We start from the raw sequence: 144,179 nt of genomic DNA on the forward strand, positions 1-144,179 counted from the left end.
GCCAGAATCAGGGTAACCCAAGAAGAGTGCCAGTTGAGCCTATAGCCTCCATGCAAAGCAATCTCCGAACTCCCTCCCGGAATTGGAATAACCAAAGAGAGAGTTCCACCTCTCAGATTGCAGGAGCCAGAGCAGTCACCATAGCTAATGAGGAAGTGGAGGAAGAGAAAGGACGGATCTATGCAGAAATTGAGCATTAGGGGAATAACCATCAATTCTCAGTCCTCTAGACTCCAACAGAGTACCAGGGTAAGAAATTCAAGCTTTTGATTGATTCAGGCAGTACTCATTCTTTTATTTCCTCAAGATGTCTGCGTAAATTAGTCCTAAATCAAAAATCAAGGAAACCTATGCAAGTGGAATTAGCCAGTGGGAAGATTCTTTTCACTCACCTTGAGAGACTGACCTTATCCAGTTTAGCCTAGATGGGAACGTAACAGAGTGCCAGTTCAGTGTCCTACCCTTGGGAATATATGATGGAATCCTTGGAATGGATTGGCTCCAAAAGAATCAGGCTGACATTCATGGTCACAAAGGAACCATCTCTTTCCTTGACCTTCTCGGGAATAAAGTTCAAGGAATTGGAATTTCCAGATCCCCAGTGCTGCAATTAGTCAAGGCTTCCAAATTATTAAAAGGGCTCAAAAAGAGGCAAGCTGTGTATGTCGTTAAAATAAATCCGGTAGACATAAAATGCAAGGCTAAAGAACCAGAGTGGTTAAGTGAGTATGCAGATGTATTTCCTGAAGAGCTGACTGAGATGCCTCCGTCTCATGAAGTAGATCATGAGATCGAATTAACCACCAGAGCTCAGCCAGTAGCCCCCAGAGCTCAGTTAGTAGCCCAGCGTACATACAAAATGCCACTCCCTGAAGCCATAGAACTTTAGGAACAGTTAAGACAATTGTTAGAACAGGGATTCGTCAGACCCAGTGTCTCACCTTGGGGTGCACCCGTTCTCTTTCAAAAGAAGAAAGATGGAACGTTAAGACTCTGTATTGACTACAGAGGATTGAATCAATTAACAATTAAGAATAAGTATTCTATTCCTAGGATTGATGAACTTCTGGATCGGTTAAGTGGGACCCAAATGTTCACAAAGATAGATCTCAAATCCGATACTACCAGATCAGAATCAAGGACATCCCAAAGACAGCATTCAATACTCGCTATGGGCATTATGAGTTCACATCATGCTGTTTGGATTGACTAATGCCCCGGCGACGTTCAATCGTCTTATGCAAGATATTCTCACAGAATACTTGGATGATTTTGTTCTTGTCTTCTTTAATGATATCTTGGTATACTCAAAGAATACTGCAGACCATGAAGATCATATGTGCAAGGTCTTGGAAATCCTAAGGAAACACAGTGTAGAACCTGCCCCAACAAGCAGAAGTACAAAATGTTCCCGAACCATGGTCGGAGCCACAAACAACGCAAAACCCGATCGAGGTGGTCAATTTAAAGAGAACAGTGAGCCAAACCTCCAAAATGGGATGGCGGTATCATAGTTCAACCACAAGCCACAAGCTGGTGCTGGCCTCACAAGTGTCCTAAGAAAAGAAGCAATGAGTACTGGTGGAGTTTCCAACCACACAAAGCCAACTGACCGACCTCCCAACCCACAGGCCCAAGTGCCCCTGCACAGTTGGTGGTAGTCTCCAGCTAAGCGGGTCCCTCCGCCTAATGCCCACCCATCAACATCCCCATGGCCAGAGAGTATGCCAAGTACTTGGCCCAATGCTTTGAAGGGGAGGATCCATTCGGCACACGCCAACCAGACACTCTGCCTCCTCCAAGAAAACATCAATCGACTCTAGTAGGAGAATGATAACCTTAGAGACTAGGTGGCGGGGATGCGCAGAGGAGGTGACCGTTGCCAAGGAAGTAGAAAGCCAAGCTACTGCCCACTTCATTGGCTTTTTGGACTTGATCAAAGACCAAGTCCTCAAAGAAAAAATACAAATTAGCTTTCTGGAAGCCCAATTGAAAGCGCACACCGGCCCCTCCTTTAGTTCCATCCAAATCGACACGGAAGTTCTGGCCAAGCTCTCTGATACCCTCTAGGACGACTTGAGTCGTCTGTGGGATAACCTCAAGGATGAACTCCGATGCAAGTAGCTTATCATCCAAGGGAGGACGCCAACTTAGATGGTGACGAGGATGCTCAATCTGGAGCACCGAGCCGACCAACATCAATTGGTAGTGCTGCAAGCCTCGGCAGCTCCAACCCAGTCCCTGCCTTCACCGAAGGGATTGGCTCCGTCCGTGTCCCATGACGACCTCCTGCTGAAGATGGAGCAACTGGAGCAAGAGCTCACTCGAGAAAAAGAGCAAAATGCCAAACTGACCATCCTAGGCAAGAGGCGTCTCCAAGAACCGGGGGAGCCGATTGATATGCAGAACCTACAACTAGCGATGGTGCTAGTCTCCAAGGCAACCACATCAAGGGAAGACTCAACCATGGCCCTATTGAAAGATCATGCGCTGGCCCTCCAGAAAAACTATAACAAGCTACAAGACAAGATGGCGTACAAGGACCAACACAAACAGGCCACGAAGGACAAGGGAAAAATGCAAGTTCACATAGATGACCTGAAATCCAAAGTAGTAGGAAAGAGGCCCATGGCTTGGTGGAAGAAGCCCCAAGAAACAAATGAGGATATCCAATTGGCCATCGCCAGCATCGAATATGCTAAGAATGTGACCCAATGGAGCTCACTGACACACAACAAAGTAGCAATCCGGCAACAAGGCAACCTCATGCAAGCAATCTGCCAAGATTGTTACTACATGCAGATCCTAGCCAAAACATCTGAGTCATGGCCCAATCTGGCACATTTAACACTGTAGTTGTGGTCCAGTCAGGTAGCAATAAAACGGACCAGCCGGTTAATAGGCCATTATGGATGTAACTCAGTCGTGCTCAGAGCACGATGCAATCTCTTGTACTTCATAACTGCGCATTAAGCAATATAAAGATGTAATGAAAATCTATATATGGGCTACTGTTTAGCCAGTTGTGTTAATCAAATTCTACCATTCTATATATCCTTCTCAGATTGCATCGTGCTTAGAGCACGATGCAATCTCTTGTACTTCATAACTGCGCATTAAGCAGTAAGTTGAGAGAAGAGAATTTAAATAAAAAATATAATACATAACTATAAAGATATATTAATATATAATATATATTAATATATTATAATATAATGTTATGTTTATATAATACATAACTTTAAATAAGAAAATTAAAGACATATATACATATTAAATATATAATAATAATGATATATAAATCATTATACATATAGGAAATATATAATAATATTATATTAATACTATTATTTAAACACATTCACACACACAGATGTACGCGTACACACATCCACACACACAGATGTACACATACACACATCCACACACATACGTGTGGAGGGTGTGTGTGTGTGTGTGTGTGTGTAAGAGAGAGAGAGAGAGAGGGATACATACTTGTATTTGTATGAGAGAAGGTTGTGTCTATGTACATGACAGAGACATAAAGAGAATATATGTGAGAGAGAGACACATAGATCTATGTCTATATGAGAGAGTCGCACATAGACACATGCACACACGTACACATATACACACATGTATACACATGTGCACACATGCATATACAAACACACATCGCACTTAAGAAGAGTTTTTGTCCGCAAAAACAAACTTTGGAAAGTTCTTAGTTAGCGTACTCAAGCGTTCCCCCCACGAGGAAGCCTGATCCTCACAATCTTTCCACTTAGCAAGTGCCTCTTGGTACACAGTGTGCCTCATGTTCCGATCTCTAAATCCGAGAATCCTCTCAGGTTTATGTGGGATAGATGGTGGTACTCCACCAAAACGTTTGGAGAAACCATGTTCTCCTTATGGTCAACGGTTTTTCGCAGTCTATTGACATGAAAAACAAGATGAAGTCAAGAGCTCTCTAGCAACTCGCTAATCCACCAACCTTCTTAAGGATTTTATAGGGACAGCAATATCTAGGTAAAAAAATTTCACGCTTTCCTGTCTTTAAAGGCTTTAACTTCACAGGGTCTTTAAAGGCTTTAACTTCACAGGGTCTTTCAAATATACAAAATCACTTTCTTCAAAGGCTACTTCTATGCGATCTTTGTTTGCATACATCTTTGCATGATCTTGTGTACTACGTATGCTATCTTTTGCTTCCTATAGCATATCTTGCATGTCTTTAAGGAACTCCTTGACTGACTGCAACTTCTCCTTCTCTAGCCCTACGGCGATAGGAGATCTCGCATTAAAATCCATACATCAACATGAATGGACTAAATCCAGCTGCGAAATGTTTCAAACTATTATAAGCAAACTCCAAATGCGGCAGGTACCCCTCCCAATCGGATTGCTTTTTATTGACATATGCAAGAAGCATGTCTTCTAACACTTGGTTGACTCTTTGTGTCTGACCACATCAAACAGCAGATGATCAACCATACTCATACTTGGACTACTATCCAACTTTTTGACATATGCAGGAAGCATGTCTTCTAACACTTGGTTGACTCTTTGTGTCTAACCACATCAAACAGCAGATGATCAACCATACTCATACTTGGACTACTATCCAACTTTTTGAAGACTTCCCTCCAGAGTGACTATTGAACTTCCTATCTCTATTAGAGACTATATCTGTGGGGCAGGCCATATAACCTAGCTAACTCAAGTGTTTTCACCCACTTTTTAGTAGGTATAAACTTGACCATCTTGGTAAATCAGTCAACCACTACCCAAACTGAATCATTCCCTCAATTCATTCTAGGTAAACCACTGATGAAATCCATGGAAATACTTTCCCATTTCCCTTTGGGGATATCCAATGGATGCAGCAAACCTCCAACCTTGAGACGCTCATGTTTATTGACCTGACACTTCTTGCATTTTAACTCGACTAGTCTTTTCAAACTAGTACGCCTTTTTGACGAGGGAGGTCGCTTGCTATATATAAGTGCAGCCATGTACATCGCACACCCCATATTGATTAACACATTCCTATGACAACTATGTTTGCACACTAATGTAATGGGCACCCGTGCTATATTGTATATCCCGTCATTTGATGAGGGAAACGTCCCAAAGACACTCCCAAGTAAAAGTCAATTTCTCTTGTTTGTAAAGGATTCTCCCATTTGTGCAATAGAAGTGGAGTGTTCTCTCTCTCCCTCTCTCTTGCAAGCCTAATCTAGCATGTGTGGTGTGCTTAGGGTTAGGGTCTGGGAGTGATTATTAGTGCTAATCACTTGTTTCCTCTTGCTTCCTCTCCCTCTCTCTCTCCCTCTCTCCCTCTCTCTCTCTCTCTCTCTCTCTCTCTCATGATTAGGTTAACCTACTAAAGTTAGAGGGTTTTTTGGTGCAAATCAAATTTGGTTTTTTGGGAACATTATAACCAATGTGATCTTCTTCCGTGGAGATCCCACACGATCTTCACAAGAGAGCCTACATCACCCGTTGGATTAGAGCAACCACCTCGATGTGACAACGAGTGCAGGATGATGAAAGTGATGACAGTGGAGCTCTTAAGCAAATAGGCAACTTCCCATGACACGGTACCACGAGCGGCTACGTTGGAGCTCTTGAGCCACGCTCGAGCTTCGCGGATAGGCAACTTCCCACAACACGGTACCAACCATGTCGTGGAAAGTTGCCTATCCGTCAAGATCGCTCAAGAGCTCCACCGTAGCTGCTCGTCACCGTCGTCCTCCCGCACTCGTTGTCGCACTACGGCGGTTGCTCTAATCCAACGAGTGATACGACATGGTACCAACTGTGTCGTGGAAAGTTGCCTATCCGTCGAGCTCGAGCGTGGCTCAAAAGCTCCACCGTAGTTGCTCATCATCGTTGTCCTCCCACACTCGTTGTTGTCACACTGAGGCGGTTGCTCTAATCCAACCGGTGATGCAAGCTCTCTTGTGAAGATTGTGTGGGAGTGAGAAGTTGCCTATCTACCAGCTCAAGAGCTCCACCGTAGCCACTCGTCTCACCGCCGTCCTCCTGCACTCGTTGTCACACTGAGGCGGTTACTCTAATCCAACGAGTGACGCAAGCTCTCTCGCAAAGATTGTGTGGAATAATCACGAGAGAGAGAGAGAGAGAGAGAGAGAGAGAGAGAGAGAGAGAGAGAGAGAGAGAGAGAGAGAGAGAAGAATGAATGAAAGATATATTAAGCGTCTACTAAAGACCTAATGGGCCTATGAGACCAAAGTGATACAATAATGTCCATGGCATATCTCATCATGGAATGGAAAATAAAACAAAAAGAAAACATAAACATAGCTATCTCACTAGGGTGATACAAAACTGTCCATGGAATACTAAAAGAAAGAGAGAGAGAGAGAGAGAGAGAGAGAGAGAGAGAGAGGAAGCAAGAGGGAACAAGTGATGTCCATGGAATACTAAAAGAAAGAGAGAGAGAGAGAGAGAGAGAGAGAGAGAGAGAGGAAGCAAGAGGGTTTGGGGAAGTGATTAGCACTAATCACTCCCCAAACCCTAACTCTAAGCACACCACACATGCTATATTAGAGTTGCAAGAGAGAGGGAGAGAGAGAACACTCCACTTCTATTGCACAAATGGGAGAATCCGTTACAAACAAGAGAAATTGGCTTTTATAATTCCAAGCCTTTTCCCACTAGGCTGTTTAGGAGTAAGTGACCAGGGGTGCCCAAAACATAGTTACAAGGATTTTCTCTATGGTTTGGCCAACTGACCAAGATCCTCTTGTTTGTCCTTTGAAGCTCAATACCTGGGAGCATCTTTAGGGCGTTTCCCTCATTAAATGACGGGATTTACAATATAGCATGGGCGCCCATTATATAAGTATGCGGATATAGTTGTCATAGGAATGTGTCCAATATGTGGCTAATATACTTCCCTTCCTGAAGTCAATCACGTCTTCGTGAGAGGTTAGTGAGGCACGCAGGGAAGGTTGCACTTTTTGGTTCTCCTGTCTCCTTAGAAATGAGAGGGAGTGGGAGATCAGTATGATGGAAAGAAGTTAGTGGAGTACTAGTGATTAAGTATCCAGCTAGTCATACTAGTGATTAAGTATCCAGCTAGTCATACGGGCTCTTAGAGTTTTCTTTTTTGTATGTGCCTAGTAGTACTCTTTATCTTTTTGTTTTTTATTTTTTTTATTTTTATCGCTTTTGCAGGCGGGACATCCTCATTAGAGGAGTCAGAGTACTTGAATGAGTATACTTGCATGGAATACTTAATGACCAGTATCCCAATGGTAGGTGGTATGATCAAAGAGGAGTTAGTAAAATAATGGGGTTAGTAAGCAAATGGAAAGGGGGCAATTCCGAAGGGATAAGGAGGCAACACGCATGGAGACTGCTTATACTCCAAGATGTTGTAGGTCAATTTGCGATGTTCATGAAGCTCTAGCAAATGTGTCAAGACACCGTAATGGGTATCTTGGCTCCTGTGGATGTTACCATCAGCAGGTTGTGGTATTCTCTCTTTTTCTTTTTATGCTTTGTCTTCTTCTGTCATGGTAGCTTATGGACCTGGGATCTTGTTTTGATAAGAGTGGTAGTTGATGTGGCGAGGATACATAGGTGTTGAGCCGAAGAAGAATTTTTGGGTAGGATTGATTGACATGAAGCACAGTTATTCAGGTGCAATAGGGGTGATTAAGAAGATCTAGGAAATGGGTCGTACCATGGACCAGGTTTGCACCCACCATGTTCCCCCCATCCTCCAGAGATATACAAGGATGGCTGTCAATGATGAAGCTTTATATGGTGTGTGCGCATAGGACAAAGCCCAGTGAGATTTGCAGGTGTTGTGCATGGCCGAGGGCAAAAGGTGTGCCCGTGGTCCTAATCACCTAGATCCTAATCAATGAGAGACTTTTTTTTTAATGTGTTTATTGGTTAGCACCCCTAAAGAGGGTTTTGTACTGAGTGACCCATGTGGCTAGAGTTGTGAGGTTACTTTTGAGTTTATCTTTGAGTGGTTGGATAAGCTCAGCCATGTGTAGCACTGCCCCTCGGTGTGGTGATGAAGTCAAGGGGCGCAGTGGAGCTTCGTGGAGGAGGCTCCGTGGGTTAAAAGGGTTGGGCGAATTGAGCTTTGGAGTGCCCATGGGCTGGGTGTGGGCAAGTCCATAGGAATTTGTGGAGGACATCTGAGGGGCAAACCGTGGGAGCCAAATGATGGAGTTGCCATAATGGAAGCCTTGGGCTTCTAAAAGAGACATTTAGGCACCCAATGTTGCCGAGTGATGAAGCCTTGGTTGTCGAGGCTTCCGGTTGTTTGGTCAACGAGGCTTTGAGCTATGATGTGGTGGGTCGACGCAGAGGAGACGCTTTTGATTGTGGCTTTGGGAGCCATAGCTGTGTGTTACCTTCATGGAAGCCTTAAGCTTTGAGTATGGTGGTAGGCACCCAGCGTTGTTGGCTTCGTTGTGCTTGGGGTTGTCGAATAGGCAGCCATGGGACCTTTTGTCACGGCTTCCTGGGGGGGGAATTGTTGTGGTGGATGATCACATGTGGCGTTCTTGGGTAGCCAAATGTGAGTGTTACCTTCATAGTAGCCTTGTGCTCGTGCAGGCAGTTAGGGACTAGCCAATGTTGAAGCTTGGGCTAAGGGTTGGTTTTTGTTGGCTTTTTGCACTTGGGTTTTAGAGCTGGCCGACTGGGGATCCAAAATTATGTGTAGCCATCGTAGAATCCTTGAGCAACAAGAAGATTCTTTGGCACCCACCATTGATTGTCGTTGATAAAGATACGAGGTCGGGGTGCTTGCAATGTGGGTGGTCGAGGATGTAGAGTTGAGGGGAAATGTCGACGACGAGGCTTGTTTGTTATTGGTGGGTGGTGTCGACAATGGTCGATCAATCGGCTTAGGTGAGGCATGGGGTGGGGGAATAGGGGAGACTGCCAGTGATGAGGAGGAGATGTGGGGTGGAAGGGTAGTCGAGGGTGAGGGTGTGTGGATGATTTACTCTTGGGGACACAAGAGGACACTGGCCTTTTTGCCGTTGATTTCCATGGTGGCTGTTTGTTCACACCAATTAATTTGGCAATGAGTGGCATCAATCCACTCTTTTCGAATGATAATCCAGCCTTAGAGTGCACCTACATCTATGACGTGAAATTTGCACTCCAATTGGTTATTTCCAATAGAAATTTTAGGAGTGAAATACCCAACACTCATTAAACGCATTTTATGTGAAATTTGAATGTAAGTGTTTTTGTTTGTTAGTGTGGGTTTTCCGGGAGTTTTCCATGCCTCCAAGAATATGAGATTGGTGTGGACCATAGGATATATGTGGGCTTGCCACCATTGTAGACCATTCTCGGTTGAGAGTCCAATCCATATTCTTGGTGGGGATAGAGGATCGGATTCGATGCACTCTCCGTCCCACAAGATCATTGTTACCTTACCCTGTGGAAGCTTGAGAGTAGCTATGTTGTCGTAGAGTTGATTGTACTTGTAGTGTTCTGGACCCAGCTTCCTCCGAGGATGATTGCTTCTTTTGTCTCATCTGTGGGAACCACATAGAACTTACAAGCCAACAGGTTAGATACAATATGTACAGTTTGTGTAAAAGACCCAAAGCTTTGTATGTGTTGTCCACTAGGTAATTGAACTTTGGCATGGGCAGTTTTAAGAGAGGCTTTGTCCAGAGAGACCCATGTTTCCCATGGCAAAAGATTATGGCTAGCTGTGGAATACAGCAAGGCATGTTTTCTTTGCATGTTTCTACCAAAGGGGAAATCTATCCAGACCCGAAGAGTGGTTGTTTCAGGTTGTGGAGCTATGCTTACACTAAGGGTGTTAAGCGAGGCAATGGCTTTGTAGGGTTCATGAAGGGTCTGGCTATTTGGGAGCACAAATTGTGTGCCGAGTTTGCAACTTGGGAGGGTGTCAAGTGTAGCAAGGATTTAAAGCCAATCGTGGTCGACTTTGTCATTATGGACAGAAGCGGTCGGGGATGGCACTCGCACGTCCACTCGCACAACATCAAAGGCATAGTGACAAGCATTACAAACAAAGAGATCGTCACTCCATTCGGTGGTCACAAAATCTTCAGCAAGGGGAGATTTGGCCATGGGATGTGAGTGCCATGTATATAAGTTGACGTTAAGTGTTTGAGATGCTTTGCGGAGGTAGACATTATGTAAGTCTCAGTCATGGAGTAGTCAAGTTTTTCTCATGAAGGGTCGACCCAAGATGGCATCACAGGAGGTGTTACGAAAGTTCATGACCACAAATGTGTAATGTCTTGCCCATGGACTTTTACCTTGAGGTCATGCACTAGGCCTAAGGGTTTTGCAGAGTTTCCATGCGCAAGCTTGATCACCAATGTGGCAAGATCGTGGTTGGCCCTAGGTTTCTCAGCATGTTTGTGTGAGGTCGCTTACTCCAGCACCTCCATCTAAGATGCCTTTGACCACATGTCCGTTATAGGAAATGGGCAATGCTGCATTTGTGTCATCACCTTCAAAGTATTATCCCGGCGCATTGACTCGAATTGTTCCATCCAATCCCGAAGGTCATTCCATAAATTTCGACTACCTTTTAACAAGGTCCCAATGGGCACTTGGATTTGGGAGGAAAGGAAGGCAGAGAGGCCGGCCAGGTCACGTTGATGAGTAGAGGATTCTTGAGGGGCGGAGCCTTAATCATAGGGTGGACCAGCAATAGTATATGGAAGTTCAATTTTGTCCTTATTTGACAGGTGTGGAGGCTGAGAGGTAGTTGCAGTAGGAGGATAAAATTCCTCAGCAAATTTGGTGTGTGGACCTCGTGAGTCTCTGTCAGACTTTGTATCAATGTTCGCATCGAGTTGTTTGATGTGAACGTGGGATTTTGGCTTGGCCGTTTATGGAATAGGGATAGGAGGATAAGGAGGCGCAAGAGGGGCAAAATCGTCATTTGTCAACGTCATGTTGGCAACGGATCTTCCTCAACCTAGAGAGGTTGCAAGGGCTCCTGCCTGATCCAGTGTGGAAGTTTAGGTTCAATGGGGGACGGCACACACTCCAGTACGGGGTCAAAGGTTACGAAAATGGGTGGCGGTTCAAGTTGAGACTGGTATTGCTCAACTAGGGCTTGGGTCTCCTGAAGACGTTGCTTCTCAAGGATGGCATTGGGATATGTGGCCAATTGTTTTTCCCATTTGGTGAGTTTTTGCTGGGCTGCAAGGGGGAGGGACAGATTGGCACGATCATCGCTCTCGCAGAGGGGGATGATGTGGTCTTTGTTGAGCCCGTGCGGATGCTAACCCAATCGTCACCATGGCCAACATACTTAGAGCATTGTTTCTTTTGGGATGTGGCCTTCTTTAGCTTGGCCTGCAACCGTGTGATGACATTCAATGGGACAGTGGACATCTTCCCATGTTAAATACTCAACACGTTGAAGGACGGTATGCCTTCAACTGTGGAATGAGAAGCTAATTACAAAGGACAATCCTTATAGTAATGGTCAATTCCATAGCCATGACATTGTGATTGCATTGGCAGATGTTTCTTTTGAGGGAAATCCACCACTCTATGGCGTTCATGGTAGAGGAAACACAGAAGAGGTGGTTTCCATGCAGGTGCACATATAGTGTGCACAAATGGTTTAGGGTCCATGTGAGGCACCGACAAAGGGACGTGAGGTGTTAGGGGTGCCTCAAGGATGGTGGAGCGCATAGGCTCCACAGGTTTAGCAATGGACCTGGTTAGGATCTTTCCATTAGCAATGAGATTTACGCAGAGAGGCGACGGTTGGGATGGAAGGATTGGTATTGGAGAGGGGCGTGGTGGCGTGCTATGTGAGTAGTTAGTTTGGGGCGGTGCCACCAATAAGGTTTGGGGCCCGGGAGGAAAGAAAGGTAATGTTACAAATGAGCTTTCGGTTGTGATTAGCGCAGTGGCCAATTGCATGGAATAGCTTTCTCGCATGTTGTCATTAAGAAAGATCACCCATTTGCAAGCCTAATCAAAGGTGGAGGGGTCCTTGACCAACATGTGGTCATGAAGCCTTGGATTGTGCAAGCCCAAGAGGAAACGGTCCATTAATTGCTTATCACTCAAGTTTTTCCTCTCTTTGCAATGCGAATCGGTACTTGATGTGTGCGATGTAGTCGTGTAATGTTTCCTCTGGTTTTTGTTCCAATTAGAACAGCTGGATGACGGGGATCCATTTGGCCCGTAGGGTGCAAATCTGAGAATGAAGGCCTCCCTCACTGTGTTGAAAGTGCTTTTGTGCCGAGGGTCCAAGGATTGGAACCATTGCATGACCTTGCCTTCAAGGTTGAGTCGAAGTAGATGGACTTTGGTTGTATTGTCAAAATTTTTAAATGCCTGATAAATTTGGTTAAAGACCTCAATGTGGAATACGGGGTCTCCAACTCCGTGGAATTTTGGCAAAAGTTTGAAAACTCACCCACATAGATTTTGTATGTAATGTTTGTAGGTGCAAGTGTTGTGACAATCCCAGTCCTAGAGCTTGTGCTAAGCTTGGAATGTCAAGTTGTGGCGTAAGGGGAGGTGTTGCAAGGGTGGGAAGTGGAAATAGATTTGTGGTGGATAGAGAAGAGGGTATATGAATGTACTCAGGGCATCTATCCACGCTAGGGTGCATGTATGGAGGGGCCCCACTAGACAAGGGTTCTTCAAAGATCGTTTCACCCTCTTGGTCAAGCGTGTGTGGCATGGCGACCACATGTGAATGGAACAATTAAGGCCAGGGTGCCACCGAATGGACTGGAGGCATTGGGGGCATGCAACCGTGACCGAAAGGTGTCCATGGTGTGTGGGAAAGCTTAAAGAAGCTTTAATAGTGTGCGTGCAGGGCCGAAATAGGAATTTTAGCTCACTTTTACCTTGTGCGTAAATATACCCTTAAGATAAAAAATGGTCTTTTGAGGTGTTTTATGCATGTAAAAATGACCCTAGTGAGTTAGGGAGGTAGACCAAAAGCACCTTTAAAGATTTGGAAATCTTTATTTTTTTATTTTTTATTTTTTATTTTTTTTGAAAGGAACGTCCACGGCACTTGGGGAAGGAACGACAGGGAAGGAACGGCCACGGCACATGGAAAGGAACGGCTAGGAAGGAACATCCACGGCACTTTTGAAAATTGAATTTGAGATTTGAATTTCAAAGTGGAGAGAAGTGAGTGGGAGACAACTAAGACACCCTCTTTAATGCTAGGTAGGTGGGATAGGGCTAAAGCTAGAGGCTATCTCTAAATTAGTAGATTTTGACTAATTTAGAGGTCCTCTAGCTTAACTAAAGATTAATTCTCTTAATCCCAATATTGATCACTCCTTAACCCTCTTCTTTGCCCTCAAATTACTCCTAATCGGTGAGGAGTTTAAGCATGGGGATTTGATAGGTGGATTAGCAATGTTATGCTAATCCAAAGATGTGATTACCCCAAAATAATTTCACTAATTAGGTCACTAATTAATCCACTCAAAAGAAGGAAAATTATACCAAAAAACTAAATTAGTGCTAATTCTTGCTAATTAGGAGCTAATTAGAGTGAACTAAGCATAGATTTAAGTCAAGACAAGTGTTTAGAATACTAATGCCACTCCAATTAGTCTAATTACAAGCAATTAGGCTCAATTTTTTAGTTTTCTTCTCTTTAAGTTTACTAATCACACTAACCAATAGGTTTATGATAATTAGTAAAAATTAAGAGAGTCTATGGTTTTTTTCTATCTAGTAATTCTAACCTATCTATGTAAAGCAATTAAGCAAAAAAAATAGAATTAAGCTAAAAATTAACAAAAAGAGTCTAGGTTTAAGCAAAAACCATCTTGATTAGGCTCTTTAATCACCCAAATCACAAGTTATTTTCTCAAACAAGTGATAATCCTACTCTAAATACAAAGCTATACATGAATCTTAACAAAAACATTAAAACAACCAAATGAAATATTAAAATACAATAAAAAATAAAAAAAACCACATGCCAAAGAGCCTACCTGGCACCGTGCTTGGGGGCTCCGTTGGATTCGAATCAAAGATGGCGTAGACAAGTAGCGGATGGCGCTCCCCGATAGTGGCGTAAAAAATGTTAAGGAAACCCTACCCTAATCGTGTCATGGGAAGTTGCCTATCCACCGAGCTCGAGCGTGGCTCAAGAGCTCCACCGTAGCTACTCATCACCACTATCCTCCTGCACTCCTTGTCACACCGAGGCGGTTGCTATAATCCAATGGGTGATGCAAGCTCTCTCGCGAAGATCGTGTGAGATCTCCACGGAAGAGGATCGCATTGGTTAGCCTAATCACGAGAGAGAGAGAGAGAGAGAGAGAGAGAGAGAGAGAGAGAGAGAGAGAGAGGAAGCAAGAGGGAACAAGTGATTAGCACTAATCACTCCCTAACCCTAATCCTAAGTATACCACACATGCTAGATTAGAGTTGCAAGAGATTGGGAGAGAGAGAACACTCCACTTCTATTGCACAAATGGAAGAATCCGTTATAAACAAGAGAAATTGGCTTTTATACTTCCAAGCCTTTTCCCACTAGGCCGCCCGGCAGTAAAGGGACCCTTGGTGCCCAAAACATAGTTACAAGGCTTTTCTCTATGGTTTGGCCAACTGACCAAGATCCTCTTGTTTGTCCTTTGAAGCTCAATACTTGGGAGCATCTTTAGAGCATTTTCTTCATCAAATGACGGGATTTACAATATAGCACGGGCGTCTATTACATAAGTGTGCGAATATAGTTGTCATAGGAATGTGTGTTAACCAATATGTGGTTAACACCTTTAAAAAGATGAATCATGCTCACATAAACCATGTAGTGACTCCACACTCTTGAAGGTGGTGAAACTCAACTCGTTCACCATTAGCATCATGCAGCACAACGCATCCACTACTACGTTAAATTTACCTCTTCGATTAACGGAGTGCAAGGTCAAACTCCTATAGGATCTCCCCACCGAGCTTTTCTACCCTTTAACTCACTCTAACTTGAAAGCCATTTGAGATTTTCATGATCCATTTGGACCTCAAACGTAACGCCATACAAATAATGTCCCCACTTTTTTTAGATCATGAATAATAGCAAGTAACTGCCCATCATTAACTGAGTAGTTACATTGGGCACATCTAAGCTTCTTGCTTTCAAATGCAATAGGGAGTCCCCTTTGCAATAAAACCGCCCCAATGGCCTCCCCACTAGCATCTGTTTCCAAAATAAACGGCTCATTAGGGTCCACAATGCTCAATACTAGTGTCGTCTCGTGATGGCCACCTTGAGCTTCTCAAAACTTCTTCGTTAAGGATTCTCCCAATGAATAGTTTTATCCTTTGTCCTCAACTCATTGGTTAAGGAAATTGCAATCTTCGCGTAGTCCTTTACATATTATCAGTAGAACCTCGACATACTTAGAATAATTTACAGTTCCTCGAGATTTCTAGGTTTAGGCCATCTGACAATGGTATCCACCTTGCCAGAATACCATCCGACGGCGGAGACAATATGGCCTAAATAGTGAATCTACTTAGCACAAAAATCGCACTTGGATTCCTTCCCATATAACTTATTTTCTTAAGGGGTTTGAACATTTAGCGCAAATGTTGTAAGTGTTCTTAGTTCGACTTACTATATATAAGTATATTGTCAAGGAAAACTACTATGAATTTTTCTAAATATGGATGTAAAACCTTATCCATCTGCATCATAAATATCTCTAGAGTATTCGTCAAGCGGAGTAGCAAGACTAGGAACTCATAATGTCCAAAATGAGTCCTAAATGTGATCTTGGAAATATCATGTTCCCTTATCTTAACTTGGTGGTACCTTGATCTAAGATCAACCTTAGAAAAGTATTTCGCTCCATTAAGTTGGTCAAACAACTCGTCAATGCATGGCATTGGGTATTTATTCTTAATCGTAATTTGATTAAGAGCACAATAGTCTATGCAGATCCGCATAGACCCATCTTTATTTTTTACCAAAAGAATGGGTGATGCCCATGGTGAAGAACTCGTGTGTATAAACCCTTTCTTCATATACGCGGTGGCTAATAGCCGGTCCACTTCCTTTACCTCGGAGTGGCTTAACCTATAAGTAGATTTGCTTAAAAGTTTTGATCTTGGAAGCACATGAATACCATGGTCAAACTTCTTAGATGGTGGAACACCATCTAAGAGATCATCAGGAAACACACCCCTAGCTCTCGCAATGAATCACTCAAAGCAACTATGTACTTTTGTTTTATTGTCTCAGTTTTAGCCTTAGTATTTACGTTTTGTTCACAAGAAGACAAATAGGTTTTGGAAAACAGTGGTCTCAACCAAGGCCATTTAAGTTATCACTTAAATTAGTTTCAACTACGAAAACTTTATCAATCACATTTATTTCATCTACAAAAATAAATTGATGCAAGAGAGTACAAATATATATGTGTTGTATATCATTGGCACTTCACAAATATAGGGACGAAATCATGGGTGCACCTGGAACCTTTTGCTCACCTTGTAGCCTCACCACTATCCCCTAATGCACAAACTCTAGGCTATTGTCTTGGTAGCTAACGACTCAAGGTAGGGCCGAGGTTAGATAAATATCGGCTCTAGATACAACCACTCCCTGCCTAGATAAATTACCCCCAAGACCACTATGTGTGAGTGGCTCCATCATCAATCATGATGGTGAATCTACGGCCACCTAACCTACCATACAAGAGAACCAAATCATGTGGTCCCACTGATGGCTACCACATCACCTGGGTAACGTAGCAAGCATGGGTACTATTCATGTTTAGGGCTTCACCGAGATCTATTGGCTCCTAAAGCTCTACAAAAGCCTCGTAGTTGGATGTAAGCCTCTCATGAATCTGCGTAAAGTCTGGAACTCATCAATTCCCTTTAATTTCAACACAAACTCGTGATAGTTGGAGATGTACTATGAGGGGGAGATGCTCTGCATTGAGCATTTATCCTAATCACACTAGGACCTCTCCAACTCATTCACAGGCAAAAACTCTTTCCGAAACATTGTTTCAAACTCTACCCAGGTACTCAAAAGTCTGGTGCTCTCAGTCAAACTCATCCACCATTTGTACACTTTGACTGTCAATGATGCAGGCCTCTACGAGCCTCACATCCTCTGGTGCCTGCCTGAGGTTGTGGATATCCGACCATTTCTACAGAAAGATGTTTACCATGTCCTTGTTGCGTTCTTTCTCCTCTCCCCCTGGCTTGAGGTCCTTGAGGAGATTAGCGATCGCTATGGACTGCTTCATAGTAGGCACTCAGGCCCACGATCCTACTTGAGGCACTACACATTCTGGATAGGAGGAAAATGCACCCTCCTCTGTGCAGATCTCAGCACAAACAGCACTCCTTACAAGAGTACCAGGACTAGCATCCAAACGGGCATGAATACTCCTAAGCACGGACAAAATCACGGTATGATTTTTCTCCAATGCTCTGGTCATTGCAAATAGTTGGGCTATGGACCCCCTTGAGATATCTATCTCAGCCTCTAAATCCACATATGTGGGTCGAGTATCATCTCCATAGGCATCCTCATCATCAAGAAGATCATCCTTGGAGTAATTCTCGTTAGTGTTCTTAGTCTGCAAGGGTTGATCATCCACTAACTCCATGCTTTCCGTCAACCTATGGGGTCATCTAGGGACATGGGAACATTAGGAGCTATGTTAATGGGAACACCCTCAATCCCTTGCAAGCTCGAAGGAGATCGTGCCATCTCAGTGTGGCAAGCGATCACTGCCTAACAAATGTAGTCAAGCTCGGCTTGGGAACAGACTGGACATGAAGGACAACATATGAGAAAACCCCCCTAATCCACCTAACGGCGGGTGGCGAACTACCACCGTCGGCTATATTGGAATCGAATTTTTTAAGTCTTATTTTTTTAAAATTTTATTTTGTAGATAAATAAGAAAATGCGATAAATAAATAAATCACAGGGGAGAAATTGGAACTAGCTACCTGAGTCCTAGAGTGTGTTGCCGCTAGAGATGCGGTCTCATCGATGTTGATGTGTCAGCCAGTCTCGATGCTCTATGGAGTTGACAGAAATCTCTTGCGCACTCTCTCGTGGCTTTCTTTTCTTGCTTCTCTATAGGCCCCCACGATGGCTTCATTCTTGCGCTCAGTTTGGTACTTCGCTGCATCGCCATTCTTACATGGTTGCCATGCACGCTATGTGTGGTTGAACGAAACAATAACTTTGTTTGCACTGCTAGTTGAGGCAACCTCTCTTGAGGTATAAGTCAGAAGTGATGCTGTGCTGGCTGTTTTTCCTACATAGAAGGCATTGGGAGTGATGTACTTCTTATGCAACCGGGTGGCTACACCAACGAGACTTTGGCACGAGGCCCTGGCGTGGTGGTTTCTTGTGAGACCTTCTTGCCAATGTGGTGGAGCGGTAGACACGCTGCCACGGGAGAGAGAGGGGTACGGGGCCCCTCCCCCCTTGCTTGTTGCTTGTAAAAAGAGAGAGAGAGAGAGAGAGAGAGAGAGAGAGAGAGAGAGAGAGAGAGAGAGAGAGAGAGAGACGCCTTCTTCCCCTCTCCTTGTGCTACTGTCCCCCAACTATGGATATCGTTCTTTTGCTTCCTCTCCACCGCACACACATAGCTGCGATCTATTGTCCATAAAAATTGGATAAGATTTTTTTGAAAAATTTTAAATGGTTGAAAAACCTTTGAGTGGACCTAGCCCCCTATCGCACGCAAACCCCGGTGAACAGAATGCCTGCACTTATACCAATGTTACGCTCCTGTATGACAACGGAGGGAGGAGAGATCTAGGTCACCCACCTAGCCCTAGAGGGAATGAGGATAGGGATCCTCATCGTTGGACATATGTAGTGACTTGCCTGCCCACACATGTCTAGCCACCCGTAGGATTATGCCCGGGCGCCCTTTCCCGGCTCGCTCACCGCCCACTCTTCTTTGGACGGTCTCAGAGGCCAGTCAAGCTCCCCATAGCGGCTACAAGCTGCATAACACATACGCTTGCACACATAAACATATGCATAGATGCGTACACATATGTACAAGCAAAAACTTTATGCCGCAGCCACCTACTTGTATTATTCACATTTTGTTTCACTGCTCTATTATTCACATTTTGTTTCGGTCATCTTTTTTATTTCGCTACTCTTATCCACTTACATAATTTATTTCGCTGCTCTTATCCATTCAGACAATTCTTATGTTTGCTCACTAATTCAGATATTCAGCCGATTAAATGTAACTTAAAATAATACAAACTGAAATATTACCATTCATTGACCATATATAAAAAATTAGTAAGACAAACCACTACTAGAAACTGTATATTCCAGTCAGGAAAGCATACCATATATTATAAAACAACCACAATTTTTATGTTCCATTCACGAAAGCATACCATATATCACAAAAGATTTTGGTGGTCTGTACAAACACAGCCAAACTCATAGAAACATTTTGTAAAGCTTCCCCTTTACACCTATGGGAAAAACAGACATTCCACACTTCAATATTTCAAACTTAACAAAAGGTAATATCTTTGGAAACCACTCTACGTGGAGACAATGGCATATGATCATCAGTATTCAGTATTGCTTCTTTGTATTGTTCCATTTTATCGTGGATAGATTGACACTTGGCCACATACTCTTCACTTGGAGTCATACTTTCTTCAAACTCAAGGAATATAGGATTTGCCGAACAGTCAAGTCTTTCACGATTAGGAGCCACTTACTCTTCACTTGGAGTCATACTTTCTTCAAACTCAAGGAATATAGGATTTGCTGAACAATCAAGTCTTTCACGATTAGGAATACAAGCACGTTGGTATCGATGTTAGACAGCTCCTCCATCATGCTTCGGTATGTCTTTATCAAACTGAGGGTAGTACCTAAGCGCTAAAACATCAGAGAAGAAAATACCATCCAAGTCACAAGCCTCCGCCAAGTGTGGCATTTTCATAACTTTCCAAATCTCATTTGCACGCTTTTTGTCCATGCCTTGTCCCACTTTGGGAATGACCCAAGAACCTATTGGATAAAATTTTCTTATTTGTAACATCTTTAGTAGTAAAGTCGCGTCAAGATCCACACCCAACTTGTTGACAATGTAGTTGTCCATATAGACATAACATCTATAAAAAAGATTCAGCGCTTTTAAGCACACCTTTTTTTTTTAATATGCTTGTCCATACAAAGCATAAACTTGACGACCTTCAATGAGCTCCTCACCCGTAATATTATGAGCGAAGAACTTGGGCTTATACAAATCTTTCATGCAGTACTCTTACATTACTTGAAAAGTGTGCATATGAACTTGTTTCAAACTACGATGACAAATAACCAAACTACTTGGTGGTTTCTCCACAGGCCAACCCATATATCTCTTAATCATTTTACTGACCGATATAAGAGAGGGTGCCATAAGTGTTAGACATATATTGATTTAGTCCGAGGCACTTAGGCCTAGACCGGACATTACTAGTGTGTGCGCGAGCTACGGATCTTGTGTGCCTCGGACTAAATCAATATATGTCTAACAATAAGTCTCACCACCATTTGGAAATGCAAATGATTCAATGTCTTGCCTTTTTCACGAGAAAATAAACGTTTCATGCATTCAGCATGCACAAATTCTTTGAGTGGCTCCCAAAAAGATAGGTCTATATCGCCAAAAAGACAGGTCTATATTGCCACTACCAATTCTGACATCAGAGAAACTTCTAGCAACTTTGCTCTCTTCTCAGCACCCAATCTTGGACATGTTGGTGTCGAAATAGTATAATCTTGTACTGTTCATTGAGAAAATATGGCACCATTTCTTGACAACCCTGAAAAAACAAGAACACATGAGCCTTTATACAAGCGCATAGCCAAATGCATGAACTGAAAATGTCAAAATATAATACATACCCAATGACCGAGCTAATTTCTTCGTTTTATCCAGATTGTGCACTGTCGTAGATCCCTGAGGAGGTGTCGTAATACGAGGTGTTACATTTTGGCAAGCCACACCAACATCATCTCTTGAACACTTATCTTCAAGAGGGTAGTTGGAAATGTCAGCAAGGATATTTCTCCTACTGTGCAGGTTGATGGCGCTACGAGGCTCCTCTTTGGAGCCATCACAATTAAGACATAAGAAAATATCACAGAGAATGCAGCTTTGCACTGCTCAATTAAATAGATAGGAATACATGCCTGAATTCGTTGTCTCTGTAGGACAAATCGATAGATGACCAGAACCTTCCACTCCAGCAAACTCCAATGAAGCTAGACTGCACGTGCACTGCAAACCAAAACCATTTAGAGCTGGAAACGGAAAAGGAAACAAGATCTTCATCCGAACGCAGAACCTTCGAGTCCACCAAATTCTAATGGAGGGTGGACTCCATTCTCACTGCAAAAAGGAAAACCATGCAGAGTTGCAAGAGAAAAAAAGAAACAACGACTTGATTTGAAGGCACTGGGAATCCAACACACACTTGCTTACACCCACTCGAAATAGCCCATCCCTCCATGCGCTCTTTGCAAGACAACACACACAATGGAACACACTGGAAAGCGAGGCCATATCTGCTTACGATCTGTACATGACAAGACAAAAAAAAAAAGCAGCAGCAAAGCACATACAATTGACAACCAATGCATCCATCGTTGCACTCTTTGCACACCACCTCACAGGCTTCGACGACACACGTGTAGCCACCACCCAAAATAAAGAGAAAATGGAACATTGCATGGGGAGAGCTGCCGCGTGTTCCAAAAGCCAAAACTACCGTCCCCAAAACCTATGAAAACCTTGGAAAAAAAACGACTCTTTTGGACTCTTTTAATAAATGCAGCCCCAAACTTGTGATTAACCTTAGCATTTTCGACAATCTCCACCACAACCACCTTGCCGGCCACCTCCTTGGCGGCCCCTCCACCTTCTCGACAACCTCTGCCACCACCCCCTTGGGCTTTCCCTACGCCCTCTGAGAGTACTCTTCTTTGCGTTGCTGCTGGGATTCTCCTTCACTCCTTTGGCCATGTCCTCCGTCTTCACACGGAATTGTATGTGCAACACCCTCACTGGATTCACCTCAACATTATCGCCGTCTTCAATAACCTCTTCAGCACCATCTCCAGCACCCTCGACCAATTCTGTCATGATCTCAACCTTTCCAAAAGCCTTGATCCGACACAGGAGTTTCTACCCCCGTCTCGATCATCGCTGAGGCCATGGTGGCTGGCAAAGGTCGTGCGCTGGTCACCTTTCCCTTGGAAATTGAAAATGTCGTCTCGATCCTCGCTGAGGCCATGGCGGCTAGCAAAGGCCACACATCGACGGTCGCCTTTCCCTAGAAATTGAAAATATCTTCAATCGTTTAATTTGTAAGCATAGCGTGGTCGTTTGTAGGAGATCGCTCGAGGCCATCCTCTTCGCAGAAGCACATGGGACAAATTTGGCACCGAAATGATGGAGTCCATGCAATCCATGCACGTGCCAAATGGTGGTCAACCTGAAATTCACTAGAATCCCGCTAGATTTGTTTCTAAAAATAAAATAGGCCTTTGAACCTTTAATGCAAAACTAAAAACTTCTTTTCTAAGGTTATTACTAAGGTTATTCAAAACTTTCTTTCCTAAGGTTATTACTTATTTAATTAATGAAAGGAAAAAAAAGAAAAAAGAAAAAGGTTTTGGGTGCTTATTGTGATTAATTGTTGGACTCCGCATCAAGATTCAAACCGATTTGGTCGATGACGGCTGTATGTTCATGCAGGAAGATTTGCATTCTACGCTTAGCGTGATTGGGAGAAAGAAGGCACGTGCTTTGTTTGAGTGATTTCTCAACCCTAACCTTAACAAGGTAATCTCTTTGACAAAGATGATAGTAATGAGCTCTTGCTAAATGCAAAGGGTGAATTAAAGGTCTGAGGAATTGTTTGGGTTTTTGGCTTGTTTAGGGTTTCTTGTCAAGCAGAGTAATTTCTTCCTTTTTTATAAGGAAGATCAATTAGTATGCTAATGCGAAATTCCTGCGGATTTGAGGTTAAGCTTTGACAAATTGTTTAAACATTGGTGGATTAGGCACTAAACTTTGTCAAGGAATATTGCTTAATCATCATCTTTTGATGTAATTTGATGTTGAAGACCGATAAGCTGTGCCCGTCTTTCTTCACCCTTTTTGATTAAACCTATTTTTCCCCTTTTAATGCCATCTCCTCTCTTCTGTGTAGAAAGCCTGGATTATGTTTTGATTTCTCCACAAAAAGTTTCCATTGTCTTTTCCAAAGGGTATCAGGGTATTGAACTCGAGACCTTGCATTGGTATGATGTCGTAATGTGGTTATCCTCGGAAATGGTTTTTGCTAAATTTAAGACTTTGTCATCTATAGGCGATACTGGTTTTTGTAGAGAGTTACATCAATTTATATTTTTAAGCATCTCAGCATTATTATTTGAAGGCTGTGCAGGTGAGATGGGTGAGGTTGGAAGAGTCGCAGAAGGTGGGTATCCTGGCCCCTCTGTTATGGAAGTTGAAGTCAAGCCAACCAAATTTGCATTCAATGGTGAGTTTTTCAATGTGAATGTATTGTAATGCTATCGTACTTCTTATTTTCCATTCATTATGCAGCTTTGAAGCAAGGAAAAGGTCAACATGCCGAGATATTGATTGTGTCTTTGAGGCTTCGCATTGTACATAGTACATACAGTCCACTTGAACAATTTGCTATTGTTCCATTGGTCATGATCAACATGAAACCCATACTTGAAAGAGAAGTTACATACAAGTTTGTTGGATGCGATGCTTTGAGGACGCACAGATTCTCTGTTTTTTGCTCTGGTGTGCTCAGAAACAATCATGTCCAATTATAGGGAATTTGGCTCTTATTGGCGAGCATATCAGCCCCCCCATTCTTTCCAGTGAGCACATGATGTGTTCACGCAACCTCAAGTGTGATGGGATTGACCCTTAAGCACTCAATAATTAACTTGCAACATTCCAATTGTGGCCTCATGGTCTTTGCATCATGATTCTCTTCCTAGCGGCTCAATCTACCATAGTACTAAAGTCATTGTGTGTTCAATCAAGCAATGATCAAGATCTTAGGAAGGGAACCTTTTCCACTTGGAAGAATGGAAGCTTGGCTCTGACACCACTGTAACAAGCTTGGTGAGCATTTCGATTGTGGGCCTCATGGTTTCTGTAGCATGATTCTCTTCCCAATGGCTCTGGTTTTGAGAATCTATGATAATGCTAAATCCATCACATGTATTTTCAAGCAACTATCAAGACACGAGGAAGAGAATTGTTTTGCATTTGTGAGAATGGAATATTGCCTTTGATATGATTGCAATGGGCTTGGCCCTTAAAGTGGAGACCGACGAAGCTATGGGCTAGTGTTACAACCCCACGGATCTCCTAAACACAAAACACAAGTGATTAGTACAAACCTCCTAGGAGGGAGGCTAGCTTACCTCCCAACCATAGGTTTTATGCTTTGAACCACCCCCAAGCTAGGGGCTAAGGCTTGACTCCCACCAATCCATGCCCATCTGCACCTCAGAGTGTAATATGCGGAAGCTTCGGAGAAGGATCGGTACTTCAAAACTCAGAAATCAGCACTCTTTTCGCGACGGAATTAACGCACAAACTGAAAGACGATGTGCAGAAAATAGAGAGAGAAGGGGGAGATGGAGAGGACACAGTATTGGGTCCCAATTACCCTCTGTAGGGCCCCCACCACGGATGGTGTATTTGCTTTATTAGAATGATGTAAATCTGAAAACAAATACAAAGTACTTGACCTTTTCTTGGCTGGAAAACCTGCCCTTGACCTTCAGTCCTTCACCCCTTTGCTTTAGCAAGTTCTTGGCTGTCCTGGCCCTTGTTTGCTTGGAGCACTTGGTGAATTATGAGATGAGATCATTGAGTTCTTGGCTGGGCTTTTATACCCCCTTCAGCATCCAGTCGGCCTGTTTCATGAAGCCCCACGACTGGGTCTGATTTAATAAATGTTTTCACACTTAATAGATGCTGTCCAGCCTGCGCAGCCTTCTGGGGCAGCATCCTGGCTGCTGGGCATGCTGCGCAGAGGTGTGGGTTGCCCCTACACCTGGCCGACCTGCTGATTAGGGATTCTGACCCAGTCGGCTGCCTGTCCAGCAGCAGTACAGCTGGCCGACAGCCCCTTCCAGCCCATGCCATGGCTGGTGGGCACAGCCTGGGCCCTCCTGGCCCCTTGGGGGTGGTTCTACACCTCCCCCATGCCCACACTACAAGTCCAAGTGCAAAATCTTCTCACTGGGGTAGCCCTATGGGCTGGCCCCATCTCTACATGCAAATCTACATGCCTACAGAGGCCTGGCATCCAGTTGCAAACCAGATACACAGAACATCTGACATCATTCTAGAGGGAGACTCACAGCGCGGACTGGCACTGCTTCATGTGCAGGACAGTGCACACCTGACCTTGGACTCATGTGCAGGACAGTGCACACCTGACCTCGGACGACTGAGATGGATCCCTGGCTGACTCGTCCCGGACTGGGCTCACATGGGACCAGTTCACCATCCCAGGTCCTGCACCTTCTGTCAGAAATGTCTACGTGGCATCCAAGTGCGGGATGCACGTGACATCCCCTTCTGCTTAACTTGACGGAAGCTGCATAGCCTCCAAATAATCCGTCAATAATGCCGGATAGTCTTCGAAAAATTCTTTGTCGAGCCATACCGCTTCATGAGTTCCTCGGTCCTGAAACTTCGTGAGAAACTGTCGTAGTCTTTGGCCTGAGCCATGCTTGAAACGGTGCAGAAGGATCTGTTCTGGAACCATTACTTCTGCTTCAGCAATAATGTCTGGTTCCGCTTCGTCTTTGACCTCTGAAGGGGGTGGACCTGCATATGGCTTTAACCAACTGACATGAAATACATCGTGCATAGTCCAACTCGGAGGTAGCTTTAACTGCATAGACACCTCATTAATCTTTTTCCGGATGGGGAATGGTCCGAAGCTCCTGAAAGACAACTTTGGGCATCGCTTGCCCACCTGCTTTAATCTTTGCTTCATAATCCGAAGATACACCCAATCTCCTTCCGAAAACTTCATGTCCCTTCGGTCTTTATTGGCCTGTCGAGTGTAGGCCTCTTGCGCTTTAGCCAATCTGTCTTTAACGGACTCTAGGATCTCCTGGTAAGACTTCGTCACTCTGTTCGCCTCCGGTACTGAAGACGAAGTCCTGGTTAACAACGACTGGAAAGGCCTTCCAAACGCTGCCTCATATGGAGTCCTGCCAATAGCTGAAGAAAAAGAGTCATTCAAGACAACTTGAACTAAAGGCAAAAACGATTCCCACTTACCTTGCTGATCGTGGACGTAACACTTCAGCACATCAAAGGCCAACTGGTTGTATTTCTCTGTCTGGCCATCTGTCTGTGGGTGGAATGCACTGGAAAAATTCAACTTAGTACCAAAATTATCAAACAATGCCCTCCAATTCCGCCAATCGGGTACCAATGCCGAATGAATAGCTGGGCAACATCCTCGGCGGTCAGATTGGCCCTGCAAGGAATAAGCATAACAAATTTGCTGAACCTGTCAACAAGAGTTAAACACTGTGTATTACGCTTACTCGGACTGGGAGGCAGATTCGTGACAAAGTCCATCGAAATGTCCTGGAAAGGACCCTCAGGAATTGGCAAAGGCTGTAACAACCCTATCTTCTTTCCACGAGGAGCTTTCACCTTTTGACAAATGTCACAGTGTTGTACATATGTAAACACATCACGCCTCATCTTTGGCCAATAGTATTGCCGTTCTAATTTCTCCAGAGTCGAATTCATGCCCCTATGACCACCTGTAATGGCGTCATGGGCATCATGGGGAAGAGCTGCCCGGAATGATTTCATGACACATAATCGGCCTTTGTAGAAAAGCCAACCATCGCGTATCAGAAAATGGCATGGTCCTGTGGCATCCAATGCCTGTTCCCACTGTGTACCGAATTCCTCGGAATCCGCGTACGTGTGCTTCATGTCTTCTAGTCATGTACCAACAAGGTCAAGTCTAGTGGTCTGAATCGCAGATACTTGTCCCTTCCTACTCAAAGCATCGGCCACTGGATTGGCCTTTCCTGGAAGGTACTCAATCATGCCACCGAACTGCTGGAATATCTGACTCCAGCGGTGTTGTCGATCACTCCACTGTGCACTTGGCATCGTCTGAATACAGCGCAATGCCTGGTGGTCAGTGCGGACCTCGAAGTCACGGCCATACAGGAAATGTTTCCAATGTTTTAAGGCCTGTATGACTGCTAGGAGTTCACGATCATAGACTGAGTAGTTGTTTTCGGCGGGCAGTAACTTACGAGACATGTAAGCTACTGGATGACCATTCTGTTGCAATACACCTCCAATTGCGATGTTACTCGCATCGGTGATCACTTGAAATGGTTCGTCCCACGAGGCAAGGGCTAAACAAGGCGCTTCAAACAAAGCCACCTTGAGGTTCTGGAATGCCTCCAACGCTCGTGGAGTCATTCGAATCTTTTGCCTCCTTGTTTTCACTCCCTTTAGCAGATCGGTGAGGTCTACTGAGAGATCAGAAAACTTGTCAATGTGGGTGGAATATGCCTGGCATATACCCACAAATGATCTAATGTCATAAGCGGTCTGAGGTACTTCCCAGTTAACAATCTCGGCCACTTTAGCCGGATCAAGTCGAATGCCTTCAGCACTGATTATATATCCCAAGTAATGTACCTGGAACAGATAAAATTCTGACTTCTTTTCATTGACATAGAGCTCGTTGCTTTCCAGCAACCTAAGGACTTTCTCCACATCAATGTCATGCTGCTCAACTGTAGCTGAAAATATGAGTATGTCGTCCAGAAATATGAACACACACACTCCAATCAACTCCCGGAAAATACGCATCATCATGCGGTTAAATGTAGCTGGGGCGTTCGTCAATCCAAATGGCATAACCACAAATTCATAGTGGGTCCGTTCTGTACGGAAAGCTGTCTTGGGGATGTCCCCCTTAACAATCCGAACCTGGTGGTACCCACTCTTTAAATCCAATTTAGAGAACACCTTAGCTCCATTCAGCCTCTCGAGAATATAGTCAATTCGAGGCATCGGGAATCTGCTCTTGATAGTCAGCTTGTTGAGTGCACGATAATCGACACACAACCGAGAAGACCCATCTTTCTTCTTGACAAATAAGATCGGTGCTGCAAATGGCGACACGCTGGGGCGGATGAAGCCAGCTTGCAACAATTCTTGGAGTTGGCGGTCCAACTCCGATTCCACTGCCTTAGAAAGGTGATACGGAAACTTGCTCGGGGGTTCCGAGCCTGGGAGGAGGTCAATCTTGTGATCCTCCGGTCTGGACGGGGGAAGCTGGGGAGGGAGACTGTCCCGAAGAAAAATCTTCTGGAACTTTTCATGGAGAACCGAGTACTTCTCGAAAGCACTGACCACCGTCTGGGCTGTCTGGATGTAAATCATCGCACACTGTGCGCCTTTCCTGACTGCTCGCTTAGCCTGCAAGTGGCTTATGAGCGAAAAGTTTGGAATACCTGGCTCACACTTAATGGTCACCGGGGTGTTTGACACATTCCGATCAATCTGGAACGTGTGCTTGTCCCACTTGACATCAGGAAGAAAATTGTGAAACCACTGGATACCCAAAATTATGTCTGCTCCTACAAGAGGGGCAACCATAAAGTCACGCACAAACTCTATGCCCCGAATCACTAACTTAGCACCTAGAGCTTCATACTTGACGCTCGTTGTCATACCTGTGCTAAAACCCTCAACTTGTTTGTCCACCGGAGTTAGCTCGAAACGGGCACGCCTAGCGGCCTCTTCCGTGATCACATCCTCCGTACTGCCGCTGTCAAACAAGACAACGACTCCCTGGCCACCTATGTAGCCAAAGGACTTGAGCAATTCATTGCGCTCATACTCCTGGTCATGGGCGCCCTTCTGCTTATCTTCGAGCTCCCGGCTAATAATTGCTCCAACTGAAGCACCGGGGGTTGAACAACTAGGGGTAGCCGCTGGGGTCTGTGTGGGAGCTGTGCTCACCACGGAAGCTGTGGAGGGGCGGCGGCCTTTGGAGGCTTCTTCGGACAATCCCGAGAAGTATGTCCTTTTGTGTGACAAAAGTAACATCTACCCTCCTTCCTGTACTGAGAAAGCTCCTCAGCACTCAACTTGCCACCTGTCTTGCCTGCCTCCGCTTTTTGGTCTGGAGTAAGCTTAGACGCATTGTTCGAGTTCTTGGAGCCAGAGGCTCCCGGGCTCTGTCCTGGGGAAGACCCCGTCTGGTTCTGGCTTTTGCCCCCCGAGGCGTTAGCCTTGGGCGAAGCCGGCTGGGAAGTCTTGGGCTTGCCACCATTGTGTTTCATTTCTGCACAGCGAGAGTGCGTCCTCAAAGGTGGCTGGCCTAAACATACGCACCTCCCATTGGATTTGCGTGTCCAACCAATACAAAAACTGCCCTTTCTTGTCCGTATCAGATAAGCCTAATTGCAGACACAAGGTCGAAATTCTATTGGCAAACTGAAGGACTGGTTGCGCGTTCTGACGCGCTCCCCTGAACTCGTCTTCGAGGCGCTCAAGGTAGTGGGGCGGTAGAAACCGCTGCTTAAGGTCACGAACGAACTCGTCCCACACATAAACTGCCATACCTGCTCTGGTGTGGGCATAAGCCCACTGAGTCCACCAAGGAATGGCCTCACCTTCCAAATACCAACTAGCTAAGATCACTTTGTCAATATCTGATTTCCTAACTGCGGCAAAGTAAGCTTCAAATTGATGTAACCATGAATAAAGAGTAGTGGGATCGAGTTTACCATTATACTTACTGAAATTCATTTTCTCGGGAAAATGATTCGAGGGCGCCGCCGGTGTCAATCTGGCGTCCAAAGCTCTGAGGCAACGCTCGTGTTCCACTCGTCGCATGGCGTCGTCTTCTCGTTGTCGAATCTCCAATGCACGCATTTGCATCTCAAGCAAGGAGCTTGGTTGCGGCTGTGACCCTGCGAGAGGGTCCCTGTGAGACGAGGATCTGGTATCTGGGATACGGAAGGAGAGGGAGGAGGAGAGATTGCCTATGACCTGATCCCAAAAGGGGATTAGATTACACATACGAATGAGAGCTTGGCTATTTATAGGGAGAAGAGGAAAATTCGTAATTGCCTTTTCAGCCCACAAAACATCTTGCAAAAAGTCATTTTTTAATGACCAAATTGTGCCCAAAAGGTGTCCTGTATATGGATGTATGTCATGGGAAGTTTGGGAGCCTAATAGGCTGCAAAATCGGCTCTAAATCTGCCCATAAATCTCCTCTAAAATGTTGGGGACTTATGATGAGGTTATCCATGTCCACGGCTAAGCACGTGACATCCCCTCGTGCTAAACTCGATGACAGGTTGAATCTGTTATCCTTCCTCCTTGGACTACTGAGTTTGACTTTGACTTTGATTTACTTTGGACATTTATTGCATGAACACCTTGCCACTTCTCAGATTCCACTCCAAGTCTGGTTGAAGAACTATGCATCTGTTCCACTTTGTTCCCATGCTTGCAACCCCTTTTCCTCAACACAGCCACTCCTAGAGAATGCTTTTCTCTGGTTTTGCTTGCTTACCGTTGTTGTATCCTGCTATGGATTCTATGCACCCTCGTGGGACAGCTTAGAGGGCTGAGCCTTGATTGTAGACCTTCTATTGACTGCCTATGATCTGATCCCAAAGGGGGATTAGATGATACGTATGAATGAGAGCTTGTCTATTTATAGGGAGGAGAAAAATTCATAATCTAGTCGGTTTTGCCTTTTCAGCCCACAAAACTTTGTCCAAAAAGTCATTTTTTTGTGTCCAAATTGTGCTCACAAGGCATATATGGGCACTTTGGGAGCTTGATGAGCTACAAAATCAGCTCTAAATCCCCCCTAAATCTCTCCTGAAACGTTGCCAAATCCAAGACTATCGGATTAGGCCACTAATCTTGAGGATTAGCACTAGGAGCGTAACAAATCATAACCAGGCAAGCGATTGAGCTTTGAAGGTTGAGTCATCTGGCAAAAATCTAGAGGTTGTTTTCTCTTGTTCAAGCTAGAAAAAGCAGTGAGAATGAGGAGCCGTGATTTTTGGCTAGATTGCTTGCTTGTATACATTTTTGTAGCTTTTCAGTACCATCTTAAGGGCCAAGCTTGTTGTAGTGGTTTTAGAGTCGAGTTTCCATTCTCACGAGTCTCATCCAAATATCTTTCTAGTTGCTTGATTGACTACTTAATGGCTTTAGCACTATGACAATTTCTCTTCCAAATATCTTTCTAGTTGCTTGATTGACTACTTAATGGCTTTAGCACTATGACAATTTCTCCCCCCTTCCTTCCCTCCCTTTAATGTAGCCTCTTTCAAAGTGGCTAGCCAGAGAGGGAGGAGCCCATCCTTTTCTTAGTCCTTGATTTGCTGACCTCGCATGAGGGTTCTTCTTGTAGTTGCTCCTCTTTTGAGGGTCATAGTCTGCATTGAGCAGACTTTTGACTATTAGGATCTTTTCTTGAGGGGAGGGGGTGGGGAGATGGGGTAAGAGCCCACTTTCAAAAAGACATAGGTCTTCTTTTTCAACACCATACTTTCCTTGCCAAGATTCTTTTCTACATGTTAGTCCTTTGGATTAGACCGAAAAATGGTGATTTTGGTTGTACAGTTGGGCTATGCTTGGACTTACAAGTGCGCAATCCTGCTGTCCACATAGGTGTTTAGTTTGCTGTTTGCTAGCATGACCTTAGAGCCACACTAACATGCTCAAGAGCATCAAGAGTGGCCCGAGGGCCATTTTAACATGCACAATAGGTTTTATAGAAATCCTAGAGAAATGGCTATGAGAGAGACTCATATAATATTGAATTGCACCGTGTTGCCACATTTACTTCATTGGACGGCACTACATTGGAGACTACTTCTTCTTAGTCAATTATAGGATGGCACCGCACTGGAGATTGCTCATAGTTGGTCCATATTTGGTCTATTGGATTTGTGTTGAGGATTGTCCTAGGAGAAGCGTACTTCGGATGCTTTTCAATTGATGACAAGGGTTTAGAAGCTAGGAGATTTCAGGAGTTTTACAGAAATCTTAGAGAAATGGCTGTGAGAGATACTCATAGAATATTGAATTGCACTGTGTTGGAGATTATCTGCAGTTGGTCCACAATGCACATTTGCTCAATTGGACAGCACTACATTGGGGATTGCTTCTTCTTGTTCAATTGGACGGCACCATGCTTGAGATTGCTTGTAGTTGGTCCATATGTGGTCTATTGGATGGTGTTGCATTGGAGATTGTCCACAGTTGGTCTATTCGATGGTGCTATGCTAGAAGTTGAAAAGAGATTAGACGATAATTAAGACGTGATTAGTGAGTAATTAACTGATAGCTTAATGTAGACATGGATAATCAAAAACCAGCAAATTCTCATTAGGCCAATGCCTCAATTTATAGGGTTTACATCCAAGCATCTAATCCCATTGATTTCTCCTTGATTCACTCCACCTCTTTTGCTTGATTCTCTCCACCTCTTCCCAGAATATCTCCACACCTCCTAAATCTCCTCATGCTACCCTTTATTCTCTCCCAGTAGATACTTCTCACCTTTTCACAGCTTCTCTCACATTTACAGATTCTCTTTTACAGCCTCTTGCTAAGGGCTTGTTTCCGCACACCCTATTCACTTGTATATTTCAACTCCTCGCCTCAAGTAAATACTCTTAGCACACCTGGACCCTATACCAAGTTTCCCTCTTACTTGATAGTCCGCGACCAGTGCCTCAAGTCCCTAAACTCAGTCCTTAATACTCTCTCTCTCTATGTGTCCAAGGCTACTACAAGTGCCCGTGACCTTGACTAAAGTGCTCACACATACATCTACCACATGGCCTACATCATCGGTGGCTCAGAGGTGGTTTTACTCTGTTGGGACAGGTTACATTGGGTTGTGGGGTTTCTCTCTCTCTCTCTCTCTCTCAGAAAAGATGATCTGACTCCACTTCCTTAGGAGCCTCCATGAAGTTTGCCGATGTCATTCCTTCTCCACTAGGTTTGCTGTAGCAGTCTCTTGCCATGTGTCCTGGCTTTCCACAGTTGTGGCAAGTGAAGGTCCTTCCTCCTACTCTGCTTCTTCCTCGTCCTCGTCCTTGAGAGAATTCTCCTCGAGTGAAGAATGCTTTTTCTTTTCCAGTCGTTGAGTCCAGCCATTTCTTCTCTTTGACTCTGGTCTCTTGCTCTAGTAGAGCTCCTTCTATCTCGTGCAGCTTCAATTTAGGTACATTCTTTAATGTTGCTACAATGTTTTCATATTCACCTTTGTCCATACTCTTCAGAAGCACTGCTAGTGTCTCATCATCTTCTACCTTTTTGCCAATGGCTGACAGTTGTTGCTTAATGCTTTTATATTTGTTCAAGTGTGATTAAAGGTTCACTTTCCTTCACATCCATCGTTTGTCCATTGTATCCCGGTGATGTGATGAATGATTTCATCATTTAAACTGAGTGCGATAAGTCCTAATGCTTTCTCATTCCTGCTCATCCACTCATTTTTCCCTCACATCTGGCATTCATCTCTTCTCTCAACTAGCCCCCACAGATTTTTCCTCATGAGCAAAATATGGTTTTTGTCTGCCATGTGTAAAACTGCTCCCCATTAAATTTGGCTATCTCTTGTGCCGTACTCATGATGATGTGAAGGGGGTCTTACCTCTTGATCCAATTTCAAGATTCAAGGGCAGTGTCTACCCTTTTACAACTCAATCTGGTGTTTAGGTGATGATTACAATAGATTTATCAGTATAAATTCACCAGAAATTACATTAAACCAAGGGTAACAAATCTGTATGGAATGGTTGGAGTATCAAACCATTTCCGAATTGCAATCTGAAGTTATAGGGATCTGTGTGTCAGATATCCAATGGTTAATTTGAACCCTCAATTGCACCAAAATACAGTGATTAGTGTTGATTAATCATTGATTAGCAAATTAATCCTCTGTTTTGTATGCAGAAAATAGAGAATGCGAGGAGTCCAGATTTGGGGCCTTAGAGTTCAAATGAGCTCAAATCCTTTCAAGGCCATCAATAGCAATTAATCTAGTAGAGGATTAAGCCAAGAAACACAAGATTTGACTAAACATTGAATGCTTAATCTCTGTTTTACCAAAGTCACCTGCAGATTTGATGAAGAGCTTGGATCTCACTGTAGACTTGATCAAATCAAAAACTGTCTTCACCAGCTTGTAGAGCATTCTTGAAAACCCCTAGGGCCAAGAGGAATTAGAGCCATTCCATCTGGTGTAGACAAGATCTCCAATTCTCCTCAGAAAAAAGGCACCAGCGATTTAGCGAAAATCTGCACTTGTAGAAGGCGGTTTGGCGATTTGTTTGAATGGGCTGAAGCACAAGGCTTGTGGCTATGTGTGGCTAAAGTGGTTTGGGCCAATTTTATGTATGGAGGGAGAGAGAGCTCCTCCACCAGCTGGGGGTACAGAGGCTAATTGAAAAAGAGGTAAAAAAACTTAATTATCTACTAATCCTAATTAGCTAAGTGATTAGCAAGATAATGGGCTCATAAACTTGATGGATTCTAGGCTAGGCTTTGATACCATGTTAAATTTGCAGCAATGTGATGAGCTATGGTGGATCAAATGCTAGAATCAACATCATTAGAAAAGAGATTAGACGATAATTAAGACGTGATTAGTGAGCAATTAACTGATAGCTTAATGTAGGCATGGATAATCAAAAACCAGCAAATTCTCATTAGGCCAATGCCTCAATTTATAGGGTTTACATCCAAGCATCTAATCCCATTGATTTCTTCTTGATTCACTCCACCTCTTTTGCTTGATTCTCTCCACCTCTTCCTAGAATATCTCCACACCTCCTAAATCTTCTCATGCTACCCTTTATTCTCTCCCAGTAGATACTTCTCAACTTTTCACAGCTTCTCTCACATTTACAGATTCTCTTTTACAGCCTCTTGCTAAGGGCTTGTTCCCGCACACACCCTATTCACTTGTATATTTCAACACTTCTTCTTGTTCAATTGGACGGCACCGTGCTTGGGATTGCTTGTAGTTGGTCCATATGTGGTCTATTGGGTGGTGTTGCATTGGAGATTGTGGTCTATTCGATGGTGCTATGCTGGAAGTTGCCCATAGTTGGTTCATTGGACATTGTGCATCGGATGGTACTATGTTGGACATGAGCCGTGTTTGAATCTAGGATGTTGGTAAACAAGCTTGGAAGATGGAAGTATGTCTTACATAGTACACATACTTTTGTATGAATGTATGCTCTTATGTGTGTGTGCGTGCGTGGGGTGTGTGTGTGTGTGGTACCATATATTGATACCAAGTTCTACACCCACTCCTGGGCACTGATGACGTTAGTGGGGATGTAGTAGTGTCGAGTCCATTGGGGACTGCATCTTCTTGTTCAATTGGATGGCACCGTGCTTGAGATTGCTTGTAGTTGGTCCATATGTGGTCTATTGGATGGTGTTGCATTGGAGATTGTCCACAGTTGGTCTATTCGATGGTGCTACGCTGGAAGTTGCCCATAGTTGGTTCATTGGACATTGTGCATTGGATTGCACTTTGTTGGAGATGAGCCGTGTTTGAATCTAGGATGTTGGTATACAAGCTTGGAAGATGGAAGTATGTCTTACATAGTACATAGACCTTTCTATGAATGTATGCTCTTATGTGTGCGTGTGTAAACCGGCCTCAGTCTTCAGAGACAAAACCAAAGGGCGGTGCAAAAACAAACTTGCACACAAAACATTTCAACACCTTTGAGGACCAAGAAAAGGAAAACAAACAGGGAGAGCTAGAGTGCTCTTGCAAACAGTACACGGACACCGATTGGCCCCAAAACGCAGTGGCGCCCCTTGCGGTATTTCTTTAATTGATTATAAGAGAGCTTTGATTACAATAAGGCTGGAAACTCAGCCGTCATAGTATAACTCCTGAAGCCTGCAAAGACCTTGCATCATGGCTTCTTGTCCACCCGGCATCCACAAACAAGTCCAGCCATTGTTCACATCAAAAGACTCTTTTACATGAGTCTTGTATACAGAAGCTTTCTCCCATGATCAGGGTTGCCACAACCATCCATACCCTCTCACTCTATGAACAACATCACACCTGACACATCCAGTGCTCCTGCATCACAACAAAGACTCCAAACTATTTTCCAAAAGAGAACTCGCATCACGGCAGAGCATACCATACAGTCGACACACCTATACCAACCCTCTTTGCCTTCCAAGGGTACTATCCATCTCAGTCATGGATTCCCGAACCCCTCTCCAATCAGCGGCAAGGCTGTACCAAACATGTGTCCATTCCTGTACCTTCTGCCTGCATGTGAGCTATCTCCTGGAGAACCATAAACATGTTTCCTCGAGAAACCTACGACCTGTTTACACATGAAACCCTCAGTCCCGTTTCGCTTTGAAACCTTTGTCCTGTTTCCATACAGAACCATTCACAGCACCATTCAACAACAGTGCCAACAACGGCATACATCTAGTTACCTGTTCCCTCATGAAACATCTGGAAACGTAGAGATGCCCAGAACTGTAGGTCCCTCTGTTCCTTTCCAGCAGGAAGAAAACAATCGGCTCCATAAGCATGTAGCCATGCGAGCTTGCATCATTCCCATGCCAAGGAACACATTCAAGTGACCTGTACTTGCAGCCGGAAACCCAAGCACATAGCTGAATTTGCTGCCCAGCCTTGTACTCCCTCCTACAGTCCATGCTTCTATGTCCAGCACTGTTTGTATGAACAATAGTTCAGCTGACAATCAGCTTCTTGCGAAAAGCAAAGGAGAGAGAAGAAGAAGATCCTGTAGGTGCCTGAATATTCAGCCACACAGCAGCCAACTTGTCCTCCAAGAGCTAAAGAGAGAGAGAAAGGAGGCCCTGTCAGAATACGCAGCGGAGATGATGACCAGATCTGGGAACACGAGCAAAACGCATGCAGAGAAATACAGCACAAGAGAGAGAGAGAGATATAGGCGTATAACTCTGCTCTATATACACAAGAAGATGCCGGAGTATGATACAAAATGGTATGGGGGGCTGGGGGCCTATTTATATGGCCCCATATACCAGTTGGCCTGTGCTACAGGTAGCGGACTGGTCCTGAATCTCCACGACCAGCAAAAACAGCCAGTTGGCTAGGTGTCAGCAGTCGGCCACCTCAGAAATGGAGTCGTGGACCAGTGCCATCAGTCGGCCAGCTACTGGGTCCTCCTGCCACCTCAGGGCTGCCTCCCAAGCCACAGAAAAAATGGAAAAAATAGGGGAAAAATGCGGAGAGTGGGGAAAAATGATAAAACACCTCATAAGGGCGGGCACACCCACAACAAAGGCCCTGGTGTATAAAACTAGACAGGAGATGACTTCTAACACCTCCTCTCAACTCCTGGCTGTGAAACCAACCACACGGAGCTGGGGTGCCGCCTGAGCAAATCCTGAGATAGCGACTTCGTGAAGAGGTCCACCGTACTGTCCTCCGTCGAACAGAACTCTAGCAAGATGTCATCAGCAACGATCTGTTCACAAACAAAGTGCCTCTGGATGACCATGGGTTCCTCCAGTGGAAGCCCAATCCTGCAATGCAACCTCTGCATCCTCACCACCTCACAAGTAGCATCACAAGCAGCCCGGTATTCTGCCTTTGTCCGCGACAAGGCAAAAGATGACTGCCTCTTACTGCTCCGTAAAACTGCTCCTAGGCCTGAAGTAGATCTCCTCGTGTCCGGATCTCCTACCCAAACTGAGTCACTCCAACCGTGGAGTCGGACTCCATCCAACAATCCCCCTCCTGTGTACAAGAGTCCATGATCCTTCGCATGCCGCAGAAACCACAGGAAACGCAATCCTGCTTCCCAACGAGTCATCCGCAACCATGAGCTCAATTGCCTCATGAGGAAGCTCCCGTCCAATCTGGTGTCCATCAACCAGATCAATGAACCATTCTGCTTCTGAGTTAAAGAGGCATCACACTGCTCACAAGAATCAATACCTGTTACGGTGCAAAAAAAAGTCCTGGAAACCTGATGAAGACCACGCAAGGCCTTCTGAAACCTGTCAACCACCCCCTCTGACTCCGGAACCACAAAGCCTGGAGAAACCACCTCCGTCTGCAAGTAATCAACTGCCACCTGCCTGGCTTTCCGAAAGGTCCCCGTGGAAAGAATATCCTCATCTACAGGAGTTTCTTTGTTCCGAATACTACGAGACATCAAAGCATAAGTTACCTGTTCAGTTTCCTCTGACTGACGAACACAAGAACTACCAACATCAATAGTGGACAGTTCCTGCCAACTGCTGCCATCTACTGGCAAGCTATCCACCATCTGGTCCCGGAAAGCCTGCACCTGCAGTGTATCCACACTTAAGTGGCCATTACCAAACTGCCACTCATCACAAACCTGAGGACCTGGGAGAGAGAGTGCTGAAAGCTTGTAAACTCCATTCTCCACTCCGCCTTCCCAAACCACCCGGCCTGTTGCTTTGTCCTGGAGAGCAACAAAATGCTCATCAAACTCCACCCGTACGCCAGTCTTGCAAACTTGATGCATTGACAACAGATGAAAACCAAGTGACGGAACATACAACGCCTGGGAGGAATGCTTCCCCCCTCTGCCATCGGGAACCATCCTGCCCTCACTGTGAATTGGAATAGTGGATGTATTCCCAGTAAGAATGTGACCAGAAAGCCTGCAGAGATCCTGTAAACCGGAACGGGAAGGAGTCATGTGCCTGGAAGCACCACTATCTAGAATCCACTCCCGAGTATCCGTTGCGGAGAGTCCTCCAATCTCCTCCCTGCTTGAAGAAAATGAAACATCGGTGTCCACCACCTCCAGGTGCACAAAAGCCGGAGTCTTCATGATTGCTGCTGAGGAATCTTCACCCTTCTCGGTCTTCCGCTTGGGACACTGCCTCCAATAGTGGCCTTTCTCGCCACAATCATTACAGGTCCTCTCTACCTTTAGTTTCTCGCGGTCAGTAACGGACTTCTTCTCAGAAGACTTCTCCGACGAAGCCTTTCCTTTGCCCGTGTTACGGCCTTTCGATCGTTGGCCAGTTAAGGCCTCCGAACCTGCGGTGTGCAGTTGAGAAGGATAAACGAATGGACCCTGGCGTTGACACGATCTCACATCTGTGTCTGAGCCTCCCGGTCCTTTCGGATCGACGGTAACTCCCCTTCCTCTACTTCCGGCTGTGGAACCCCAACAACGACGAAATCAGCGAGGTCGTAAGACTCCATAACAGATTCCATCATAATCTTCCATATGCTGTAGTTGCTCCCGTCCAACTGACGGTCCACCGGGAACGTGGGGAGCGTCGGGATCTTCACATGCCTCTCGGCCATCTCAAACAGATCTGCCATTGCGGGGATGTACTCTGAAAAGGGTGGGTGGGTGGGAACAAAGAAGAACTAATACCTGCAAGTGGCTGTCGAGCAAATAAGCCCGCCTTCCTCTTGCTTCTCCTCTTCCCGAACAGTCCCGAATAGTCCACCAATCAGCCACACAACAGTCCCCCTCTTGCTCACACAAATCCCAAGAACTATCTAGAGCCTAGGCTCTGATACCATGTCAGAATACGCAGCGGAGATGATGACCAGATATGGGAACACGAGCAAAACGCATGCAGAAAAATACAGCACAAGAGAGAGAGAGATATAGGCTTATAACTCTGCTCTATATACACAAGAAGATCCCGGAGTATGATACAAAATGGTATGGGGGGCTGGGGGCCTATTTATATGGCCCCATATACCAGTGGGCCTGTGCTACAGGCAGCCGACTGGTCCTGAATCTCCACGACCAGCAAAAACAGCCAATCGGCCAGGTGTCAGCAGTCGGCCACCTCAGAAATGGAGTCGTGGACTAGTGCCATCAGTCGGCCAGCTACTGAGTCCTCTTGCCACCTCAGGGCTGCCTCCCAAGCCACAGAAAAAATGGGAAAAATAGGGGAAAAATGCGGAGAGTGGGGAAAAATGATAAAACACCTCATAAGGGCGGGCACACCCACAACAAAGGCCCTGGTGTATAAAACTAGACAGGAGATGACTTCTAACAGGCCCGTGTCTCTGTTCTGTAGCACAGCACAGCAGCCAGCCCTTTACTCTCCAAAAAGCATGCCTAAGGAGCTATTCAGCTGCGCCTGTAGCTTCTGTAGCATAGCCCACCTGCAGTCCTTCCAAAAAGCATGATATGACCAGCAGCACAGACTCCCTGTAGCTGTTTTTCCAAGCCCAAGATTAGCGCTGCCCGCTTGTAAGTGCTGTCCAGCGCTATAAGTGCAGTTCAGCCATAAAGAGGTGCTCTGCTTTTTCACCCTACAAGAGGCGCCTAAAAGCAGCCCGCCAGCCCCTTGTTTTCTCCCAAAAAGCAAGAGAGAGATAGAGAGAGGCGTGTCTCCCAAAAGTGGAGTGGCCTCCCAAATTAGCTTTTGGGCTACCAAAGGTTATAAAACGTTTTAAATTAAAATCTCTTTGTCCCCTTCACACTTGGGGTTGTCCACACATGGGTTTCCTTTTTTAACTCCAAACTGATGCCATTCACACTGTCCACCATGTCCTCGTGCAAACCTACATACTGTCTAGAGAAAAACATAGGGTCGTGATATACCCCCCTCTTGAAAAATAGCAAGCGTCCTCGATTGCACTCAATGGCACAGTAAGGCATCTTATGAGCAAAGACTCCCCATATGACAAAAGCAGTGGCCCTCAAGTGTATCTGGGTGATGAAAAAAATAAAATCATCCTGCACAATAAGGCCACACCATCACGTGAAAGTGACCAAACAACTCTTGCTTGTTCCTTTAGAACTTGTAGCAAAAGTCTAAAACCAAGTGGAAACCTGTGTTAGCCAAAAACAAAGCCATGCATCATTCTACATATGACACACATATGCATGACACATATATGCATTCACAAACAATATGCTCCTCAAAATGCTCTACCTACTCTAAAGTAACAGTCTAAGCTCGCAAGCCTTACGCCCATGGGCATCCCGTAGGACCCACTACTGGTGGTACAACATGAGCATATGAAAGCACTCAATGCATCCAAACAATACATCCACTAAGTACTTCCCACATATGTCTCATGGCCATCCCGCAGGAGTCACACCCAGCGGTGCATCCATGAACATAATAAAGTACTTGATGTATCATACCAACATACATGCATCACATGACACAATCCAGAGTATTACCCAATGTATTCTCAATGGTACCAGGATCCAATGGCACCGGAATAAAATAATACCTCAAAAAGTGTATGCATACATGCACAAATAGAGTTCGATCCATATATCCATGAACCAAACTAACTCTAGGACTGCTCGCAAGACTTACGCCCTTCATAGAGTCTCGAAGTGTTAGCTCAAGTTGCCGCAGACTTTGAGCTCAACCAAACCATGCCATTGCAAAGGAGACCAACTCCACAAATAGCATCATCCCAATATCCAATTGACCAACACCCTGGTCAAGAACAGCCAGAACCATATGACAAAGATCAACATGCCAATCTTCCTCAGTCATACCTGAGTTCCAAAGGCAAAAACCATCACTGTTACCCAATCAGGCAATGCTCCAGACCTATGCTCTACTGAACTTGAATGAGCCCTCACAAGAGCCGGCTCCAATTCAAAGGCATCAAGCTGCAATACCTAAGGTGAATTTGCTAGGTCACCCTCCTCCATCCAGTTCGCATCTATCGGTGAATAGTTCTTGAACTTCACAAGATAGCGAGGGGAAACTTTACCTCGTACCTTTCTTTCCTTGTGTGCCAGTATCTGCTCGGGAATAAGAACCTCATCAAGTTCCTCTGCTTCCGACTGAGCCTTATGTGATACATCCTCAGGCACCCAAAACGTGCTTGCACTCCAGTCTCCACCCAAGTGGTAAGCAGAAGTCCCCAATGAAGCATAGTAGATCACCACTGCTAAACATAGAAAGAAGCTGGCTGCCGAACCCATGAAGTCTCTGTGAAGATACCACCGGTGACAAAGCGTCGAAAGCCATAGCCTTCAACCCATCTTTTGCACCATAACAGTTCAACTGCTTCTTGTTCCTGGCCGACTACTTCTTGTCCTTGGTGTCTTTTCTCCTGAGCTTCATCTTCAGCTTTTGCTCTTCACCTCATACAGGCAAAGACACACAGTCTTGTACTGCCTCCTGCACTTCCTTTTCACTTTCCACATGTTGAAGCTTTTGATGTGACTCTCATGAGACAACCACGAGCTCACCCCCTTAGGAAAGTTGGTGATTGTCCCAGCCAAAGCAACCATGGACTCGCCTACTTGAAAAAGTTGACGATGTCCCGGCAACGGAACCTTGTAAACTGGCCTAGGTCTTCAAACAAAACCAAAGGGCGGTGCAAAAACAAACTTGCACACAAAACACTTCAACACCTTTGAGGACCAAGAAAAGGAAAACAAACAGGGGGAGCTAGAGTGCTCCTGCAAACAGTACACGGACACCGACTGGCCCCAAAACGCAGTGGCGCCCCTTGCGGTATTTCTTTAATTGATTATAAGAGAGCTTTGATTACAAAGCTTGCAAAGACCCTACATCATGGCTTCTTGTCCACCCGGCATCCACAAACAAGTCGAGCCATTGTTCACATCAAAAGACTCTTTCACATGAGTCTTGTATACAGAAGCTTTCTTCCATGATCAGGGTTGCCACAACCATCCATACCCTCTCACCCTATGAACAACATCACACCCTGACACATCCAGTGCTCCTGCATCACAACAAAGACTCCAAACTATTTTCCAAAAGAGAACTCGCATCACGGCAGAGCATACCATACAGTCGACACACCTGTACCAACCCTCTTTGCCTTCCAAGGGTACTATCCATCTCAGTCATGGATTCCCGAACCCCTCTCCAATCAGCAGCAAGGCTGTACCAAACATGTGTCCATTCTTGTACCTTCTGCCTGCATGTGAGAGCTCTCCTGGAGAACCATAAACATGTTTCCTCTGAGAAACCTACGACTTGTTTCCACATGAAACCTTTAGGCCTGTTTCCCTTTGAAACCTTTGTACTGTTTCCATACAGAACCATTCAACAATAGTACCAACAACGGCATACATCTACGGCATACATCTAGTTACCTGTTCCCTCATGAAACATCTGGAAACTTAGAGATGCCCATAACTGTAGGTCCCTCTGTTCCTTTCCAGCAGGAAGAAAACAATATGCTCCATGAGCATGTAGCCATGTGAGCTTGCATCACTCCCATGCCAAGGAACACATTCAAGTGACCTGTACTTGCAGCCGGAAACCCAAGCACATAGCTGAATTTGCTGCCTAGCCTTGTACTCCCTCCTACAGTCCACGCTTCTATGTCCAGCACTGTTTGTATGAACAACAGTCCAGCTGACAATCAGCTTCTTGCGAAAAGCAAAGGAGAGAGAAGAAGAAGATCCTGTAGGTTCCTGAATATTCAGCCACACAGCAGCCAACTTGTCCTCCAAGAGCTAAAGAGAGAGAAAGGAGGCCCATGTCTCTGTTCTGTAGCACAGCACAGCAGCCAGCCCTTTAATCTCCAAAAAGCATGCCTAAGGAGCTATTCAGCTGCGCCTGTTAGCTTCTGTAGCATAGCCCGCGTGTAGTCCTTCCAAAAAGCATGATATGACCAGCAGCGTAGACTCCCTGTAGCTGTTTTTCCAGGCCCAAGATTAGCGCTGCCCGCCTGGTACCTATATCGAAAAGGACTACAAACTGTCGGCCCTGGGCAGAGCCATAAGCTCGGATGAGGCTCATTTGAGCAGCATCGCTCTCACCCTCTTGCTTAGCATCAAATACTACGGATGGCATAGGATGCATAGAAGGTAAAAGTTGAACTGCATTTGAGGTAGTAGGTGGGGCTGGAGGAGCTGGGGAGGCTGTGGCAACTGTGGCAGAAGGAGCTTTGGTGGCTTGTGCCGCTTGCCATTTGTGGCAATCCTTCTTACCATGCCCTATAATATGATAGAAAAAACATCTATTTTCTAACTGGTACTTCCTTTGCTCCTTTGGAGGAAGATAACCTCCAGTTATGCTTGCTTTAGCCTTTTCATCAAGGGTTTTCTCGGGTTCTTTATCTTTCTTGCCCTCTGAATTGGAGCTTTTACTGCCGTCCTTTTTAGCATCTTTAGAAGAAGCGTTACCTTTCCCTGTCTGTGTAGCTGATTGCTGCTGCTGGGGTTTGGTACTGGATGGAGATGACTGCTTGGGCTTGCCCTTGTCAGCTTCATTTCTTCATTCTGAGCGAGAGTCAGAGCCGTGTCATATGTACTTGGTTCAAAGTTACGAATTGTGAACCGAATGTAGTCCAATCCACGAATGAATTGCTCCATCTTAGCCTGCTCAGATAACCCTAACTGCTGTGCTAAAGTAATAACCTTACCAGAAAACTGAAGCACTAGGGATCCGTTCTGTCTGAGTCCATAGAACTCGTCTTTCAGACCGGTCATGTACTGGGGCGGGAGAAATTGGTCTTCAGGTCATGGACAAAGATGTCCCAGTCTCAAAGGCTGTGACACCTGTGGCCTGGTCTGTATGAATACTAGACCAATGCTGCCACCAAGTGACTGCCTCACTAGTGAGATGGGGAGCCGCTAAGGGCTGGATGAGACTAGTCTAGTGCTGAAGGCAAGGGAACTCCTAGGGCTGAGGAGGAAAGCTCTTAGCACACTGAAGACTGAATGAGAAACTAAGCCCTATGCAAGCCTATTTATACTAACTAGACGCTGGTCAAGTTGGCTGGTCATTTATTTAATAAAGTTTATATTTATAAACGACAATAAATGCTAAATAAATACCAGAAAATATGGATAAAATACCAGATAAATCCTAGTAAATTCCCTAAGGCTTTTGGGATGTTCTAAATGATGCACAGGCATATGAATGCATATTATGCAGGATGCAGAGTGCCTTCTGATGCAAACCCTAAGGCTTCTACTGACTCTACATGCATGAATGATTCTCTCCAAGTGGGTTAAATGACAATAAATGCTAAATAAATACCAGAAAATATGGATAAAATACCAGATAAATCCTAGTAAATTCCCTAAGGCTTTTGGGATGTTCTAAATGATGCACAGGCATATGAATGCATATTATGCAGGATGCAGAGTGCTTTCTGATGCAAACCCTAAGGCTTCTACTGACTCTACATGCATGAATGATTCTCTCCAAGTGGGTTAAGGGACTTGACTGACTGACTGACCCGCTAAGGCTGAGGAATGACCTACGTAGCTCGTGCTTGACTTATCTGGACTGAGGATGTACAATGGGGTCACGGCGTACGACAAATATCATCCTATTGGGTTCTAATACTGTACAACTGTTGCACTGCTGATGATGAACCAGTTTGTCACCATGCACTGAGTGCAGAGTGCATGTTACACAACTTCTTCAACGAGCTTCAAAGGATGGGTTGGTCAATGGTTTACTGACCATCGAGGCTCTAGCTTCCGTCTGTTCCTCTTGCTTACAAGGGAAGCAACACCGCTTTCTGAAGGAGGCGACACACATATCTTTGACATCACTTGCTCTTGTTTATGCAGACTTGTGTGGTCCGATGAGTACCACGTCTTTCAGTAAGGCGTTATACATGCATGATGGTGAATGACTTCTCCTGATTTACTTGGGTTTTCTTCTTGAAGACCAAGGATGAGGTCTTTAAGCACTTTTGTGATTGGAAGACTCAGGTGGAGAAAGTGACCAGTTCTTCGGTCAAGGCTTTGAGGACTCACAGAGGGGATGAGTTTACATTCCAAGAGTTTCAATAGTATTGCAATGATAAGGGCATTCAGAGACAACTAACCACAACATACTCTCCATCACAGAATGGAGTTGCAGAGAGGAAGAATTGGAATATCGTGGAGATGTCCCGTGCTATTCTTGAGCACTCCTCTTTACCTCGATGTTTCTGGGCTAAGGTGGCTTCTACTGCTGTCTATATTCAGAACAGGTCTCCTAGAGTTGCCCTTCCAGATAAAACTCCATATGAGGCTTTCCATGGCGAGAAGCCCTCCGTTGTTCATTTGCGGGTATTTGGTTGTTCGGCGTATGTGCATGTGAGCAAGGAGCATTGCTCTAAGTTGGACTTGAACTTTGAAGTCTTAGCGTATTACTTTTCTTGGATATGGTTATGTGTCCAAAGCATATCGCCTTTATGATTGGCAGGATGGCAAAGTTGTTGTGAGCAGAGATGTGGTATTCGACAAGATTCCTTCATCTTCAAAGGGGGATGGTGAGCTTCTTCTTCCTCCTCCGCCTCCTTCTTTGCCTCCTCCTCCTCCTCCCCTTGTTCATGTTTCACCTCTAGCACGGACTTCCCCTGTGGATTCTCACTCGGATGATGATGATGATTCTGCTCCTCCTCTAGAGAGCTCGAATAGACCGGTGCCTGGATGGTATCATCAGGCAGTTTGTGCTTCTGGGTTGAGAGAGCTTTGTTCTGCTCCTCCGCCTGGTACTCTCAGACGATCTTCCAGAGTTACAGGGTAACAAATTCATGAGGGCAATTTCTTTGTTAACTATGCTCTTATGTCCTCTATCATTCATGGTCCTGATCCCACTTCTGTGGACTCTCTCTTTCACATGAGGCCTGGCATCGTGCTATGCAGGGAGAGCTGGATTCTATAGAATGGAATGACACTTGGATTTTGGTGCCTGGGCCATAGCAACATAAGGTGGTTGGTCTGCGATGATCTTCAAAATGAAGTATAAAGCTGATGGTAGCTTGTACAAGCACAAGGCGAGGTTGGTTGCCAAGGGCTATTCTCAGTGCCCTGGGGTCGACTTCGATGAGACCTTCGCTCCGACGGCTTGGATGACTACCATTCGCACCGTTCTTGCTCTTGTAGGACATCATAGATGATTCCAAATGGACGTGAAGTTGGTTTTCCTGAATGGAGAGCTAAAAAAGGAAGTGTATGTTGATCAACCACCGAGTTTTGAGATTCTAGGAAGAGAGGACCAAGTGTATCGGCTGAAGAAAGCCCTGTACGGTCTGAAGCAGGCTCCGCGGGCTTGGTACTAGTGGATTGATGAGTTCTTTCAGAAGCTTGGCCTGCATCACTATCATGGAGATTTGAACCTTTATATCCTCGTTGAGAGGGGCTTAGTTGATCAACCACCGAGTTTTGAGATTCCAGGAAGAGAGGACCAAGTGTACCGGCTGAAGAAAGCCCTGTACGGTCTGAAGCAGGCTCCGTGGGCTTGGTACTAGTGGATTGATGAGTTCTTTCAGAAGCTTGGTCTGCAGCACTATCATGGAGATTTGAACCTTTATATCCTCGTTGAGAGGGGGTTAGTTGTTATCGTTGTGGTCTATGTTGATGACCTCATTTTTATAGGTTCTTATTTTGTGAGGATCCAGTTAGTCATGGATGCTTTGGACTTGGCCTTCTGCATTACCTTCTTGGCTTTGAGATTTGGTAGACCCTTCGGGAATTTTCATTTCTTAGCAGAAGTACACACGGAAGATTCTTGACAGGTTTCAGACGACTGGGTGTAGACTAGTATCTTCTCCTATGGATACTAGTGAGAAGCTTTCTCTTTTTGATGCTTCTCCAGGGATTGATTTGGGACAGTATCGCGTTCTTGTTGGATGTTTGGTATGGTTGACCTATCCCCGATTGGACATTTGTTTCACAGTTAGCTTATTGAGTTCTTTCACCTCCAAGTCCCGTTAGCGGCATTGGTGGTGTTCTATCAGGGTGCTTTGGTACTTGAGTGGTACTTTGGATTTCAGCATCTTTTATGGCCAGGGGTGCACTCTTCTTGGATGGACTAATTTAGATTGAGTTGGAGATCGGGATACTCGGCGTTCGACCATTGATTGTGTTTTCTCACTTGGGCCGAGAGCCATTTCATAGAGTATAAAAAGCAGCCTACCGTGGCACTTTCCTCTACAGAGGTAGAGTATCGAGTAGCTTGCTATGCTCCATGTGAGGTGACTTGGTTGCGCATATTATTGGGAGAACTTGGCTTTCCTCCTACTGGATGTACTCTTCTTTGGTGTGACAATCAGAGTTGCATCGCCATTGCCAAGAACCCTGTGTTTCATGCTCGTAGGAAACACATTGAGATCCAATATCACTATGTACGTGAACTGGTTCTTGCGGGAGATTTGGGTTTGGAGTATTGTCCTTCAGTAGAGAATGCAATAGATTTGTTCACCAATCTGGTGTCTCAAGCTTCCTTGGCTCCTCATCTTCGGCTTCTTGGAGTTTATTCAGCATCCAGTGCTGAGAGGGGGTGTTAGCATTTCATTCATGTATGCTGCCCATATTTAGCCCATATTTGTTCCTTTTTTATGGCCCTTGATTGTGGGCTGGCCACCCCTATTTTTCTGGATTTTTTCCAGGTCAGGTCCCTGATGACAAGTCGGCCAGCCCCATACCTATATATATAGGTGGGCTGGCCTCTCCCATCTACATGTTCATCAGTTGTGTTGTCTGGTTCATGTGTTGACACCCTTGCTCCCTTTTGTATCCTTCACTTATGAGCCTACAAGGTCTCTTGCTTGGGATTGTATTCATTGCTGTATATTCAGCCTTTTGGCTCCATATCCATAGTTGCAATGAAACGCGTTTCATTCCATCTGAATGAAACGAAACGTTTCATAAACGTTTCATTGGAATGAAATGCGTTTTTTTCATGTAGCGTAGGAAAACCTACGATTTTCAACGTTTTTTTAATCCAGAGAGCACATTTTTTGAAAAAACGTCTGCAGGCGACCGGGAAATAGATTGGAGGAGCTCTTGCCTTGCACAAATCAGCTCCTACCAGCTCCTCCCGCACTTCCGAGGTTCCGTGCCCGCCATCTCTCAGGTTGGTTGTGCTGATTTGTGCCTTTTTTCTTCGATTTTGTAAAAAACAAACAGATTTGAAATTTGGGGGTTCTCATGCCAGGGTGCCAATCTAGCCCTGCTTTTGTCAAGATGCCTCGCACTAAGGATTCCATGTGGGCCCATGTCACTCCCGTATCTAAATATGGTGTTCCGCATAGGGACATTTGCGTTAATCAACAGCTTGACGTATGATTGTGCGTTAATCTTCATTTAGTTAAGCACCCATGTGACATTATGTGAGTGGTCAGCCCACCACATGTCAAGTACATGTTTGGGCACACAAGGGGAACCCTTGTCGTATTGCATGTTGGCCACATAAGGGGGGTGCTTGGTAAGATGCTGCTCTATAGCATGGTAGCTATAACTTTTCAGCACATGGGAAACCCACTACCAGCCATAAGAAGCCTATTCTCCATGGTTCTTGCCAGGGTTAGTGGAGCGCTTCATGAATTTGGCATTCCAACACCTCCTTCAAGCTACGTCTGTATATCAACCCTTATTTGTTACTGCTGTACAGAAATCATAATATGAGGTCTTTAAAAACCCTGATTTTGCAGTTGTTTGTACAGAAACCCGAGCTATATGATTGGCAGACAAGTGGTTGAGTCCCCACAGATAGCATCAGCCATGATAACGGGCATGACAAGCAGACTGTGACATGAAATTCGATTGCACTTGCCAAAGGGTCAGAGTTGATGGAGAAGCCATGCTGCCACCAAGCCAGGTATGCTGTCGCTTTGCGCAAGACAATGGGGCTCCATTGTGGATCACTATCTGGGAATGGTGCCGAGTTGAACTCAATCTTGAGGTATCAGTGACCAAGAAACAGAGCATGGTGCATTGCTAATTGCCGAGGATGGTGGCTTGTATGTGGTCTCGACTCTCTAGGTTGGTCATGGGTGGGGATTGCTCCCATAATTCTTGCAAATGAGGGTGAGGGTCTCCAAGGAGGGGACTGAGGCAGGGAGTGGAGGCCCACTTTGGAAAAATGGCAATTGAGTCGGGGGGCTGAAGGGTGCCAGCTTCTCATCCTATGTGCAAAACATGCAATTAGGTGGTAATATCAAGAGATTTTATACATATTTTGTCTGTTTTAGTGGATCTTCTGTGTTTGGTGTTCAGGGTAAGTGTGAACTGCACTGCTGTGTGCATCACTTGAGCCCTACATATACTTCCACTTTTCACTTTGTGATTTGCAGTGTTGCATTGGTTGAATCAAACTGATGCCAAAAGAATGGCTACACAGATGCTCATAAGCTTGAGAGAAGGTATTAAGTTGAGTGTTTTTTGATGCCATGCAGTGTTCCAGCTCATCAAAACAGCACAGGGTGCGCATGGAGTAAGGCATCATGACTATACACGATACCGGTAAGGTCTTTTGTTGTAAAACATCCTTTTTTGAAATGCCTGTGTAGGATGCTGGCTGTTCTATGAAAAATAGGGTGTTTGGATCGCAGGAGGTATTGTACTGCCCGGCTGAGACGGCTCTACAAGTCTCTCAAGTTCACCCATGGTCGTGGCAAATACATAAAAAGGCCAATTGTGGTGGCAAATGCCACAGATGTGAGGTAATTATATTGTTTTAAGAAGCAAAAAATCCTGCACCTGAGTTATCTCTATGACTTCTCAAGAGCCAAATCATCTCACGTTTGTGTGTTATCGTTATGCCATTTTCAGGTTCTTGCACATCATTCTTTACCTGGCAGAAAGAGCTTGGAGTTATGCCATGGCCATTAAGCAGATAACGAATGGGCCGAACTCATGCCGACGCTTTCATCTAGTCGGGAGATTGTCAAAGGCAGTCAAGTGGGCTGAATTGTTTTCCTATGCTTGTGCAGAGAAAGCTGATCCAAAAACCTCACTCGAGGCTACGGTAAACCCTAAATACGTTTTTTTTTTTGACAAAGCGTGGATTGTGCTGTCTTGAAAAACTTCTTATTTGTGACTTCTATATGCTTTGCTTGAATTGCAAATGGTAGCAGGCCTATGCAGCATACATGAAGGGATCCTATTTGGTGGAGCGAGAGCAACATTGGGACACAGCTTTAAAAAACTTCACAAGTGCAAGGTTGGATTTCTAACATTACGACATTTGCACTGGTACCTTGATGTTTTTGAAGGCAAAAACTACTGGTTTTAGTGCTTCACGGTGTGCCTTTCCCTTTGTTCTCTTTGTGGGTTTAAGGGCTATTTATGAGAAGCTTGGAAAGTATGGAACAGTGGAAAATCAAGTTCTTTGCCGGCAGAGAGTAGACGATGAACTTGAGCCGAATATTCGCTACTGCTTGTATAAAATGGGCCATTCAGACATGGATGGATCTGAGTTATTGAATCTGAGCACACAGGAAGGTCCTGCACTGGACCTTTTGCAGGCAAAGTTGGAGGTAAAGGATGCTTGTGTCAGCCATATTGGGGCTACCGTGTAGTTACAGATTTAGATTTTGCTTTGAAAACATCACTTCTTTTGTTATAAAGCACCTAGTACATATTCTTATATGATTTTTTGATCACATTTATATAGGCTGTCATGGCTGAAGCACGGTCTCAGCAAGCAGTTAGTATGACGGAGTTGAACTGGCTTGGCCACAAATTTTCAATCAACAATGCAAAGATTCGTGCCTGCATAGTGAAAGGTAAAGGACGTGTATAGCATCTAACCCTTCGTTGTCCTGCCGTTTGTGGAGGCAGGCCATATTGTTATTCCGAAGTGTGTGAGGGAAAATTTTATTTTCATGAAAAAAGCTTATTTAGTCCAGTGCAAAAAACGAAAGTTCTTTTTTGTAATATGTTTTTCTCCCTTTATTTCTTCTTTTTACACTACTCTCCCATCATTCCCCCTATTCATGTCTTTGCTACTCATAAAATAATGTATACATACTAATTATGTGATCTAGATGATAAAGTTACATTTACTCATATACATTTTAATGTTTAGGTATTCTCCTTTGCTGTAAGTATTTTATTTAAAACAAAAGTTCGTGCTTTCATATGTACACATATTTTTGACCATATATGTTAAGTATATGGTACATCAATACTATATTAAATACACTTATGCAATGACCAAGAAAATGTTAGTAAGTTACACTATATATATGATATTGTTGTATTATTGTAATTGGCATTTTCTTCTTTGTGATATATCAATATTATTTAGTTTATATAAATAGGTAATGCTCCAATAAAAACTGTAATATCCAATACAATTCTGATGCAATATTCTTTTTAAAATTAAACATTATATTATATTACTCATCCCATAACAAAAAAAAACCCACGGCATGCCTATGGTGAACCCTTCACTTATAAATATTCTTACATTTATCTTGATTTATGATACAAGGCAAATCCGTGTGTTTGGACATGAAAACAGGACAACAACTGGAGAAAGAATTAAGTGCTTCGACCACCTCCTTGTCTTCAGATAAAAAACTGAGTGTTTTTGACAAGATTTTTGGAGCATATCAGGATGCAAGGCGACACATTCGTGAAGACCTGGTGCCCTCTTTAAACTGAAAGGTGACCGATGTATTTATGGTGTCTTAAGTTCACCTTTGACAGATTCCAATTGTTACAGGTAGCTGCTGGAACTGCAGAGGATGTGAAAGATAACTTAAATGGCCTTGATAAGGCTGTGAGTTGTATAATACTTCAGCGGACTATGGATCGCAATGAGCTTCTCATTACCATTTCTAAGAATCGCCTTAGTAGACAGCAACAACACCATTCAAAAGAAGAAAAGAACGATAAATCAATCAAGCCACATGAGCTAGTTCGCTTGTATGATCTACTTATCCAAGTACTTTTCAGACCCTTGGAGCAATTTTGTTTCCCCCTCCCCGTCACCCCACGATTTGACCTTGAAGTGCATGCCAAAGATACTAGGCCGAAGGTCTTAAGTTTTTAATGCAGGGAGTTGATTGAATAAAACACAGAAGAAGTCTGACTTTTACATATAAATATATATCTTGTTGATATGTAGAATTTGACAGATCTATCTGATCTTGCAACATCTGGAAGGGAACAAAATAGTGATGAAGCCACATTTGCAATGGAGTTAGCTGCCAAAAAGCTTGCTTTTCAAGCCCAAAGGTCTTCTATAACTCAATCTGTCTCTTTTCATGCAGGAAATTTTACTGTAAAACTTCTATCCATTTATTAATGTCTACTAAAGACTCAAAATGTGAGATCCTCCCATAGACCAACCCTAATACATAGGCCCAAACAAGATTAGTACAAACCAAATAGAAGGGGTGCAGGCAAGCGCACCTCCCAACCGTAGGCCAACCGTAGGTTCACGATGACTGCGAACCGCCCCTGAGCTAGGGGGTTGAAAACCTTGTCCTCGTCCTCTCATCTACCTTAAAAGCTTTTCTCAAACCTTTCACTTTCAGGCCCGTAACCCGTCACCTTTTTGCCATTGTTTTTCTCCAAGTTTTTACACACGCTATATGGAGTCAGTGGGCAATAACCCCGTGAAGTCATCCGATAGTAACTTTGTGGAGTCGGTCAAGAGAGATGACTTTGAGCAGGTCAAGCCACTGGGATTGCTAGGATTTTATCTGCCACCAGCAGTACGGCTGGAAGCTACACAGGACGGCGTTATCCATGATCCTTTTGAGGGAGGATAGCATAGGGCCCAAGGTTGATGGGTGCTCCACGCCTTCGCCAACCGATGACCGTAGGGTTGTCACATGGTGTTAGGAGGCTGTGGCTAAGTGGGATTCAAGCTTGAATTGGCACACACATTTGTGTGTCCAGGAATGGCTCAATACTCTCGACTTTAGAGACCCTAAGTTGTGATGCTTGTTTTCACATACTTTTTTTTTTGTAAAAACCCTTCAGTAATAATTTCTAAATTTTTTGAGGTCTTTGTTGAACCGTAATGGAATTTAATTCGTTTCATGCTTTTCCACATGAGTGGATAATTATTTTTAAGATGGTGAAGAGATCACACCAGGCTTTACCATGACCCTTGATGCTATCCGGATAGCCATTGAGTGTGGTCATGGTGTAATAATCTAGGATGCCTGGGCCGAAGTTTTCTAGATGTCTTATAGACAGCTAGTGGAGTTGATTGTAGGAGCCAAGGACATGGATTGGGGGGTGAGATGTCTCGATAGGTCTAGGATTAGGGCTAGGGGCATGTGCTAACCCAAGATTAGGGTTAAGGACTTAGTTGGGGCGTGGGGACCTAGAGGGTTCACACGTGGGCTAAGGGTGCTAGCGAGAAGAGGTCTGGAATTGCTAAGAGCTTATAATTAATAGCCTAGGGCTGATAATGGCTAAAAACTTATAAATAGAGCAAGGGCCAATAATAGTTGGGTTATTACTATATAAGTTTATAACTGACCTTGGGGTCAATTATTAGACAAGAGGTCAAGTAGTCATGTGATGGCTTGGGGCTACTAAGGAATGTAGGATCTCGTGGCCATGGAGCTGCAAGGTGGGTGGTTCGATCTAGTGGTATGGGACGCTAGGTTGGGGCCATTGGTACCAAGTAGGCTTGCGGCGGCAATTAGACCTCAGGCTCGGGGATGGTTCGAGGCACTGAACCTACGGGTGGTGAGTCGCTAGCCACAATCCATCGCAGTCATGCGATGCGTATGACGATGTCGAGTCTATGAAACCTCGCTAGGGTTTTGGTTCTAGGTTAGATAATCCTTGGACGACGTGGTCAGTGGAGACCTTACAGTTGGTGTCCCGTGGGCTGGGGATACCAGGTACGTCAAAGCGCACAAGTCCATTCCGAAGTGACTCCTCGAGGATGGGACGGAGCTGTGGTGGACCATCTATGGGGTCCACTATGTTGATATCCTCTCCTTGGGCCTAGAAGAAATTGGTGATGGTTGGCTGGTGAGGAAAGAGGAGGGGTGGTTGTGGCTGACGCTCTCTTAGGAGTGAATGTCTGTGTCTGTGAAGTTCCAGTAGGAAGAGTCCCAGGTAGCGCTGGTCCGGGAAGTCTATGATCCTCGATAATGGGCCAAACCCTCACGAAAGAGACAATGATACCTCCCGCGAATCTCATAGTACACAGGGCAGTGACATGTATAGTGGTCCTTTGTCTCAACCCTTGTGGCATAATCTTAAGATCCTCCTCTCATCAAGCTTTGTGCGGTGTTGGTGAGGCACAAAAGCATAAGCCAAGCATCCAAATACATGCATATGAGCCACTAATGCTTCCTAAGGAGTGATGTTTTGCAAAGCCTTGGTGTACATTTGTTAAGAACATAGGCTGTACACATGACAGCTTCCATCCAAAACTTGTGAGGCACGCTTTGGCCTTTGACCATACATCGTGCCATTTCCATGAGAGATTTTCTCTCTCAGATACACCATTATGTTGAGGTGTGTAGGGCACGGTACATTGATGCTGAATGCCTCTTTCTGACAAATATGCACTGAAATCTTTGGACATGTACTTCCCCCTCTATCTGAACGTAATGTAATCTTACATCCAGATACATTTTCAGCCATGAGCTGAAAGTGCTTAAAGCACATAAATATCTCTGACTTTTGCTTCATAGCATAGACCCAACTGAATCTGGAAAGGTCATTAATGAATGTAACGAAGTAGAGATGACTGCCAATAGATGGTGTAACTGCCTCCTAATTTTTCGGGATTATTTAGTAATCTTTTTACATGCATGGACATGGGTGTATGACACCGCATGCAGCCATGACATGTCTTGGCCATTGTTCTCTAGAGAGTGCCAATTGCATCTTGGAGAACTTGGCCATGAAGGAGCATGTGAACATGACCACCTTAGTGAGTGCCAGCTGCATCTTCGAGACCCTGCCCACAAAGGTGCATGTGAAAGCGGCTATGGGCATTTGATGGATCTTGGAGACCAAATGCCATAGTTTGTAAGGATTTCAAGTACATGTGAATAGACGGGGATTCTTCCAAAATATGTATTAAGATGCATACATTATGTGCATGGTTTATTTTAATTTGTGTTTACTGTCTTCTATGCCTGGACAATGCCTGGATTTCATTGCATGTGGGGCCCATGGATCTGGGACGCCTGGATTGCACTTATGGGTCAATGTGCTACACAAACTGTCTTTTGTTCACCTGTACTGTGTGGATTTGTGCAGAAGGAACAGGTATTCAAAGGCCAATGAAGAGTTATAACCAAAGGTGTTTACATTCATTAATAATGAGGCCGGGCATTCACACTCATTAAAATGAGGCCAGGCACCTTTGTTGTAGTGTGGGGCCCTTCATGGAACTGGTTGCCCTCTCCTATGAAGCATATGAGCCATCAAGAGGAGGAGGGGCTATCCACTCTCTACTTTCAGGGCTGTCCACTCTTTGCTCATGCGCTTATCTACATGCATGCATGCAACATGCAAAGCTACATACATGCATGCAAAGTTATCTACATGCATGCAACATGCAAAGCTACCTTCATGTATGCATGTCACATGCAAGCCTACCTACCTCCATGCATCCTACATGCAAGCCCATGCAACCATGCAAGTTATTGCAAGCCCATGCAACCATACAAGCAATGCAAGCTCATGGAACCTCACCTGTTTGCATGTAATCTCATCCACTAGCATGTAAAGCTATGCCTCATCTTCTCCTCAATGGTGGTGTGAATGATTTGATGTTCTTCCCTTTGAGTCTCCTCCATCACTTCTTTACGGATGTTCTTCTTCACCACCTCAACCCATCTTGACTGCTTGGTTCGAGTTTTCCCTCCATGTCCTTTGTGATCTCCTTGGAGATCTCTTCTTTGATGGCCGTGAGAGTGTTGTCATTGATCTCCCCTTCTTTCTTCTCGGTGTTCTTGACGGCTACCAGTTCCACTTTCAATGCAGAGAGAGTTATGTTGCTGCCTTGGGGGCTTGAGGAAGGGTGGGTGGGAAATAGCGAGCTACCGGACAGGGAGACGGGGCAGCGAGGCGGAGGGCAGGGGCTAGTGGGCGGCAGTAGCGAACAGCGGGCGGCGAACAAAGAGACGGAAAGAGAGAGATGGTGCGGCGTGCTGGGCACAACAGGCGAGGCGAAACAGGGGGTGATGGGCAGCGGGCGCACAGTACGAGCGGAGGGGCTAGCGGGCGGCAATAGAGAGAGAGAAAATGAAATGATATATTAACGTCCTCAAAAGGCCAAAATGACCTATGAGACCAAAAAGGTTACAACAATTGGTGGATCTGATACAATGTCGGTGTAAGAAAAGCTAAAACAACTAAACAACTAACTGAAATTGAAACAACAACTATGAGGAAAAGTAAGGTACTAGGAGCTCCTAATGGATAACATCTGGGAAGGAAAACTCCAGCAACAAAGGTAAGCATCATATACATCACTATCCAAAGATGTCTCTCATTGGTCGATGGCGGATATCCTCAATGTCCTCCATGGTGAGTACTCTGACTGGACGTCTCCCATGCCGTGCTAGTATGGTCCTGATCCTCTGTTGTAGTCTCCACCGGTGTCGAGATGGGCCTCTCATCTTGGGGCGCCCGGACCGCCCCAGCTGTAAAGCCCGATCAATCAGTGTACCTCTGGTGGGGCTATACTCTGGGGCTAGCTGCAATGCCTGTTGGCCTGACTGCTCAATCTCTGGTCGAAAGAAGTCTGTAATCTGCCTCTGTAGGTGTCTCTCCCTCTTTGATCCCCTCCCTCTCAAGAGACCCTCTCTATGTCTACGCAGCTCCAGCAAGTATAATCCGAGGCATCTCTGATCCTGGTATCTCATGACTCTGGAAAGTGGTCCGAAACCCTCTCTGAACAGGCAGTGAAAACGGCCTCGTATCTCATAATATACTAGACAGTGACATATGTAATGTAACTCTGTCTCTGGCTCCATCTGGCACAACTGACAAATCCTGGCCTCAGCTGGTACTCCTCTGAATATGCTAGTCTCAATCTCTAGCTGTGCGCATCTGACCAATAGCACACCGTACCCCATGAGAAAGATGAGTATCCATGTAGTTGGGTCTAATCACAAACCCATCCTCCGTGAGCTGGAGAAGATGATCTCTATAGAAAGCCATCTTCGTACCAAGCTTGTGTGTCGGTTGTATCCATGTCCTCGTAGTGTCCAGCTGAGTCAAGTCTTGCCTGATAAGTCTGGTAATCTCTGCCTGTGTGAGAGAGAGGGAGGGTGCATCCAGGGATTACTGAAATGGAGGTAGCCTGTCCATACTAAAGTCATGCAGTTGGAACCAAGCTGTCATCTGTGCATACCAACATGATCCGTCTCCCTGTGATGCCAACTGTCGTGAAGGCTCCAGGGCTAAGCGAGCATATTTGTCTCCAGGGAGAGCCCAAGTGCTGTGTATAAAGGAGACTGATCAAGTGAGTGCCTCTACTACCAATGGGGGGGCAGCCATCTCTACACGGATAATATCATGTGGTACGGAGGCCTTGGCCCTGATCATCCGGGAAATCATAGAAACCAAGGGCCTCTCCATACATCTCCATCCATCAGTGCTACAAGCTCGGCTGTGGTGATCCACTAAGGGTCCCCATATCTCCACTCCATATAGCATGGCTGAAGTGACCAAAGTGTCAAAGAGCCAGAGCTTTGTTCGAGGTTCCTGAAACTGAACCTGCGAACACATCCTCTCTAGTCTCCCCAATGCTGCATAAGCTCTGGTCAATCTGGTCTCCGCTGCTCTCCTCAAGGAAAATAGTGGGCCACTAAAAACCACACCAAGGTAAGTATATGCATCTGTATACTCCACTGTCTCTTGACCATATGTAAAGGTGGGTACTGACCTCCTAACCCACTGTGCTGTGGTGTTAAACACCATCACCTTGGTTTTACCAAGGTTAACAGACAATCCACTATCCTGTGCAAACGTGTGCAATGCATCGAAATGACGTTGCATCCCCTCTGGAGAATCTGAGATCAGCACAATATCATCAGCATACAATAACAGCGGAATCCATGTCCCTGCAAGCTGTGCTCCTCTGTCACCCTCCCGCTCTACCTAGTCGGAAACCTCATCCACATACATCCCAAATAAGGTGGGAGAAAGGGGGCAGCCCTATTTCACCCCAATAGTGGAGTGAACCATCTTAGATATACCCTGAGTAGTACGTACGTGCCCCACAACTGTCCTGTATAAAGCCATGATTCCCCAAATCAGTTCTGTGGGCACTCCCATCTCGTGTAGTCTGCGCATCAGTCTGGCTCTCGGTACTGTGTCAAAAGCTTTGCGGAAATCCACAAAGCAACAATAAATCCTCCTGCCATATAATCTGCCCTCCTCAATAATAGCTCTGAGTGTCAAGATATGGTCAAGAGTGGAGAAACCTCTCCTGAACCTTGCCTACCCTGATGCACGTATGCCCTCTCTCTCTGCCCATCTACTCAACTCCTGCTCAAGAATAGATGCATATAATCTAGCCAATGTGTGACCAATCATGATGGTACGATAATTCCCAGGAAGCATGGGATCCCCTGACTTGAAGATAGGCACAATCGTGGACATATTCCAAGTCTCAGGAAAACCCTCACACATGGCTCGGTTAAACATCATAGCAATAAGCTCTGCAAGCATATCTCTAGCATGAATAAAGTGCTCTGCTACCAAACCATCATGATCATATGCTCTCCCAGTCCTCATCCTGTCAATAGCTTTCCTTACCATCTCAGCAGTAAAGAAAGCACATGTCTCTGGGCATGGCTCCGATGGGTCTGGCAGGGGCAGCTGTCCTGGTGCTGTGTACAGGGATGCTGCATACTCACCCCAGACATCTGTGGAGGTAATGGCTGGTGATGGTGAATGCTCATGGGATAGTCTCCATGCCTCGCCTGAGTCATAAATAACTGATACAAATCCCTCTCTAACTGAGCAAGATAAGCCCTCTTCTTCCGTCGCACTAGGCGCCGGAAGGTAATCCGTGACTGTCTGTGGGTGGTAACACCCATGAGCACCTCTCTCTGTAATTTGATCCTCATCTCTCTGCACTCCTCGTCATACCAGTTGTTCTGGGGCATGTTCCTAGATCGTCTCCGTGTAGGCTGACTATGGGGATATGCCTCTGATGCTGCAGCATGAAGCGTCCCTATCAATATCTGAGTGAGCTCATCTAATGGCCATCCCGGCTCCTCGGCACATAAGCGTCTGTATATCTCATCCGTGTACACGGTGTCAGTCTCCCTCGTAAAGGTATAACGAGTGTGTGTGGAGACCTGTCCCAATGGAGCGGTGCTGAACTGAAATGTGAGAGTGAAGGACAAGATAGCATGATCCACTGCTACTCCAACTGGCCTAGTGCCTACCATAAAATCCTGAAAAGAGGGAATGAGATTGGGCTGAGCCATAACATAGTCCACTGTACTAGCACCATGCCGATGTGGAAAGCTAGTGAAACTGCCTGCTGTCGGGAATCTCTGTAGGCCATTCAGGATGGCCAATCCATGTGCACTCCCCATGTCTATCAAATACCGCCCATACGCAGTATGTTCCTCATCCTGTGGTGAGAGTCTATATAGGCCCATATCCCTAACATCAAGTTCCCTCAACATCTCCTCTAAGGTATCATAAAATACTGTCTGGTTATGGGCGGTCCTGGCATTGAAGTCCCCCAGGAGAATGATGTCACCATTCCTGGAGAACTCCCAAATGTCATCATCCAAAATAGAAAAGGGAGACTGCCCTCTAGGTGATGCATACACTGATGTACTAGGAGTAAAATAGCATATAGCAATGTAGAGATGTCTGCCCGTCTCTGCCCTCAGTCTACTGCCCTCAGTCTAACCCACATGTACCTAGCCTGTTCATCTCTGCGGACTATATGTATCAGTGGCTACAGCTCCTCTCTAAACAATACTGCCACTCCTCCTGAGCCCCGTCCTCTATGCTCTAAACGAGTCTCCCGTCTACAAGTTGTCTCCCATCGGTATCCACTAACATGTGGCATGGACTGTCCAGGAGCCTGATGTGTCTCACAGTAGAAGATGATGTCCCTCCCAGTGAAACTATCCTCAAAAGCCCCTACGTCAAGGCGTAGAGATCCATAACAATTCCAAGTAGCAACTTTGAGTGTAGTCCCATCGTCATGAAGAGCGCCTCTCCATAATCACCACTCTACCATCTCTATAGAAGGCCACTTTCCCTTTCTCTCGGGCTGCCCTTATCTCGGGCATAACTTCTTTCATGTGGGCAAGTTGCGAGAGTGTGAGGTCATCTCCAAGAAATATTCCCGTCTTCTTGAGTGTAGGACGTCTCTTCAAGAAGTCCTTCTTCGCTTCCATGGAGGGGAAACGAATGATAAGTGCTCTCTCCTTAGAAGATTCGCCACTACCTTCTCTCTTCTTTCCCACTCTCCATGCCTTTGTGTGCGTGGCTTCAATGCCCATCATAGAGAAGAGCTCCTTGGTTTCCCCTTCCGCATCATCACGGTCTTTTAGACCGGACACTTGTACATGTAAGGCCCGGGTCTTCCTCATTTGGTCCTCTTCCAGGGTCATGTTGATGATGGTGGGAGTGGGGATGGGTGGCGATTCTTTACCTTTCCCTTTCTTGGCGACCTCGATCCATTTCTCCGCCTCGTCAATCTTCTTTTGTGTCTCTGTGATCACCTCCACCCATGAAGATGTCTTCTCTTTATGTTGCTCCTCCTCCTCTCGAATGATCCTCATTTGTTCCTTGATGGTATTCAGCTCTTCAATAAAGGAGGGCTGAAATTTTTCATCCTCAAGCTTGCCTTGTGAAGTGGCTTCCAACTCCTTTTTGAGGGCTGAGATTTCAGCTGCTTGACTTTTAGCATGCAATTTGGCCTCCACTAGTTCCTCCTTTAAGGCTGAAATCTCAGCCTCTTGCCTGGATGTTCTCTCTTCGAGCTCTTGGATTTTGTCAAATCCCTTCTCGAGTTTGGAGAGGCGGTTTATGATTGCGGTAACGGAAGAGTCGACCATCTTCTTGTTTTCTTGCTGAGCTTGTCCTCCACCTTCATGAGCTCCTCTTTAACTCCGGTCTTGGCCATGACTTTTTGCAGTACTTCCCACAGCCAATGGACTGGAAATTAATCCATGACACCTGCGCGCAGTGCAAAACAGCAGCAGCAGGGGGGGGTGGGGTCAAGCCATGTAGAGAAAAGAGAAGAGATTCAGCAGAGAGAGAGTTATGTTGCTGCCGTGGGGGCCTGAGGAAGGGTGGCTGGGAAGTGGGAAGAGAGAAGCAGAGGGACGGGCCAGCCCGGCGAACAGCGAAGAGAAAGGAAGGGTGGGTGGGAAGAGGGAAGCAGAGGGACGGGCCAGCCCGGACGGGCCAGCCCAGGCGGGCGAACAGCGAAGAGAGAGAGAGAAAGAAAGAAAGAAAGAAAGAAAGATTTTATTAACGTCTTCCAAAAGACCGAACTCGGCCTATGAGACAAATCGGAGTACCTGTATGGGGTATCCTCTGTCATCCCAACAAAATGAAAAAGTACTGAACAAAAAAAAAAACTGAATCTGGGTGTGCAGGGGATGGAGCTCTACTACTAGGAGAAATGCAAAGCTATATGCATGGAGTATACAATCATGATATGCAACCTAGCTAGCTCCATCCTGTACCATACTGGGGGTATAAAATGGTATACATCAGTGAAGGGGGTGTCCATAGCTCCCTGAAGAACATGCCTGGGTGCGCTCTGAAGCGAGCCAGTCGCTCCGCACCCTGTCTGTGAAACTGAGCTCTGATCTCTGTCATCTCTCTCTGGTATAGTCGTGGTGTCCGAAAGCCAGGTGTCCTCTGTCTCCTGCGGGCTCTAAGTGTCTCTGCTCTCTGGAGAGTAATTCCCTGCCGTGTAGGGGTTGGGAGGGGGATGGATCTTTGAAAAAATGCAGTAATCTGTGTCTGTCGCCCCCCCTCTGGAGCTGTCTGAGCCTGTAATAATGTCTCTCTGTGTCGCTGTATGTCTAGAATGTATCTCCCCAGTATGCGCTGGTCTGCTGCCTCAAAGATCTGGCGTAGGGAACGTGGCTCTCTGAACAGAATGGGATATCTCTCTCTGATGGCTGTATATGCTCTGCATCTGCATACATAATACTCCTCACTCTCCACCTCCTCTCGGCACAATCTGCATACCCTCTCCTCTCGGGGGATCCGTGCTGCTCTGCCAGTCTCAATCTCCAATCGGTGTGATGAAACTCTGAGTTGACCAATAGCCACTCGGGAGCCGTGTGGTAAAAAGCCCTCCATGTATCTAGGCCTCTCGCTGTGTAGGCAATATCCATGTCTCTCGTGTATAGAGCTGCCATAGATCCTGTCTCAATACTCTGTTCCTCTCACTATGAGAGAGACGGATATGTGGTGCATCCCTGTCATACTGGAATGGTGGTAGATGATCCATGTCTAGGCCATGCTGTGAGAACCAATGTGTGACCTGTGCATACCATGATCCTTTGTCTCCTGCCTTAGCCAGCTGTCTAGATGCCTCAAAAGCTCTGTATGACGATCTGTTTTGTGGCATCTCTCTGAATCTGTCTAGCAGCATATAGTCTGAAATATGGCCTCTACCATCATAGGAGGCGCAGCAAACTCTGCTCGGATAATGTCATGAGGTACTGACGGTTTGCTGCGTATCATGCGTGCCATCATGAGGGCCCGTGGTCTCTCTATTTGTGTCCACCAATGGGTAGCAAGGCCTGGCGCCCATACCACTGCTCCATACATCAATGCCGGTGTGACTAATGTGTCAAATAGCCACCCCTTCGTCCGGGGCTCCTGAAAATGCGCCTTGTGGCATTGTCTCTCTAGCATAGCCAATGCTGCATATCCCCGTGTCAATCTAGCTCTGGCTGCTGAACCCACGGTGAAGCGTGTGGCTGCTGCAGAGAAGGTAACCCCTAGGTACACGTATGATGTCACCACCTCCACCTGGCATCCTGCGAGAGTGAATGTCAACTAACTCCTGCCCTGTCTCGATGTATGAAAGACCATAACCTTGGTTTTCCCAAGGTTCACAGTAAGACCCCTCTGTGTGCAGAAATCATCGAGTGCATGTAGATGCTGCTGTAGACCACCTGGAGACTCAGACACTAATACAATATCATCAGCATAGAGCATAATATGTACTGAGGTACCTGCTAAATCAACTCCATCTCCGCCTCCCCGTGTAATGAAGTCAGCCACCTCATCAATGTATAACCCAAATAGCGTGGGGGAAAGTGGGCATCCCTGCTTCACACCAATTGTGCTAGCAATAGTCTCGGACATACCTCCTGGACATCTGACTCGCCCAAAAACCTGCTCATATAATGCATAGATGCCCCATGTCATATCTGCTGGTATGCCAAGAGACTGCAGGCGCTGAAAGAGCCTCTCTCGTGGTACTGTGTCAAATGCCTTGCGGAAATCCACAAAGCAGCAATAGAGCTTTCTCTTCCTCACTCTGGCCTGATCAATCATACATCTCAAAGTGAATACATGGTCAGTGGTAGAGAAAGCTCTCCTGAAGCCTGCCTGCCCTGATGAGCGTAAACCTGCTCGCTCAGCATATAAGCTAAGTTCTTGCTCCAGCACTGCACCATAGAGTTTGGCCAGCACGTGGCCAACCATAACCATCCTGTAGTTGCTTGGATCGAGCATATCCCCTGTTTTGTGAATCGGCACAATGGTGTGCATCGTCCACTCCGCAGGCAAACCCTCTGCTAGTGTCCTGTTAAACAGGTGTGCAAGAAAAGGAGCTAAAGAATCTACTGCATATATGAGATGCTCACCCTGCAGGCCCATATGGTCGGCAGCCCGTCCATGCTGTAGGTGGCGGATAGCTTCCTGTACCATCGAGTGGGTAAAGAAGCTAGCTGTGGTAGGTCGAGGCTCCTGTGGGCTGAGGTATAGGTGGCTGCTGTGGGGCATGGTATAGGCCCTCTGCATATGTGTGCCATGTCTGTGGGTCTGCAATAGGTGTCGGGGTCCGGGGCTCTCTGAAGTGCCGCCATGAGACAGGGCTATCTCTACTCATGAAGAAATGAAAGATCTCTAGCTCCTGTATCTCTGCGAAGGCCCGCCTTTTGCGGCGAGTAAGTCTCCTCATCTCTCTCCTCGACTCCTGCTCTGTGATGGCTCCCAAGGCTCGCTATGTGCGGAGCCGTGAGTATAGGGCTCTGCACTCGTCATCATACCATCTGTTCTGGGGCATAGTCCCAGGTCTCGCAGGCTCTCCTGAGTGTACACGATGTGGGAAGCTCTGTAATGGAGCCGTGTGTAGGAGTGATGCTAGCTGGGCTGTAATGGTATCCATAGGTGCCAGGGGATCCATGAGTAGGAGCCCATCCTCTACTCTGCCAGTGTATATGTCTGCCATGTCATGTGTGAAGTAGATGGTAGTGTGTGGCGTCGGTATGTGGGGGGCTGGTGATACCGGCTAGTGAAAATGCCAAGTATGTATGATCTGCCCCAATAGGACGAGGTGGAATGGAGAATGAGGTGACAAGCTGTGATGCCTCCAAAGACCCCATAATGTAGTCTACCACCGTGCCTCCAGTCCGTGTATGACCCCCATGTGGGAAGCATGTCAGCCCTCCTGATCCCGGCCACTGTAGCATCCCATTATAAATAACGAGACGATGCCTGGCTCCCAACTCTAGTAAGTGGTCCCCATAATGTCCTCTGTCTGGTCCAGTGTCCTCTGATGCCCGACTAGCCCCTATCTCCTCTGGATCCACAGGGTGGAGGATCTCCATGTCATCATAGTCATACACCTCACACTGTCTGCTCTGTGTGTGGGCATTGAAGTCGCCCGTAAGAAATACTTCCCCTAGTGTAGAATAATGCATAATCTCCTCTGACAGACAAGTGTATGGCGAGGCTCCTGTCTCCTCCTCCTGTGGCATGTCCTCTGTAATGACATAGGAGGATCCTGATGGAGAAAAGTAACATAAAGCTATGTATATAATCCTGTCTTGTGAGAGCTGTAAGCTGATCCACATGTATCTAGCCTCTGGATCCTATGCTACCACTCTCAATCTCCCCTGTAGCTCCCGTCTGAATAGGACTGCTACTCCTCCCGACCCTCTCGAGGTACCCTGGCGTGTGGTCCTCCTGTATGCTGACTCCCACTGGAATCCCTCTACTCGAGGTAGCCCTCTCTCTGGGCTCTGATGTGTCTCTGTTAAAAGTATGATGTCTCTCCCCACCATAACATGCTCCAGTCGTCCAGGCTGCACCCATAGTGAACCATTACAGTTCCATACTGCCATGTGTATCTCTGTCAGTGGCCTGGTCTGTGTCCCATAGGCCCCAAACCGCTAATCCATGGGCCGGCCATCAATGATGACCCGACCATCTCGATAGAAGGCCTTCTTGCCTTCTCTCCTCGCGTGTAAGACTCGTGGCATGCAAGTTCTCCTATGCTCAAGCTGCATCCTCGTGAGATCATCATCCAAGAAAATAGGAGCTCCCTCTAAACCCCGTAGTATGACCCTCTTCCTCATGAAGGTGACCCTCTCCGTCTCTCCTGCAAACTGTAGGATGAGGGCTCGCTTGCGTGTTGAGTCTTTCCCGGCTCTCCATGCTTTGGTGAAGGGGAGAGGGTGCTCTTCCTTGTAGCCGAGCTTCATGCATAGAAGCTGTCCATCTTTCTCGGGGGTGGAGTCGGGTGTCTCGGCTATACCTGTGACTCGAATGTTGAGGCGGCGGGCATGCCTCATCTTCTCCTCCTCAATGGTGGTGTGAATGATTTGGTGTTCTTCCCTTTGAGTCTCCTCCCTCACTTCTTTTCGGATGTTCTTCTTCACCACCTCGACCCATCCTGACTGCTTGGCTTCGAGCTTTCCCTCCATGTCCTTTGTGATCTCCTTGGAGATCTCTTCTTTGATGGCCGTGAGAGTGTTGTCATTGATCTCCCCTTCTTCCTTCTTAGCATTCTTGATGGCTACCATTTCCACTTTCAATGCACTCTCCTCCTCCTTGAGTGCTGTGTTCTCTTGTTCGAGGTTCGTGACCCGTGCTTCGAGAGCTATGATGTGCCGGTGTAGTTTGTTTTCCACCTCATTGAGGTTGGAATCGGCTGTCTTCTTGTTCTCCTTGATTAGTGCCTTCATTGCCATCTCGAGGGCCTCGAGTTTCTCTTGGAGACTTGGGGCCATTCCTCCAGATCACTCTGCAGTCCTTCCCACAGGCAGAGAGAGAGAGAGAGAGAGAGAGAGAGAGAGTTATGTTGCTGCCTTGGGGGCCTGAGCAAGGGTGGGTGGCGAAACGGCGCAAACAGGCGAAATGGGAATGGGGAGCAGAGCAGAGGTGAAATGTGAATGGCGAGCAGAGCAGACAGGCGAAATGGGAGAGGCGGGCAGAGAGGCGAAATGGGAATGGGGAGCAGAGCAGACAGGCGAAATGGCGAGCAGGCAAAATGGGAATGGGGAGCAGAGCTGCAAACAGGCAAAATGGGAATGGCGAGCAGAGCAGAGGCGAAATGTGAATGGCGAGCAGAGCAGACAGGCGAAATGGGAGAGGCGGGCAGAGAGGCGAAATGGGAATGGGGAGCAGAGCAGCAAACAGGCGAAATGTGAATGGCGAGCAGAGCAGACAGGCGAAATGGGAGAGGCGGGCAGAGAGGCGAAATGGGAATGGGGAGCAGAGCAGACAGGCGAAATGGCGAGCAGGCGAAATGGGAATGGGGAGCAGAGCAGAGGCGAAATGTGAATGGCGAGCAGAGCAGAGAGGCGAAATGGGAGAGGCGGGCAGAGAGGCGAAATGGGAATGGGGAGCAGAGCAGACAGGCGAAATGGAGAGAGAGAGAGAGAGAGAGAGAGAGAGAGAGAGAGACCTAAACGGTTGCTGCTGTACTGTACAGCCAACCTTGTAGGAGAGAGAACACTGTTGCTGCTGTACGGCCGGTTGCTCAGGCGAGGAAGAGAGAGAGAGAGAGAGAGAGAGAGAGAGAGAGAAGAATTTGAAGGATTCATGTGCTGCATTTGATTTATTTTTGTTCAAAAAGGTTTGTCTTTTCAACCTGATAGCTGTAGCAGCTGGACCACACATTTTTGATCTGAGACAGTTGTATTTTCTTGTGTATACAGGTGTTTTTACCTTGCACAAATCCATTGTACAGTTGCCAAGTATGCTCAGGCATATGCTCTCTATCATAGAGCTCATGAGTACTCAGATGTTTCTCTTAATAGCTATCAGCCATTGAAAAATCAAGACAAGGTAATGTTCTGAATTTTCTTCTACAAATTTGCAAAGACACGAATGGTGTGGGCTGAGCTGTGACAAGAATATGGGATTGCCTCCCTGGCACATGCCCATCACTTGTGAATCTATCATAATTAGTTTCTTGATGTAAATCTATCATAATTAATTTATTAATGATTGCGACTTTCAAATGCCTTTTCTGTTTACATCAAGCGAAGTTCAACATAAATTGCAGAAGGGTTGTCTACAACATATTCCTGCCTAACTTTGGCAATCTATCAGCATCATAGTAGGCGCATGGTGTCTTGGCTGTTGAATACATTCTGTGTGTGTTTCGTATGACACTTCCAAATGGAGTAGTAGTTTGGGTGGGGAAGAGGAAGATGATACTGAACTGTACACGTCTCTAAGGAGACTGGTGGGGGTTGAGATCGCTACTCTTTTTTTAAAAGATTTTGGGTTCACCGTTCAACACGATGTCACAAAAGTGAAGCTTATGCTATGTAAAAAAATTATCAAGTATACCTTCCACGTTTTATATCATGTCCGTGATTCAAAAACCCCTTATGCTGAAAGCCTATTGCTTTTGATGGTCTTTGGCTGTTTGGATCCTGCTATGGAAGTCATAAAGCTAGAAATTGTAGGCTTGCTACCACAAACAATGAAAAGGGGCTCCAATAGGGTCCAAGTTTGAGTACTACTTTGTACAAATCAATCCCTACTTTTGGCAGACTTACACGAGCTCATTATCACTAAGTGCGGCTGTGAATGTTATACTTGGGTGCTGCTAGGTTTTTTTTTTTGGGTTTTGGGGGGGCAGCTATTGTATCATGGGCTCAAGTCCATTGAACAGAGCTGGTTGGGCTACTCACGACATGCTTTAACTTATGTAATCATTTTATTCACTAGTACTAAGGTTGAATCTTAATGCTTTGCCAAACTTGTTCACACCTGCAGCTTGGGCATCCTCTCCAGACCTGTGTTGACATCTATGTCATATGGCTTGGGCATCCTCTCCAGACCTGTGTTGACATCTATGTCATATGGGGAGTGGTGTCTGATCACTAGGACCTACCGGGGAACTTTTTACTCTCTTAGGAGAGGTTTTTCCCTCCGAGCTTATATGCACGTGAACCTGCCCTTATATCACCTCTCATGTACTCTCAGTCTCTCACGACTGTGGCTTTGTGTGTGTGTGTGTGTGTGTGTGTGTGTGTTGACTCTTCTACTTGGCTGCAACCCCTACTCCAACAATTGGTATCAGAGCACCGGGCTCTACTCATCCAGGGACTCACATTTGCAGCATCATTTTGGTGGAGTAGCTCGTTTTTCCTGTCTCAGACACGTACAGCTAGTGGTGCTCATTTTCCTTCATAAGCTTTGAGCTTAGGTCTCTAAGGAGGCCCCTTAGGAGCCACATCCTTTGAGTGGGCTGGGTGCAGCCAGGCCATAGCGGTCATAGCTGTCGCCAACCATAGGCCAGCCCGCCCTCTACACAGCTCGCTCCACCAAGTAAACTACACAAAACAGCTTGCCCAACGGCCAATTAGAGAATCCCCTTCTCAATTTTTAGATTTGGTGAACTCCACCACTGTCGCCCAAACAGAGGTGGCTCAGCCCGATTCCACCACCATCCGCCTGCCGGCGGTGGCGGCACCACCTCTGCAGAGCGAGAAATTTTAACCTAACTTTACTTTTTTTACATCATTGGATTCCTCATCTCTTCCAGAGTCTTCCAAGCTGACGAACGCCAGAATCGGAGTCCGTTTGCCCTCCAAAAGACCTCTGCAAATTTTCAGCTTGTACCTAAACAGAGCTGAACCGAGCATAGGGGTACGTGCGAGAGTCTTCTAGCCACTCATCAGTGGTATTGGCATCGAAATACGTCAATTGAGCTCGCAGAAATTTCAAAAAGTAATCTCTATCCCTACTCCTTTCAATACTTTTGAAGTCTTTAGAGAGCTACTCGTAGTGTTTCACATTGCAATCAATAGCATACATACTTGCAGTATTTTGGGGGTTTTGCATCACTTGCATTCAGTTGGGTACAAAGAGTTCACTTGTAGACACTATGGCTGGTAATGATGTGTTTGGAATGCTTGCCGCTGAAGACAAGCTTGACGGGACTAACTACTTCTTGTGGTCCTAAATGATGAGGCATCTACTAGTGGCCAAAGGGCGTTGGAGAAGAAGAAGAATGCCCAATGTCTGCAGTGCAGCAGCCTGCTGCTGCTACTTCTACAGGAGGTATTAGAGTTTCTTCAATCATACAAGCACCGACACCTCCTACTGAGATCAAAGATAATGGGATTCTAGATGCACATGCCCATGCCCTCATTGCTCTCTTAGTCAGCGTGAAGAGGAGCATCATATCACACATCCTTTCATGTGTCACTGCTAGGTTAGCGTGGGACGCTCTTGCAGCACTTTATCAAGTGCGCAATGAGGCTCGTGTAGCCTATTTGAAGAAGCAGCTTGACTTGCTGGATATGGATGAGGGTGACTTGATGGACGAGTATTTGACAAAGGTGAAATACCTTCGAGAGCAGCTTGCCAACATTGATGAGATCATTCTTGACAGCTCTCTAGTCACTACTATTCTCAATACTTGACTCGTATCAAGGTTTTGCCACTACACTCAGGTTGTTGATGAATGGCAATCCCAACTCATTCTCATTTGATGTGTTGTTGTCTTTACTCTTGCAAGAGGAGAAATCGAGAGTAAACAGGTCTGGCATAAAGCATGGGGATCAAGCCTTTGTGACCCAAGGAAAGGGAAAAGGAAAAGCGTTGGTTACCAATGGCAAGAAGCCTAAGGGCGGTTCAGCTACCTCTTTTGGTAAAGATCCTGACGAGTGTGACAGTGAGAAGCCTCAAAAGAAAGGCAAATGTAACTATTGTCAAAAGCCATGTCATTACATTGATGAATGTAGGAAGAGGCCTGCGAAGGAAAAGGAGAAGAAAGACTCCGGATTTCCTGGGCTGATGCATCGGCACCTAGTGTTGAAAAGAAGGAAACAACTAACTATGCTCAAGACGATTGGACCTTCCAGGTTCTGTGTAGCTATGATTCTTCTTTACATGATGCATGCTTATCAGTGGTAGATTCTCATGTATGGTACTTTGACAGTGATGCTAGCAAGCACATTATGTCAGAACTTCATTTATTGACCTCATTGGGGGGTATAGTTACATGCGCTAACAACTCTTCTTATGATGTCAAAGGAGTTGGGAAGATTGTGCTCACTGCAGCCCAGTGGTGGGACAATCACGCTCTCAAATGAATCATATGTGCCAGGGTTCAAGAAGAATCTCCAGTTAGTTTTGACCATTGTTGGGTCCGGCCTAGTTGATGACAGAAGCATAGTACATGGTTGTAGTGATGGAGATATCATAGTTGCATCTGGCACTTTATGTCATGGTCTCTACACGCTTAATGTATATGAGAAAGCTTCACATGATGCACTTGCAGTTGCTGCCACAAACCGGATAGTCATCTTTGTGAAATGATGTACAATGCATTTTGCCCAATATGCAAACCTCACAGACATGCTTGACACGTGCATCAAGTGGTGGCAAAACCGGAAATTGCAGCTTATACACAATGATGTATGTGGTCTGATGCGGACACTATCTATTGGAGGATGCCTCTACTTTGTCACGTTCTCATCATCGATGATTCAGTTGGGTCTATGCTATGAAAGCAAAATCAGACTTATTTATGTGCTTTGGGCACTTTCATCAGCATATGGTTGAAAATGTGTCGGGTTGCAAAGTGCAGACCCTTGGTACAGATAGAGGGGGGAATACATGTCGAAAGAGTTTAATGCATATTTGTCAGAAAGGGACATTCAACACCAATGTATTGTGACTTATATATCTCAGCAAAATGGTGTATCCGGCAGAAAGAAAGAAAGAATAGGTCTCTCATGGAGATGGCACAATGTATGGTTAAAGGCCAAAGTTTGCCTTAAAGGTTTTGGATGGAAGCTATTATGTGTGCAGCATTATGTACTTGGCATGATAGAAAGCCATATGTGGCTCATTTGCGTGTCTTCGGTTGTTTGGCTTATGCTCTTGTGTCTTAGCAACACCATACCAAGCTGGATGACAAGGTAGTGAAATGTATATTTGTGGGCTATAGTTCAGAGAGTAAAGGGTACCGTCTCTACCATCCTACTTCTTAGCGGATTACGGTTAGTTGACACGTGGTCTTTATGGGAAAATTCATCTCAGCCCTTGCTTGTGTAACTTTTTGGCCCTCCTAGCTCTATTTCACATGATGAAACCCTTGCTTGGACACCATACAGGTGGAAGAAGGCATGGGGATAGGAACCGTAAGGTTTGCTCAAGAAAAAGCATCATTCTTGGTCAAAAAGCAAGAAAAAGCAAAAAGTCCAACATGGTTGATTGCGAGCCAAGGGCACCATTGGAAAGAGGAGACGACTGAGCCGAACCAAAAAGCTAAAAGCCGCTTTTTCAAAAAGCAGCTCCAAGGCCAATAAGCAAGGCCTTGAGCTAGAAAAGCAAAAGAAGAACTTTTGACTAACGTTGAGTAATATTTTAGTATTAAAAAGATCAAAAGCAAAGTAAAAGGCAAAAGCAAAGCAAAAGCATCAAGTATAAAAGAAGCATGAGCCTCTCTTGAGCATCAAGTTGGGAAGAGCCTTTTCATCGTGTTGCCATCTTCATTGAAGTGTGGAGATCATCTTCTCCATCATCATCTACTTGAGCACGAACCAAATCATGGAATTTTTCACTGCTGCCTGCTGATTTTAGAGCGCCTTCATCGGTTGCAGTGCCACGGCATCATCTGGCCGTACGATTGTATGGATCCGTACATCCATGCGGAGCCATACGGACATGTACGGACTGAAAATTCAAAAACCCTGAAACTGATCGAAAAATCATAAAAGCTGCTTTTTGGAGGTTTTTATTGCCCGAAAACCATTAAAACAGGTATTATATCAAATTTTCTTGCCGAAAAGAGCTTTTCCATGGTTTTCTTCATTGACAAGGCTGTAGGAGTTGTAGAGATTACTCATGGAACGAGCAAGTGATTCTTGGACTTGGATATGAACTTGGACTGGACCTGGACTTGGATTTGGACTTGGACTTGGACTTGGATTTGGATTTGGATTCATTGGGTTTGGTATTAGTCCGGTGAGAGATACTTGTGGGTCATCCTCGTGTGCTCGGCATCAGAGATCTTGTGTCTTGACATCGACATCGACTTGGGTATCCTACATTGGCATATCTGTTTGTTTTGTATTCATTGATCGTATTGATCCTGGCGAGCGTGCTCGTGGATTGTTCCTGAATAAATTCTTGAAAGGGAGCGGGACCTATTCCCCACTCAGTGTGGTGTACTGTGCAAGATCCCTATTCCCTTCTCTCTCTCTCTCTCTCTCTCTCTCTCTCTCTCTCTCTCTCTCTCTCTCTCACCAATTGGCCGACCATTTGGTCCATCTCCAGTTTTTGCGTCTCGTTCACTTGAGGCCAGGCCGGTGTCTCGTGTGAAGAGGCCAGTATTTTGCTGACATGGACGGGAGCCAGACTGGTGCCACCCGTGTGTTAGCAGGATGGTGTCGTATGGACGGGAGCCAGACCAGTGCCACCCGTGTATGACCTGGACTGTGTTCGATCCATGGGATTGTCACGCCATGGAAGAGCGAGTATTCGTGCCGTGTTTTGCCTATGGGACTGTCACACCATAGGGAGACTCGTGCTTGGAACTGTGTCTTACCTATGGGACTGTCACTCCATAGGAAGACCAGGTTTTTATGTTTTATGTCGTGCCAGTTTTGTGCCGACAGATATTTTGTACTTGTTCCATGAACGGGAGATATGTCCATGTTACTATTTGCACATGCACACATATTTTGCATGAAACTGTTTTCGCATGACATGTATTTGTGCGTTTGCCTGCTTGACGTGTTACTTACTGAGCGGGGACGCCTGCTAGTGAGTCGTGAAGTCTGCTCTGTATTCTGATGAGTTTTAGTGCATGTGAACAGGTGGTAAGTATGTTGCACATGTAGTTTTTAATATTTTATTCTAACCTTTTAATTTATAAGGTTAGGTGTTCACATTCACTTAAATGTGGGCACCCCCTTTGGGCACCCACTTAGGGGCCAAGGTGGGGAGCCCCACTTTAAGTGAGTGTGGGGGTGGGCATGGGCACCTACCCAAACTCGCCACCCACATGCAAACGTGGGTATCACCTAGTTAACTTCACTTTTATTTTATTAAAAAAAAAGGCTCTCTCTTCAAACGTCACCATGAATCGCTTCATCTTACGTGAGAATCGGCTACCATCTCTACAAGCGGCGCATGTTCTCTTGAAGGCGGCTGTTTTCTGTACCCTCTGCTGCACCCACAGGCGGCCATCTCTTCCATCGTGGCTGGTGGCTGTACACGCCTCAAGCGACTGCACGTATCCTCCAGCCGGGTGCTCCTCCCATAGGCGGCTGCCTTCCCTGCACAACGACTGCTGCAGTGCCCTCTGCTGTTGGCTGCGCCTGCCTCTCTACAGGTGGCTGAGCATTGATACAGGCGGCTGTCACCTCCAGATTGCTGCGCCTAACCTTTCCAGGCAACACTAAAGTGCTGCAGCTGCTCCCACAGGCGACTGTATACTGCAGTCAGGCCATTACAACAGCACAGAGGCCATCGTGGGTCACCTCTCCTCTGCGTGAGCTCTCCTGCAGGCTGCACGTCTTCACCAACAAAAATATCCCTTTTCATCTCCTTTACTATAGGCAGCTGTATCTCCAGCCAGCGCTGAGTGCAGGTGGCTGTTTCCACCTCCCATACAGGCGGCTGCTTCTACTTCATATAGGTGGCAGCAGAACCTGCAGAATCTCAGCGTGCTGCCTTTGGTGGCTACAAATCTACACGTATTGTGCCCGTCTTCCAGCAAGTATTGCCCATCTTCTACACGGGCGACTTCAAGAGGAAAACACCTCTCCTGGGAGGCTTCTTCATACTACGAGTATGGGTTTGCTATCAACCATCTACAAGTAAGTGAATTTCAGACTTCAATAAAGTATTTTATGTTTAAATCTGATAAGGGATTCATCCCGCTCGGCCAACACCCGTTCGGTGCCGGGTTGTCCAAGCAATATTGGCGAACCTCGGTCCAAAGGTGCTGAGATCGGGAGAGCCAGGCGTTAGTACGAGAGCACCTGTTTGTGCGTGGTCTCGGAACACCAGTGAGGCGCTCTCCGCGGAGTCCAGTGAAAGCACAGGACCGTAGAGATTGGACCACCCTAGTGGTCATTCTGCTTCGAGCTTCTACATCGAAATTCGAGCCTATTTGTTTGGTACTGTTTTCATATGTACATGGACATTATCTGGTTCTTGGAACCCATGGAGCATTGTATTTATTAAATACTCCCAATAAATATATCATATATTGAGGGGGGGGGGGGGGTCGGCCCGTTCCGGCCCCAGTGCTGGTGTCCATTTTTCCATTTCATTTCATTTAAATTTCAAGTTGTTTTAAGTTGTCCATTTCATATTTGTGGTTTTAAAGTTGTGCTATTAAGCGTGTGGGTGTCCAACGGAGTCTTTCCCACTTGACGGGATCGGTTTCATTCTCTCTCTCTCTCTCTCTCTCTCTCTCTCTCTCTCTCTCTCTCTCTCATATACATCATATACATCTTTGGACAGTGATGTATATGATGCTTACCTTTGTTGCTGGAGTTTTCCTTCCCAGATGCTATCCATTAGGAGCTCCTAGTACCTTACTTTTCCTCATAGTTGTTGTTTCAGTTTCAGTTAGTTGTTTAGTTGTTTTAGCTTTTCTTACATAGACATTGTATCAGATTCACCAATTGTTGTAACCTTTTTGGTCTCATAGGTCATTTTGGCCTTTTGAGGACGTTAATATATCATTTCATTTTCATTTCTCTGTTCGTGGTGTTCGTGGTGTTCGTGTTGCTGCTTGCTTCTCGCCCACCCTTTCGCCCTTTGCCCTCCCCCCCCCTCGCCCTCGCCCTCGCCCTTCGCCCACCCTCCTCGCACTCCCCTCTCGCCCATCCTCCACTCTCGCCCAGCCCCTCCGTCGCCCTTGCGCACCCCCCCCCCCTTCTCGCCCTTGGCCCTAGTCGCCAACCCTCTCTCCTCTCTCACACAAGAACTCTTGCCTCGCCTGCTGTGCCCACCCCACCCCGCCATCTCTCTCTTTCCCTCTCTCTCTCTCTCTCTCTCTCTCTCTCGGAGCAGCCGCCAACGTTGAAGAGGAGCAGCCAATGCTGAGGAAGTAACAACATGGACGAAGAGGAGATTGCCGCCGAACTCGGAGGAGCCACCGATGCTGCATTTCATACACCGGTAAAGTCCCCTTTTGTTAAGAAGTTTTATGTGAAAAGGTAGGGAATGGACACTCTCCCCGGGGTCAAAGCGACTGGGGAAGACATCCAAGAGAATTGATGAAGCAATGTATGATGAGATACACAGATTGGTCAGGACAGAGATACGCCTCCTGCGTGAGGAAGTTAAGCAAGAAATGCAGCAAGAAACACATGCTTGTTTGGCTGAAACGTATGCAGACATGTATGCAAAGATGAAGGGCGAGATGCGAGCCCAAGTACGGGCGGAACTGCAAGTTGTACAAACTCTCATGCAGGCTGAAATCAGAAAAGAATTGCAAGAGGAAATGCATGCAATGATTGTAGAGAAAGACAGTATGATCTTGGAATTAAGGGCAGAGCTGAATGCATGCAAGGAAAAGTTAGACCATCAAAATGAGGGACAAGGCATGGCTGTAGCACCTCAAATGCTGGAGGAAATAAAAGAACTAAAAATATAGGTGGAGAAGGAGATAAAAACCTTCGCCGAGGTTGCACAACGCACCAAGGCAGAGGTGGAAGAAAATGCTAAGTGGATTGATGTGGTAAAAAAGCACAAGGGAATGCCTGACAATAAAGTGGAGGTGATGAATGCAACCCTCGAAGAAGAGGCTAAATGGCGAGTCAGAGTCCTACATGTACGGGTTACAGGGTGGGGGGAGAAAGGTACTCCTCAAGAAGATGCTAAGACACTGAGTACAAAGATAGGAGCCACAGGATTCCTATAGCAAGGGCATGGGGAGTGGGAAAGGATGCCACCAGAGCACGAGCATTGATATTGAAATTTGCAGATATGGATAAGAAGAAGGCCTTTCTCGCTAAGAGGGCCGCGCTTAAGGGAGAGAAAATTTATCTAGATGAGGATCTTATGCTGGCCCAGGTAGCACACCGGAAGGAAAACATGCCTGGAGTGTTCGAAGCACGTAAGGAGGGGAAGTGGGCTGTATATAGAGATGGGCAAGTGTTCATCTGGGAGCGCCGGTCATCCTAACGGGGCGCGGCCTATGGGACCTTGAAGTTATCGGTGTGGAACTGCAATGTAGCCCTACGGGTAGATGCAGGGTACTTCGAGGACACTTTCAAAGGCCGGGATATTGCCATGTATACAGAGACACACCAATGTGCAGAGAGTAAATTACCGGAGGTTCCTGGGTATAGATGGGAATCAGTATGTCGACCCCAACCACGCATAACAGGGGGGACTAGAGGAAGTGGGGGAGTAGCAGTACTGTCATGGAGGACTTACGAGAGGCAGTACATGTGATGCAAAGAGATGCAGACACACGCTACATGTGGATCAAAGTGAGCACAAATAGACCTTGGGACATTTACATTGCAGTATGCTACTTCCCACCGGCACATTCCAGATACGCTACGCCGGGAGAATCACCATATATGCCGCTGTACGAGGACATCATGAGATTTGCGAGCTTGGGAGATGTACTACTAACGGGGGACTTTAATGCACGTACAGGCCAGGAACAATCAGCTCTCTATGCTACAGATGAGCCCATGTACCGCAAGCTAGCAGCGGATGAGATAGGGATGCAGAGATCTGCCCAGGACACAGGAGAGGTGACAGAATATGGGAGACACTTCCTAGCTTTGGGGAGTGCACATGGGCTAGTTATCTATAACGGCCTATCCTGTTGGCCAGGTTGAGATGCTCTCAGATGCTGGAACAAAAAGGGAGGAGCTAGTACACTGGATTACCTGATGGGCTCACCTACCTTGATACATGATATACAGGATGTCAGGATCTCTCCATTTCGGGCAGACCCATTGGGACAGCAGCAGACCATGCATATTTGACATTTTCTGTGGGTTGTGGATATGTTAGCGGCACACCACCCTCTAGTCATACTAGATACCCAAGATATCACTTTACTCGGGAGACCTCTAGGGTATATTGCAGTGCAGTATATGATGGTCTGTTCGCTCTTGACCCGAGCAATCCACTTGATGAGCTTACGAAAGAGTTGGCAGATGTATTACATGGTTCAACAGCATATGCTTTCCCGTATACCCCCCCTTTTTCTACCCCTCCTCGCCATTCGGCCCCACAGAATGGTTGGTATGATGATGAATGTCGCGAGACTCGTGACCGCTTGTATGCAGCGGGAGATCACCCTTGGCATCCACACACACAGACAGGCCAGAACGCTCTTCAAACGCCTTGTGCGGAAAAAGAAGCGGAATTACCTGGCCAAGCTTGAGATGGAGATATACCAACTATTTTTGGGGCAGGACAGCAAGAGGGCATGGAAGATGTTCCATGAGCGACAGCCACCCACACCTATCACAACACCTGAGGCATGGCATGAATATGCAAGAACTTTATATGAAGTACCAGGGTAGCCTCCCATCCTTCATCCATCAGCAACTCGCCCGGATCATAGTACTTTTGTCACCATTCGGATGGTTTTGGATGCTATTGACAGACTACGTAATGGAAGAGTCCAAGACCAAGATGGTCTGGTGGCAGAACATTTTTCACATGCCAGAGATGTATTGGCACCACTGCTAGTACACATGTTTAACAGGGCCATTTGCAAAGGCTTCCCAGACAGTTGGTCGGCACATACTATTGTACCTCTATTTAAGAGTGGTGACCCCATGATACCAGGGAACTACAGGACCACCATGATTGGCCATTGCTTGGCCAAGATATTCGGATCTATTTTGGATCGAGAGTTGAGTAGATGGGCTGAGACACATGGACTCAGAGCACCTGGGCAGGCAGGTTTCAAACAAGGTTTCACGACTTTGGATCACATATTTACCCTCAAGGCTCTCATTGAGGAGGGATGAGCACGGGGGAAGAGGAGGATATATTGCTGCTTTGTGGACTTCCGCAAAGCCTTTGACATGGTGCCACGTGCCAGACTCATGAGGAGATTGCATGACATCGGTGTTCCCGAGGAGATGCAGTGGGGCATTTATGCATTATATAAGGTAGTGATAGGCAGAGTACGGACTCCCGGAGGCATGTTGGATACAGTGACCTGCACCATTGGGGTGAAGCAGGGATGCCCACTATTAGCCACCCTTTTTGGACTTTACATTGATGAGATATCCGACTACATTGACAGGATGGGGGGGCAAGGGGCCAGTCTGGTAGGGGTTTGGATACCCATACGGCTATATGCCGATGACATTGTACTTATTGCAGACTCCCCTGAGGGTTTGCAACAGCATTTGGATGCTTTGCAGTTGTTTTGTGCAGATAGGACCTCACAGTGAACCTTGGGAAGACTAAGATTATGGTCTTCAATACCGCACAAGCCTAGATCCGACCATCAGTTCACTTTTAGAGGTGAATCAGTGGAGTACACCAGATCATATGTGTACCTAGGAGTGACATTTAGTGGACCATAGTTCTCTATGAGGCAGGCAGCAGAGGCTAGATTGGCACGTGGATATGCAGCCCTAGGGGCACTAGAGAGACAATGTGCCTACATTCAGTTTCAGGAGTCACGCACTTGCCACCAAACTCTGGTTGTTTGACACATTGGTCACACCGACACTCTTATATGGCTCATCCATATGGGGACCCAGCCTCTACCACATGAGGAGGGAGCCGCTTGTCGGCTAGGTTGGACCAGAGAGAGATTTCTATGATGGATGGCAGATACTAGAGAAACCACTGGTGACTATGATCGCACGCATGATTCGGAGCAAACCATCGGTACCTCATGAGATTGTCAGAGCAGAGATAGGAGCCGCACCAGTGGTTACCTAAGCCCTGTTCCAGTCAGTGACATTTTTGCAGAGGATATGGGAGCTTCCCAGACAGAGATACCCACACCTAGCACTTATCTGTTCCAGTTAGTTAGCAGCAGACGGCGATACACGATGTTGGTACACCCAGATGTGTACCTGGCTGAGATTACATGGCATGACGATTGATGCATTCCCTCCATTTGATTACAGCCTGGACCGCCCCTTCTTGGACCTTAGTCGCTCTAAGTAGAATAAGGTGATTAGGATGGACATTGTGAGGCTAGATGCAAAAAGGACATGGTCCAGCCCCCCCTACCACTAGGCACGAAGATGGCCCCCTATCAGGACCATTTTCTACATCTCTCCCAAGATGATGGCTTTGTGACACGGTCTACATACATAGACACCCATCTCTCACATGGCATTCGCAATGCCATTGGACAGATCCGCACTTCATCACATTAGTTGCGAGTAGAGATTGGCAGATACGAGGGGATGATGCCAGAAGACCGCATTTGTCAGCTATGTCACCAGGAAGTGGAGTCAGAGGAGCACTACATATGCCGATGTACTGTGTACTATGAGATACGAGGGAGATACTGGTGTCTCTTCCAAGAGGGTTTTGGACCATTACGACATGTGATGGAGTTGGAGGATCAGAGGTTTTTGGGGCTTTTCTTATTGGAGCTCAGATGCCATCAAGAGACTCTCCGATGAGCCAGGACAACACACCAGGATCCACCCTGCCACCGGGCCATGACAGATTTTTTTCAGGGCCAGGACCACCCCGACAGATACGACCAGGACCTCCACTACCCCCTCGGAGAGCCAGACGTCACATAGACGTCCTTCAAGAGGAGTCACCCTTGACAGAGCTATAGCACTTTGTCGAGCGAGACATCCATGCTTACCAAAACCTCGTCCACGGCCGCTTCATCACCAGTGGATTAGAGCCATCATCACCCGCCACAAGAGACGACTGCCCCGCCACTGTAGTCTCTCTATCTTACAGCACCCCATGAGAGAGATACTGAGATGAGCAGATTACACCAGTCTTATGCCAGTTGTAGATATTATACACTTTTGTTAAACCTCAGTAGGAGTGTTTTCCTTTCATAGTTGCTTAGGACTGTTTTAGGACTGTTTTAGGACTTTTTTTGTCCTTTTTGTCTGATTTGACACCATCAGCTATGTACTATGTTTTGGTCTCATAGACCACTTTGGCCTTTCGCAAACGTTAATATCTCTCTCTCTCTCTTCACTCTCTGCCCTCTCTCTCTCTCTCTCTTTGCCGCCCACTGCGGCTTCTGTTCGCTGCGCTGGCTGCCCACCTTTCCCCACCCACCCTTGCTCAGGCCCCCAAGGCAGCAACATAACTCTCTCACTTCTTCCATGGCTTCCCCCTTGCGCAACCCGACGAAGGCGACCTTTATGGTCACAAACAAGAGGATAACAAATGTGGAAAAGGAGATGAAGGAATGGAAGGCGGAGATGGAGGGATGGTGGAAGGAGAAAGCCAACTTTCTCCAAATGGTATTCAATGAGGGTAAGCGGTGGAAAGAGGAGGAGGAGGACCTCATAGTAGAAGTCAAAGACCTTCACGTGCTCAAAGGCGTAATTTCAGCTCTTCAGAGGGAGCTTGCAGAGGCTAAGGCAAATGGTGGACTTGAAGAAGGTGAAATTCAACCATCCATGATAGAAGAGCTCAAGGTTATCAAGAAACAAGTACGAGCAATTAAGGAAGAAGAGAAGCAACACGAAGCAAAGACTTCCTCATGGGTGGAAGTCATCACCAAGACTCAAAGGAAGATGGATGAAGCGGAGAAGTGGATAGAGGTCGCCAAGAAGGGTAAAGGTAAGGAGATAACAACCCCTACACCTACAATCATTAACATGACTTTGGAAGAGGAACAACGAAGACGTACACGTGCTTTGCATGTGAGGATTACCGGCCTTGAAGACGGGGATAAAGTTGAAGAGGAGGTGAAAGAGCTTATGATGTTGATGGGGATTGACAGTCCGGCACACGCAAAAGCCTGGAGAGTGGGCAAAAAAAGCGGAGGCAATGGGGAAACATCAAAGGAAAGAGCTCTCATACTTCCTTCCCCTCTATTGAGGCAAAGAAGGAGTTCTTAAAGAGGCGACCCACTTTAAAGAATACAGGCATTTTTCTTGGTGACGATCTTACTCTTTCACAGCTTGCACATATGAAGGAAGTCATGCCAGAGATTAGGGCGGCAAGAGAAAAGGGAAAGATAGCATTTTATAGAGAAGGGAGGGTGGTCATCGTGGAGCGACGCTCTACATGACGGTGCGAGACCTATGGGACCAAATTAAAGCTGGCAGCCTGGAACTGCAATGGATCCCTCAGACTTGATGTAGGTGCCTTTGAGGACAGCTTTAGAGATAGAGATATAGTCTTCTACTTGGAGACTCACCAGGCCCCTGGTCAGATGATGCCACAGGTGACAGGATACAGATGGGAGACAGCTTGCAGAGTAGGGACGAGATTGGTACACAATAGTAGAGGATCAGGGAGGTGGCAGTTCTTTTCAGGGAGGAGCTGCAACCGCTTCTACACATCGTTCGGAGAGATGATCAGGCCAGATATATGTGGGTGAGACTGAGGGCCGACACAGGTAGATTCCTGTATATTGCCATATGCTATTTTGCTCCTAGTACATCGACATATGCACCTAGAGGGCAATCTCCTTTCTCTGTGCTAGATGATGACATATGGGAGTTCTCTAGGGATGGAGACATCATCCTGTTAGGGGACTTTAATGCCTGGACGGGCAACCGCCAGACAGCCTTTTATGATACCTCAGAGGAGATGCTGAGAGAGCTGGACACTCTACATATGGGATTAGACAGACGCTCACAGGATGTGGAGTGCACAGAGTATGGGAGATATTTGGTAGATATGGGGACTGCACATGGGTTGGCCATACTTAATGGCTTGCAGAGGTTTCCGTCAGCAGCTGGATTTACTTGCTTTCCACATAGACATGGTGCTAGCATAGTGGATTATGTTATGGCTATGCCGAGCTTTGTTTCATGCATTGAGGACTTCACAGTTGGATCTCGGCCCATTGGGGTAGTAGTGGATCATGCATTGTTGACATTGACCATCTCTTTTCACTTTACCATAGCTCAGAGGACACAAGGTGCAGATCACACTCGAATATGGCGCATAGAGACACCTTGACTACACTTCAAGCTTTGGAGAGCTACTTCTATTGGCCTACTATGAGAAAGGACATTTAATTTTATGATTCAAGAATGTGTGGTTTGTTAGAAGGTCAAGTTTGATCGACAAACACTAGCAGGATTATTACACCCATCGAATGTTCTATGGGAGCGTATTGCTATGGATTTTATCTTTGGATTGCCAAAGTCAGGGAATGATAGTATGTAGACCTTTCAGATTAACAAGAATATCAACCATGTATGTTATCTGTTGTACCATTCAGATCATTGTAGGATATATAATGCCTTCCATGAGAGTTTATGGAAACCATGTACATGGTTACCCCCAAAGGAGCCTGTATTAAAGGATCCATCAGGGATGGAAGAGCCAGAACAGATTGTTTTTCATTCTATGAGAAAAAGAGGAAAGATGTGGTCAGAAAGTTTCTCTTGGAAATGGATACGAAATGGATGCCAGAGAAGTACTTCAAGGACTATCTAGATATACTTCAAGTTTATGAGGAAGTGGTTGGTTCATATATATTTGAAGTATAGGTATATCAACGTCTTGCGATCAAGACAGATTCAAGAGGGAGGGATTGTAACTCTAGCCCTCTTCATTGTATATATACATTGGACTTCACAGTCGGGCGGTCATTGCGACCAGATGGTCCATATGATTGTAATTGATTTCACAGTCGGGCGGTCATTGCGACCAAATGGCTTAGATGACTGTATTGGATTTCGTAGTCGAGCGGTCATTGCAACCAGACGGTCCATATGACTATTGGATCTCATAGTCGGGCGGTCAATGCGATCAAATGGCCTAGATGACTATGGAAGATTTCTTAGGCGGTCCTAGTGACCAGATGGCCTTGAGAAAAGTCTCAACGGTTTTCCTCGGGAACCAGATGGCTCAGCACCGTTTCGATGAAATTAGATAGGACAATCCATGAACATGAGGATCATTACTTGTGCACTGTATACTAATGTATGTTTGAATTTCTTTGACTTTGTGTGCTGTTTTTGATGTGTGGACAATACTTAGATTTATGGCATGTGATAGTCCACTGGGCTCCCGATTACCTGGCGAGTACCTGGAGTACCCAGTAGACGCGAATGATGCATACCTGTTTGTCAACTAGCTTCTGTCTAGTTTTTGCAAAAGGTAAGCATGCATTTATTATATCTAACACATGTGACAGGTCTTGAAGAAGTACCATCAAGAATAAAGCTATTGGTCAAAGAAAAGGCATTGAGATGTTGCCACATGACACCACCGATATGAGGAAAGACCAGATGCACAAGCTCACCAGTACCTTCAAACATATGGCCATATTGGGAACATATGTATATATTTAAAACATATGAATGTACATGATATACTTGGAACACATGAATATACATGGAATAGATCGATATGCTTGGAACCCTTGCAGTCCGTAGTTAGGACAACTGCGATATAAGAGGGAGGAAATGTAACTATTTGGCTCTCCTAGCTCTATTTCACATGATGAAACCCTTACCCGGACACCATACAGGTGGAAGAAGGCATGGGGACAGAAACCGTAAGATTTGCTCCAGAAAAAGCACCATCCTTGGTCAAAAAGCCGGAAAAAGCAAAAAGTCAAACAAGGTTGACTGCGAGCCAAGGGCACCATTGGAAAGAGGAGATTGAGCTGAACCAAAAAGCTAAAAGCCGCTTTTTCAAAAGTAGCTCCAGGGCCAAAAAGCAAGGCCCTGAAGCTAGAAAAGCAAAACAAGAACTTTTGACTAAAGTTGAGTAATATTTTAGTATTAAAAAGACCAAAAGCAAAGTAAAAGACAAAAGCAAAGCAAAAGAATAATTTTTGTAAAAAGCAAGGCTTCCCCAAGTATAAAAGAAGCATGAGCCTCTCTTGAGTATCAAGTTGATGAAGAACCTCTTCATCGCATTGCCATCTTCATTGAAGCGTGGAGATCATCTTCTCCATCATCATCTACTTGAGCACGAACCAAATCATGGAATTTTTCATCGCTGCCCGTTGATTTCAGAGTGCCTTCATTGGCTACAGTGCCACGGCATCATCTGGCCGTACGATTGTACGGATCTGTACAGCCATACTACAGACATGTATGGATCCTGGCGGTTGGCACTTGGCTAGTCATAGGAGGTAGGCTAGCAGTCTATTCGAGAGGTGGCGATCCCCAGGAGTCCCAACGTCATTGTCTTTGGGATTGCCCGAAGGCTCAGGAGGTTTGGCAGTGGATTCTCCGCATCTTCAATATGGCATGTGCCCCCTCCTGCACAGTTACGTGGGGCATAGTTGCTTGGGCCACTGAGGCTGAGACCGTCATGGCATATGAGGAGGGTGGGGTCCACTCCATCCATTGGATATTGGATTGCAAGTTCTAGCCAAAGATGGGAGATTTGTAGTAGTATTGGCTGCGTGGCACATTTGGAGAGCTCGATGTAGCGAGGCCATCGAAGACACGCTCACTCTGCTAGTGGAATCGAGCCGCAGCAGCTGGCTTGATATCATTCACACCCATCGTGGATAGTGGGAGAGGATTCAGGGTGGCTCTAACTGCATGAGGAAGCGCCCGCGAGACCTTTCTGAGGATTTGGCATCACGGTCCATTTCTCACTGGTAGTGGTGGTGAGCCCACTTAGCACTATAGACCACCTGTGTGGTCGTTTCCTCCCCTCCCTGTATGAGATAGCCTTCTTCTCCTAGAGCGGCCTGCTGCCAAAGGAGAAGAGCATCCTCCTTTTTTTCTGTTTCTGGACTCTCCTTCCCTATGTGGAGCCGAGTTTGTACTTTTAGACATTATGGCTGTTTTGCTTGGTAACTAATATAAGGATATCTTTTCAGGGGGGGAAATTGGGATTTATAAATTGGGGGAAAATGAAAAATTTAAGAGTTAGAGGAATATTTCAACAAATGGGTGTGAAATTAAGTGAAATTGACCAAGAAGTCAAATTTGGGAAATGATACACACAGTCACAAAAAAAAAGTGAAATGGAGTTTTGGTTGGAAGTTTTTCGTTTTGTTTCAAACGTTTTATCCGTTTTTTCTGTTTCGTGTGTTGTAGGGACAAAATGGGTTTTCATGTGACTATGTATGTGATATCCTTATGAATGGGTTAATCTTTAAAAGCCTTCTTAACAACTTTTCAATGTAAGAGGCAATGGACTTACCTTCATCCTGGGGCAACTAATTCCATTTGTTGTGCACACCCTAATCTGTCGGAATCGCTTGGAGGGTTAGGGGCAGCAAAGAGTCGTATGTTTACTCATCCTCACATGAGAAGGTGTCCATTAGCTGTAGTGAGCTGGGATAAATTCGAAGACCTCTTGCTCAAAAGTTCAATTGACTATCAACTCGACTGTACAGACACCGGCAAGAATTATGAGAATGTGCTGTGGTGACTATTCCTGCAAGCTACTTTAATGTCCACCAATCACTTGCGCCGTCTCTTTAAGATGCATACCCACATGACGGAGTTTTAATTTCTTTGTAAACTCATCATCAAAAAAAGCAATTTGAAATGTTTAATGAAAGAAAGAGCATTATTGGCATCAGACTTATCATGAAAGTTCTTGAATTTGATGTCCTTGTCTCTGGTCTTGAACTCTTTAAGTTGCTTTTTATGGTGAGAATCATCATATCATCCTCTTATTACAATTGTTGAACACATGTTTTGAGATGCACTTGGCTACCAATACATTACAAAGGAGAGCCATATAGCCTACTTTGTCAATACACTGTCTCTGCTACAACAATTTCAATGAAGGCTTGTGATCAATTCCAAGGATGGAGTCTGAGCTAGGAAGGGGAAGTGGCTGTGGGGTGGCCGTACAACAGAACAAAGGGCTGGAGCAAACAGCCATACAATACGGAGGAGTTGGGGGGAGAGAAGTGATAGCAAATGAAGCCCTCCAAGGCTGATCGACCTTCTTCAAGGCCCCCTCCAACTTTGCATGCAGGTAATGTGAAGTGGGTAGCGCTTTTAATGGTGTCCACATCCAAAATTGATAAGGGCACCCGTGTCTGCCTGTTTAATAATTGCTTGCACATTACACCTTAGCAAACAGAGTTGTAGCCCAAGTGGTTGAAGGTCTCACCCAGGACGGGGGGTCCTTGGTTCGAGCCTCACCAAGGGCGACAGGTTTCTAGACTGCCTACGGGCAGGGGCTTCTCTCCGCACCTACAGGCGGTAAAAATTCACTAATGCAGGATCTCTCACGGAAAAATAATATAAAATAAAAATAAATATTCAATTGAATCAAAAAAGGTTTGGGGCTGCCAAAACCAATGTGAAACCAACCACCGTTAGTTCCAAACAGACGCAAGCACACGTGTCCTTTGGGATTTCGAGGTGTCCCCGGGTCCCTTGGACATTCACAAATAATAAATCCAAGCAATGTCCAAACCGGAAAACAGTTTTACATGCACAAATCATTAAAATGCATAAACAAAATGGTTAAGGTTAGTCTCCCTTCTTATGTAGCTTGTACCAAGTAAATCTCATTGGGTGTCAAGGTAGTGATAGAAGTTTGTCTCCAAATGTAGGATGCTTTTTCAGTCCACACTATCCCTCAAAGACATGTACCCATTATTATGGACTAGTAGCGACAAGTAAGAGCTGCTCATGGCATCTAATATGAAACGAAAAGAACATTTCTGAGCAACAGCCTTCTAGAGATTGTGTATGGGGTTATATGTGCAACAACCAAATTTAGCATTTGAAGTTGAGATCTATGCAAAGGATGAGGTTAGCAAAGTAGAGTAAAATAACCATTGCTTGGTGTGCACCTTGCAAGATACATACTTCATTCCTTGATGCATCCTTCACGAAAGGTAATTCTGGAATTGGGAGCCGGAGCACCTCTAATGCAACATATTGTCCAACACATAAATTATTGGCTAAGCATTGTACATAAAAAGGCCACGATTCAAATGACAAGCCCGGAAATTAGATCTAAAATTAAAATTGGATTTCTTTTGCTGATTATTCTATGGTTCCAATTCTAAGGCATGCGGTTTGAACGTTATCAGGCTGTGATGGAGGAGTTAAAGATACTCTTGGAAGAATGCAGAGTCCAAAGTTGTCTAGTCCATGCTTCAGGAGTTGCTGAGGCATCAAAACTGCAAAGTTCTCTGCAGAAAGGGGTTGCCTCAATCTCACTGAATCAGGATGGTTCAGCAAACAAGGTTAGCAAACATTTTTTGGTGATCGTAAATGTGTGTGGGTGCATGAAATTGGTGCATTTCTAATGGGTTTAATGCCAGTTTCTCAAAAGCTTGACTTCATCTTGGTTTATTGCGTATTGCTTAGATTTGAATAGACTCTCACAATTTTTTGTTTCTTGATGCTACAAAACAGCTGCAGAAGACTGGATATCTTTTAGAAAGGGTAGATCAGTATGAGCCAGTTATAGCTTTGCCTGGTGCTAAGGAACCCCCATGCATTGCACAGCTTCCTCCAGTATTCCAGGCTGTGGCTTGCAGGCCCATTGTCCTTGATACTGCAGTCAATGCAATTGTGTTCCCATCTCTAGTAGGCCACTTGAAAAAAGAAGACAAGAAAAAGAGTTTTTTTGGATTTTGGCGGTCATGAAGAAGAGACTTAACGTCTCTAAAATATTCAAACAGTAGAATTTGTTTCATGGAAGATGAGTGCTCTGTGGTACATTCAGGTGTGGTATGCCCTGCAAATGGGTGAGCGACTTTGGAAGAGTAGACACAAAAGTTGAGGTAGCCATTCTTTTTTTGAAATTAAAGCCTATGGCTAATGCTTAGGTAGTCAATGGTGCACATTTTATTCCTTTGCTAATTTGCAAATGCTCGCCTGCCTGACTCTTGCCATCTTGTGCTTGGACTGTTTTCTACCATGTACATTTATCAGGTGAGTTCGTCTACTCTCTTTTTCTGGTCTTCCAGCCTGCCTGACTCTTGCCATCTTGTGCTTGGACTGTTTTCTACCATGTACATTTATCAGGTGAGTTCGTCTACTCTCTTTTTCTGGTCTTCCAACCTCGAGTATTGGGTTAGGGAGGGAACAACTTGGATACTCTTTCCTGTGAGATTTTTCTTTGGCCTTGCAACAATTCAGGTTGTCTCCTAGACAATTGTACATGGAACAATCGATGGGCCAAGCTTGAAAGTATTGGACTGGCTGCCATTGATGTTTTTCTAGATATGGCCAAGCTTCAAAGTATTGGACAATCTACTGGATGTTTGCAATGTCTCTTTTTTCTCTGCATTAGCATTATTAGCAGTTTGTCCTTAGAATTGGGTTCTAGTAAATGATAGCCAATTTGGATGATCTAAGTTAATTTTTCTTTCGAAAGATGAATCTAAGATGCAGTGCAACACTCTTTACAAGCAATTAGTTGACATTCCAAGCATGTAATGACCACTAATTGCAAAAGCCTTTTGCTTATGTAACCCTAGAGTTAGGGTTTGCCATTGTATGCTCCATAACCATGTGTTCTTGCAAGAATTAATGAAAAGCCCCTACCAATGCTTCAAGAAATGAGAAATTGATGCAAGGTAGCTTCCAGAAAGCCGCTCATAGAGCTAATAGAAGCTCCCTTGCCATGCCAATGCTTGAGTTTAAGCAAAATCTTGATAGCAAAAACCAGCATTTCTATGATTTATGCAAGAATCTTTGAGGATAAGCAAGAATGAGGAAAAGCTTTCAAGATTTCATAAAATATTTGCAAGATCTTAATGCAACATCTCCCAATGCTTGCTGATGCCTTCCACAGCTAGGGTTTGCAATCAGTGGGAGAAGAAAACTTCAAATCTTTATCAAGAAGTCTTAATACCTGCAAATAGCTTACCAATGGGTTGTTTCAAACCCTAATGGAAGCTCTTTCATGCTGCTGCCTCATACCAACAAGCTGCTGCCTCAGAGCGTGCTGTCGACATCATGTCTTTTTCACCCCTTTGACAACTCATTGCAAAAAATAATTTGGTCGTTGACCTGCAACTTTGGGCTCCCTTTTTCTCCTTGTTGTAGATGATGTACATCATGTCTAAGAAACCCTAATAATGCTCAAGAGATGCTTGAGCAGATCTAGGGTTTGGAAATCTAGGGGTAAGAGCAGAGGAAAGGATCAAAGCCCCTGCTTTGATGATTCCAAGGTCTCGGGTAGAATATGATAAGGTAGCTTAGATTTATGCTAAAAAAGATTTGCGAGATTGTCTAAAACTCATTTAAAAATCTATCTACGGTCGAGATACCCCGCTTGTAGACTAGGAGTAGATTAGGTTTCATATCTTTCATTTTTATTTTATCTTTTGGGTTAATTTATTTTTAGGACTTAGGATTAATTAGGTTGTTCTTTAGAGTTTTTTTTTTGTGTTGGATGTAAGCGCTTTAATTTTATTGCTATCCGGCATTATCGAGGGCTTGAAAGGCCAGAGGAGTATCGATTTTAGGCTGAAAACAAACAAACAAAAAACTATATAAAAAATAATTGACAATTCCTGAAAGTGTCGATTCTAGGCTACACCCCTGCAAGATGTCACCCAATTTGGGTATCATTTAGACCTCCTATTGCACTTTCAATCGAAAACTTTTCACAACCAAAATAACCATAACCTTCAGTTTGTAAATCGAATTGCAAAAGGTTTTTGATAGAAATTGAGGACGCAAGGCACTCTACAAAGCACTTCACAGACCAAAATCTAATGCTAGCTATGTCGAATTGGAGTCTACTTTTCCAAATTTGGACAAGATGATGTCCATTTGATGCCGCAAAGTTAGGGTGGTTTAGCAGTCCATTTAGGCATCTTTTTCGCTCAAAATTGCATATTGTTACACATAATTTTACATAGTTCATTCATATTACATGACATACATTCATTGAGCATAAAAAGAAGAACCACATCATAGGACATATCATATGAATTTGAGATCTGAACGAACGATAGGCTCAAGTCCAACTATTGCTTCTTTGGTCTCTACCCAAGGTAGCAATAACAAGACCCAAATACTGCTTGAAAAAATCATAGAGGATTACTCTTTGGAATCAAGCAAAACACGGCTGTTGTGGAAAGTGAAACATCCCATATCATGGGTGATTTCATGAATTCCAAGGGACATAAATTAGAAGACCAAGTTCACGTTTATACAAAACAAGGGGCATTCAACAAGTAGCTTATGCAGCCAAGCTACCTCACATGTTGCCATCACAACAACCTTGTACTCTACCCGAGTACTCAATAATGCAACTATGGGTTGCTTCTTGCTGCTTCGTGTCATAGCAGCACTCCGAAAAGATAATACGAATCCACTAGTAGATCTCATGTCACAGATACTACCTACCCAATCAACATTCGTGTAGCCATATAGCTCCAATGGTACACCTGAGACGATATAATTCCACTAGTAGATCTCGTGTCTAAGATACTACCTGTCCAATCATAGCAATCGTGTAACCATATAGCTCCAATAGTCCACCAGCCTCATAAAATAGCACATAATGAGCAGTGGTCGTCACATAGTGTAATGTTGTCATACACTATCCAAATGAGGTTTATGAGGTACTATATAAATTGGCTCTCAAGCCCAACTGTGTAGTTCAAATGTGGCTTGGTGGTCATCATGTTAATATAGCTCCAATGGTCCACCAGCCTCATAAAATAGCACATAATGAGCAGTGGTCATCACATAGTGTAATGAGCAGTGGTCGTCACATAATGAGCAGTGGTCGTCACATAGTGTAATGTTGTCATACACTATCCAAATGAGGTTTTTGAGGTACTATATAAATTGGCTCTCAAGCCCAACTGTGTAGTTCAAATGTGGCTTGGTGATCGTCATGTTAATCAAGATCCCCACTAGCTTCCTCAACATAGCAACATTCTCTAACACATAGCTCGCATTCACACTCATTTTGTCATTCACATTTAATGGCACAGAGATAGACTTACAATCAGCCATACCATACTTTGACGGCATACCAGATATTGTTGCTCTGCGATAACCGTATGCCCTCAGGCGTCCTCAAGTCATCACCTCAATGCTAAATCCTTGATCAAAGAAGTCTTTGAGAGTACACATGCAACCTATTAGATTTAAGTTGTGGAAGAATTAAGTCAATGAATGTGGTCAGCCTTTGGTTTATTGGCTTCATATCACCACACCTAAGAGAATGGGGGGTGCTGCTTTGTTGGACTTTTGGTTTCATATGCTGGATCCTTAATGAGATTTATTGCAAGATATATGCACACAATGATATCCTTGGATAGATATGGCTATCCACTTCATTGAATCAATGATAAAAGATAAAAGATAGTTATAGCTTAATCAAATGGCGAGATTGGACTTTATTTGAATTGGAGATGGGAGATGCACTGGCTTATTTTCATTCAAGTCCCTCGTGAATAACATGTGTTGTGGGCATATATATATGTGTAGGGTAGTATCGTAATCTATGGGTATATCTAAGCTTTGAAACCCTCTGAGAATTGGCATAATTAGGAGCCACATCATGTTACTCTGTCTTCTATTAATATGATGTAGCACATGATGTGAAGGAAACCATGTTTGGGCTCAAAGACGTCCTTAATCTTCTTCTTAGTTCTTGCAATCCAACATTCGAGGTCATAATGGTAAAGCAAGGGGTTTATTGTAATGACAGATCTCTTGTATGGTGTTTCCAAAGGTCATTTACTAGAATACAGCAGCTCCTTAGTTGCACGCCATTGCCTTGTATCAAGATTTTTCAATTGTTGGCAAGGTGGTCATGTACATGTACATGTAGTATAAAATATGAGAGAGAGAGAGAGAGAGAGAGAGAGAGAGAGGTATTAACGTCGGTAGAATGCAACACAAGGGCATATACAACCAATGGTGGGACTTGAACTCGGGTGGATCATGGCCATTATAAGGAACCTCGCACTAGGCAATCTGCCCCACTTGTGGGTGGCAGAAAGGTAGTGCGAGGGTCCTCTTTTATTACACACACACACACACACACACACACTACAGGAGAGAGAGGTATTAACGTCGATAGAATGCAACACAAGGGAATATACGACCAATGGTGGGACTTGAACTCGGGTGGATCACGGCCATTATAAGGGCACTCACACTAGCCAATTTGCCCCACTTGTGGGTGGCAAAAAGGTAGTGCGAGGGTCCTCTTTTATTACACACACACACACACTACGAGAAAGAGAGGTATTAACATTGGTGGAATGCAACACAAGGGCATATACGACCAATGGTGGGACTTGAACTCGGGTGGATCATGGCTAGAGAGAAAGAGAGAGTTAGAGAGAGAGAGAGTTTCACCTGCATAATTTTGACTATGCTTTCACAATGCAAGCACATCTCCTTGTTGTTTACTCTACAAAAAGCGACTGTGTAGGAAAAGTGTCTCAACTAAAATTTGGTTCAAATACACATACAAAATACGCCTTCTAAATAGAGGTAGAAGGAACAAATGCCTTAAAAAGTGTAAAAATTTGAAAAAGTAAGGCCTACACTGATTACAACTCATCCTAAAGGCTGATACACATAACAATAAGACAGAATTAGGGAGAGAGATTTTAGAAATGAGTGGGCTGAGATTTCCCATCTTTCATCTTTCCCTTAAGTACTGCAAATTTAAGCTAGGAATTGAACTCAAAACACTACAACAAAGTGCATTGAAATACCCAAGAAAACTGCCCTTTGACAAAGTTTTAGACCTTCACACACACAGTTACACAAGGGCCATCAAACTTGAATATTTTGACAGATGTGTCAACATGCTACTCACAATTTTGAAACCTTGCTTGCCCTAGTTCACTAGAAAAATTCAACATCTTGGTAGCTATGGCACTTTTTCTTTGCCACACCCATCAACTGGCATGCACTTACTCGCATTTCAACACATTGCGCTACCTACATTGATACATGCAGCAAAACTATATTTCCAGCTTATGCCACGATAGTCTGTAAAACAACCCTGCCAATGCCTTCAAAACCACTAAACATGCTTACTTTTTGTAGGGTTCCCTTAGAATCTTTCCTAGCATCAAGCCTCTACGTAGATGTCAAGTGCTCATTATGACCTTAAAACCTCCATTGCAGCTCCATGAACAAAACTAGGCTTAAAAGCATTCTCCCAAGAGCAGATTTTTTAAAGCCTAGTTTTGTTCATGGAGCTGCAATGGAGGTTTTAAGGACAAAACGAGCACTTGACATCTACGTAGAAGTTGTGGTAAATAGATTGGATTTTGTATTTAACAACTCTCCCAGCACATTTGGCTGAAAGGCCATCTGATTCATGCAGAGGTGAAAGGTACATGCAGAGGACGTTAAAGGATTTGGATGCCAAGATATCTCAGTTGCACAAGAAAGCACTGACTAAGAAGGATGACAGTTATAATCTCTATTCAGGATCTCATGCTTTTAAGAGAGACTATTGCTACTAAGGATACGATGCTGGTCAAAGCTCTCTTCACTATGTAATGCCTCCCTAATTTCTTAATATAAAAGCCTTTTCTTTGGAAAAAAAAACTAGGCTTAAAAGCTTGACATTAGGGCAGAGAAAGAACTGACATAGCATTTGAAAAGTTGTTCTCCAAGAAAGTACGTGGAAATGTGCCTAGGCAGGGCATGCTTTCAGTGTGCTGTGCTAATTTAAACGGGACTTAAACACACATATATCTGTGGCTCAGGACACCCAATCAGTCTCTTAGAAAATGTGACACTGGTTACTTTCGCACTGTGTATAAAGAGAGAGAACAGCTAGTGGCCCTGAAGTGACTCAAACCCACAACCTCCACGCTTCACGTCTATACACGAGACAAGAAACCCCCCCCTGTTGTGAGGTCCCCCGCCCGCTCCGGGACTCCTGCCGCGCCGGCGATGTCGGAAGCGGCGTATATACTTTTATGCATAAAAATCAATAATGAAGAAAGTAACACTTTCATAATAAAAAAAATTATCAATAAGTATCTTTCATAGAATTTTATTCTATTGAAAATCATTCTTTTATAAAAATTAATCAATGTGCATCTTTCTATGTATGAATGAAAATGACATTTTTAGAATACTCTAACGATGGGGATTACTCTTTTTGATTAATAAAAGATGAAATTTATTTCACATTTTTTCAAAAAATTTTGCCATAACCTCCTTTGTATGGCTGACCATTTTTCAAAATTTTAAGTCTCTAAAATTAATTAGAAGTGCACCAAGATTATTTAAATCACTCTAATGTAAACATTTTCTACTTATTTAAGAGAAACATTATGAAAAACTCGCTTCAACCATAGACACTGGCTTGGCATTTTTATCGACTAGTTTACCTACCGAGAGTGATGGCATACTTATCCTGCCAGCTCACTCACTTAGTGATTTCACACTATGATTGTTGTACATAGTACTCTAGTACTTATGTAGTTGTATTTTCACTTATCTTTCGTAGACCTTTCTTATCATTTTGAGTGGAGAAGAAGAAGACGAAGATTTAAGCCTCCATCTTTGTGTGTTCTCTTCTCTAGGGTTTTGTGTGTGTGCTTGCTCTCTCCTCTCCTATATCTTTTCATTTTATTGAGCTCAATTATGGCTAAGAGGCTAGAGGCAAGCACAAGAGTCAAGAAAGCTGAAGGAATTGGTACTCGAGAAGAGATTCACCATCTCTTTCCTCATAATTTCTTGGTTGTGGAGAAACACCTTGAGGTAGCCTTGGAAGCTGTCGGTAACAATCTTGGATTGAGGAACTATTTTCATCACGGGTGTGTATGACTTTAGAAGGTGTGTGGTACTTTGTATTGCCTCATTGGCCATGTGTAGCTAGATTTACATTTTGAGTGTGTCTCAGTCGTTCACATGGTCCCTTGGGTTGTGTAGTAGATACACCAATTTTACCAAAACTCTGGTTGTGTTGTACGAGAGTGTGATTCAAGTGTTGGAAACATTATATATATGCTTTGTGAGGGTGATAAATAGTGATCATTGTATGTATGTCATTTGTGGTTACTTGTATTGAAATACAAGTGTAATTTTTGGTACTAGTGCAAGTGTTACAACAAGTGTGTTGTGTCTTTTTCTATTGGCCAAATGATAGAGCAAGGTTTACAAGTAAAATTCACTCTAGATGGCTATTATATGGAAGAGCATAAGAAGAATGGTCATCTGATTGTGCAGGGTAAAAGAATGGGCAAAATGTTCACTCTTAATTTAGACATGCATGAGCTGAAAGCTACATAGGGTGTAGGAGTTGTGGCTGATGTTGATATTTGCACAGACGCATTGAATGACTAGTAGTTGAGACATATGCATACTCAAGAATTGGTTACAGGGTTGCTAAAGTTCAAAATTGATGGAATGCATAAAGTCTACAAGGCTTATCAATTTGGGATACAAAGCAAAAATGTGTTCCGACAAGCAAGGCATGTATGTAAGAAACCCCTTGACATAATTTATTTGGATTTATGGAGTCCTACAAAGACTGAATCAATGCATGGATGTAGATTTTATGTTTCCTTTATTGATGACCATACCAAGGAAGACTAGGTCTTTTTCATAATGAAAGAGAAGAGTGAAGTGTTCTCACTTCAAGCACCTTAAATCTATGGTTGAAAAGGAAATAGGCTTACAGATTAAGTGCATGTGATCAAATGAAAGGGGAGAGTACTTTTCCAATGATTTTTTAATTTTTTTGAAAATGAATGGAATTCAGAAGTAGTTCTCATACAGGCCCTATACCTCAACAAAATGGGGTTGCTAAGAGGGAAAATAGAGACATGATTGAAGTTGCATATGCATTAATGAGTGAGAAGAATATGTTGAATCATTATTGGACTAAAGGAGATAATATTCCCATTGTACTCTCTTGTACATGATGTGATGCCTGAAGAAAAGCTCATCACTATGCACATATGGCAAAAGTGGTATAGGATATATAGCCCACACGTTTTGAGGATACTATTAGTAATGTGCATTGGGAGAACACAATGGATGAAGAAATGGATGCGCTTGATGTGAATGAGACATGGGATTTGGTGCCATATCTCACAGTAAGCAAGCTATTGGATGTAAATGGTCTATAAAGTAGAGCATAAGGTTGATGAGAGCATTGAAAGAGAGCATTGAAAGGTACAAGGCAAGACTGGTTGCCAAAGGATATGCTTAGTTATGGTATTGATTATGAGGAGACATTTAGTCTTGTTGCCAAGATGGCAACTGTGAGAGCTGCCATTGTAGTGGCTACATCAAAAGGATGGACTTTGCATCAGATTGATGTAAAGAATGCCTTCTTGCATGGTGAGTTGCAAGAAGAGGTCTGTTTGGTTTAGCCACCTAGCTATGAGAATGTTAGTCACCCAAATTATGCATGCAGGCTGTGTAAAGCCTGCATGCAGGCTGTGTAAAGCCTTGTATGGATTGAAACAAGTGCCAAGAGCATGACAAAATCACCTAGTATCTTGTCATCATTGGCTTTCATACAGTATCTTGTCATCATTGGCTTTCATATGGCAAATGTAGATGACTCACTCTATGTATGTAGGAGAGTGAGACAAGTATTATGGTCATTACCATCTATATAGATGACCTTATTGTTGTGAGTAGCAGTGATGCATAAGTTGAGAATATAAAGGGTATCCTCAAACAAAAATTTGAGATGAAGGATTTTGGTGAGCTGAGATACTTTCTTGGCATTGAGATTATTAAGACCGCCTGATGACATTTGGCTATTGCAGAGACAATATGCTTTGGACATGTTGTCCAAATATGGTATGGATGGCTGTAAGAAGTTGTTCGATCATAATGGCAAGCTAAGTGCACATGTAGGTGATGTGTTGGAGAATGCCACTATGTATGGGAAAATAGTTAGCAATTTAGTCTACATGACGATCATGAGGCTGAATATGAATTACACGGTTGGGTTGGAGGGCTAGTTTATGCAGGTTCCTCAAAAACCACATTTGGATGCCATGAGACACACACTACATTATGTGAGATCCACATTGGATTATGCACTCTTTTATGAATTTGTTGTACCATTGGAGTTGTATGGTTACACAAATATCAATTGGGCTAGTAGCATTGTAGACTAGAGATCTACTAGCAGGTATATGTTTTCTTTTAGGAGTGTTGTTATTACTTGGAGCAACAAGAAGCAGCCGCGACAGTGGCCTTGTCTAGTACAAAGGTAGAGTACAGGGGTGCTGCGATGGTAACATGTGAGGTAGCTTGGCTATGCAAGCTACTTACTTGATTATTTGGGGATGCATATGGGTAGGAAGGTTATCACATATTGTGACAATCTTAGTAGCATACAACTGGGTAGGAACCCAATGTATCATGCATGGACCAAGCACATAGAGGTCCATTATCACTTCATCAAGGAGAGGATCTTGGCACACAACATCAGCTTGGATTATGTTAGCACAGAGGAGTGGGTAGCATATATCTTCACCAAGGCCTTGGGAGCCGAGAAGCTTTGCAGAGTTTGGACTATGCTTGGAGTCTGTGAGATGGAGTTGATCTTGAGGGGGAGTGTTAATATGTCAAGCTCAACATGAAATCACACTCATGATGTGGCCTCGGTGACCATTGAGGCATTTACTCATCACTGGCACATTTGGTGACCGACACACGGAACTTTGCTAGCGATTCTCTATAGCTAGATGACACACCTAGCCCACCCACAAAGTTATGGCATATTTATCATGCTATCTCACCTCATAGTGGGTTCACACTATGGAATGCTTGTACTACATTATGTTGTGTTTTCAGTCATCTTTGTTGTCACTTTGTTTTGATAGAGAAGAAGAAGTAGTTCAGCCTTCCATATCTTATGTCTCTTCTCCATTGTGTGTGTGTGTGTGTGCTTGCAAGTGTTCTACCATTCTTTTCAGGTAGGTGGTGGACAAGTGCCTTCAGAAGAGTTTGATTTGTCATAGTTTCACACCATTTTCCTTGCCTATTTTACTTGTAAAGAAGAAATATAGCTCTTTTAGGATGTGTGTGAAATATAGCTCTTTTAGGATCTAGTACTATTAAACATTAGTATCCTATGTTGAGGATCAATGGCTTCTAGATGCTCTACATGGGTTCACATCTTTAGTATAATAGATCTTAAGAGTGGCTACCATCATATTAGAGTTAGAGAAGTTGATGTATATATAACAACTTTCAAGACTAGATTTCCTCATTGAATATTTGGTTATGCCATTTGGATTGACCAATGCTCCTGCTACTTTTATGATGCTCATGATAGACCATTTGTGGTCAAGTTTGTTGTTAACTTTATTGATTCCAAGAACACAAGCCACATCTTTTTGCAATATTTCAAGCTTTATGTGAAATAGGTTTGCTTGTTAATGTATGAAAGAGTTTATTATGTTTGACTGAGATATGATATCTTGGTCATATCATTTTTGCAAAAGGGATCAAGATGGATCCCAAGAAAGTTGCAGCTATTCTAGCATGGCTGATTCTAGCTACATTGAGATCTTTTCTAGGTCTTTCATGTATTTATCATACATTTATTAAATTTTATTCTTAAATAGCAACTCCCATGATAGATTCGTTACAAGATCAGGTTCCTTATGTGTGGACACCTGTGCAACAAGAAAGTTTTAATTCTTTGAAACAAGCAGTTCCAATAGCTCCAGTCCTATTTCTATGGATTTCATTATAGGACTGCCAAAGAACCCAAAGAGCAAAGGATGTTATATTGCTGGTAGTTGATCGTTTGAGCGAGATCGCTCATTTTATTTCTCTGAATGAGACTGTGGAAGCTCCATAGATCACATATTTGTTTATCTAGAATGTTTTCAAATTACATGGATTACCTACCTCAATTGTATCTAATAGAGATGTGTGATTTATTAGCTATTTTTGGAGACATGTCTTTGATTGAATGTCTCTCTTAATATGTGCACTAATGACCATCCAGAGTCAGACGATGATGAGAGACGGAAAGGGTCAACCAAATACTTGAGGATATGCTTAGAGCCTATTATTTGAAAGGCAGAAAGATTGGGATAAGTATTTACCTCTTTTAGAAATTGCATATAATAATAAACCTCATAAGGTAATTGGTTGCTCAAATTTTGAGATTAACTATAGGATGTCCCCACTTGCATCAAGTACTATAGGAACTTCTAAAAAGTTCCCTAGTGTGACATACATTTTATCCAAGATGCAGTAAATGTTGCAAACAGCTAGAGCTAAGATTTAGCAAGCTACTGATAGAGCTAAGTTCTATGTTGATAAGAAAAGAGCAGTAAGAACTTTTTGAGGAAGGACAAAGCAATTTTCTCCTAGTTCCATCTAATTCCACTTCTCTATCCACAGGAAAGTGCCACAAGCTTTCACCGAGGCATGGTGGACCTTGGAAGATTGTTAAGAAGCTTAGTATTGTGGCTTATTAGTTGGAACTATCTCTACACTATCGTGTCCATCTGGTGCTTCATGTTAGTCAGTTAAAAAGATATAAATCTAAGGATCATAATTTAATTGATGGTATTGTTTCATTGCATGAACAAGAATCAATTGACCATGGTTTAGACAAGATACTAGATTAGAGAGAGAGAGAGAGAGAGAGAGAGAGAGAGAGAGAGAGAGAGAGAGAAACAACTTAGAAATTGTATTCTCCGAGAGTTTCTAGCTACCTAGTGTTAGAGTTATTGCATCTCATGTGGGAACACCAGCTTGCAAGGTGGGCATTTTATTAATTTGTCTTTATGGCATTTTATTAGTTTATCCTCCAAACATTATGGACTCGGGCAATTCCCATTTGCATGTATATAAGCGACCCTTTGCCTATCGTTGTTGTAACCACCTATTCATTGCTAATCAAGTCAAGCATTGTTCGCGTCTCTCTCTCTCTCTCTCTCTCTCTCTCTCTCTCTCTCTCTCTCTCTCTCTCATTTCCCATTTGCATGTATATAAGCGACCCTTTGCCTATCGTTGTTGTAACCACCTATTCATTGCTAATCAAGTCAAGCATTGTTTGCGTCTCTCTCTCTCTCTCTCTCTCTCTCTCTCTCTCTCTCTCTCTCTCACACACACACACACACACACACACACACACACACACACATACACACTCGTGTCTCTTGCATCATTCGTTATGCTTTCGCATGTGTCAATTCTAATATGGTTTTAGAGCTTAGGCTAAATTGATTCTCAAATGGTTAGGAAGGATCGGGATGAGAGGATAGGAGAAGGAGGTGGTGGATTTGGACCAGTCGAGCCAGGCATGTTGCTGTGTGAAGTGCCTCCAACATAAAAGCTTGCATTTTTGAAGAAGATGGCACCACAGTATACGAATAAAGAGGACAAGCTTGATCGGATAAATTTTTCCCATTAGAAATTAATGATGAAGGTATGGTTCTAGCAAAAAGGCTTGTGGGATATCACAGATGACAACAAGACAAGACCCAAAAGCCTTGTCGTTCGCGCAGGTGGGCAGCAACCGATGGACTTGGCTCCAAGAGGAGAAATATCTTAATTCAACTGTCACCTAGGATTTTTAAAATTCCAAGGCCTTGTTTGCAATTGTATAGGCACTAACAAAGTCTTTCTAGCCATTCAAATGTTGGAAACTGCCCATGCATTATGGTCCAAGTTGGTGGATCTCTTTGATCAAGATTTGACTATGTGTGCGATCACATTGCTTGGACAATTATTCAACCTAAAATTCCCAATGCACATTTTCATGTAATCATTTTTTATGAAGGCAAAATTTATCCATGATCAGATTTTGGCTATGAATAGTGCATCGTCCCGATACCGAGCTAGCTGACTTGGTTCTTACAAAGTTACCGGCAGAGTATGATCAGATTTTGGCTAGGAATAGTGCATCGTCGTCCAATACCCAGCTAGTTGCCTTAGTTCTTACAAAGTTACTGGTAGAGTATGACATTCTCTAAAACATTGTGACTTCAGGTTACAAAGAACAAAGTAGACTTTGATGACCTTAGCTCCTTTCTCAGGGAGTTCAAAGCACATGCATCTGGCAAGGAACAACTTGGCAACTCTATGGACTTGAGTTCACAGTTCATTGTTAGCGGACTATGGACAGGATGGTTTTGAGTTCATTGTTTGGAGGTTTTTTGGATGTGATGTGTTCATAGTCCACTGAATGGGGAATCATGGACATGGAGGTATCTACAATTCATTATTCTATATGGCAACTAAAGCGATGACATTTTTGTTGAAGACATGTTGCATGGTGCATTATTCAAGGTGTATTCAATACCCGACCGGTACTGAGGTGTCCATGCCATTGGCCTTCTTGTGGAAACACCAGCTTGCAAGGTGGGCATTTTATTAATTTGTCTTTATGGCATTTTATTATTTTTCCCTCCAAACACTGTGGAGTCAAGAAATTCCCATTTCCATGTATATAAGTGACCCTTTACCTTACCATTGTAACCACCTATGCATTGTTAATCAGGTCAAGCATTGTTCGCGTCGCTCTCTCTCTCTCTCTCTCTCTCTCTCTCTCTCTCTTATGAGCTACCACACCTCCAAGAGGGAACTCAATGCATTCACCTAAAGGATGAGCAATAGATCACAACCATCGTAGGGCACTTACCAATGCTTCGAACTTGAGTCCCTTGAGGCCTCCAAGCTCACTTGTTAAGCTCCACCTCCACGCTGTCACTGTAGAGTCGCTCACACTATCACATAAGGCAATCACTCTCTCCCACACAAGCATGAATCATACAAGCATAGAAGAGGCACAATGCGAGAATGCTCTCTCTCTCAATCTCTCTAAAGACACAAGGAATAGCTCTCAATAGCACAAAGGGGGATTGTGGCTTTTCATTATGAGAAAATGCCTTATATACATTTGGCCCTTATTCACACTTGGGCGCCCAAAACTTACTTAACTAGGCCTTGGGTGGCCAATATCTCATAATGTACAACTTTTATAGTGCCATTTCATGACACTTATTAATGCCCTCAATTGGAGGAGCATGCTTGTTAATCCAAAATGGGATTAACATCCCCCTCTTCCTGCTGATTGTAGGTTCTGTCCTCAGAACCTGTTTACCGAGGTCTAAAGATATGGTCACCGAACTCATGTTGGTAGAAATTCCTTTGTGATTGAAGCTTCCTGAGTGTGCATCTAAAGGCTGAGTGGGAGTGCCAGAACCCTGTGTCCACCATGTCCTCGAACATGACATGCATGTAAGCTGGAAGACACCTTAGATGATGATAATACAGTATCATGCCCCGGTCAGATGGGCCTTGATTCATGTCAAACTACTGCAGGCGCTCAGCATCATGATCATTATAGGGCTCTTTAGGTTGATCAATCAGGACCACCAGCAATTTCAAAAATCTAACACTTGCCACCACGATTGCTGGGTTCGGGATACGTCGCCATGCTTGTATCCATGTAAGCATTTGTTTCCTTTGCTCCCGTATGTCTTGAAAGGTTGTTGGCATGAAGATCGAGAAGATGTAACAGACATGGGAGTCGCGCTGCTTGGCCTCCTAAAACTCCAATGGAGTCCATCTTCTCTTAAGGGACAGGTACAATGGGTCAACCGGCTATGTTGGTGGCGTGCACATATAGACTTGGTTGTACTCTGGAATTGTTAAGTACTCTTTTCGCCAGTCTGGCTGTATTCCAAAATCCTCTAGTTTGGGTTGTGCCTCATCTGTGACAATTGTGGCATAGCCACCTCTTGTGGCATAGCCACCTCTTTTTGCCAGTCTGGCTGTATTCCAAAATCCTCTAGTTTGGGTTGTGCCTCATCTGTGACAATTGTGGCATAGCCACCTCTTGTGCGTACGGGGTGAGCCTTTCTCCACATGTTGCGAAAGCAATGCTGATCATCATGAAAGTGACAATCTTGATTTCCAGCAGGTCAGCCAATTGTTGCTAATAATTGGCCAATTTTGTGTGCCTCATTAGCCCATAATGTGCCTTCTCCAACCAAGAGAAGTAATTCTTCTAAATCCGGGTGAGGTGCTCGTAGAGGGTATGGCACACAATGCTATTTTGTTGGTGTGACCTCAAAGTAGGCTTCTGGCATAATCCATTGAGTTAGTTCAAAGGGTGTTACTTGCATGAGCACCTTGAACATTAACTTGGGCTTTAATAGAGGATTGCCATCACGAATAAAGCCCTCATATTTTGCACCAGACAATGATTCCAAAATTGTATCATCAGTGAAAGCTTCAATATTGTCATGGGGAATACGATAGCGTACCTCCTAAGGTTGCGATTGGGGAGATGAGTGAGGTTTGAGTATCTCCTCGGGGGCAAGAGGGTTAGTGGGAAAATCTATCTGCTGAGGAGTGAAAGTAGAGAATATGCAGTCAGCCTGAGATGTGTTAGTAGGTGGGGTATTAGGAGGATAGGGATTAAGGAGTTTACTAGCAACATTAGAATAGACGGGGTAAGTGGACATTGAAGATGAAGACGAGGTTTCTTCCTGACCATGACTTGTGCTAGGGGGTGGATGGCTAGTCTTGTGAGATTTCATAAACTCTTGTAGGTTAGGGATATCCTCAAGATTTATGATAGGATATTCAATATGGGTAGCATCAAAATTGTAATGTACATTGGTTAACATGGATTCTAAGTGTTTGTATAGCTTTAGAATTCTGAAAAGGTGGTATAAGGTAGACTCACATAAGTTAATATGTTGGTGAGTATTGTAAACTTCAAGCCACCCATGGCTTATAATCCACTGATAGCTATGTGCTACCACCTCATAGTTGGCCGGTGTCTTGGGAATGTCATCTGGAACAAACCGGTCTACTTTTTTGACACTGTTGTCTAGAATTTCAAAATTTTGGAGTACCCGACACAATAGGTTTAACACAATAGGATGTAATGGGTAAAAGAAGATATCTTGTGGATTAGTTAAGACTATGTCCCCCTGCAAAATTTCCATTATTATTGTAGGGTCAGCATCGCGTTCAGTATTCTACTTAATGAGGGTTAGTTTACCTAGGACTAGGTCTTGAGATAGATTTATATCGTATTGAAGTAAAGAGAGGGTTAGTGTAGACAAAAATAGAGTGAGAGTTTGAGGAGGGGCCCAAGGAGTTACTGACAATTGCCCCAACTCCGAGTCACGCTCAAGGAGTAGGTGTAGGTTATTTGTAGGCTCCGGCCGTTGACTTTGGTCTTGTATCGCCAACAACTGGCATTCCAACTCTTGTGGACGAGTCATTATTGCTGAGGAGGTTTGATATTGCAGTTTCATGAACCATCCTTGCAACATCCAATTCCTTGAATCTCCGTGTTGCTTCCTCTTGGCCACGCCTAGCTGTTGCTTCACTTTCTTGAGCTTCTGTGATTCTTTGGAGTCTTTCGGGAGCAGCCAGCCTCTGACTATCTTGTAATTGCTACATGATTTGTGCCATTACTTCTTGGTGTGCTAATACCATCCTTTGCATTTCGACTTGATTGGCACTGATGGCATCATTAAGTGCTCTTACTTTCTCTGCTTGTGCCTTGTTTGACTGTTCTCTCTCTTGCTGTAAGTGAGTGGCTTTGTCTCTGTTGCTTTCAGATTGGTAGATAGTTATCATTGTGGCTCCTCTTCTTTGGGCATGGAATTGTACTGGAGCTCTTGTACTTGCTGGGCATGAAGGGCTGTGAGCTGATGGGTGTGGATGACCTCCTACTAGAGGAGCTACTCTTTAGTGTGTTCTAACTTTTCCTTGAGATCTGTATTTTCTTTGATCCTTTATACAATGGTTTGGCTAAGGACAGCATTATTGCTCTCCAGTGCCTTGTATCTGGTCTCTTGCTCCTCCGTGGCCTTCAAACTTTTCATTATGACATCCCAATGCGTGGCCTTTACTCCTACTAAGTGGTCCTTTAAGGTCTGCACTTATAGCGTTACGATCATGGAGCATGTGTGTTGTGAGGAGATGGCAATGCCAGACTTTTTGCTCCTGCTCCCATGGTGCACTTGTGCTTGCGCTTTCTTTGAGTCCAGCATGTGGCAGGTGTAATAGTTCATCCAAACCTTCCATTGTTTCTTGCATGAACTATTCATATTCGACATCTTGTAGGAAGGACTGCTAGGGTATTCTTTCCTTATCCTCCAAACGCCTTCTTTTGTTTGGGCTTGATGGTTCTGCACTTCTTGGTCTTTTGCTTGTATCAGTATGGGCTACTGGTTCATGTACTTGAGCCATTGCTGCCTCAATGCCTTGTGTTTCCTCAGCTTGTACTAGAATTGGTGCTGCTTGTTCGGGCTCTATCTCTGCCGGTGTGTCTGCCAAAGTTGAATCCTTAAGTGGGGACAAGTTCGTGAAAATCAGTCTGCCAATTTGTTTGTGTAGGCCAAGTATGACTTTTGATTCCTTTGTGAAATTTTCTTACTGTCCCCATATTATTATTCTTCTCCTTCTTGTGGGATTGGTTTTTGAGTTGAAACCTTGGGCACCCACTTTTGTGTACCCTGCGACTTTGGGTATTGTTTGCATAGGCTTTGTGGGACTAATGCTTCTTCTGTTTTATGAGTTGATGTTACTGTACTCGGTGTCATTTTTTTGTCAATCATGACCTGTTTCCCTATGTTTGTCAACTCCATAAGGGTATGGACATGACCTTGTTTCCCTCGTTCAATAGCACTGTCCTCTTCTCCCATTGGATTTGCCTTTGCTAGCGCAAATCCAGGATCGTCCTAGAATCATTTCCTTTTCCATGGAACTTGCAGGCATGACAAACACTTTCCCAACCAAGGAATTATTTTTGATAGAAATGTTAACACTTAAAAATCCCTCACCTTTCGTAGTTATCAAGTGTTCACTGCATACTTGTGCATCAGTGGGTTCAAGGTGTGGTCTATCTAAGGCTTCCCATGTCTCATATGAGATCAAATTATGACTTGATCCCGTATCTATTAGTGCAATGCTCGTTGTATGGCCTTTAGCTGTAGAGAGTTCCACCCTGAGTCGTGCTGGCTCAATGTTCAGTTCCTCTTCATCCGAGAGAGTCAAGGAAGCCATGTTGATGTGTAACATCCTCTTCTAGAGTAATTGTTTAGCTTTGGCTTCCCTTGCCTTAGCCTCCTCTTGAGCTTGATGGATTCTTTCCTTTGCGAGCTATTTTTGTTGTTTTAAGAGATGTTCTTGCAAGAGCATCTCTTGGGTTAGTGGTCCAAAATATTCTTTGAGTTTGCTTCCATTAACATAACCCTCCATCTGTATGCTATCAATTGTCTCAATTCTAAAACCGATCCCTGAGGTGTGATCTCAGACACCCGGAAGGGTCCTAGGCCTCTGTATTTGAGTTTCTTTTTCCTGGTGCTTCCTACATCATACATGAGGACAAGGTCCCCCGTTTCCAGTTCTTTTTGTTTCAATTTTTTGTCAAACCAATGCTTCCTGCGTAGTTTCTCGACCATGAGTCTATTCGATGCTATTATCCTGGTCTCATAAAGCTTCCTTTCAGCTAATGCATTCTCCGTCGGACGTTCTTGCACTGCAATACTTAAGCTCGGAACTAGGTATTCCATAGGCATTACTGCCTCAACACCATAAGCTAGATGGAAGGAAGTGTATCCCATCGCTACCTTATATGATGTTTGATATGCCCATAGGGTTGCTATCAGCTTATGATCCCAGTCCATTCGACTTGCTTCCAAGGTTTTTGTCAAGATAGTACATAAAATTTTATTTATACTGTCTGCTTGACCATTAGCTTGTGGATAATACAGTGATGATTTTTGATGGACCACTAAGAATCCCACAAGTAAATGATCAATTATCTCATTAATAAAATGTGAGCCGCAATCACTAACTAATTCTAATGGGCAGCCGAACCTCGAGATAATTTGCTCATATAAGAATTTTGCTGTTGTTCATGCATCAGCTCGCTTCGAGGCTTTGGCTTCTGTGCCCATTTAGTGAAATAGTCCGTGGCCATGTTCACATATCGAGCTTGATGGGTGTGCCGTGGGACTAATAGGTCCAAAAAAATCTACTCCCCATTTTTCGAAGGGTTGTCTTACAATAATAGGGGTGAGCGGCATCTTGTCCCTTTGTTGTGGGATAGCGAAACGCTGACATTCTTTGCACCTCTTGAAAAATTCTATGGCGTCTCCGAATAACATAGGCCATGCTTAAAGTACCTTGCGAGCCATGATCTCTCCAGCAAAATGCTTGCCTACTATCCCTAAATGAGCTTCATCCAATATCGTTGACGAGCTCATCTTCTCTCACACATCTTCTTAGCACATTATCTTTACCTAGCTTATATAGTTCTCCCGCAATCAATTGATAAGGTGCAGCAAACTTGATAAGCCGCCGCATTTTATCTTTGTTTAAGGGTATTTCTTGCGGAAAACCATGAGCTAGATAATCAGATATCTCCTCGCTCCATTCGGGTACCATGTCCAGTTGGAACAAACAAGCATCAGGGAGATCATCTTCGACACCAGTTGCTAGTTCCCCATTTGGAATTCTTGACATATAATGTCCTTTTTCTTACCGTAATTGTAAAGTCGAATTCCAACAATAATAGCAACCAATGGTGTAATGCTTATTCACTAAGTACAATAAGGCTTGATGGTCCACAAAAAGTACGAATAAGACTTGATGGTCCACAAAAAGTATGAATTTGTTGGCCAATAGGTAATGTCGATACTTCTTGACAGCATAAACCATGGCCAATCCTTCTCTCTCTGTGGTGTCTTGGGGTAATGTCGATACCCCTAGGTAAATAGGAAGAGTTGGGTTGTCCTGCAGAGCAACAGTGATCTATCCAAGTGGCGCTGGTAAAGCCAATGGAGCTCTAGGTGCTGGTAGCTGTGCAATAGTTTGGAATCTTGGATATCTGCACATTGAAGTATCATGATTCCCTAATTTTACATAGTGTGCACAATAGAGTAATGGCCTTGCTCTTAATTGTGGAAATTTGGTGGTAGTGTGATTCAATCTGCACATAGAGCACCACACCAATTCCCTGCGGGGGTAAAGATGGTTAAGTCCATACCCAGATATTTCTCTTCCTCCTTTATCTTTAATTTTTTTAGTATTACGTTACTAAGCTCATCCACAGTCATGTTTCTGACTTTCTTGCTCCTAGTTCCAATTTCTTAGTGACTTGAGACACGAGAAGTCGTAGTTGCTAAAGCTATTCTGACATCTTCCAATTGTGGCAATTCTAGCATATTATCTTCATATTCAAGTACTAGTTTGCAACATGCATCTAGAGTGGTTGGTCGGGCTAGTACCAGATAATCATACATCTTGTGGTCTCTAACCCCTCTCCGGAAGCAAGGCAATCAGTTAACCTCTCTCGTAATTTGCACCTTGAATTTAAGTGCTTAAGTCGAGACACGTAGTCTCTTATTGACTCCATTTTCTTTTGTTTGATATTGTGCAGTTGTGCCACCGGGCTCCATCGGTCACCACTTCTGGAAAAGCTGGGCACAAACACATTCTTGAGTTGTGTGAAGTTAACCTTATCCTCGGGTTTGAGGGTTCAGAACCACTGATGCGCTTTCCTGTTTAGGGTCAGAAAGCATGAATCATTGTTACATCACTGACAAGTCCGCAGGTTTTGCATGTGGATTCAAAAATCTCTACATGTTGGATAGGGTCTCCGTCCCCAGAGAATTTTTGTGGACAAGTTTGGAAATGATATGTGGCTTCATCTAGGACGGTTTGGATTCTAGAGTAGTGCCTAGTTCCCTAACCATTCCTCGGCCCATCTCTGTTGCCATATTCAACAGATCCGTCCTTGTGGCTGCATTAAGGTCAATGGGTGGATCCACCCTTGGTCTTTGAGGAATTGCTTCCCCCTTACCTAGACCTCGTCCTCTTCCTGTGTTGGCTCTTCTAAGTATCTCCGGTCCATGGGATGGTCCTACCACTACACCTTGGAGTGGTTCATCATCATTAGTTGCCTCTGTACGCCTTTGTAGAATTAAAAGTTCCATGTCCTGTAGGAACGTAGGATGATTAATCATCTGCTCAATATCTTTTTTGGTGTATAGACGGTTCTCCACTTCACCCGCTGTTCTTGCTAGATTATCCTCTTCTATTAATCCCATTTTGGATTAACAACCATGATCCTCAATTAAGGACATTAATAAGTGTCATGAAATGGCACTATAAAAGTTGTACATTATGAGATATTGTCCACCCAAGGCCTAGTAAGTGAGTTTTGGGTGCCCAAGTGTGAATAAGGGCCAAATGTATATAAGGCATTTTCTCATAATAAAAAGACACAATCCCCTTTGTGCTATAGAGAGCTCTCCCTTGTGTCTTGAGAGAGATTGAAGGAGTGAGAGAATTCTAGCATTGTGCCTCTTTCATGCTTGTGTGAGAGAGAGAGAGAGAGAGTGATTGCCTTATGTACGGTGTGAGTGACTCTACGGTGATGACAGCTTGGAGTTGGAGCTTAGATCTTAACAAGTGAGCTTGGAGGCCTCAAGGGACTCAAGTTCGAAGCATTTGTAAGTATCCTACGACAGTTATGATCTATTGCTCATCCTTTAGGTGAATGCGTAGAGTTCCCTCTTAGAGGCGTGGTAGCCCATAACATTTTTGGCACCGCTGCTCTGCAGGGGAAACACCTTTGTTTCTTCCATCCTCTTGGAGCTTCATCTCCCATTGCATAGGATTCATTATTTTCCTTGCATTTTAGTAGTGCATTGTGTGGAAAATGAATGGATAGAATGTGTGTGGTAGGAAAAAATTGTGAGAAATTAGTTGTGATATTGTGTATGTTTGTGGTGGAGTGGTTTTAGGATAAGGCTTCACTGTTTGTTCTTGTTAATTTTGATAATCACATCATTGAAAACACCAACGTGAATGAGCAAGTTGGTGTTTGGTTTTCTTTCTTTTTAAAAAATTCATAAAAATAAAAAACATAAGGGACCATTGACCGTGCCAAGAACTTGCATTTCATTCCTTAGGAGTGGCACAATCGATTTGGTATCAATTGGATAAGTATTACGCACCCAAAATCACAAACTTTCACGCGGGATGTTCCACGTGAAATTGCAGAAGAATCGTTCACGCTGTGAACCATTTCCTGAAGTTTCATGCCGCGAATCGCTCACGAAATCAGTGCCGCAATTAAGGCAGAAAATCACAGGATTGCCTTACCAAAAATAGAAAACCTTATCCTGACACCTCTGACACCGCGAAGTCTACTAAAATTTTTGAGCACGTGAAAGTTCAGTAAAGAATTTACGACGTGAAACATTCTAAAGTTGTTCATGGCGCGAAACCCTTCCTAGTTCACGACGTGAACCCTTTTGAAATTGTTCATGACGTGAAACATTCTCTGCGGTTTCACGGCTTCTAAAATAGAGCGATAGAATTGGAAGCAAAATCAAATTGGGTTGACAAATAGCTTATCAAATCGTACATACATGCACTTAAGATCTGGAAAACTCATCGGAGACAATCTTACGCCTGTGATGACGATAGTGCATCAAATCACCCAAGATCTTCCTATCAAAGAAGTGTGGGATCAGGACATTCTGCAAGCACACACCTGAGTGTTTTGAGAAACCTAACCATCGCTAAAACTATCAGCGAGACGAAGAGTCCATGGAAGAAGGGCTGAGATACGCTAGGTTTGGGGAAGAGGAGAAACCACCCTCCCCAACAAGGTCCAGTGGTATCATTGATATTGCCCGGGGATTTTTCGGTCTCCAAACCAGTCATGATGAAGAAGCGTAATTTGTGGACATGGGTTCATCAACTAGCGCTGGACTCAATTCCCGACAAGAAGTGCCATTCCAAACGTCAAATTCTAGGTTGTCAAATACCAGCACCCCCAGAATAAGACGAGACATAGAAAGTACGGCTAGGATGGGTTAAATATTCTTCCCCACCACTGAGGAAGTAGAGTTAGACCTCAAACGGAGTGAGGTGGAATGACAACTACATGAATTGAGCTTAAGGAAACAAGAGCTCGATACTCGAAGGACGAGAGCTGAGCAAAAAGAAACGGGAAGTTTTAACCCACTCCAGTCTCACGAGGGAAGGAACCAAAAATAGTTATGGGTAGAAGTGAGAGAGAAATTCCAAACTTGGAACCCATAAATGAGGAATCCAGAACGGAGGAAGGGTTTACAACCATAGAAGAAGAGCGTAACCTAGCAAGCATGGCATGTGAAGTAGAGGGCCGACTCTACACCAAAAAGGATATTGAGCAGATGATCAATAACCCTACATTCCTACAAGACATGGAACTCCTGATTCTGCAAAGACATACGGAGGCGACTAATGGGGAGTTACTCCAAGGTACCGCGGCTGGACCATCCCATGGACCCGAAATACCTAGAAGAGCCAATATAGGAAGGGTAAGAGGTCTAGGAAGGGGGGAGCAATTCCTCAAAGTCTTAGGATAGATCAAACCATGGACCTTAATATAGCCACAAGGGTAGACCTGCTAAATATGGCAGGGCTGAGATGGGCTAGAGGATGGTCAGAGAACTAGGCACTGCTCTAGAATCCCGACCTTCCCAGATGAAACCCCATATCATTTCAAAACTTATCCAAAAGTTCTATGGGGACGGGGATCCTATCCAACATGTAGATATTTTTGAATCCACATGTGAAACTTGCGGGCCAGTCAGTGATGTGACAATGATACATGCCTTCTCATTGACCTTGGAAGGAAAAGCTCATCAGTGGTTCCGAACCCTTAAGCCTGAGGATAAGGTTAACTTCGCAAGGCTAAAGAATGTTTTTGTGCCCAGTTTTGCCCGAAGTGGTGATAGATGGAGCCCTATGGCATAATTACATAATATCAAACAAAAGGAAGATCAGTCGATGAGAGACTATGTTTCTCATCTAAAGCATTTAAATTCGAGGTTCAAACTTCGGGAAAAGTTAACTGATGATCAGTTGTTGCCTTGTTTCCGAAGGGGGGTTAGAGACCATAAAATGCATGATTATCTGGTACTAGCCCAACGTGCTACTCTTGATGCATGCTGCAAACTGGCAATCGAATATGAAGATAATATGTTAGAATTGCTGCAACCAGAAGATGTTAAAACATCTTCAGCAAACTACAACTTCGTGTGTCTCGAGCCACCAAGAAATTGGAACTCGAAGCAAGCAAGTTGGAAACATGATGGTGGATGAGCTCAGTAATGCCATATTAGAGAAATTGAAAGTCAAAGAGGGAAGAGAAACATCTGGGCATGGGCATAATCACCTTTACCTCCTGTAGGGAATTGGTGTGGTGTTCTATGTGCAAATTAAATCACACCACCACCGAGTGTCCACAGTTAAGAGCAAGGCCATTACTCTATTGTGCTCAATGTGTAGATATCCAAGGTTTCCAAATGTTGCACAGCTACCAGCACTTAGAACCCCATTGGCTTTACCGGTGCCACCTGTACAGATCACCTGCTGGAAACCCCAACTCTTCATACTTACCTAGGGGGATGTTCCAGGTATAAGATGTTTCACCTTTGCCGCCACCAGTTCTACCCACCACAACCACCACAAGCTAAGATCAATCAAGTATTGATCGAAGAGCCATCAAAAGATGTTGACATGGTGCGGGAAATAGAACTTAGCAGAGAGTACTATAAGGAAACAGTTGAGGTTACACCGGAATACTACGTCCTACAGAATAGCACACCAGTACCTGTGTTTCAAACCATAGTACAATGGAAGGGCAAGGACATGAACTCGAATCTGAGAAGAGGACCGCTACAATGCTTTGGCTACTACGGAGGGCTGCATCGAGTCGCTGAGTGCCCAAACAAGAATATGGGTCATACACATCAACCACAACAAGTGGCAACTTCACCCAATTAGATGCCAGTGCTCACCTGTAAAATAAATGTGGAATTGATCATTTGATCCAGGATTGTCTATACTAAGCAAGTGGCTCTACTTCTACTGCCAATCAAGCCACCATCCGGACCATTAGTGTACAATCTCAGAAGATCACACCGCTCAATGTCCTATAACAAGAGCTCAAGCTCATCAAGGAGACAAAGGAAGGAATCGAGCGGGTGCAACTATTTCCAAAATTGGCCACAGGAGAAGAGTGAAAAAATTAGGTAAAGGTGACATAAGGGTCACAATCCAAGACTGATCCGAAGAAGATACAATTGATATCGGATCCACCCAATCAAAGGAAGAAGGGTGTCAAGGGATCAATCATAGAGGATCAGACCAGGAAAAGTAAAGAGAGCAACCAACAACTCCTAAGGGGGTCGGTGAATACCCCAATGCCAACGAGGAAATAAAAAAGCTTGAAGATGCCAAGGCCTTAGTCGAAGAGTGGCCACAAGCTGAGGGCCAACTAGGTAAGGGATACAGTTTATCCATAAAATGAGCCAACCTGGGATAGGGAATTAGACGTGCCAACCCCAATTCTGGAAGGAACAGAAGAGGAGTCCCAACACACTGTCCAGAATGTTTGAGGAAAATGGGTTGGGGGAGTCCATCCATTCCTTCCCTATGGAAGAATACGAGACTCCTACATGGGAAAAACCCTCTATCTCCAAAGAACCCAGAGACATAGGAAGTCTTGCGGGAGTTCTATCCATGCATGTCCAAATACTATTAGAGCAACTGTTACGCAATTCACCAACCCTATGGAGAGACGTAAAAGAATGGGTAGAGGGTGGACTAAAGCCAACCGATACTATAGATGAGACTCTACCACCTCTGGCAGAAAGAACCTTGAGGCATACAAGGAAAACCTGAGTCATTAAAATACCAGTTAACTAGCTGGGACGCTACTATGAAAGCGACGACACAAGTGCTACCATTCCGATTCATCATAATGGGTACTGAAGCATCATTTGAATAGAGAATTGCTCATAGGAATGACCATTCTTTCGAGGAGAGAGAGATAAACATAAAAAGCATCCTAATTAGGCATAAATATAAACTTTTCTTAATTATTCATTACAACTCTTGAGAAAAGCTTGATTTGCATTATAAACACTTAATTTAGAAACTTCTCAAGCTTGAGAGGGGTTGAGAAGTGAAAACATTCAGAATAGTAGAGAAAAACTATAAAATTACACTTTACCTCTTGTTTTTGCTTTCTTCTCTATCTTAGAAGAAGCCCCCAACCAAGCAATTGGTTAATGTGTTGAGAGGAAAGTCCAAGGAAGGTTGAAGAGAGAGAGAAGCTCCAATCTCTCCAAAATGTAGAGGATTTTTAAAGGATAATAGAAAATATCATTATTTTAATATAATACTGGCATGGTATAGTTCACAGATGAGAATACAAAAGAATGAGGGTCTATTTAAAGGTGAGGGAGGCCACTAATTGAGTCCAACTAAGTTCAAGAATTTTTCAGCTTCAGTTTGGCTGAATTTGGACAAGATTTGGATCAGTTTGGCTCCCTTTTTGATTTGGTTTGATCCAGGAGAGAGGAGAGATAAAAATATCTTAATATTTTTTATTTAAAAACTCATTCACATGTGTGAAATAGGCTCTTCCTTAAAGTCTCCCCCCCTCCTTACCAAGGTGTCAAAAATGTATCTAATACCAAAATATCTCATTTTTTTAGTAATATCTCATAGTTTTTAACTAATAAACCTTGTACTCAGTCAACTCTTCATCTTATGTGAGCATTTACTCATTTTTAGGTATTTTCTTTTATTCTTTGGATTTATCTCATCCCCACACTTGGATTAATCCAATTGGTCCATAGGAACCATAATTAGACCATAATCCAAAATTTTTAGAAAATCTTGACCCTTAGGCTAAGGTCCTTTATACACATTTTCAATTAATTCCAAATGTACATTGGAAAGTTCTTTTTGAATTTCTATTTCAGGGGAAATCATTTTCGACACTAGGAGGATTTTTATATCAAAAAATATCTCAATTTTGGATTACCTCTCTCTAGATATTTTCTCTCTCTAAGCCAAAACAGGGTAAAATAAGATCTTTCTTTTATTTCAGAGAGGGGAATAATTACAAGAACGGAAGGGGAGGTTCTTACACCTTTACACCTCAAAAGCTGGAGGGAGGAATCTTACACCTATTATTTGTAAGACTACCATTTGAGAAATGGGGGATAGATTTTGTGGGATCGATTAGTCCAGCGGCACACCCATCCCAAGCCCGATATGTGATCGTGGCCACGGACTACTTCACGAAATGGGCAGAAGCCAGGGCCTCAAAGAGAGCTGATGCACGAACAACTGCTGCAAAATTTTTATATGAGCAAATCATCTCGAGGTTCGGCTGCCCATTAGAATTGGTGAGTAATCACGGCTCACATTTTATCAATGAGGTGATTGATCATTTACTTGTTGCGGGATTCTTAGTGATCCATCGAAAATCATTACATTATTATCCATAGGCCAATGGTCAAGCAGAGAGTACAAACAAGATTTTGTGTACTATCTTGACGAAAACCTTGGAAGCAAGCCGAAAAGACTGGGAACATAAGCTGACAACAGTCCTATGGGCCTATCAAACATCATATAAGGTAGCGATGGGTTACACTCCCTTCCGCCTGGCTTATGGTGTGGAACCAGTCATGCCTATGGAATACCTAGTCCCAAGCTTAAGGATTGTTGTACAAGAGCGTCTAATGGAGAATGCATTAGAGCTGAAAGGCTAGTTGACTTAGAAAAGCTTGATGAGACCAAACTGATAGCATCACATGGACTCATGGTTGAAAAATTACGAAGGAAAACATTGGTTTGCGACAAAAACCTTAAGCAAAAAGAACTTGAAATGGGGGACCTTGTTCTCATGTATGGTGTCGGTAGAGCCAGGAACAAGAAACTTAAATAACGAGGCATGGGACCATTTCGAGTATCGAAAATTATGTTGGAATTAGGGTTGCAGGAATGCACACACAACTTCAAGAAGATGAGGAAGCTTGAGCACAACACTGTAGTGTATTATGAGTGCCAAAACTGAAAGATAACCAACCCTAAAAGATAATGGGCGTATATACAATGCACGGGGGAAAAAACCTCCTAGTGAGGGAAAAAGTGCCCCGGCGGTCCTAAGTGTGTTCACACACATCACTACTATAATATGGTAACAAATCCCCCCTGGAGTGATGCGGTGAACAAGAGGTAGCACTCATGTATAGGGAAGTGTCTAGCTATGTGGACGAATCCACAAAAGGGAGTAAGCCCAAAGCTTTGCGAAAAGCTTCGAACTTTTCACGAGGCAGAGCCTTTGTGAAAAGGTCTGCAAGGTTATCCTGTGTTGGCACATAAGCCAAACTGATCTCTCCTGCAGAGAGTCTCTCCCTGACATAATGGTAGTGCACCTCAATGTGCTTCGTACGAGCATGGAACACTGGGTTCCGCGCAACTGCCAATGCGCTCTGACTGTCAGTGAAGATGGTGGTGGCAGATGGCTGCCCAACACCCAAATCAGCCATAAGGCGTCTGAGCCACACACACTCAACCGTAGCTGTGAAAGCTGCCCTGTACTCAGCTTCACAACTAGAAGTGGCCACAGTAGGCTGCTTCTTGCTCAACCATGATATGCATGAGCTTCCAAGCATGAAGCAAAAACCACTCGTGGACACGCGTGTGTCATAACAACCAGCCCAGTCAGAATCTGAAAAAACATGTAAATCTGGCGGCAATGATCCCCCCTTGGGATAAAACAACCCAAGATGCCGAGTACCACTCAAATAGCGAAAGATACGCTTCACTGCCTGCCAATGCTTAATGCCTGGGCTATGCATAAATCTGCTCACCTGTGAGACTGCAAACTGAATGTCTGGCCTCGTAATGCATACATAAATGAGGCAACCAACAGCTGTCTGATAGAGTGTGACATCAAAGTGATCTCCAGCATCATGAAGACTCAACTTCAAACCTGTCTCCATTGGAGTAGCAATAGGCTTGCAGTCTTCAAGGCCAAATCTCCGCAACAATGTTTCAATATACTTTGTCTGACACAAAGCAATACCTCCATCACACTGCTTAAATTGTATCCCTAAATAATGATGCAAATGCCCCAAATCTGACATCTCAAAAGAGGCATTCAAATCAGCCTTAAAATCAGCAATATGACTCTCATTTGGTCCTGTGAGCAGCATGTCATCGACATAGAGAGCAATGATTAGATGTACACCATCCACACGTTTAACATACAAAGTGCTTTCTGTTGGACTATTCTGAAACCCATGTGCAGTCAAATATGCATGTATTTTTTCATACCAAGCTCGTGGAGCTTGCTTTAAACCATATAAAGCCTTTTTTAATCTGCACACTTTGTTTTCCTGCCCTCTTTGAACAAAACCACGAGGCTGCGATACATACACCTCCTCATGCAAATCTCCATTTAAGAACGCAGTCTTTATGTCCAGCTGATGTACATTCCAACCATTATGAGCTGCTAATGCACAGATGCTACGAACAGTGGTCATACGACATGTGGGAGCAAAAGTCTCATCAAAATCAATGCCCTTCTCTTGAGCATAACCTTTTGCAACAAGCCTAGCCTTATGGCGATCCACTGTGCCATCAGGCTTACGCTTCAATTTGTATACCCACTTAGTGCCAATGGCCTTCTTGCCAGGGGGCAAGTCACATAAAGACCATGTACCATTCTTCATAATAGCATCGTATTCTGCTTGCATAGCAGCCATCCAATTTTTTGAATTTTGTGCCTCATCAAATGAAACAGGCTCACTTTCATCGCACATAGTAGAAACAGCCAATGCATAACAATCTGACGCATAAGAGGCACCATGAGAGCCAGAACGAGTGCGACTAGACAAAGGGGCATCCAACTTGCTGTCACGCAAAGTCTGCACCAGCCATCTAGGCATATTCCTAGAGCCCTCAATCTCTTGTCTCTCATCCTCAAGTGCATCATGCACATCTGCATCAGATATAGGCTGATCTGTGCCATCATTTAAAACCTGCATAGGCTGAAAAACTGCCTCATGAGGTATTGCACTTGACTGTGCACCACTGAAAAGAGGCAACAATGTATCATAGACATCACGTGAGCTGATATCTGTCTCCTTAGTACATGAAACCAAGGGCTGAACTGCATCTTCCACAAATACAACATCACGGCTAACCAAAATGCGCTTTGTCTGTGGATGATACAAACGATAGCCTTTGCTCTCAGCACTATATCCAACAAAAATACATTTGACAGCTTTGTCATCCAATTTTCTGCGATGTTGCACAGGCACTAATGCATATGACAGGCAACCAAAAACACGTAAATGGCCAACAGATGGCTTGCGGCTATGCCAAGCCTCATATGGAGTGACAACCTGTAATGCTTTGGTGGGACACCTGTTTAGTACATAAGTGGCACACATGACAGCCTCAAGCCAAAAACCATGTGGTAGACTTTGACTCTTAACCATACATCTTGCCATTTCCATGAGAGACCTGTTTTTTCTCTCAGCCACACCATTTTGCTGTGGTGTATATGGCACTGTACATTGGTGTTTTATCCCACGCTCAGCCAGAAATGCATTAAATTCTGAAGACATATACTCCCCCCCTCGATCTGAACGGAGGGTGCCCATCTTACTTTCTGACACATTTTCAGCCATAACCAAAAACTGTTTGAAGCACAAAAACACTTCGGACTTTGCCTTCAAAGGATATACCCATGCATGCCTGGTAAAATCATCAATGAAAGTCACGAAGTAAAGGTAGTTTCCAAATGATGGAGTTTGCATGGGACCACAAACATCACTGTGAACAAGCTGCAATCTGCGTTCAGCTCTCACTGATCCATCTTTGGGAAAGGAAGCACGCTGCATTTTACCCAATATGCAGCCCTCACAAACATGCTTGACAGGTGCCTCAAGCTTAGGCAAAGAAGACACCATTTCAGATTTCTGCAGGCGCAGCAAACTTGCAAAATTCAGATGACCAAAACGTGCATGCCACAGTTTTGCATCTGAAATAGCCTGCGTATCCATAATAGCACATGCTGAATCCTCTACACATTTGCCATCCATATTGAGCTTATACAGCCCTCGACATAGTGAACCAGATGCTACAATGATGTCACCACAAGAGAGATCATGAACAGTACATCTGTCATCCACAAATTTTACAACCAAACCTGTTTTGGCAAATGCGGAGACTGACAGCAGATTCTTTTTGATCCCTGGCACATACAATGCATCAAAAAGTGTAAAGGTGTTGCCATTTGCAACATTCAGCACAATCTGTCCAACTCCTTCAACGGGATAAGAGGAGTTATTGGCACAAGTGACAGTATTCCCTGTGGGAGCAGACTCAAGGAAAGTGAATAAACTGCGCTGCGAGGTGATATGCTTAGTGGCACCACTGTCAAAGTACCATACATCTGAATCTACTGCAGACATACATGTGTCATGCAAAGATGGGTCATAACTGCACTGCGCATTGAATGCCCATTCTGTATCTAGCACAACATTAGCAGATTCATTGTTAGAAGGAGAGGCATCTGCAACAGCCATACCAGCCTCTTTCTTCTTAGCCTCTTTCGCAGCCAGCTTAGGACACGCTTTGATGACATGATCATTTCCCTTACAGTACTTGCAAAATGTCTTCTGTTTGTCACCCTTCTTCTCATCTTTGTCTTCCTTCTTTGGTTGCGCAGCATTTGCAGATTTTTGCTTACTAGAAGAAAAGCCAGCTTTACCTTTCCCGCTTCTCTGACTAGCAACGAAAGCTTGATCTGCGACACGCATAATATTCCTGTTTTGCCTTGACTGGTCTTCTTGCAGCAAAACAGAAACTAACTCCTCAAATGATAAGGCATTGGGATTGCCTTTCATCATCAAGCGAAGAGTGGAAGCAAAACCCTGATAAGAATCTGGTAGACCATTCAAAACAGTCTGCACAAGTGAACTGTCTGACAGGATTTCATCTGCAGAAATGAGCTGCTCTTTGAAATCCTTGATCTTTGTCAAAAAGCTATCCATAGAATCACCTTCGTTCATATGCTCACTCTCCAACTGTTTTCGGAGATAAGCAACACGAGCCTCATTTCTTGCCTGATACAATGTGGCAAGTACATCCCAAGCATCCTTAGAAGTCCTGCAGGAGCGAATATGTGGGATAATGGTACGTTTGACAGACAGCGCAATCAAGGCATGAGCCTGCGCATCTCTACCATCCCAACGAATCTGCTCTGCTGAAAGTGGTGGTTCTCGAACAGCTGCTACAGCACTTGTGCCTGCACCATCATCAACAGTACCTGTTTCTGATGTGTTTGCAGCATTCCCAGCCACAATAGGACGTGCATCAATACCCTGCACAATGTTCCATAACCCCTTTGCTACCAATACATGTCGCATCATATATGCCCACAATGGATAGTTGGTGCCATCCAACTTATCCTCAGCAGCCAACATGCGGAATACATCATTGTTGTCAGCCATGGCCAATGACTGTACTACTAGATGTAAATGCTGTCTGTAAGAGGTAAACTTGTATAAAATCGACCTGTGCTATGTAGCACAGCCCAAAACAGACAAATGGGCACCTGTCCTGCAGATTTTAATCTTGACAGAAAATCTGCACAGTAGGACGATTTTGCCTGCGCAGTACTTGGAATGCAAAAACGGAGGGCGAAATGACTTCAAATCAAAATTCTGAAATGAACAAGCCCTACGGGCTTACCCACGGCATATACTAACCTGCAGACGCTCGTGAAACCTCGTTGCAATCGGAGGAGATGAAGCGGCAGGTGCCGGTGATGCTGCCCGGGAGGAGGAAGCCTGCTCTGATACCAATTGTTGGAATTAGGGTTGCAGGAATGCACACACAACTTCAAGAAGATGAGGAAGCTTGAGCACAACACTGTAGTGTATTATGAGTGCCAAAACTGAAAGATAACCAACCCTAAAAGATAATGGGCGTATATACAATGCACGGGGGAAAAAACCTCCTAGTGAGGGAAAAAGTGCCCCGGCGGTCCTAAGTGTGTTCACACACATCACTACTATAATATGGTAACAAATTACACCTCAGGGGTCTCTTCGAATTGGACAATTGACGGCATCCAAATGGAGGGTTATGTCAATGGAAGTAAATTAAAAAAATACTTTGGACCACTGACCCAAGACTTGGTCTCGGGAAGGTGTTTGTCATGCCTGTAGGTCCCATGGAAGAAGAGATGATTCTAGGATGATCCTAGATCTGTGCCAGTAAATGAAATATCCAATGGGAAGAACGAACAACATTGATAAGCACAGGTGAGAAGGTCATGTCCATAACCTTATGGAGCTCGACCAAACCGAGGGAAGCACATCATAACCGATGAACAAACAATGAGTGCGATGGCAACACCTCAGAGGACAGAACCAGCAACCGTTCCTGTGATGCTTACCCACACAATACCCTACATCTAAGGGTACATAGAAGTGGGTGCCCAAGAATCAACTAACAGATCAACCAAACAAGATGGACACCATAAATGATAAAAAGAACACAAGAAGAGCCTACAAACAATCCAAAAGTCAGACCTTGTTGGCTCAAACCAATTGGCAGGACTCCAAGCATCCAAAGAGATCTCAAGGAGCCCGTGAGCAATGGGTCCGAAAGGACTTACTATGCGAGAATAAGTATATTATCAAGGCAATGCAGCAATATGGGTACCCAAACCCCACTTAGTAGCCAATACCACAAACAGGTTGAGTCATCAAAAAGAGGGTGGTAAGAGCGTGCAACATCAACTCCCGACTCAAGCCAGCACCACACCAACCCTTGTGTGGAGGAAAAAGCAACCCCAGCCAAATGGGTTGGGAATTCCCTAGGCAACCAAAGTACCCACTTGGCTACAAAACTGAACAGGGAATTTAAGGGTAAAAACAAAGAAATTCAGCAAAGAGATGTAGATAGAAGCCCTCCACAACCAGACATAGCAACAAAATTGTTCAGTTAGGTGGAAGGAACAGTAAAAAACTCCCACATGGAACTAAAATGACTGCATCAACAAATGCCCAAAAGTGCCCAGGTGACCCCTTGGTTCTCATGGCGATAAACAAAAGGTATCCAATGATTGCAAAATGGGTACAAGGTAAGTAATGTATCATTCACTCATCATGTGCATGTTTGACTGCTTGAGCATAAAGGAAAAAATGAGAAGGATTTGATCTTATGCATTCCACGTGAAACTGCAGAAAAAGGGTTCACGCTATGAACCACATTATAGTCGTTCATGCCGTGAACCACCTTACAAAGTTTCAGCTGTGAAAGAGTTCAAAACAGTTCATGCCGTGAAATGGTAATTTTTCAGCAGAGGCATTCTTCATTAAGATAGCTGCCTTGTCTGACGGCTCGTTTATAAAATCGATTTTCTTTCCTTTTTACGTCATTTTGTATCGTGTGCGTGGAGTGATCGTTTGCATTCTCCTTCCGTGTGCATCTTCCGAGCTCACCATCTCTCTTCAATGATTCTCGAGTATTCCTTCGAGGTGGGAGCTTGATCCTCATTTTATCTTATCTTATCTTTTCTTTTTTGGTTGTTTGTTTTTGTTTTCGTTTTGTGTTCTTCAAATCACAATAACATTAAGTGGTAACACAAATGATCTGGCCTTTCACGATTGATTCAATCAAAAAATTTACAAAATATTGGTGTCTCCTCATACACCAAACAAATGTAATCAAATGATTAAAAGTATTGTCTGCACTTTCACGAAAAATATGTCTGCATTTTCACGGCCAGAGCTGTTCACAGACTAACACTTTCATGCCTGAGCCTTTCACGACCAGAGCCATTCATGGAAACTATGCCTAGATTTTCACGGCCTGAGCCTTTGATGGCCAGAGCCGTTCACGGACTAACACTTTCACACCTGAGCCTTTCATGGCCAGCCAGAGCCGTTCATGAAAACTATGCCTGCATTTTCATGGCCAGAGCCTTTCACGGACTAACACTTTCATGCCTGAGCCTTTTGCGACCACAGCCTTTCACGGAAATTGTTCCTGCACTTTCACGGCCTCACCTTTTCACACGGCTTGCACATTCATGTATTCACTCCTACTTTGCCATGAACTGACTATTAACACACCAATGGATTGCTCGTACACTAACACACTCTTCAACTATACTAACCTATTCCCAATAAATTACTTACTTTAAAAAAAGAAAGAAAGAAAGAAAGAGAAAAGAAAAAGAAAAAGAGAAAGATATCAACCCCACCAGTCATTTGACTGATCCTATGTGCTTAATACAGATGTCGGCCTCGGAGTCTGAAGCCCACGAGAACCCATCTACAACGTGCCACTGGATCCTAAGCTAGCCAAAAGAGATGGGGGACACAACGACCAAAGCTGAACTTCTTGGGTCCTTATGCCCAACCTTTCCATGGGACCATCATCCGGAAGGAAGCCATTACACCCAGTACCACAGCCCGAAATGTCTATAGATACTTGACGAGGCTGAAGTTAAGGCAAAATTAAACAAAGTCGGTCTCGGAAGGATGGCACAGATACTCCCCCACACTATCGACACACAGAACTCTGCGCGGAGTACCTGAAGACCTACGACAAGGGGACCAAAAGAGGGATCACCAAGGCAGACAACACTACAGAAGAATTCCTCATCACAGAGGACCTAATAAGAGAAGCTCTGCAACTTCCAACTGTCGCAATCAGGGCCCACATACACAAAATTGAGAAGATGTTGAAGAAGGCTTCATACAATTTCAAATGGTGCAGAGTAACAGATACAATAGAGTGGGTCTTAACAGAATAGCAAAAGTACATAAAGAGAAAGAAGAAGATTGGGCATTCTATCTACATAAGGAGATGGAGAACTTTTAAAGGCACACCAATCTAAAATATCTAACCCATACCTTCTCACACAGGTTCTCAATCATGTAGCCAAAAGTCCTCTCAAGGAGCCTGAAATGAACATATGTGCGGTTGGCAGTGCTACTAGACCAGCCCATGTTAACAGCTGAAGATGTACACGAAGGTCAAGCCATCTTAATGGAGACCAACTGAGAGAACCCACAAAGAGGTCATTATGAAGAGTTTGAAAGCTACAGAAGAGCAGGAGAAAAGGTACAATGCATTGGAGAATAATAAACTTATATTAAGCCAAACAATAGTACAAAAGATTAAAGAGAATGTTGATCTTAATGCCAAACTGGAACAAGAAAAAGAAAAACTCCAGAAAGAACTCAACTACACAAAGGAACTCACAACACTACATGCACAACAAGTACAGGACTTCCAAGCCAATTCCAGGGCCAAGGAAGCAGCATTGCAAAACCAAATCACACAACTAACAGCACAGTTCAAAGTAGAGGAGGAGAGGACAATCCATCTACAGCAGGAAAGGGAACAGACCAACAAGGCTCATGCTGAAAAGATCATAGCTCTCAATGAAACAATAAGTGCAAGCCAAGCCGAAGCACATAGAAATGAGTTGGCACACAAGGAAATATTGACACAGCTTATGAAACAACTTCAAGACACTGAGAGGCTAGCAGCACAAAGATTACAATAGATTACCGATGCTTAGGCAAGGGAAGCAACCGCTCGGCGAGCCCAAGAAGATGAAACCCGAAGATTTGAAGAACTGGATGCCGACGAGGATGGTCAGGGAAACAGGAATTTCAAACCTCATTAGCAACACAGAGTCTTGCCTACAAGAATTGGACCGTCAGCTCTCGTTACCAAGAAAGAAGTCAACGGCCAGAAGCCAATGATGATCTTCGCCTACTCCTTGAGCGAAACAGTAATTTCAAACCTCATTAGCAACACAGAGTCTCGCCTACAAGAATTGGACCGTCAGCTCTCGTTATCCAAGAAAGAAGTCAACGGCCAGAAGCCAACGATGATCTTCGCCTACTCCTTGAGCGAGCCTCCAAGTTGGGACAGTTGCCAATAACTGCTCGGGCCCCTTCTCAAACTCTTTCTTTGTTTTTGTCTACACTAACCCTCTCTCTACTTCAATATGACATAAATCTATCTGAGGATATAGGCCTAGGAGAACTAACATTAATAAAACAAAATACAGAAAGAGACCCTCATCCCACCATAATCATGGGAATTTTGCGGGGTGGCTTAGTATTAAATAATCCCCATGTATTTTTTTCTATCCCCTACATCCTATCGTGCTAAAACTTCGTAGTTGGTGTCGCGTTCTCCAAAACTCAAAAATTTTGGACAATAGTGTCAAAAAGTTAGACCTGTTTGTCCCAGATGACATTTCAAAGACGCCCGCCAACTATGAAATCGTAGCACATAGTTACCAATAGGTCATAAGTAACGGCTGGTTAGAGGTATATAACACTCACCAACATCTAAACCTCTGTGAGTCCACTCTCTATCATCCTTTTGGCATTCTAAGACTCTACACTAATATCTACAAACATTTAGAAGCCATGCTGACAACTATACAATACAATTTTGATGCTACCCATATAGACTGGTCCCACTATAAACGAAGAAGAAATTCTAGACTTACGGGAATTTATTCTCATAAGCCTAGTCACCCACCGCCTAGCACAGGACAGGGTCAAGAAGAATCTTCTTCTTCATTTTCAAAATCCACTTACCCTGTCTACTCTAATGTTGCTAGTAAGCTACTTAACCCATATCCTAACTCGCAACCTACTAACACCTCTCAGGTTGAATGCATTTTCTCATATTTTTATCCTCCTGAGATAGATTTTCCCACTAACACTCTTGCCCTCGAGGAGGTACTGGCACCTACCCATCTCCAATAAGGCACTCTCAAGAGGTAAGACACACCATCCCACAAGATAATCTTGAAACATTTACTGATGATACAATCTTGGATTCCTGCAGAGTACGAGGGGCTCATATGAGCAAGCAATCCTCTTTTGAAGCCCAAATTAATGTTCAAGGTACTCATGCAGATTATTCCCTTTGAGCCCACATGCTGGATCATGCCAAAAGCATACTCAGATGTCACTCCAACAAAACATCATAATGTACCATACCCTCTCCGTGCCCCACGATCTGACTTAGAAGAACTTCTTCCATTGGCGGGAGAGGGCACCTTATCGGGCAAATGTGGCCAAGCACACAAAGCTGGCCAATCCACAGTTAGTTGATTTGCTGGAGATAAGAATAGTAACATTTCTGATTAGCTTACTGTTTCCAAGTAGTAGCGAAAAGCAAACCCCGTGCATACAAGAGAGGTGGCTACACCACAATAGTCACTACTAAAGAGCACCCCCGCCTAGAAGATTTCAGAATTCAACCCGACTGGAGAAAAGAGTACCTGGCGATTCTAGAATACAGCCAAGTGTACATGAGCACGCCACCAACATTGCTAGAGTTTCAAGAAGCCAAAAGGCGTGACTTGCATGTGTTCTACAACTTCCCCATCTTTATACAAGCAACATTTGCCCACATTCAGGAACAAAGACAGCAGATATTGACATGGATCAGGGCATGGCACAACATTCCCAACCTCGCTATTGTAACCAATGTCAGATTTCTGAAGTTAGTGGTGGTGCTCATAGACCAACCAAAGGAGCCTTATGATGGCTATGAGGCAGAACACCTGAGGTTCGACATGAACCAAGGCCCATCAGATAGGGGGATCATGCTTTATTATCACCGGTTCGATGTCTTCCAGGATACATGCACATCACTTTCGAAGACATGGTGGATACCGGATTCTGGAGATCACATTTGGCTTTTCGACGTACACTCAAGAAGCTCCAATCCAAGAGAAACTTTTACCGACATGAGTTCGATGACCAAGTCTTCCGACCTCGGTAATAACAGGTTTTGCAGACAGAACCTATATCAGAAAGGGGGGGGGATGTTAATCCCATTTTGGATTAACAAACATGATCCTTAATTGAAGGCATTAATAAGTGTCATGAAACGGCACTATAAAAGTTGTACATTATGAGATATTGGCAACCCAAGGCCTAGTGAGTGAGTTTTGGGCAGCCAAGTGTGAATAAGGGCCAAATGTATATAAGGCATTTTCTCATAATGAAAAGACACAATCCCCTTTGTGCTATAGAGAGCTCTCCCTTGTGTCTTGAGAGAGATTGAAGGAGTGAGAGAATTCTAGCATTGTGCCTCTTTCATGCTTGTGTGAAAGAGTAATTTCCTTATGCGACCGTGCGAGTAACTCTATGATGACAGCATGGAGGTTGGAGCTTAACAAGTGAGCTTGGAGGCCTCAAGGGACTCAAGTTCGAAGCATTGGTAAGTACCCTACGACAGTTGTGATCTAGTGCTCGTCCTTTAGGTGAATGTGTAGAGTTCCCTCTTTGAGGTGTGGTAGCCCATAACATCTTCTTCTAGGGTTACAAACCCCTCCTCAACTCTGGGCTCTTCATTTATGGGTTCCAAGTTTGGAATTTCTCCCTCACTTCTTCCCATGATTAATTCCGGCTCCTTACCCCGTGATTGGAGTAAGTTTACCCCTCCCATCTCCTTTAGTTCAGCTCTCGTCCTTTGAGTGTCGAGCTCTTGTTTCCTTAAGCTCAACTCTCGTAATTGTCATTCCACCTCGGTCCTTCTTAGATCTAACTCTACTTCCTCTGAGGTGGGGAAGAATACTTGACCTATCTTGGCCGCACTTTCCATGTCCCATCTCATTCGGGGGGTGCCGGTGTTCGACAACCTTGAATTTGACGTTTGGATGGGCACTTCTTGTCTTGGACCAAGTCCAGCGCTAGTTGATGGACCCATGCCCGCAGATTGCGCTTCTTCGTCATGATTGGTTTAGAGACCAAAAAATCCCTGAGCGGTATCAATAATACCACTGGATCTGGTTGGGGAGGGTGGTTTCTCCTCTTCCCCAAATCTAGAGTACCTCAGCCCTTTTTCCATGGACTCTTCACTACTAATTTTAACAGTGGTCAGGTTCAAGACACTCAGATGAGTGCTTACTGAGTGACCTTCACCCACACTTTTTTGATAGGAAGATCCTGGCTGATTCGATGCACTATCGTCAGGTGTAAGATCATCTTCGATGAGCTTTCTAGATCTTAAGTGCATGTATGATTTGTTTCTGAGGCCGTGAGATTGCAGAGAACAGTTCACGGCGTGAAGTGTCAGAAAACACTTTAGGTCGTGAATGTTTTTCTGCACTTTCACGTGTTCAAAATTTTTTGCTCTTGGGGTCAGAATTCCTCGTCCTTGTTGTAGGTGTCACTCCTTTCTAGACCTTCGTAGCCTTAACCTAACTATACCAAACTCATGCGTTGGATTGGACTAAACTGTGAGTTTGTAGGAAAAAGTTCATGTCGTGAAAAATAATGGATTCACGTCGTGAAAGTCTTCTAAAATGGCTCATGTCATGAACAAAGAATGGTTCACGCCGTGAGAAGTTCTGAAATAGTTCATGTCGTGAACGAATTTTTGCACCTTCATGGTTCTTGATTTTGTCAGACCTCGTGGCATTACAGGTGTCAGGATAAGGTTACCTATTTTTGGCAAGGTAATCCCGTGATTTGCGACGTTAATCGCGGCGTTGATGTCGAGAGCGATTCACGGCATGAAGTTGCAGAAAACGGTTCACGGCTCGAATATTTTCTTGCAGTTTCACGTGGAAACTTCCCGCGTCAACTATTATGATTTAGGTGCAAAATACTTATCCAACCGTTCCTAAAATGATTGTGCCACATCTAAGGAGTGGAATACAAGTTCAAGGCACAGTCAATGGCTCCTTATTTTTTAGACTTTTGTGGATTTTTGAAAAAGAAGAAAAATAGAACACCAACCTGCTCATTCATGTTGATGCTTCCAATGATGCAAATATCAAAATTAACTAGAAAAAACAGTGAGACCACTCCACCACACATATATACACAACAAACATAACCAATTTCACATGATTTTTTGCTTCCACACAACTCTTATCCACTCATTTCCTACACAATTCTTATCCACACAATTCTTATCCAATTTCACACGATTTTTTACTTCCACACAATTCTTATCCAATTTCACACGATTTTTTACTTCCACACAATTCTTATCCATTCATTTCCTACACAATGTACTACCAGAATGCAAAGGCAATCATGAATCTTATGCAATGGGAGCTGAAACTCCAAGAGGAAGGAAGAAACAAAGGTGTTTCCCCGGCAGCGGTGCTAAAAATGTTATGGGCTACCACATCTCCAAGAGGGAACTCAATGCATTCACCTAAAGGATGAGCAATAGATCACAACCGCGTAGGGCACTTACCAATGCTTCAAACTTGAGTCCCTTGAGGCCTCCAAGCTCACTTGTTAAGCTCCACCTTGAGGCCTCCAAGCTCACTTGTTAAGCTCCACCTTTACGATGTCACTGTAGAGTTGCTCACACCGTCGCATAAGGCAATCACTCTCTCTCACTCTCCCACACAAGCATGAATCTTACAAGCATAGAAGAGGCACAATGCTAGAATGCTTTATCTCAATCTCTCTCAAGACACAAGGAAGAGCTCTCACAATAGCACAAAGGCGGATTGTGTCTTTTTATTATTATGAGAAAATGCCTTATATACATTTGGCCCTTATTCACACTTGGGTGCCCAAAACTTACTTAACTAGGCCTTGGGTGGCCAATATCTCATAATGTACAACTTTTATAGTGTGCAGTTTCATGACACTTATTAATGTCCTCAATTGGAGGAGCATGCTTATTAATCCAAAATGGGATTAACACACTCTCTCTCTCTCTCTCTCTCTCTCTCTCTCTCTCTCTCTCTCTCTCTCATTGTCGTGTCTCTTGCATCGTTCGTTGTGCTTCCGCGTGTGTCAATTTTGACACTTAGAAAGGTCACCTCTTACAAATGCCACTTGAGAATCTAAAGTTTTAATACGCAAACACTTCTCGTAGCTAATCATCAATGACGATGATCTTTAGAAAGGGGGAGAGAATGTTAGACAATGACTAAGAAATTAATATAACTTTTAAGGTTCGGCTAGCTACTGAGGAAACTTGGGGACGTGGCACTTACTAACCAAGGGCGTTATGCCAAGGGTCATGCTCGGAGGTGTTTACCCAATTTTTGGGATTGGCATTATGGGGGTGGGTGTGCAAGGCACGAGGCCGAGTATGATTTTGCTCTGCTCTATTGGTCGTGTGCACAAGAACCACTCCTAATGAAAGTTTATCTCTTAAAAAGTGGATCTATGTGGATAAGAGGATGGGACGAGAGTTGTGGGTGTATTTGTCATAATTTTCCTCTTATTGTGTGTGTGTATGTGTGCGTGCACATGCATGTGTGTGGGTGTAAAGCATTGCGTAGATAAGGTAGCTAAATTAAAAACTTGGTTGAATAATTGGAAATGTTGCCCATTGTAAATGTCAAATTGAAAGTTTTAGTAAAAAAATCAGAGGAAAAAAGTCAATGTTAGCTTCCTGTTTATCACTTTATTTACCAAGAGATTCCAATTTGGGCTTGAAAGGTAAAATATCCTTAAAATCTGCCACATTTTCAAAGCTCTCCACAACACCAACGATACAATACGTGGAAGCGTACATCGCTTTAAATCAAAAATCAATAGAAGCAAATCTATTTATTCATTTACATAATACACCCTAAAGCTAAACAAGCTTTAAAAACTATCTAGCATTACCCACAACCAGTTACCACACTCACAAAAATATGGTGCATCCTAGGTTTGGAGGAACATCTCTCTCTTTCATCTTGCAAGTAGCTATGCAAATACTCATGAGAAGTTCAATACACAACTATCATGAATCAAAAAAGAAAACTATAGACAATACAGAGCAAAAATGGACAACTCAAATAGACCTCATAGCTATAGTAAAATTTGCTCATAAACAAAGTGTTCATTTGTCTAAACTAGTAAGCTACATGTATATGAAATAGAGTCAATGAAACGCATCCGTAGATTTGTTGCAGTGTCCCTTACACCTTACCCTTTAGAAACATGTGGAAGTGCCAATCCAAATAGTAAGTCTGGCTCACTATTGAAGAACTAACAAGTTAGCAAATGGGAAGAGCAAAACATAAGGGTTTGATATTGGCATGGTGTGCATGTGTGTTCTCACCTTCCCACAAGCATCTTCCCAAACAAGGAATAAGGACACTATTACAACATCTCTACTTATTACAAGAAAATCCATAAGAAAAATATCTCTGATGTCTTGAATAAAAATTGCCTAGCAATCTAGTTACATGAGGCCACCCCTTGCATGGTTCCCCTACCCCAACAAAGTTTCAAGATGTTGTCATATCTTCTAAAGATAAGCTTGAATATGAATACAATATACAGGATGAATAATAAGAGAGTTTCAAATTATTTCAAGTTTACAAATATCAAGCCTAAATCATTTCAAAATTTACGTTAAACATGAACATGCTTAACTTGAACTTAAGCAAATTACCATACAATTGTCAGAGATATGTTTTGGTGAGTAGAAAGTTGTAAGACATGTACCATCGTAATATCCAAACAAACCCAAACAGAGAGCATTAGCCCTACATGAGCCTGATGTATGCAAGCATACATTTCTCCATTGCCAACACATGCCATGTGGGAAAAACTAGAGTTGCAAGCTAAAAACTTAGTATCATCTTGATTAGACAATAGTAGAGCACTCACCTGTTCATAGATGTTATCTACACAGGCTCTCTGTGTGTGACCTATGACTCTTCTATAGATGTCAAAAGTCCAAAAGGATGTAGCTAAAGCAACAAACTTAGTGAGCATCAATAACACATGTAACAGATCACAACTTTGGTACGTACCCGCAAATTATCTGTGCGTCAATTCCATCAATTAGCTTTATCATGAAACACAAGATTGATAAGAAAAACCTAATTAGCTACAACCATCTTAGAGGCACTTCCAAAAACAATCCATACAAGCTAGAGCTATTAACAAAGTATCAAGCTTCCCTTCATTTAAGCAACATGCTAACAACAACCAATGGGCAATCTATCAAGTCACAAATAATCTTTTGCTTTCTGCAACTTGAGTTGTGCATTTGCAAGTGGCTATAATAGAACGTGGCAACAATCCTATGCTACAATCCCCTTGACATCACATGCTAACATTTACAGGTAGCAAAGTAAAAACTAGAAATGAATGATTTGTGAAGAAGCATAGACTCGCATGTAAGGCAATGACCAAGGAAAGCGTGAGCCAAGAAATTAGAGAGGCCTTCGTATGGGCCGAAGCTTGCAAGACTGGAGCAAAAGGCTAAGGATGATGAAAATTGCAAGCTACAACAAACTTATAAGACCTCGTGCAAAGATAGTAAGCACACTCTTTTTCACCCCGGATACAAAAGGCCAAAGCAACAAATGACACCCTGCATCCGTTTGTAGTACGGAGATGACTTGTTAATGTGCTTGGCAAATATTTTGTATGAATTAGGTAGGCCAACAAAGTTGAGTAGTGGGAGTCTCTTGCAAACTAGCAAGATGTCTTCAGGTAAAATTGATTGCAAGTTCATGTCTATATAAAAAAAAAAAGCCACTTACAGAAAAAAACAACACCCACCCCCCTTTTAACATACCTCTACAACACAAAGTCAGTTTCAAACTCACACCTTCTCCCCCTCCACAACACATGGTGAGTTTTGAACTCTCTGGCGAGAGGGAGTGTGAGAACTGCTTTGGTGCTAAAGAATCGTCTTAAGACTTGTAGCTCAAAACGTCGCCTGCTTTGAACTACAGGTTTGCCATTTCTTTGCGCTCTCGCATTCATTATGTTTGTGCTTGCAAGTTTCATAAGTTGGGCAATGCAACTCTGTAATGGACCATGTGGGTCTCTGCGAAATGCATGAAGGAAACTCAGAAAATGTGCAGGACTTCGTAGCTCGATGAGCTTTGGAGCAGAGTTCTGGATTTCTTTTCTTCTCTCAACCGGTCTTCCTACTCCACTTCCTGCCCTCTTTCTGAGACCTAGTCCTCTCAATTTAGGAGGAGATTTCACAGGTATAATCTCTTGAATGTGTCCAATGGGTAGGGGCATCTATGTTCCTTCGGTGTTGTTCGCAGTGTGTGTGGCTCTTGCTCTTGTAGGGTGCTCATGTCAGAATATGCAGCGGAGACTGAAAACACAAGAGCAAGTGCACTGCAAAAAAACACAGCAATAGAGAGGGAGAGAGAGGCGTGTAACTCTACTATATACACAAGAAAAACCGAATACCCTAATACAAAGTGTGTGGGGGCCATTTGAGCTAGTCGGCCAGCACAAAAGGCAGCGGACAGCAGCCATAAGGCTCACGACCTGCTCCACCATCAGTCGTGTAAACTTCAAGATTTTTTGTTGTGTAAACTTCAAGATTTTTTTACTTATGATAGCATACAGATACCATTCATTGCTCAAGTGATAGAATGAGCCTAGCTGAAGCTTGAACTTACAAATATATAGTGTCATGGCCTCCTCCTAGACTGTGATCAGTATTTTCATACCTTCACGTATTCCTACAACAACACTTGTTTGAAGGGACAACAACCTGCTATCGGCCAGCATACAGAGAGGGTCGGGGGAGGAGTAGAACCAGTCGGCCATGTCAGAGAAAACAGTCCAACAATCGGCCAGCACACAGAGGTAGCCGACAGCACAGGACAGCCTCCCACACTTGGTAAAAAATAGGGAAAAAATATGGAGAGTGGGGAAAAATGAGAAAACACCTAAATCGGGCGGGCACACCCACAACAGAGGCCCTGGTGTAAATATACAGATAGGAGATGACTGTTAACAGCTCAGCCCTCAACCGAGTTTAGGAGACTCCATCGTAGTCCTCTGCCTCCTTATCGAGGTTGTGGCCAATTTTGGAAGGGGAGATGTTCCCCCCTTGTGGGTGCCTGGGTGTGTTGAGTTGTGTTCTCGGGAAAAAAAAACGTTTCAAATGTATCACTCCTAGGAATGGAGGCCACTGTATAATAGTACCTCGAATATGTTGTGTCCCCTTATGGACTTGATGGCTTTGTAAAGCCATAGTTAATTTTAATGTCAAAATCAAGGCTGACAGCCTATGATTTGCATGTCCCTGGCTTTTGCCCCACCCCAAGCTTATGGGGGTCCTCTGTTATAGAGGCTCGAGTCTTTCTCTATTGGAGATAAAACTTGTTGCAGCTGAACTTAACAATGGCATCAAGTAAAACTTAAGCATTATATCCACTGGTTAGCTTAAGGAACTACTGCTCTCGGGTTTCCACCTATTATTGTTCTTTGTCTGTTTCCCTTTCCCTTTTTATGCATAGGCATTGTTTTAAATTGTATGCTGCTCATGTTTCGGCTAGTGACATTGGCACTTACTCTCATGTTATTAATGTTGGAAAAGCTATAATTTCTTTCATGGTTTAAAATTCGTATGTGTCTTGACTTGGATCATATGTTCTTTTACTTAGACAACTTTCAATATAGCAGTCTTTAATCCTCAAGGTTGGTTTGAGAGTTTTCCCTGAAGTCCACACTTTTCAGAAATCAAGGATTATTGCACCAAACCCAGTTTCTTTCTTTAAAAAGGTTCATGTGTATGTTCTTGTGGGTTAATGTAGCAGGATGGGGAATTTAAATGCTCTCTTCTCATGTATGGCTAGTAGGCATGACATGCATCAGCTAGTCTTGCGTGCGCGTAAGCCTCTAAAGAACTGAAGGAGGGGTACTCTCTCTCTCTCTCTCTCACACACACACACACACACACAAAACATGCGTGGTGTGTGGTCTCATTGGGAGGACATTGGCTCAATTGGTCATTAAGCCTTTGTTTAGGGACATGTAGGCATCATACACAAACCAAGGCTTTGTTTTTATGTATGTTTTTACTAACTGATTGTTAGCAACACTAACTTGTTTTGGAGAGCTAGTAGCCTTGAGCATACCCAAAGTCTCTGGAGTAACAACAGAAACTCAGGACCATCGATATCTTTACCGTGACCTGGCCTTGGGCGCTGATGACGTGGTCGGGGAGGTCGCGATAAAATAGTCCTTATCGTGTATGCTCACTATGATTGGAAAGGATTAGTAGATCTGGACTCCCTCTACTATCCAATTTCTTGCTCTTATGTATATATGTATCCACATGTATGCATATATACTTATGGATACTTGATACATTTAATGGTATTTGTTCTGACTTACAGTTTTATGAGCAAAGACTCTATGTTTTAAGCAAATGGTTGTTAATTTTTTGTTGATAGTGGATGCTATATTGTTTAATTATCTGTATTAAATAAAAGGTTACAGCATTAAGCTTCACAATCTTGAATGAGAGGGTTAGGTAAATGGTATTTTGGTTTTGTAGGCAAAACACACACACACATGGAGGGAAATTTGCGAGTACATGCCTCCCGTGAGCGTCTTGATGATGTAAGCCTCGGCTCTTAAGTTTTAAGAGTTTTAAAGTATGAAATTTTTTTATTCATACAAGCCAAGTATTAAACCAAGTTTTTTGGATGTATTAAACCAATGTTTTGTACGTACTAAAATAAGCATTTTAACATATGAAGTTTTATTCGTATCTAAGAAAAGAACAATCAAAGGTATGAAAATAAAGTTTTTACTCAAACTTACTAAGATTTTAAGTTTTCATATATATGATTACATTAACATATAGCAAACTTTGGTATAATTGTATGTATTGATAAAGATGTATTCTCACATTCATATAATCCTATTTCACATATACAAATCGCACACATACCAATATAAGGTGTATTCTTACATTGAATATTCAATTTAACTTAGAAGAGTATGTTATTTTCAACGTTTATTTTCATCAATTATTTGAAACAATTAATTAAAACGCTTACAAAACATTTGGAAAATGCCATGTTATTTTTTAATGTAATATGAAATTTTGAATATCTTTAGAAAAATTAATTATGTTAATTTTTAAAACTAAATTCACGACCTCAAAGAAAAAATATACTAAAGCTAGAAATATCGATATCTCAATGTTCCATATTAATATGACCACTTTTGATCAAGAATTTTCATTTGTAAAAAGAAATGGCTACCAATTTAACATCTGCCAAATGTCAAAAAGATCATGATATTAGTTTATTTTTTTTCTAGTAGATGTGGATATATGGATCCTTACCCCAACAATCCACACACACATTCACATACCACAAGGAGGCACCTTCCTTCCAAATATTGGCCAAATTTGACACTAGATCGTTTGGGCAAGAGCCACGTAGACCTAAGCACCCTTGAGCCTCGAAAAAGAGCCCACAATGATAGCATAGGCGGAGCTACTTCTCCAAAGTACTCTTGGTGTAAGGGGCAAGAGCCACAATCAACACGAACACCCCCAAAGCGCATAGATGGCGTTTCTATCAAAGAGCCTGGAGGAGACTTGAATTCACAATCTTTCAATTCTAAGCCCAAGACTTTAGCACTAGACCAACTTTCAACGACCGATATTAACTTATTTATTGCAATATGCAAACTTTTTATAGCTTTCTATGTAAGAATATTCTGAACGATATAAAACACACTAACATGTCTCTAAATCAACTAGAGTGTTGTAGATATTTCATTAAAGCTAGGTTGATTTCAAAGGATGCATTGCAAACAGTTATGGGGCCAAGAATGGAAGACAACATTCATCTCAACAGTGATATCCATTGGTTTTTGTACATAGCCTTTACTTTACTAACCTTATATAACAATGATAGTTGGGACCTCGCAATTTTACACTACATCAACTACTAAGTCTACCCCCATTTTATGACAAAGGATCCACCATAATTCCTTCTTATTTTATAAGATGCCAATTAGATTAAAGCGAACACATTCAAATAGCTTGAGCATCTAGACGACAATATAAGCACTTTATACTTGCTCTATTATGTTTCAATTTTTCACATATTGTTTATCTATAAACGTATTTCTTGATTGAAACCCAAGTGCAACACATTCTATTCAAACACATTGCTTATTGGCTAGAAGCATACATAAGCTTACATTTGGTCAACATCAATACTCTAATAACCTATTTTCAAGATTCAAAGATGCTCCAATTTGCCATTAGAAAATCCAATGCCATAAACACATCATCATGTTAACCAATACCAATAATCATGGGTTACATCAAAAGTCAAAGCTTTTAAGATCTTCTACATAATATAGGATTACAAACGAATAGAGGAATGCATTGAAAAGACAATTTAGAGTAATCAAGATGCAAGATGCAAAATGCAAGTGTAAAAGAGATTTCATCTTACAACGGTCTACAACGAGCTTATGGTCTCCATACTCACTTTTCAACATGCACTTACATTACACCCCTTCTCAAATCAATTATACTAGGCATTGTCCATGCTGCAATGTGCCTTCTTTTCTTCATGCTAAGCTACAAATAGTGATCCTCTTATTAAATGTCATATTATTTTTCATCTAGCGTCACGTGATCTTGCTATCATCACAGTTGGCTTCAAAGTGCATGCGAGTTTCCTATGCACGTCTTTAGGAGACGATAATTTCATCTAGTTCATTTTGCAGAAAAGCTTTTCTTTTTGAAATCCATAAGTCCTATCAAAGGTCTCAACTTCTCTCTTGCAACTTAATAGAAGATATATTAACCACTTCGATAATTATTATATCAAAGTAGAGAATGGATATCCAAATAAACACATTATGCTCGGTCACAAGATCAAAAAAACTTTCTCATCATGATATGTGCACATTTACAAAAACAAAAAGCTTCAATTCGAGGTTTACATGTTTCCTTATGTGAGCAAATGTTCGATGTGAATGTCCGTGAGACAAAAAACTTAGAAAACATGGTCATGAAAACCATGCGATGCATAAAGTGTACTTTTTTAGCCCCATAAATCATACCACCAACAAAATCCATCCTGCATATCAAAAACCATCACTATTAATCAGGATTTTCATAATAGTAGTACATATATTAAATTCCTTTGTCTAGTTCTCTAGTCTCGTGACACAAAATATTCTTGGCGATGCTCGGCGACTAGGCAGATGTCCGGCCACCAACACTTGGCACACCCGGTGGGTCAGATTTCCAATCCGACAACTCGACCCACAATCATAGGGTCATGCTAATGGCGTACACATAATAGGAGATTGGTGCAAGTACAGTGCATCCATTTTATGGCAACATGCCAGGGTTGGGAACCCATCAAATATAGTACCATCCACACATGATCATATAGAAGGAAAACATAAAACCATGTTTCCACATGTCCACACTCCATTGGCACGGAGTAGACACAGCATAGGCATAACATTGCTGATCAAAAAGATATGTCGATGAAGCTCCAGCATCTGCTACATGCCAATGTACCCCAAATGGCACAACACCTCGAGAGCTCGAATTGATGAACATGGCACATCATCTCTGAAGAAATATGCTAAATAGCACAAGAGTGTGTGCATAAGCAGCAATTCAAGCACTATGTCCATATTTACATCATGCGGCTTCAAAAGCACTGGCCCTCTGCCCTTGGTTTGTCTCTACAAATGGTGATTTTCTTGCCTTGGACTGGTCCACAGGTGCAAGGACACGTTTTATGGCGACCCTTCAACCCCAAAAACACAGGTCTATGGTAGCCTCATATCCCCCTCCCTCTGTAGCTCCAAAAACACTGGCCCTCTGCCCTTGGTTTGTCTTTGCAAATGGCGATCTTCTTGCCTCAGACTAGTCCCCAAAGTGGCGCACGTTCTCAGCCTTCTCAATTTGCAAAAGTCGCCCTTGCTCTTGAATCTCCGTTGCTACAAAATGGCACCCCTACTCTCCTAATATACAAAAGTATATAGCCTAGAATATTGGTGCCCTAGCTAGTTCAGAAAGTGCCATCTCTCCAACTTAAAAAGTATATATCCTAGAATATTGGTGCCGTAGCTGGTTTAGAAAAGTGCCAACCTTTTTAATGAACCATCCAATTTGAGGCATCAATAAAGTACCTTAAAAAGCCATGAAAAATGCTTAGGGATCCTAATGTGCACATACACACATTACATAGCTTCTCTCATCGGATACGAAACTGAAGCCATGTCTTCTACATGGTCTAATCTACATGATGCTCTCACTGGAAGCCCGCATACGTTATAGTCAGTACATCGCTTTGCAACAAAGAGGGTTATGCAACAATGCAATCCTATCTAATGGATTATTTTAGTCATGTAGGTCCTTCGAAAAGGCTCACAAAAACATCGGACTTCATCCTCTAGGGCCTAGGCTTATCAAGCTAACTTGAGCTCCTAGAAGTAGGTTTTTCATATCCACATAGCACACAGAGGTAGATGTGCATGTGACCGCTGGTTACACCTAGTACATCGCTTTGCAAAGAGGGTTATCCTATCTAATGGATTATTTTGATCATGCAGGTCTTCCGAAAAGGCTCATAAAACATCGGACTTCATTCACTAGGGCCTAGGCTTATCTAGCTAACCTGAGCTCCTGGAAGTAGGTTTTTCATGTCCACATAGCACACATAGGTAGATGTGCATTTGACAATTGTTGATGCTACCGTACCGCTAGCATGCGAGTCATGTGAGGGCAAAAGGACGAAAGGACGAGATGTATGAGAGATCAAAGAAAAACAACATAGCATGAAATGGGTGAGTGAGTGTATATATGAAGGTGAGTGAAAATATGTACAAGAGGCCCTCTCATGAGAGGTGACAGTGGAAGACCAGTGCAGAAGCAAAGATGATGTCGGAGCTGAAGCACAGTCGATGACAAAGGCTCATGTGTCGATGTGAGGCAAAGCACTCCGAGAGGTGGTCGATGTCGAAGGCTCACGTTGGTGCATGCAGAGGCACTTTGAGGTGGTAGTGGCAGTGGAAGATGAGGTGATGCAGGCTCTAGTGACAAGGGTGCTGCGGTACCTGAGGGAGGTGGTAGATGAAGAGCAGAGAGGGCTGCCATCCCGAGTGGTGGTGGTGCAAGCCCTTCTCTACCAGGGTGCTGCGTACTTGAAGGGTGTAGGCTCTAGTATGACAAGGGTGTTGCATACTTGATGGGTGCAAGCTCTAGTGACAAGGGTGCTGCATACCTGAAGGGTGAAGAGCAGAGAGGGTTGTCGTCCCCCCGAGTGGTGTTGATGGTGAAGATAAGCAAAGAGTGGGCTGTCGTCCCAATGGTATGATGTAGCAGAGAGTGGGTTGTTGTCCCGATGGTGTGAGCTGAGGAAAAATGCTGAAGTGCTCTATGTAGCAGAGAGGGATACTGTCCCATGAGCTGAAGATAAAACGCTGATATGCTCTATTGTAGTAGAGAGGGCTATTGTAGTAGAGAGGGCTATTGTCCCATGATTAGATATGTAACGTTGATATGATCCATGTAGCAAAGGGGATTGCTGTCCCATGAACAAATATGTAACGCTGATGTACTTAATGTAGCAAAGAGGGCTGATGAACAAATATGTAACACTGATGTACTTAATGTAGCAGAGAGGGTTGATGAACAAATATGTAACGCTGATGTACTTAATGTAGCAGAGAGGGCTGATTTCCCATGAACATATATGTAACGCTGAGGTGCTGAGACTGAATGTACAGAGAGGGATGTTGTCCCACGGTGTGGCTTGTAGTAGAGAGTGGGCTGCTATCCCAAGGTGTTGCCAGTAAACACTGAAGTGTTGTACTGTCAGGCGATGGCGATGACGATAAAGCAATGTGGTGTAAGGCCTGGTGGCAACAATAGTAGATAGTACTTAATATGTCTATGATGTGGTACAATCTGATGAATGATGAGGCTAACCTATATATATGGTGAGGGACTACTGGTCGGCCGCAGCCCAAAGGCTGTCAGCTAGTAGGAAAGACACAAAATACCTAAATAAAACCAATAAAAGCCCAAAAAATCCCTTTTTAGGGTTGGACAAAAAGTTGTTTTCACACAAGTCATGCAAATCATGTATGAGTTCCGCTCTCTTTGCAGTGGTAACACAAAGGCGACTTGTGTGAAAGGCACAACCATCTCGAATGATGTAGTGTCTAGGCCTGACTGCCAAAGCCAACTTATATGGGGTTTCAAACTCAACATAGTTGAGATACTCCTCCTTCATTATGCTTAGATTCACGGCTTGAATCTCAAAGCCTATGGGGCGCTAGATCATTGAAACTGATCCTCATTTTCTGCAGAGAGCTTTGGCAACTAGGCTGCATTTAGCATGCAAGTACTCAATCATACCTCCAAAGTGTTGAAACAATTGACTTAAATGAGCCCAGCACTCACTTTACTTAGCACTTGGAATTGTCTTGTAACCTATCAATGCGTAGCTCTCCATCTTCATTGCAAATTCTCTATCGTAAAGAAAAGGCTTTAAATGCTTCAGGGCGGTTATGATAGCCAATAGCTCTCGATCTTATATAAACTAGTTCCTTTTGCACTATTCAATTTCCTACCAGAATAGGCCACTCTATAGGAACTCAATTAAAGTATCACTCCAACAACGACCCTATTACTGACATCTGTGTTGACCTCAAATGGCTCATCTCACAAAAGGTGGTGCTTTGGATGTCAACTACTGAAGGGCATGAAATGCCTTTTCCTACTAGTGGCACCTTTTTACGCCAATAGTTTTGATTTCTTTGAGTATGTCAATGAGTGGTGCTTCAACCTTTGAGAAGTTTTTAAATGTGCCCGGTGCAGAATTGACATGGGTCCACAAATGACTGAGCAATTTGAATAGGTTGACCTTTGCAAAGTCTAGTATGGTGCCTTTATAGCTTATGACGGATCCTAATTAGCATGCCTATTGTGCCCCATATTTTCTCTTTTCTAGAATTTTCCTAAAGGTTTTTTTAGCTCCAGGAGCTTGAGTACCTTCTCCACATCTAAAAAGTTCTCCTCAAAGGATATCATTTTGTTGAATGTTGCTGGCGCATTGGTAAGGCCAAAAGGTGTCATGTCAAACTTGTAATGACAAATTTTGGTCCTAAAAGTAGTCTTTGGGATATTACCTTGAAGATTCAAATCTGATGATGGAAGCCACTCTATATATCTATCTTTGTGAAATGCTTTTCTCTGCTAAGCGCTCCAAGATATATTCAGTACGAGGCATGGGGAATATGTTATTCGTGGTCAGCTTATCTCGGGCTCTATAGTTAACACAAAGACATGCCAATGTATCCTTCTTTTGTACGAAAAGAATGAGTGTTGCATATGGAAACATAGATAAAATTGGCCTGTATAGCAGCTCTGCAATTTGCGTTGCAAGATCACCCTCCAAAGCTTTGCATAGGCTAAAGGAAAACTTAGTAGGTGATTCTCTAGGCACCAACTACTGAGACCCAAATTGTTGCGAAAATGTTGGCTCTATGGGGGATTGGCGGCAGATTGGGCAATTACAGGGCTAAAACTTGTTGTAATGCACGCATGCTATTTAGTTGGTCTCAACAATGTTATGAGCATGAGTAGCTCCTTGTTTGAAGCCATTCTATGGAGAAACTATATTTAAAAGTGATAAGAGAAGATTTTTCAAGGACGAAGATGAATGATTGGATAGCAATATAACACATGGACAACAATGCTATTGCACTTTCTTCAAGGCCGTGGTCTACTTGATTACTAAAGGAACAAACACACCCACAAGACACGTATGCTCCAATAGTGGAGGTGATATGCAAGAGCAACATTTTGGTAAGAGAATGAAGAAACGAGAGGAAAGTATGCCAGAACGACAACCTTCTCTACTATGGACGTATTGAGTCTGGCACTCTCATAGCACCCCTTGGAGGATCATCCTCCCCTAGAACCGACACTAGAAGACTTAATTTATGAGTAAAGAAAATTCATCTATAGTATCAATAAAATCTTGGTGATTAGCATGTTATTCTACTCAAAAGGTGGTGCATAAGTGGCAGTGGTATACACAAAGGAAATGAAAGAGGGAAAGCAGGGTGGTGAGCCACAAGAAGAGAATGGAGAAAAAGAGAAAGAAATTGTGGGGTGATAAGTGAATGAAACAAAAGAGAATGAGAAAACATGTGATGCTAAGTGTAGGTGGTGTGCATGAGCAAACAATGACACAAAAGAGAAAGAAGAAACGTGAGGGTGTAACAACAAGGAGCATCAAGCTTCACACACGTACTTAATAGAGAATGTGTGGCAATAGT

General features: G+C 43.9%; 1 protein-coding gene across 20 annotated transcripts; it reads left to right on the top strand.

The window, feature by feature from the left end:
* Positions 1 to 21,904: 21,904 nt before the first annotated feature.
* LOC147638780 (uncharacterized) lies at positions 21,905 to 89,838 on the top strand. Of its 20 annotated transcripts, none has more exons than XM_086784268.1 (19): positions 22,956 to 23,047; positions 23,236 to 23,326; positions 23,473 to 23,568; positions 48,844 to 48,941; positions 49,390 to 49,441; positions 49,519 to 49,685; positions 49,850 to 50,015; positions 50,263 to 50,329; positions 50,419 to 50,529; positions 50,639 to 50,834; positions 50,941 to 51,029; positions 51,147 to 51,345; positions 51,483 to 51,594; positions 52,335 to 52,459; positions 52,539 to 52,760; positions 52,944 to 53,053; positions 67,936 to 68,065; positions 88,359 to 88,514; positions 88,687 to 89,838. In XM_086784268.1, the coding sequence occupies exons 7-19, from the start codon at positions 50,006 to 50,008 to the stop codon at positions 88,918 to 88,920; spliced, it is 1,761 nt and encodes a 586-aa protein (XP_086640394.1). In that variant the 5' UTR covers positions 22,956 to 23,047; positions 23,236 to 23,326; positions 23,473 to 23,568; positions 48,844 to 48,941; positions 49,390 to 49,441; positions 49,519 to 49,685; positions 49,850 to 50,005; the 3' UTR covers positions 88,921 to 89,838. The 20 variants fall into 20 exon arrangements, 18 of the variants coding, with proteins under 18 accessions (XP_086640335.1, XP_086640423.1, XP_086640433.1 ...); XM_086784247.1 differs by having other exon boundaries at positions 49,531 to 49,685; XM_086784254.1 differs by lacking the exons at positions 22,956 to 23,047; positions 23,236 to 23,326 and adding an exon at positions 22,691 to 22,865 and having other exon boundaries at positions 49,531 to 49,685.
* Positions 89,839 to 144,179: the final 54,341 nt, after the last annotated feature.

This window comes from Cibotium barometz, chromosome 4 (genome assembly GCF_041138505.1).
Source record: "Cibotium barometz isolate CiBa-2024 chromosome 4, ASM4113850v1, whole genome shotgun sequence".
NCBI lineage: Eukaryota > Viridiplantae > Streptophyta > Polypodiopsida > Cyatheales > Cibotiaceae > Cibotium > Cibotium barometz.

Coding starts and splice junctions, on each gene's coding strand:
- LOC147638780 (XM_086784209.1), top strand. CDS start 23,478: ATGGGTGAGGTTGGAAGAGTCGCAGAAGGTGGGTATCCTGGCCCCTCT. Junction 68,066..88,358: donor CATTGAAAAATCAAGACAAG/GTAATGTTCTGA, acceptor GAACGTTATCAG/GCTGTGATGGAGGAGTTAAA. Junction 88,515..88,686: donor AGGATGGTTCAGCAAACAAG/GTTAGCAAACAT, acceptor GCTACAAAACAG/CTGCAGAAGACTGGATATCT.